Genomic DNA, 113522 nt, shown 5'->3' with positions numbered 1-113522 from the left:
CAATAAATAACATGAGCAAAAAGACAGGTGCCACATGTGAAGCCGGATCTGCTTACCCTTTAGAGCACCTGAGATCACCCCTAGTTGTTGGTGGTGTTCATATTGCTTAGTCTTTGTCCTTTTAATTTTTAGCCATGGCATTGTTGGTTTATTTTGAAATATGAATTTGACGTTTCCTCTGATATCTTATGCCCCTCTTTTATGTATCTTTCATACATATATAATTATGTATATAATTTATAACACTGACATGACCTGAGAAATTTATTCACATTGATGAAGACAATATGTGGAGCTTAGAATTTCATTTTGTTTTTTTGTTGGGTTAACACTGCCATCTCAAACAATATATATGTTCCAATTTTCCTCATCGATCTGTTTGATGTGGTTAATTATTCAATGCCTAAGTAGGTTTAACATGTGAGTGTGCTATATATCATAAAAGAATCATGGGTTCTGGACATATGATCAGCGAAATGGACTACATGATCCTTTTTACTGAATATGATTCATTACTTGTATGTTTTTAGTATGGAATTGAATTCTCTCAAGATTAGTAGTAAATAAACTTCTTCATCATTTAAAAATTCTGCAAATTAGTTCTATCTCTATCCAGGCTATGTTTATAATTCTTACACAGAAACTGAATGGTTCAAGTCAGACAACTATATATATATAGATATATATATAAGTTGTTGAGCCAGTGACAGCTCTACAACAGATTTATCCATCTGATCACCAGCAGTGATGGTGATACATGGCTGTGTACATTATGTATATACAACTCGTCTAAACATCAACCCAACAATGTTAGATCTGTAAATTTGCTTTGGCAAATTTTTTGGTTCTTCCCTCGATGGGATTTAAACCCATGCTACTGAGATATAGTGACACTAAATTGCCCCCACTGTAGCCGTCCTGCTAGACCACACGACCACCTGGGCTTATATATATATATATATATATATACCAGTTAAAACACATTTGATCATCTTTTATTTTGATAAATTATTACAAACAGTGACACAGTACAAATATCAAGACATCAGCATTTTGGCAAGTATTACATTTCTTTTCCCTTGATGTGATGTAGTACTAGTTTTTGGCACTGCAGAGCATAGGTGAGAAATAAAAAAGAAAATCTTTTATCCCTATATAACTAAGAATAAAAACTTTTATAGTATAGTTTGAATGCAAATACTGGAAATTCAGATATCATTGCAATATTTTTATTAATGCAAAAAAATGACATTATCAAATTCACTATATTATAAAAACTCCCATTAATAATTTCAGTTACAATTTGTCCTTTACCGACAGATTGATACCAGTAATAATTTCTGAATAAACAGTACATGTATGTTGGAATGTAAAATATCGGCTTGAAAATGAATTAGAACTACTTCTAATCAAAAAGAGAGATAAATTGATTTAAGGTGGCTTGTGGGTACAAAATTTCAGCAAAAAATTAAAACTTTATTTTTCATTACACTATTAGTTATTACTTTTACTATGGTACAAAAATCAACCCAAAAAAATTGATTTGGTTTGGCCAAAGATGTTTTAATTGAAAAAGCTCCAAATTATCTCCCTTTGGTATTAAATTTGAAATATCTTTTTAAACTCATCGGTGACCTATATTTTTTATTATTGTTTTCAAATAAGCTGTACATAAACTAAATAATTGTAAAATTTAAGCGTTTTCTGTAAAAAGTTATTTTTTTATTTCGATATTACCTCTTTTTCTCCTATTAGTTCAACAACAAAAGAAGGACATTAACAAAAATGTATGCTTTTTCCGAAGGCAGATTGTGAGCTTAAATGAACGGTGATCCCATTTTTTTATTTCAGTTTTCTTTTAAGTATATGATAAAGTTTATAATTATAAAAAAATATAGCGAAATCCTATATAAGAAAAAAAATTGATTTATACCCAGGAGCCCCCTTAACTATAAACCTTAAATTCATAGATCCATAGTTCTATGAGATGGCTTCCTAATGTATTATTCAACATAAATAACATATGGCAGTGAAAATAACATATAAATTTCCTAACGGTCAATAGATTGAAGTAAAATATCATGACGTTGAAGACTTTTGTATACAATATCAACATGAATTTACAAAAATAAGTTACAATATCATTTCTCTCGAGTACATTTATGTTTGCACAATCCCCAATTCCTGGTTATCCCTGTTAGTCAAAAGCACAGTAAACACAAAAGTACATATAAGAAAGTATGCAATATTGAAAGTTGAATTTTAAATACATTTATCAAACTTAAACTATGAACATAGCTCTAATTTGTTTAGATATGTCTGATCAGTTTTTTTTAGTCAGGATATATAAAAGTACTTGTTGGCAGTGTAGGGTAAGGATCATAACTTTCATTTGGTAATTTGAACTTCAAATTTAGAGTTTGCACCATTAGGCGGTCCAATGCCCTAGACTAGTAAAATTATATTGGACTAGTATTAGTTATTGCACTCCCTACTACCTTATATGGAATATAAAGGAACGTTAAACACCACTACTAACCGTGAAAGAGATAAGCCCCATCTCCCTTCTAACCTAATATCAAATATACACGGTCTCCACAAGGGTGCTTTTATTCAATCACATTTCTAGAAATGTATCGGAGGTAAGTTATTGCAAAACATTGTTAAGACACATATTAATAGAAAAAGTCAGAATATCTGTCTTTGAACTAGTAGTCAGATTTTGGTGCAGACGGATTAAACTTTATATTGTAATAAGCAATTAGAAATATATTAAATTGAATCAGTTACCTCTTTTGTCAATAATTGTAATTGACCATAGATGGCTAATGTTGTTTCTAATAAAATGTTTTTAAACATGTATTGTTATGCACATCATTTTATAACTTAAATATCTGAGTATGTATCATTAACAACAATTGTTCACAATCGGACTTGGAATATATCATTAACATTTATTGTTCACAATCGGACATGGAAAGGATCTAAAGAATGTTCAGCTCACTGCACATGCAGCAACGGCAAAGATGAGGTATAAAAAATACAGCTATCAAAGTTTGTGACAATATGATTTTGATTGTATTCATGCAATAGTGTCCCCTCCTCAACACACACAGATTAATAAAAATAAGGATTGCAGAGTTGCAGACATAGTTTATCAATTTTATAGTGCATATTCTCTTTGTTTTGCTATCAAAATTTATTCAAAAGTGTCAAACAAGAAAATTGTTTAAAACTAATGTTTTTATTGTATTGAAAATAAAATAAGATTTCAAATGAATGTCCATGAGGCAGCAGGTCAAACAAAAGAAAGATTGTTTTTTGTGGAAGTCTTGTTTTATAAACAAAAACAAAACATTTTAAATTGAAATGTATAAAAATATTAAATAAACAAAATATTAGATTGTTGATCACAATGCTTTTGTAAATCATAAATAGGATTAAAAATATAAACCGTATCACAATCTCCAACAAGTTATTTACAACTTGTATCATATCACATTGTTCATCATAAATGCTGCAGCTTCCTTAGTTTTGACAACCCTTGGTATTTTATACTGATTGGCTGAGGCCTGTGTAGTCTCTATGGCAAACTTTCTAAGTCCCTGAAACGTTCCCGGTTTGACCATGTACACCTTCATTTTCTGTATACTCCCCTTCTTCCTAAATGATCCATACACATAAGACAGGTCACTTAGAGTCTCGTCAATCTGAAATAAATGTACACTGAATGAATACTTAATTGCAAAAACATATATATGCTATGGCATTATACATTTATAGTAGTACTGAGTGCTTAGTATCAGATTTGCAAAATAAATTGGAGGAACATTTGTGCTAATTTGCAAGTGGATGTGACCTCAACCTTAATGCTTATGATTGAATAACTTGATCTGAACGGAAATAAATGGGCGATTTCACAAATTTGAACAGAAGACAGACTGACTAACACAACATAAATTAAGTGCCTGTTACAGAAATTTGGACATGAAAATGACACACAAACTCTTCAGGAATACACCATACTATTTGCTGTTGGGCAACAATAATTCATATAACAGCACTGTAAATTCAGTATTTATTGCATGCATTTTTTATTGCCATGTTCAAAGAATGGACAGAAATTCGGGATTAAATATAGCAATTTGAGGAAAAAATTCTGATACCCAAAATAATTTCTGAATTTACAATAACCAGTTACCAAAAGTTTCAACTAAATAATAACTTAAATAAATCCAGATTTGCAATACAAATTTTCTGATACTTATTTGATCTAAATGAATCTTTTAAATTCAAAAGAATAACATTTAGAAATTGAGTAAGTCATTTGTATTTAAATCCACCAGAAAAGATAAGTATGCTTGTTTCTGATGTTGCCTTTACCCGATTTTTCTGTTCTTCAGTCAGCATAGCATCTCCATCTGTTGAATCAAATTCCAAAAATACATGATAAAATGGGGCATAGCCCTTCTTCTCTCCTGCAAGTATAATATAAATCTATTGTAACATCTATATATTATGTCAGAGTGATCTATCAATTGCCTAGAGTGACAAAATAATAATAAAAGTTTTGCATTTTTCAGCAAGGTCAAGGAACACTGAGCAGTTATCATTGAATTATTTATGTAGTCACCAAGCTTTGTTAATATGTTTACTTTTATTGTGAGCACATTATTTAGTACAGAGTTGTGTCCCTTGAAAATTGTTTACGGTTGATTGATTGACTTGAGGTCTTTTTAAGTTAGAATGTCCTTGCCTTCTTCACTTATCAATAAACTCTCAGAACAACAATAATCTGTTAACTTCAGTCCTTCCCAGCTAGAGACTGCCTTCATCAATGCATTATAGAATGTCTTCTCTGATGTCTTCTCTCCTCTCACATTCAGGAACTGTCCTTGTCTGGAAAGATAACAATAATATCATTTAGTGTCATCAATGTTGTGAAATACATGAAATAGGATAATGAATGTCAATTTCTATACCTTTAATATGAAATTTAATTGTCTTTTAAAGATTTGTCTTTTTAGAAATTGCTTGTTTCTTTGTTAGATAATTGGAAGTATCTGTTCAATTTATTCACAATTAAGACCTTGTTGTGACTTGGTGCTTAACTATCTTTATCATTTGTTTATCATGTTAATCACCAATATAAAGATGATAAGAACAGATACTACACTTTGATCTTAGCCAAAAGGCTGACAAGCGCTGTTAGAGTTTAATAGCAGTGCATCAAGTATTTGAAGGCTGGCTGATATGTTAATAATGTACTTAAATATGTTGAATTATTATGTAATATCAGGTTGCACTATAAAATAAAACATATGGACCATAATTTGCTATTGGGCTCCGTTTCCTATAACTATAGAAAAGTGATAAAATGTGAATTACTGTAAGAAAAGTTGTAACTACATCTAAAGATGCCATTATTTTTATCAACATACAAGTGTATGCTACTCTTCCCTAGAAAAAAAATTGAAATATACGAATTTCAAAGATTCTACAACCGTATTTTTGTGTCGTTTCTCGCGTTACTTTTTGCTTCAGAAGAGCATAACGCGGCCTGATTTATAGATAATCGTCATCGGCAAATTCGTAACTTTTGCTTTTAAATAACAAAGAACATCGACCAATACATTCTGAAGAAAATGCCGAGAATTAGGAGTTTGATAATACTGTTACATTTAAGATGGATTTTAAGAAAAAGTATACTGTTCAGATTATTTTAAGCAGATTTTGCAATAAAATAAAACTAAAAAAATGCTTTCGGTTTCTTATGGTTTCCTGTCAGGTTTAAAAAAAACTTTAATATAACATTGAAAATAGATTTTAAATATTAACATGAAGCAAGTAACACTAGTAATGGTGTTTATTTATGCCTTTTGAATTATATTGTGCAAAATAAAGAAAATAAAGATTGGTTTCCTGTTTGGTTTCATGTCACGTAAACCGTGAATCAAAATGTATTAATTTTTTCTCGAAAAACTCAATTGTTCCATTCATTCTATTCCAACACCAACACAACCCACAAAATAAAAGTTAAAATTTTAGAACTTATAAAAAAGGATACAAAAAGAAACCAAAGGCCGAATACCAAATTATGGTCCATATATATATATATAAAGATGAATTTTTTTTTAAAGTAAAATTTTCATATACTTCACGTATTTCCCCCTTGCCCTTTTAGCCATCTTTTGTTCAGAGTGAAGTGAATTTATAATGTCTGACTTATCATCTATTGTATATCAATAGAGTAAGACAAGAAAAGAATGCAGATTCAATATCATATATCTGATTAAACAGTTAAAACACTGTGTGGTTTAAAGTACTGTACCTATACATAAATTCTATAATTGGACATTGATGATGAAACCCTGCTATCTTCACAACATCCCCAAACCTATATCTGTACAGACCACCAGCATTGGTTATCACTAACTCATACTCTTTACCAAGCTCAACCTAGAAAATATAATTTATACAGATATAATATATAATATACATAATATGTTTATAATTATGTAAATGTTTACCGGTAAATCCTTTAACTGTTATAATACAAATACAGGTATGGTTTCATTCCAAAAGTTCTGAAAAACTATGTCACTGAAACTATTATGGCCTTTTTTTCAAATTAATTTTAGAACATACACTTTTTTCTAGAATAGCCAATTGTCAAAATCATTTGTCATGTTTGTTATCATGGTTATGGTAAAGTAGTAATTGTGTTTTAGATTTACTTATTTAGAAATTCTAGGGTGCATTAATCATTGTGATTGTTGAGCAATAAGCCTAAAAGTAAGATATTTTATTGCAATTGCAGGAATGAATAATGCTATCGAAATACAGTGAAATGTGTGCTTTATTTTTGCCAAACATATAGACAACTACTCATGAATACATTGTTCCCTGAGTATAAATAAATAATTCATTACAAATTTATAGTTAAGTAGCAAAAGCTAATACTTGTCCATTATCCAAGGTGAGCTGTTATTCGCATGACAAAAAGAACATGTCCTAAATCCAAGATGAAATTATCACTACAAAATATTTATCAAAGTTCTGTGACCTTAATACAATTGTGGTTATATTTTGTTGAGCTGCTAAATCTGAGGTCAACAACACATCTGAAAGTTTATGAAGTAAAATAAGAAAAAAGTGTGGGAGAAAATGTCCCTGTCATTGTAAGGGATAAAGGAGCAGAAATATTATATAATATACCTGATCTAAGAAGAGTGTTTGTGGTTGATCTTCATCACAATGTTGTACTGGTATAAACTCAAAGAACATATAACCAGGAACCAGCATGTATCTACTTGGTTTATCCTCAGGCCAGATATTGACACCTAGTAAGCCTTCTGATGCTGCGTATAATGGAGAATACATAGGGATGCCTTTACAATATGTCTCCATTAGGATACTGGCAGGCAAAGTAAACACACCAGTGTCAGCAGCAAGAATTAAATGACATGTAGGCCAGACACGTTTAACTAGTCCGGCAGCACCTCCTTTGAAAGCATCTCGTAGTTCATTGGCACGGTTTTTATCCGGAGATAAAAGTTTGTTTAGTTCATTTCTGGTCTCATCAGAGATTTTAAGATCTGGATTAATTCTTCCTAATTCAATGTCCTCTATAAGACTTTTATATTGCATTTCTAATGCTTGGAATGCTATGAGTACAATTGAAGCAAAATTAGCTTCTACCATTCCAAGATATTTGTCCTTGAGACCAAACAATAAATGGATGTACAATGCTTCAGGCTCTGTAAGGACTTCAAACCCAGGTTTAGGTGTTGAGTATATACTAAGTAAGGCCTTGGAATTAGTTGGAGAGGAGGAGTTAGGTCCAATAGGGAGGCCTCCAGCTGATTCTCTCCATCGTGGAGTATAAAATAATTTCAAACTTTTCTGAATACATTTGTTCTCTGGTAAAGATTGGAGTAAACTATTGTATACTACAGCGATTCCATGTGTAAAGAATGCTAGTCTTTGCTCACCTGTCATAGGTAATACACTACTCTTACCTGAGGTACCTGACGTCACAGCAAACTGAATTGGCTTTTTATGTGTCAGAATATTTTCACATTCTTTTGTTTCTAACATTTTTTGTATATATGGCTCGTAATGAGAAATTCTTGTCAATGGATGTCTTCTGACATATTCTTCCCTATCTTTTATTTCTCCAAATTGATATTCTTTCCCGTATGATGTCTCCGCATTATCTTTCAGTCTCTGTAATAAGAGTTCATCTTGTGCCTGTTTTACATTTTTTGTTGCTTTTTCTAATTTCCGTCTCATGTACCATCCGACCCATGACAAGGATGAGATAGCGATATAATGATCTATTGACGTTCTTATTGTATGATTTGGTGTCACATTCCTTCTGTAGAAATCATAACAGACATAACTGGTGGCACTAAACACTGGTATTAAAACCCCTGTAAAAAATAGTTAAAATAAACACTGAGATTTTCTTAGACAAAATTTGATGTGTGGTTACAGGCCATTTTTCTAAATAGGAATACCATTTCTCAATAAAAAGGATAGCATTTAAACAAAAAAAAACAAAGATATGTATTATTTGGACTAGATTTCAATAATTCTGATATTAAACAAATAGAAAGTATATACATGTATATATCTACTATCATGCCAAAAAAATATATAATTTATAAAATTATCATCTCTGTTTTCCAAGTAGAAAATTACTTTGATACTAATCACAGTTTTCAGAAGTTACAACAGACCTAGACTAGAGTATTATGTTAATATTGTTAAGAGAAAAGACATTTTATGTATTAACTAAATATATTTTCAAACTACAAATTCTTGCAATCCGACACCAAAATACACAATGAGTTTCAATATACAATACAATTTCTAGCAATCCTACACCAAAATATTGTGCAATTGAGTATCTACCAAGTAAATTAAAATCATTGACTTCACTGCAGGTATCTTATTATGTACTTACTATTTTGAAATTTAAGTATATATTGAACTGTCAGATGCTTCTAACATTATATGGATATATTTTTTACACTAATTGTAAATCCAAGGTAAAAAGTGGACATTTGTAAATGTATTGCCTTCTATTTCCCCTGGATAGATGGTTCATTTTTTTAAACAGGGACCCTTAGCCTGTTCCTGAATTATTGACTTAAAAATAATTCAGTGTTTGTTTTACAACATATATGTTTGTAGATGGTTTTTTTATTCATCTTGAATGTATATATATGAGATTTTAAAAAATACTTTTATAGCGATAACCCTTTTTGAAACTCTGAAATTCTGCTAAGAAATCTTCTCTTCAGAGATTAGTAAATCTTTAAATGATAACATCATGTATACATTTTCAGAAATAAGTTGTGCAATAAGTTAAATTGATACAAAAGTGGTATTTTCTTTTGTCAGTGCATACATGTAAAAATGAGACAATGTCTTGAGGTGACTAAGTGTGTGCTGCAGAAATGATGTGATTATGGAAGGACAGGGTCTGATATGGTCATTTGTTGGCCTTACATTTTATAAATTTCAAACTTTAAATTTCAAATTTCCATTTGCCATGTTTGGTAAAGTTTTATAGTTGAGGTGCTGAAAATTTTAAAGGTTGTTTTCAATCCATGACTTCACAATAAATGCAGTTGTGTTGTCACAAAAAAAAAAAACGTTAGCAAACTCCCATTGACTACAAATCTCCTTAATATTAATTGTTAAAAAAAACGACATGTACAATTTATCTTTTATAACTCACATAATAGTTGAAGTTAAACTTTACAAAACTGTATGAAGAAGAATTAAAGTTTTAGCATTTAACATCATGAGTATAAGACAAACTGGTCAAAGTCTTTCTTTATAATTAACAGTCAGGGGTCTCACTGAAAATAAGTGATTTTTAAATCACTTATTTGAGTAGCAAATTGGAGGTTTTGTCACAAATTTCGGATTATGTAGTTTTTTTCAAAGTTTTAAACACATAGGTTTAAATAACATCTTTTAATTAGTAAAATTAAAGAATATGAACATTTTGCTTCTTTTAAATAGCAAGGTTTATGCCTTTGATGCTTTAATTTACCTGAAAATTGTATTTGAGTGGAAAAAATGCTATAATAATGGCTTTACATAACGAACTGATACTTTCTTAAAAAGATTTTTCACAGCAATGGGAGTATTTTTCCTGTGAAGTTCAAGGTTTCATCTTTCAGATTATGTAATAAAATTCTACTGTTCAGGATAAAAATTCACTGTTCGGGGGTGTTGAAATTAGTGGGGGTTATTAAAAGAATGATACTTAAAGAAGTGATTTTTGGGAAGAAAATTGAGGTCTGATACTTAAGTGATTTTTAAGTCATTATCCTAGATTAGGTACAAGGTCATCAGTCACCTGCAATGACCTGGTCATCCTAGACAACGCAGATGTTGGTTCTGATAAGTTTAGAAACATAATTAGTCCCTGGATCATTAGTATTCTATATTTAAAGCTACACTAATTTTAAATCACTTCTTCTAGTGATTAATTTGAAATACTTCAATAGGTGATTTTTAAAGAAAGACAACTCTAACTTCCAACCTTTATGGAAATAATGTTACTTGAATAAGTGATTTAGATAATCACATGTTTGAGTAAGTCCCCTGACTGATTAAGGAAATAAACTCATACCAGCAGTCTTTGAAATTAAACTACAACCATTTTTTTATTAACAAAAATAATTGCAATCTGAGTGAGATATGATGCCAGGCATGACCACAGCACTTCTTTTACCCTCCCTCTTTTTATCTAAGGATTCAAAAAGTAACAATTCAAATCACAAAAAATACACAAGATAAACATTATTCCTTCTTCTTAAACATAAAAGTGCTATCTAGCTTACATGACCATAAATGTTCTAGAAGTCCATCTAGGCCATTACGAACGGTTAGTAGGTAGTGAGAATAGTGAAGGAGATACACCACAAAAGTAAAGGATAACACAGATATCACCAAACTCCACGCCATTCTGTTTGTCTCCCGTTACATACCTACAATGTAATATAAGGAATGGTTACTGAAGGATTCACTACAAAAGTAAAGGATAACACAGATATCACCAAACTCCAAGCCATTCTGTTGGTCTCCCGTTACATACCTACAATGTAATATAAGGAATGGTTACTGAAGGATTCACCACAAAAGTAAAGGATAACACAGATATCACCAAACTCCAAGCCATTCTGTTGGTCTCCCGTTACATACCTACAATGTAATATAAGGAATGGTTACTGAAGGATTCACCACAAAAGTAAAGGATAACACAGATATCACCAAACTCCAAGCCATTCTGCTGGTCTCCAATTACATACCTACAATATAAAATAAGGAATGGTTACTGAAGGATTCACCACAAAAGTAAAGGATAACGAAGATATCACCAAAAACCAGGTCATTCTGTTGGTCTCCAGTTATATACCTACAATGTAAAATATGGAATGGTTACTGAAGGATTCAACACAAAAGTAAAGGATAACACAGATATCACCAAACTCCAAGCCATTCTGCTGGTCTCCAATTACATACCTACAATGTAAAGTTAGGAATGGTTACTGAAGGATTCACCACAAAAGTAAAGGATAACACAGATATCAACAAACTCCAAGCCATTCTGTTGGTCTCCCGTTACATAACTACAATGTAATATAAGGAATGGTTACTGAAGGATTCACCACAAAAGTAAAGGATAACACAGAAATCACCAAACTCCAAGCCATTCTGTTGGTCTCCAGTTACATACCTACAATGTAAAATAAGGAATGGTAACTAATGGATCACCACAAAAGTAAAGGATAACACAGATATCACCAAACTCCAAGCCATTCTGTTTATCTCCAGTTACATACCTACAATGTAAAGTTAGGAATGGTTACTGAAGGATTCACCACAAAAGTAAAGGATAACACAGATATCACCAAACTCCAAGACATTCTGTTGGTCTCTAGTTATATACCTACAATGTAAAATAAGGAATGGTTACTGAAGGATTCACCACAAAAGTAAAGGATAACGAAGATATCACCAAACTCAACACCATTTTGTTTATTCTGTATCTTCCTTCTTTAGTAAGTGCACCACCATGGGTTATTGTGTAAAAAGGAAGACATTCAACAAACTGTATCAGTACAGATTTAATGTGAGCATTTGCCTATCCAGTTGCTCAGCCAGGCTGTGACATAACTACAATGTAAAATAAGGAATGGTCATTAAAGAATTCACCAAAAAATAAAGGATAACAAAGATATATCACCAAACTCCACACCATTTTGTCTGTCTCCAGTTACACACATTGTACCTACAATGAAATTCATCATTTTAAAGAAATATATGTGATATTGAATAGATATTAAACATACTTCTTCATAAAAATCCTTGCATGTCTACGCCACATGTTACATACCTATACTCAAATAATTTTAAAAGGTTATCCAAATACATGCATTCTCATGAAAAGATTCATATTCAATAGGAAACAGTATATAGCAACAAAACTATAAATAAAAGTCATAAATGATGTGAAAATACTTAAAATTAACCTACTATTATATACACCATTCAACTGATATACGTTGAAAAATTATCCTATTTCCCATTGATCATAAAAACATGAAATCATCACATTATTAATGTTTATACTTCCTAATTGAACAATTAAGTCCAATGTCCATACTTAACATACTCATCATACTTATAAACTTCATAAATGTTTCAACATAATTATAATAAATTAATTGTACAAACCAGTGTAACAGTATCAGTATCTGGGTCTATTCATATATTACTGAAATGGTTATCATAATTTCATGATAATAATGGAAATTTATTCAACCCAGACCAAATAGAGAATAAAATAGATCTTATTCACCTCTCATCTATACATACATGTATACAAACATTACATAAAGTTACAATATGTATATAATGTATAAAGTTCAGAATGGAAATGGGGAATGTGTCAAAGAGACAACAACTCCATCAAAGAGCAGAAAACATATTTCATGTTTCATGAAATTACAGCCGCATTTTTTAAAATGAAAAGGTGTTCTTTTCTGATTTCTTTTATTTTCATGATTTTATATCTCTTTGATCATGGTTATCAAAGTTATGTAATACCTGTGCTGAATAAGATGATCGAATGTACAATAGGAGCCACACGAGTAAATGGAAGAGTCTCAACTGCAAACTCTTGAAGAGGTAGTGAGTTTAGGAGACCCTAGTTACTCCTGGGGTTTAAACCAAGGGTCCTGAAACAGTCATATACATATATGCAAGACATGACCAAATATGTCCTAAATAACAGATGAGAATTTGGGACGATATTTTTGTAGAAATCATGTGTCATTTTGTTGCAATTGGGTTTCTTAATGTCCTTTTTTTCACTTGTTTTTGTTTTGTTATCACTGTGATTCTCATTTTAAAAATAAATACCAGGTATATTTAATCTAATTAACATAGAAAAAAATATTTTTTCAAGAGTTACCACACTTGCTTTAATTACAATGTATATATGCATGCTTGGAATTCTTTTCAGCAGTTAAGACACTTTAAGGCTTAATCAAAAAATGCAAAATGATTTTATAATGCTAAATAAAAAACAAGTGCTACTATTTTCTGTAATATTAAAAACACATTCCAAAAAAAAACCTTTGTGAGGTCTGAGAAATTCACCATTTTGAATCATTAAAATTGTTTCCGTTTTAAACTGATGCCTTCCTCTTTGTTAAGGGGAGACAATAGTTATAATATTCACCACCAAGAAAACAGCTGAGAAACAAGGTTGATGAGTTGTCAATTGCGAGTGAATATTTGGACCTCATTGAATATGTATTCATGTGACCTTCAGTTCAACCCCTAGCTGGAGATGGGTAATTGATGTATCAAGCTAATTGTAAGGGTTTTGCAGAACAAATAGGCTTCTTTTGCTGTTAATCGAAGGCTCAACAAAAATGAGGAAAAAATATTAAAATATTCCTCTTGATTCTATCTTTTGACTAGTACTGTAAGAAGCTTCAGTCAAAATTTGGCAAAAATCCAGAATGGTTTATAAATCCTAAAGTTTTAAAAACTTTAACTGCAGAGTGTATGTAATGTTAACAGGGAAAAAAACTAGGCCATTAATAAGTAATATACGAGAAAAAGGATTCTTTTTACAAACATACTTTTGGATATTATCTTATGATCATAAACATTTAGCTTCTGTCCAAGTTTGGTAGGATATTTGGAGAAAGTTATTTTAAAGTTTTAAACCACAGTGCATGATGGAGATTTTAGTTTAACAAAATTATGGAAATCAATTTTGGATAGATATCATTGTCTTGCATGCATATATTTACGGAGTTTCAAGACCTATAAAACAACCATTTTCCACTTTCAATTCACAAACACTAAAGAGTATGCACTTTTGATGTGCCTTATATTCCTACATCCAGGGCCGAAAGTACCTATTTCTACACCAACTTTTTTTTTTTGAAGTAATAAAATGAAATATTGACAATATGTACACAAAGAACTTGCATTCATATAATAAACAACACAAGTATACAGTTTTCACAGTGGTAACATGATACATAATATATCTGTCATTTTCCAGATTTTTTTACCAAAAGTGAATCGTTTCAGTATATTTTTTTTGGTGTGGATGTCTGTCTGTTATTCAGTATTCGTACGAGAACAAATTTGCTTTTGAAAATTTTGACTAAAACATAACTATATACATTTTTTTAGGGGCTCCATTAATCAGAGGAAGTTCCCTTTGTATTGTGAATCTTTTAAGATATTGGAAATTCTTTACCAGCTGAATCAGATGTTGTGTTATTTACAAACGTTTTTTTCTAAACTAAGTATAACAGCTAGCTAGCCCCTACAGAAAAAAAAGTTGAGGGCCAGTTGATGGCCATGTGGCGGACAGTTGAGGGCTAGCTGTTTTAAGCAAAATAGTTGAGGGCTAGGTGTTGAGCATCTTAGCTCGACTCAAACCTGGCCAAGCACTGTATGTTGGATAGATGTCGCTCAACTGGCCCTCAACTGAAGCTGGCCATTAAGTTGAGGAAAAGTTGAGCAATTGATCTTTGGTTTTCATATAGTTGAGCAAAAGTTGAGCTTTCAGACTTTGAAATTATTGTAGTTGAGCAAAAGTTGAGCATTCAGACTTTGAAATTTTTGTAGTTGAGAAAAAGTTGAGCGTTCAGACTTTGATTTTTTTTTTATAGTTGAGCAAAAGTTGAGCAATTAGAAATATGACCTGGTGATATAAATGTTATGTGCCATCTGTTTTATATGTCTTTAGTGCAAATGGACAGGAAGTATAATTATAAATGTACACAAAGTTTGAGGCAAAATTAAGGGAAGCACATGTTTTCAATTTTATACATTTTTCTGTATTTTAACTTAACTAAATCTTTGACATAAAGATAAAAAACAAACAGTATTTCTTTTATTATAAAAAATATAAAATATTCAAGATTTAGGTAATTAACAGTTATTATTAGGGGCAAATCTCAAAGTGATCACACTGTCACAATATTATACCCAAAAGAACCTCAAACATTTAAAATTTGAACTGGGTTTGAGCATGATCATGGCAAGCAAAGATGTCTTCTAGCTATCATGAATAAAATATAACTTACAATGAATGTAAATAAAAAAAGTTACAAATTACTGTATTGACATTGAAAAGTGCAGTGTATTCTTCTGATGACATGACTCTTGGATTTAGGAAGATTGATGTTTTAACACATATTCTGGAAACATCTGTTGGTAAGTTCATTGGATTAAATTTGATTTCCACCATTTTGAAAAAGTGTACAATTATGCTCTTTTAGGTCAAAATAGTGATATTTAAAGTGTTTTCTTTATAAACTTAAAAGAGTGAAGAAAAAAATGAAACAATATATTTATGCATTAATTTATATATTGTCAAAATGTGTAAGACAGGAGACATTGTTTTATTATTAAGAAAATTTGTTTTAGAAAGTATTACTAATAAAATAAGAATATTCTAATATAATGAATTTGGTATAAAACTAGAGATCTATTCTTGTTTGCTAGATAACTTCTAAAAAGCAAGGATAAAGCATTCTTGTAGTCTAGCTGTTGTGAGTTAAGATCTTTCAGCAGTATTTTGGCTATACAAATACACAATTTAAATAATTTGTTCTACAATGTGTATTCGTCAGTTTGCAATTACCACATAATGCTCAACTTTTTAAGACCTAGCCCTCAACTTTTAATGACCTGGCCCTCATCTGTTGGCCACCTAGCCCTCAACTTTTAATGACCTGGTCCTCAAGTGTTGGCCAAGTAGCCCTCAACTCTAATTGCTCAACTGTTGGACACCTAGCCCTCAACTATGATATTTTCTCAACGTTGCTCAACTCATTTGCATAAAGTTGAGCATTGACAGTTGAGGGCTACCTAATTTGCATGGCAAAAATCCAGCTAGCCCTCAACTGGCCCTCAACTATTTGCTCAACTGATGGCCAACTAGCCCTCAACTGTCCCTCAACTGTTAGCTCAACTGGCGGCCAGTTGAGCAATGCAGTTGGCCTAGTGATATTTTTTTCTGTATGGGAGACTATTATTTGAACTTGGAATTATTTTTAATTATAGAATTTGCATAATTTCTTGTGCTTAAAATTTTTAATAAATTTCATGTTTATTTGGTATTATAATGTTTTGGGCAGTTCATAACACTTTCCATAAAATGTATTTTGTATAGACAGTGTTGTGCACGGCACAGTACACTCTATTGAAAATGTGCTATTTTCTTTGTAATATAGGTCAGAGCATGTAGAGTAGGGAAACTAAAATTTTCCAATTTTTCCATTTATAAATGGCATAACTCTCGTGACTCTAGAACAGTTTAAGTTATGTGAAATTCAAACTTGATTTGTGTTTTGTGGTAATAAGCATTATGTATATGTTTCATAATATTTGGTTGAGGTGCATACTTAAGTGGTTGTCGTTTATGTGTTACACATTTGTTTTTCATTCATTTTTAAAAATATTTAAGGTTGTTAGTTTTCTCGTTTAAATTTGTTTTACATTATCATTTCAAGGCCTTTTATAGCTGACTATGTGGTATAGGCTTTGCTCATTGTTGAAGGGGGTACGGTGACCTTACAGTTGTTAATTTCTGTCATTTTGGTCTCTTGAGGAGAGTTGTCTCATTAGCAATCATACCACATCTTCTTTTTTATATTAAAAGTTTGCGATTTTTCTGTATGACAATTAACAACTGGTCAGTGGTTGATCCCGAATTTTTCTTAAGCAGCGATTGGCTCGCTCAAGTCATGCTTCATTAATTACCTATCATGTTCTACCAACAAAAAAAGGGCCCCAGGCAAGGTAAAATAAGGCTATTAAGAGAGCATTTGACGTCACAATTTCCATTGAAAATTTGAAATAGAATGCATAGTTCAAATTCATATGTTGTACAAAAACATATATATGATAGAACTACAAATGTCTTTTTTATGTTATACATGTTATGCATATATATATTTATATTAAAAAAAAAATATTAAAGCAAAAAATAAAATACTAAAATAGCCCTTCAAGATGTCATACATGTAATTAGACCAAGGATTTGTACAGTAAGATCAAGTTCAAATAATTACAATGTCTAGCAAAGCATTTTTTTCAGTGACGCCTTTGTGGCTACTTCTGAAGGAGGAAGTCGTCACAGAAAAAAATATCAAATAGCTGTGCAAGACGTCATAATTATTTGGACTAAGACCCTCACTGAGTGTTCACACAGGTATTATCTTTTAATCGGGTCTAATTTGAATTAGACTAGATCTTACAAAACAAATCCTTGAATAGACATTTAAGAGGGGCATAAAGGGGGGATATCTGCACGGAAAAACATGAAATAAAATTGCCATTTAACGATGAATGAACAATTGACTAGGTAGCAAGGCATTTCAAGAAACACAGTGAATAAAGAACCTTTTTCACAGTTGCACTTGAAAAAAAAATGGCAAAATAGTTGCACGAAAATAACCATTTTACCACCCTCATTTCAACATTAGGACTATAGTGTGACGGGATTGCTTCCCTTAGAAAAACTTAGTAGATACTTAGTCAGCCGTAAGCCGTTGAGCTACGGAAGTACTTCTTTAGCTCAGTTGGTTAGCGCGCTGCCTTGTAACACAGAGGTCCTTGGTTCAAGTCTCGGTGGAGACAAGCAATTTTGCAATGAAATTCATGCTCTCTGGTTACATTGGCGCCCAACAATAATAACCCACGGTTAGAAGAATTACCTATATAGCCAGGTTAAAATATAAATATAAAAAAGATGAAAAATATCATCATTATAGAGTATAATGACTCTTGAGGTATAGGAAGTGTGATGGGATTGCTTCCCTTAGAAAACTAAGTAGATACTTAGTCAGCCGTAAGTGACTGAGCTAAGGAAGTACTTCTTTAGCTCAGTCGGTTAGGGCGCTGCCTTGTAACACAGAGGTCTGGGTTCGAGTCCCAGTGGAGAGAAGCAATTTTGTAATGAAATTCGTGCTCTCCGCTTACAATACACCTTATCGCTATTAGCCTACTCGGGGGGAGCAAACCCGGCCGCTTAACCTTTTGACGCACACAACAATTACTTTTCCATTGTGGCGTCAGATGTTTTGTTTTATGACGTTAAAATTTTACTGGAACCTGTGTGATATTCAGTAATGGCGGACAAATAGCGATAAGGTGTATAGCATCATGATCATGAGCAAATTTTAAGTAACATATATTGTAGCTGTAGTACGTGTGTTCCTCTTTGACTATTGTTTATGGTTGCCTTTGTATCTTCAATCCATGCCATGCAGTAATAAAGACCCCATTCCTCTTTCTTTCCAGAGAGAAAGCAACCTTTATCATGGATCCCCCTTTTTTTCTAACATGTCTAATGACGAATATATATATAAATTATTTAGATACTTCTTAAATTAAAAGCTATGATATATTAATCCACAATTTTGTTTTTAAACAAAAATTCAAATACACTTTGGTGTAAATGTTGTACTTTTCACCCATTTTCTACCTTTGAATACTATTTTCATTCTCATTTTTTTTAGTCTACAAATCCACAATAATGATGGGTTATTGCCCCTGAATTTCTAGACACAAAAGTAATGCAACACGTGAACCATTGAAATCTGCTAGTCTTCATGGTATATTCCTGATAAATTCACTCAAAATTTACCCAAAATTGTATCATTCTTGTAAATTGTACTAGAAAATTGCAAAATTTCTGAATTAAGCACTGTAATCAGATGATAATGGCAGAGCTAAATCTGTCTAAAGATTTATAAGAGATCATAAGATAATAGGCTTTTCTAAGCTTTTCATAGTATATCGTCTTCTTCCGAATACGGGAGTAGACTCCTAGGTAGGAGTGTAAAACTTCCCGGAACTTGTGTGCTATGTACATATGGACTTAATTTAAAAATAATATGACATAGAAAAATCGTTATCAATAACATATATACATTATGTACAGTGGCTTTGTAGTTTAATAAGTTGCTGTGGATCCTTCAAATGTTAGAGTGGATATGCCACTTTTGAAGGATTCCAGGGTGTCAGACATACCTATTGCTTCAGGTAGTGAGTTCCAGTCAGCAATAGTGCGAGGCCATATATGATAAAATGAAAATTTATAGAAATCTTTATTTGTTGATATTTGCCTAAATTTATGTTTACCCCTAGTACGTCTGTCAGATATTGTTAAATTGTCCTTAAGAAATTCAACTAACCCCCAATTTATTTTATACACTGGCATAGTTAACCTAGCCTTTTTCCTTCTTATTTCTAAATTTTCCCATTCCAATGATTTAATTAAATTTGAAACTGCTCCAGGTGGTCTGTCTTTATCATGATGATCATTGAAGACAAACCTGGCTGCCTTACGCTGTACCTGCTCAACCTGAGCAATGTGTTGTTTTTTGTACGGATCCCAGACAGGGGAAGAGTATTCGACGACTGGACAAGGGATGTGTACGTAAGGTTTTCAACCTTAAGTGTGCAGTTTTTCAAGTTCCTACGAAGAAAACCTAAGGTTTTGTTTGCCTTACAAGTAATATTGTTTATATGTGTTCCCCAAATCAAGATCATGGCTTATAGTTACGCCTAAATATTTACTGTCTTTTACTGCTTCTAAAACATGATGGTGCAATATATAATCAAAAGTGGAAGGTTTACTTTTTTAGAAATATGAATTACATAACATTTCTCAGGATTAAAATTCATTTGCCAATCCTCTTCCCATTTTACTAAACTAGATAAATCTTTTTGAAGTAATTGTGCATCAAAACTATTATTTACATAAAATGTAATTGTTAAGCTACTTATTGGAAAGGAGAATGCTTCTGTTACATCAATATGAGCTGTTTATGCCAATACAATGCATATATATCGGGTAATAGTATCATTAAGTCATGCTAAATTACTGAAATCTTCTTAATTTTAGCATTTTAGTTAAATTTCAGACGGTTTTTGTCTTAAATGAAAGTATCCGCATTCGTGTTCATTCATTATATTGAAATGCAAGTTGTATTTGCTGATAGTTCATAGTATATATAAATATTGAGGATGAACACGGATGCGGCCACTTTCATTTTTGACAAAAAAAACATCTGAAAAGTGACGACTTTTTGGCATATTTGATAGATTTTTCATATTTAAGTTTCACAGTAGCAACATGCAATATGGGAGGGGTCAAATCAACAGTAAATACCTTACATACTAGTTTGTAAAAATTTTGATATCATATGCCTCCAGAAACATGGGGCAAACATTTGAAAATGTGGTCCATAGGACAAAGAATTGTATACAGACATGGCTCAGACATGTCCTCAAAAATAAAATGAGAAGGTGAAATAAGTAAGAAATTTCCAAGACAACAAAGAGTTCGCCTGACAAGGTGGATTCCTATCCTCTAACCTATATAAGAATGCAATTAACGTATTGAATGAACTAACGAAAAATCGTGTAGGAATGAAAATTGGCAATATTTACACTGAACACATTAAACATGTGCAGACGATATAGCACTCCTGTCTAATGATGTCGAAGAATTACAAATTATGCCAAACACGGTTCTACAAAAGGCCAAACAGAACAGGGTCGCAATTCATCAAACAAAAACAAATGCTGTGATTCTCAATTATAAAGGCGAAACTGTAAGAAAAAACATAATCTCGGCACCACTTGTATAACACCAACAAACCAAACTAAACATTTATAGGTATAATGAGAGCTAATACTAAAGCAAATAACGTAAATGTAGAGTATAGATAATAGACTGTCCCTATATAGCTAGCTAATTTCAAGTTTGATTTTTTAAACATTGTCTTTTTTTTTAAAACATATTTTTCCTTTAAAAAGTAAAATCACAAAAATACTGAACTCAGAGGAAAGTCAATTAGGAAAGTCCATAATTAAATTTCGTTAATATTCAATATTTGTGTTTCAACCTTCGACAATCAATTTTAAACTCAATTTTCAAAATTGTTTTAATACATTTTTTTCAACATAAATTCTATCGTTCCAATTTCAGCATTCGAATTATTACATTCAACATTCAAGTTTCAGCATTCAATTTCAACATTCCATTTCAAAAGAGAGGCGAAAGATACAAGAGGGGCATTCAAACTGATAAGTTATAAATAAACCGACAACGCCATAGCTAAAAAAAGTTCCAAAGACAAACACAGGTAAACAAAACTGAAGTTTATATAATTTATATATGGATCTTAAACGCATGTCTTTAATGGGTTTTAAGCTGTTAACTATTTAAAGGACAATAGATTATTATTGTAATGATCTGACGATTTCTTTACCGCATTGTGTTTGTAAAATATGGGATAAAATTATTGCATGAAATGTACAGCAGTTGACATTTATTGGTTAAGGGATTGTAATTCGAAATGGTTGGCATTGTGTTTTAACAAGATTTGTGTAGTTGTGGTTAGAATTGTTGTGAGAGGTGATATCAAAAGATGACAATAATTATGTGTTTTTAAAGAGGATTATAATTGAATCTTGGTTTGAGTTATTTCCATTGGAACTGAAGTATCAATATGGAGGAAATCATTTTTTATATTACCTCCAAGATGATACATAAGATTAAATAAATCAAGGACATGTACATAATCTCATACTAAATATCGAAAGTTGTTATCATGACAGACTTCTATACAAATATTCCTGTGTATAGGATTTATTTTTGATTTTATTAGTGTATAGACAAAATGTTCTGGTTGTGACACCAACCAATAGGTTATGGCTTATCAACAGAATTTGTAAGTGTCATTTTAAATGCTACGTTGTCAAAAAAAAACAAGGTGTGGTGACATGTAATTATATGATTATCCTATTGAGCAAAATGAAAATAGAAATCGAAGTTAAGCGTGGGCATTTTTTTGAACTATCGAATAACACAAAACACAGGAAAAATGATAGTTTAAGGTATAAAACTTTCATACTACTAAAAATATTGGAATAAGCAGGGAAATTTTCGAGGAGTCAAATTTTTGTTTTTTTAAGCTGCCGCGAACATATTTTTTTTTAATCAATAACGTGTTGTGTTTTGTTTTACAGAACTATTATTCCACGAGTATATCCCCAGCTTAGTAGTCTTTATATAGTCAGTTCTAATAAACCCTAGGCGTTCATTGTAAATATAAGTCTCAAAACCTTAAGACCCATTAAATTTATAACGTGTTGTGTTCATCTTTGATAGCACTGTACAATCATCTGCTTGTGGACTAAAGTCTCCGTGGGTATCATCAGCTCAGTAGTCAGTACTTCGGTATTGACATGATTTAACGAATGTAGGAAAAAAAGTCACAGGAAAAAAAGTCATGGAAAAAAAGTCACGGAAAAAAAGTCACAGGAAAAAAGGTCACAGGAAAAAAAGTCACAGGAAAAAAAGTCACAATATAAATTGTTTGTATGAAATAGTCATATGGTCTGCACATACATGTATTAATAGGAGAAACATTCCTAATAGATATTTTGTTAGGAAATTGACATTTTTTAATTCATTTTATAAATACGACTAACTTTGGAAATTTAGACATAAATCGCAAATCATTTAAATGAAACGTGTACATGCTGGTGGATTTGTTGTAATTATTTTTGTTTTATATCTCTTGTGAAAGAGATGTGCGTTCAACAGCAACAATTTCCTTCAATTTGAATTCAAGTTAGAAGTTATTTTGATTTTTGAAGATAAGTATCCTTCAATTTAGTGCTAAACAAACAACTTATTGACATTAATAATAGCTTCAGTATTTAATTTGGGACTGTTGATATTGATGTGTGGCTTCTTGTGGCACATTCCCCCTTTTGTAGACCTTTCACTTCCTGTCTTCATAGGAAGCCTTGACAATGCAATACAAGGTATGCTCAATATTATATAAAAGGAAACAATCAGCTTTCCCTGTTTGTTAAAAAGTTAATTTTGAAGAAAAAAACATACGCTTTTATTAGTTTATATATATTTCCTTTATGATTTTTAAAGATTAAAAATTTATCATTAAGATAAGTTGTCTGGTACAAGCATATTATGACTTTTTCTATGCATTAAAAAACACAATGCAGTTTAATTATTTATTGCATACAATGTAACATGTACATAGTGACTTCTGATAATTAATTTTACTTAAACATTTTGTGACTTTTTTTCCTGTGACTTCTTTTCCTAGGGATTTTGTGACTTTTTTTCCCGTGACCTTTTTTCCTGTGACTTTTTTTCCGTTAACCGATTTAACAAACTTTACTAAAATTGCCCGTTTATGAATTTGGAAACTAAAAAGAAACTGAGGTTTCAACTCCCTCAGGCAAGTTGTACCTTAATGGATTTTGCTATTTTAATGTACTATTGGTCATAAAGCTCTTCAAATATTTCTGTTCTTTTACACCCTTGGCTTTCAAATATTCGTCTTTTGGGGATCCCGATGATAGTTAATATAGAAAGCATGTCAGACGCATTAAATATTGATTGTGTTGTTTTTCTTTTGTGTAGAACTGTTTCGATGCCTTTGCTGATGTACATTTCTCAAATTGTCCGTTTATACATTTGGAATTATAAAGAAACTGAAGTGTCTAATCCCTCAGGAAAAGATTACCTTAGATAAATTTGGATATTCCTTGGGTACTTTTTGTCCTAGTCTATAGTCTTTTTAGGTCACATAGCTCTCCAAATATTTGGTTCTTATATATATATCCTTTGCTTTCAAATATTCAGCTTTGAGCGACCCCAGTGAAAGGTAAATGCAGATAAGCGATTCAGATGCGTAAAACTCTTTTGTTTTTTTAGAAGATTTTGTTAGTAGGAAGATAATAGAGCAAAATCCATCTGCGCATTCTATCCATCATGCAATGCTTGTTGTATCTTAAAGATATCTTTTATATTCTTAAGGAAATGCCTATACCAAGTCAGGAATATGACATTTGTTGTCGATTCGTTTGATGTGTTTGATCTTTTGATTTTGATATTTGTTTGTGCTTAACAACGCCAATAGAATAATGCTAGTTATGAGAACTATTTGCCATCTATTGTGCTTGCTTCCAACGACATAAAAACTATAGGAGCAATATTTTATACAATAGAATTTGACTTTGCTCTGAAAAAGTTGTTGCGTATTACTTGTGACGACTATCAAACGTGTCATATCAGGGTTACATTTTATTTCAGTTGAACCTACCAACGGATATTTGTGAACCAGTTGAAAAAGACATTACAAACTCACTTTTTCTATTGAGCAAGGTGTGCTGTGAAAAGAGTTAACCATTGCATAATGGACATGAGACCTTCAAATAACTTTGCATGGTAAGTCAGTCCAAGCTGTACCTTTACAATACCTGGTTTTGGTGGGGTTCGTGTTCTTTATTCTTTAGTTTTTTTATGTTGTGTCATGTATTTGTTTTTTTTGGTCTTTTTTCATTTTTAGCCATGGCGTTGTCAGTTTGTTCTAGATTTATGAGTTTGACTGTCCCTTTGGTATCTTTCGTCCCACTTTTACAAAAAAATGTATGGCTGTTAATCAGAAGATTGATTTCTTGTTGTTTGTTTTAAGTCATGTGTTCGTGTATATTCCAGACAAAAAAAACCACTAAAACCAAAAAAGAAAAAAGATAAGTAGCTTTTGCTACACTGAAACCTTAAGACGTTCCGTCAACATTTTATATCTTTATAATAAATTAACTGATCAAACTTAAAAAAACCCAAAGATGATTGATTTTTGCAAATATTTCTGTGAGTTATGTGTATAGAATCAAAGGAGTAGGTTCAACAATGCACTTATATGAACCCTATTCTAGTAAATAAATCTAAATTGAAATTCATTTGTCAATATCACACAAAATTACATACTTCATTCCTATAAAAATAGGTAAAATTAGATACCCTAAAATGATTAAGGCTAAATTTGGTTTCACATTGGCCCCTTAATTCAATTAAAGCCAGAAGACTTTTGTAAAGTTAACGGAAATAACAAAATAATTCATTAAAATGGGAAAAAATGACTGTACAAAAACACTCACCCAAACAAGATGTCAAATGACAATTTTGAGTATCTCCCTTGAATATTCAGTTTGCGAACACATACACTTTGTGTGTCCAATGCTTTCATTTGGATAAAAATCAAGACGTTTTAGGTCAAATTTCTCAAATATCTCAATATCTGACATATTTGTAATGTAAGAAATACGCTTGAAAATAGAACAATGACATATAAATCTATTCAACTTTCCCATGTGTCCTTTTATTACCTTTAAAAAAATTTCATCTTGAAACATAAGACTTTTAATTGAATTTTAACAAATAGATGGGAGAAATTATAGGACAGAGAAACAAACGATAAGAAGCCAACAAAATGTACTTTGTCAAAAATTTAATACGCCGGATATGCGTCACATCCACACAAGACCAACCAGCGACGCCCAGATGAAAAACGTTTGTAAGCCAAAGTCAAAAAGCACCAAGGACCAAAAGCTCAAAACTTCTCGACCAACACGGCCAGGGTTATCCACTTTGGAAAATAAATTCCTTTAATATTATTCAGAATTTAGATTGAAACATACCTTTGAAAACAGTAAATTTTATAAAATGACTACAATAGATATTCATAATAGAACTAAAGTGGTGACGACTAGCTACAAAACAAAAACAGTTAAAATACAAAAAAAATCACTGTCTTGTTTGCCATAACCAGTGTTACGCTGAAAGTGACGCCACATTTATATAAATAAACGAAAATTTAGATGAAGTGTAAGATTAGATTTGTGATAACAGTGAAAATAAGAATACTAATCAATAACAAATTATTGTAGTATCAATTAAACAACAAATTTTATTATCTAGCTATGTTGTTGTCTGTAAACCAAGTATATAGTGTAAATTTGACTGAAGTACCTCAATTTCTGACGTGTTAACTTATAATGTCTGTTTGTTTAGCTCACATATTACTGTTAAAATATACTGCGATTATATGCTGCTGTCATACAAGTGAGAGACTTAGCTACCTAAAAATCTGGTTGAATCCAACATTGTTTACATAAGGTCATCTATACCAAGTGAGGAATATGACAGTTGTTTTCCATTCGTTTGAGTTCAGTGTTTCTGGTACTAAAATAATTTTTATTGACTACACAATTTTAGGCATTAAGCGATTCATTCTTGCTGTAAAAGGTAACACATTATTGACATCCGTTTACAGAAATGAACACAAGTAAATCTGAAATTACTCAACTATACTTATTTTTAAGTAAGACAATTAATTGATGTTTTGTGGCTTCCTTACCTCTTTAAAATTCAAAATCATTGCAAGCATGAGTGCAGTTTAAGCACAGATTAAGTTACCTATTTTTTTTTACAACCTATATTATAGAAATGTATACTTGTATAATCTAAAATTAAATAAGGTAAAAATGAACGACCACAAAAGAATAAACTCACACAAAAAAGAAGATCAATACTCTTCTCAATACTCAGACTGAAGGATTAGTGTGACAGTTATAGGAATCAATAATTGAAGTCATCTTCTATATCATTGTAGGATTGAATTGTCACTCTAAAAGAGGGACGAAAGATACCAAAGGGGCAGTCAAACTCGTAAATCTAAAACAAACTGACAACGCCATGGCTAAAAATGAAAAAGACTAAATGATTTTTCAAGTGGTAATCATGGTTAATAGTAATTGGTATTAGGTACCAAGCTTATAATTTGATAAGCCAGATACGCATTTCTTCTACGTTAAACTTACCAGTGACGCTTTGATAAAACAAGAGGCTCTTAAGAGCCTGTGTAGCCCACCTTGGTTTATGTGCATATTAAACAAAAGACACAGATGGATTACCGACAAATTTGTGCTTTTGTGATGGTCATGTGTTTGTAGATCTTATTTTACTGTACATTCTAGCTACATACAAATATTTCTATAATGACCTTTGAACTTATTTGTTGATCTTATTTGGATGAACATTTTCGCTGTTCACAGTTTATCTGTATCTATAATGATATTGTGATAAGTGTGAAGATAATAACCAAAATGAAATACGAAGTTGAAGAGTATTGAGAACCAAAATTCGTAAAAGTTTTGCCAAATACAGCTTCAGATAATCTGTGACTGAGGTAGAAAAGCCTTAGTATATCAAAAATTCTAAATGTTGTAAACAGTTTATTTATAAAAATAACCATATCAATGATAATTCTAAGGTATCTATGCCTGTGATAAAAAAAATCCTTAGTATTTCGAATAATTTATATTTTCTCAAACAACAAATTTACAAAATGACCATATATTAACTGATATTCTTGTCAAATCGAAGCGCTGAATACTTGGCTGGGGATACCCTTGGGAACAAAATGCCACCGACAGTGATATTGACCTGGTATGTTTTTTGGTGTTATCAAAGGTACCAGGTCTATAATTTGATACGCCATACGCATGTTTCATCTACATAAGACTCACCAGTGACTCTCAGATCAAAATAGTTAGAAAGCCAAAACAAGTATAAAATTGAAGAGCATTGCGGACATACAATTCAAAATATGTTGTGCCAAATAAGGTTAGGTAATCTATGGCTTGGAACAGCTAATTATAAGAATGACCATATGAATGATATTCATGTCAACACCAAGTAAAGTTATAGGTATAATATTTGAAAACTTGACCTTTTGTTAAAACAAACCATCTTTTTCATGATATATTTGTAGAAGGATATTTTCACATTGGCTTCAGAAGCTGTCTATCAATCCTGAAGCAACTTATTTAAAATCATTCTTAAATTTTCATGAAGGCTTGACAAACTTATAAATATATAATAAACATCTATGCCAGACTGAATTCAAATATTTAACGCAAAACGCTGCAGTATACTTTTTCCTTGAATTATGAAAAAAATATAAAACATTATCAATCTTACCTTTGAGACATCTCTTGATAATGACGAATCTTAAGTTTAAGGAAAAAATATTTAGATAATTGATGTTACAAAACAAACGTTACTTCCAAAAAAAAATTTGTAAGGGTTCCGCGGAACCCAGTGTCTCGCCTACTTTTGCTGTAAATTGCAGGCTCAACAAAAATGAGGAAAAAAATCAATAAAAATATTCCTTTTGATACAATCTTTTGATTGTAAGAAGCTTCTGTCCAAGTTTGGTAAAATCCAGCATAGTTTATTATTCTAATAAATGCTTTATAAACTTTAACTGCAGACTTTACAGGTATGTAATGTTAACTGGAAGAAAATCTAAGTCCATTTAAGCATAAAATACCAAAAAAGTGGATTTTTTTTTACAAAATTTACCTCTGGATACTATCTTATGATCATAAATAAGCTTCTGTCCAATTTTGGTACAAACCCAGGATAGTTTAAGAAAGTTATTAAAATTTTTAAAACTTTAACCACAGAGTGAATGTAATGTTTCCCCGCAGAAAAACTAAGTCCATTTAAAAGTAAAATATGGGATAAATGGATTTATTATTTTACAAAATTTACTTCTGGATACTATCTTATGATCATAAATAAGCTTCTGTCCAATTTTGGTACAAACCCAGGATAGTTTAAGAAAGTTATTAAAATTTTAAAAAACTTTATTCACAGAGTGAATGTAATGTTTCCCGGCAGAAAAACTAAGTCCATTTACAAGTAAAATATGGAAAAAATGGAATTTTATTTTTACAAAATTTACTTCTGGATACTATCTTATGATCATAAACAAGCTTCTGTCCAAGTTTGGTAGAAATCCAGTTTAGTTTAAGAAAGTTATTAAAATTTTAAAAACTTTAACCACAGAGTGAATGTAATGTTTCCCGGCAGAAAAAACTAAGTCCATGTACAAGTAAAATATGGAAAAAGTGGAATTTTATTTTTACAAAATTTACTTCTGGATACTATCTTATGATCATAAACAAGCTTCTGTCCAAGTTTGGTAGAAATCCAGTTTAGTTTAAGAAAGTTATTAAAATTTTAAAAACTTTAACCACAGAGTGAATGTAATGTTTCCCGGCAGAAAAACTAAGTCCATTTACAAGTAAAATATGGAAAAAATGGAATTTTATTTTTACAAAATTTACTTCTGGATACTATCTTATGATCATAAACAAGCTTCTGTCCAAGTTTGGTAGAAATCCAGTTTAGTTTAAGAAAGTTATTAAAATTTTTAAAACTTTAACCACAGAGTGAATGTAATGTTTCCCAGCAGAAAAACTAAGTCCATTTACAAGTAAAATATGGAAAAAGTGGAATTTTATTTTTACGAAATTTACTTCTGGATACTATCTTATGATCATAAACCAGCTTCTGTCCAAGTTTGGTAGAAATCCAGTTTAGTTTAAGAAAGTTATTAAAATTTTTAAAACTTTAACCACGGAGTGAATGTAATGTTTCCCGGCAGAAAAACTAAGTCCATTTACAAGTAAAATATGGAAAAAATGGAATTTTATTTTTACAAAATGTACTTCTGGATACTATCTTATGATCATAAACAAGCTTCTGTCCAAGTTTGGTAGAAATCCAGTTTAGTTTAAGAAAGTTATTAAAATTTTAAAAACTTTAACCACAGAGTGAATGTAATGTTTCCCGGCAGAAAAACTAAGTCCATTTACAAGTAAAATATGGAAAAAATGGAATTTTATTTTTACAAAATTTACTTCTGGATACTATCTTATGATCATAAACAAGCTTCTGTCCAAGTTTGGTAGAAATCCAGTTTAGTTTAAGAAAGTTATTAAAATTTTTAAAACTTTAACCACAGAGTGAATGTAATGTTTCCCAGCAGAAAAACTAAGTCCATTTACAAGTAAAATATGGAAAAAGTGGAATTTTATTTTTACAAAATTTACTTCTGGATACTATCTTATGATCATAAACCAGCTTCTGTCCAAGTTTGGTAGAAATCCAGTTTAGTTTAAGAAAGTTATTAAAATTTTTAAAACTTTAACCACAGAGTGAATGTAATGTTTCCCCGCAGAAAAACTAAGTCCATTTACAAGTAAAATATGGAAAAAGTGGAATTTTATTTTTACAAAATTTACTTCTGGATACTATCTTATGATCATAAACAAGCTTCTGTCCAAGTTTGGTAGAAATCCAGTTTAGTTTAAGAAAGTTATTAAAATTTTAAAAAAACTTTAACCACAGAGTGAATGTAATGTTTCCCGGCAGAAAAACTAAGTCCATTTACAAGTAAAATATGGAAAAAGTGGAATTTTATTTTTACAAAATTTACTTCTGGATACTATCTTATGATCATAAATAAGCTTCTGTCCAATTTTGGTACAAACCCAGGATAGTTTAAGAAAGTTATTAAAATTTTAAAAAACTTTAACCACAGAGTGAATGTAATGTTTCCCGGCAGAAAAACTAAGTCCATTTACAAGTAAAATATGGAAAAAATGGAATTTTATTTTTACAAAATTTACTTCTGGATACTATCTTATGATCATAAACAAGCTTCTGTCCAAGTTTGGTAGAAATCCAGTTTAGTTCAAGAAAGTTATTAAAATTTCAAAAACTTTAACCACAGAGTGAATATTTGTGGACGCCGCCGCCGACGACGACGACGGAATGTAGGATCGCTTAGTCTCGCTTTTTCGACTAAAGTCGAAGGCTCGACAAAAATCCAGTAACTACTTGGCTGAAATTCGTCTGCTAATTTGACTGGAAAGACTTATAGTTTAAACAATATCTTATTCAAATAAATTGAATTGGATTTGGCAACAGACATAGCCTATGCAAGCCCTCTCCATTGTGGAAAGATTTCAGCCTTAAGGTAAGAAATGTAAATAAATTTGAAAGTGAGTGAAGCTGCTCACACTGTTATGCTCCATCTTTATTATTTGATTTGAAACTGTTCGAGTTAGACGTATACATTTTCAAATCAAAACCTTGAATTTTCTAAATAACAAGACTTTTCTATCTCAAGAATAGATTACCTTAGCTGTATTAAGCAAAACTTTTAGGACTTTTGGTCCTCAATGCTCTTCAACTTCGTACTTCATTTTGCCTTTTAAACTTTTTTAATTTGACATAACTTATGTCTGAGGTAAATATAAAATTTTAATCCTGGTATATATAATGAGTTTATTGGCACAACCACTGTGTTTAGGGCGCAAGTTCCATAGCAGGAAAGTCGCCTCCCAAAACATCAATATAATAATAACAACCACTGTGTCAGTGACACTGCTGGTGGAGATTTATTACCCTGAGCCAGCCCAGTATTCAGCACTTCTGTGTTGACCTGTGTAATCATTGATATGTTCATTATTATAAACCAACCATTACCAAACTTTGAATTTTTGAAATACTAAAGCTTTTCTACCTCAGGAATAGATTACCTAAGCTGTATTTGTCTTCAATGCTCTTAAATCTCGAACTTTGTTTGGCCTTTTAAACTTTTTTGATATAAGCGTCACTGATGAGTCTTTTGTAAACGAAATGCGCATCTGGAGTAAATATAAAATTTTAATTCTGGTATCTATGATATTCAATATTTATATATCTAAGTTTATTTCGTGACTCTAGGCGTAGCAGAGACATTAAGGGTCATTGTTGTGTTAAATACAACAATTAACTATCAAGAACCACCAACTTTCAACCAAATTCAAAAGATAAAATGTGAAGGATTTCGATAGAAGTTGGGCAATTGTAATACTAAATAATACCGGTACACAGAGCCCACTTTTTCACATCATTTAATTTAGATTTGTTAAATATTGTGACAGATACACAGACAATTTGTAAAGTACTTGTTGTAACTTCCATGGATGTTATGATTTCAAATGTCGATAAAAGTATTATCATACAATATAAATTATCTAATACTTATACTATTCCAAGCGCTCGAAAGTTTCAAATGTCTTAGACAGTTTTCAACACTTACTAACAACTATTCATATTCTTGTTAAACTACATTCAGAATAAGTTATAAAAGGTCACTGTAATACACGTACCATAAAGATAACATTACTAACAGTTTCAAGTAAATTGATAAAAAGCTCAACTCCATTTTTTTTTATGGAAGTCTGTTCTCCATAGTTTCAAATAATATTTAAGGCCTTAAACAGACTTATACAGTAAAGTACATGTTGAATCTGGGTTTTTTTTTATGTTCACCGATCTTTATCTTCTTTTAGGTGACCTGCATGTCAATTATTTGTTTTATAGATATGTCTAGTAGTTGCTGTAGTGCTTCACCCTACAATAAAAGATAGATTCTGTATAAGAAATGCAGCTTCAACAAAATGATGGCAACGGTATCAAAATCAAAACTTTACTTAATTCAGAATCAAGTATAATTACTTGTAGCAAAGAAACGCACATAGTATATAAATAACTTGAAAGTCGCTCTCAAGTAATCAATTAACTTTTTAACCCTTGCACCAGAAACTTCTTGTAGACACTGACAGGTAGAGGAATTAATATCTCCGCTGATATCAACAATAAAGCAATATACTCTTGCACCAGAAACTTCATGTAAACACTGAGACATTACTAGATACCTTCAAAAACTTTAATTTATGGGTTCTAATAACTCCAACAAAGGTGACCATTTATACAGATTGAATACACATTTATAGGTACATATATTATGTATTTGAACAAAAGTTTCATGAAGTAATTTGATTTTGATTCAGATTAAAACAAAGTTACTCTTGGACAAGTGAAGCTTCTAAGTAAGTATTTGATTGGTTCAATCGTTTTCCAATTAAGAGATAACTGTATTGTATTTGAAGCTTGGTCTATGTAAAATGTGGGTTTCACTGTTGCAAATTGATTTAATCTAGCGACACATGGAATAAAATTAGATTGAAGATGAATCTTTTCTCTATTTACAGGCTTGTTTTTTAAAAGTGTTTCTTTCAAAATTAGAAATTAATTAAAAGCTCAAAAATAAATTCACTGCTCTAAATTTTCTTATGAAAATATAGTAGGAATCCTCATTACAATTTAAAAACTGCACTTTTATCATAATTTAAGGGCTAGCTTATTTAAAGATGTAATTTGAGTATCCAATGAAATAAAATTTCATTTAACACAAATACCAAACTGACAGAAATATTTCTCTGAATTCATACCCATTAACGTTTAATCTATGAAATCACTTAGTTGTTAACTGATCTTTGAACTATAAGAACTGTACCTGTAAAGTAGGGCTAAACCCTTGTTTGTTCCAACTGTAAAATAACCACTATTTCTGGAGAAGTCCATACACAAAGGGATACGTAATTTAGCATCTAGTCTATCAGGAAAGTTAGAGAACACTGTCTGTGAAGGCACATGTACCTGTAATATAGTTTATAATTTGTGTATACAACCATTTATTGGTGTTGATGTCAATGTGATATTTCAGGAAAAAAGCACTGCCGTTTTATACATTTATTATATCTGAAATAAAGTTTATAATTGATGTGTACAGCCACTTATTTGTGTTTGTGTCAACATATAGCCTCACTGTGGACATCATATTTTAACGGTACCATCAAATCAATTCCAATGATATAAAATAAAACATTATGACGATATGATGATATTCTATCTTATTTTGAAAAGAATATCAAGATGACAAATGTCCCTACTATAATAGAAAAGCCAGGTTTCATATTGACTGCTGGCTTATGGATAATAAATTGGTGGATTTAAATTACTCTTGAGCTATTTATCATAATTTTTAAACTTGACAAATAAGGAAAATATTTTATTCGCAAAATACATTTTTATTCACCGTTAAAGCACTTTTATAAGGCGTATATATACTGGATCAATGAAATCTTGGTAAGATAAAATTTATTTTAAACTAATGCCAAATTATGTATGCACTGTACCATGTTTTGATTTATATTATTTCTGTTTAGATATAAATAAAGCAATCAGAATGTTAAATTCTATCTATACTCCATGCATTATACTTACTAATTTTACTGCTCTTTCTGCAGAATCTGAACACATAGCTAATATTTCTGATGTTGAATTAAATACTAAGTTCGTACAAGGTGTTGTTAAATTTAATAATGCTTTCAATGGTTTTGGTGACCTAGATTTAAGACACACTGATGGTTCGTAAATGTTCACAACACCACTATATGATCCACAAGCTAAGAAATTATGATCATGAGAAACAGCAATAGACATTCCTTTTGTACATCCATCGTCTATAAATCTGTGTATACAGTCACGTGTCTTCATATCCCATATATATACATCACCATCATCTGAAATAGAACCATTAAATATATTCATATCCCATATATATATACATCACCATCACCTGAAATAGAACCATTAAATATATTCATATCCCATATATATACACCACCATCATCTGAAATAGAACCATTAAATTTATTCATGTCCCATATATATACATCGCCATCATCTGAAATAGAACAATTAAATATATTCATATCCCATATATATACATCACCATCATCTGAAATAGAACCATTAAATTTATTCATATCCCATATATATACATCACCATCATCTGAAATAGAACAATTAAATATATTCATATCCCATATATATACATCACCATCATCTGAAATAGAACCATTAAATATATTCATATCCCATATATAATTATATATACATCACCATCATCTGAAATAGAACAATTAAATATATTCATATCCCATATATATACATCACCATCATCTGAAATAGAACCATTAAATATATTCATATCCCATATATAATTATATATACATCACCATCATCTGAAATAGAACAATTAAATATATTCATATCCCATATATATACATCACCATCATCTGAAATAGAACCATTAAATATATTCCAGAAATGTTACATATCATGTACCATCTTTTCCCATATGCAAGTTGTTATCAATTCACATGTAATTCTTCATTCACATTTTCTTTAATTCATTATTATAATATTGAACACTAAGACTATTTAGTCACTGATTTGAAATCACTTAAATTCTCAATTCTTAAATTTGCATAATCCTGATATCATAGCAGATACCGGTTTTTATTTTCAAATTTTCAAACAGATAGTCAACATTAGGAGGAAAAGCAATAAAGCCTCCAAGCTTATAGCTTGGTATGTCAGATATGCCTATTATCTACTTAAGACTTATCAGTGGCACTGTAATTAAAACAGTCCACAAACAATATAAAGTTCAAGAGCATAAAAGGATATACATGTGAGTAAATAGTTCTTTTTTCTCAGCAAATATAATATAAAATGTGTTAAAACAGAGAACTAAATCTGGAAGAGTATTCATTTAAAAGACACATTTATAATTAAGAGTGAGATGTGTGGAGGAAAAGAAAATACATCTTTATGAGCAGACACAAGTTTTAATCCTATTATTTAGTCTTCAAGCATAGACTTCCTGATTACTATGGTAAAGGTATGGTCTGTGCATCAACTTGAAACATAAAGTTTGTAAAAAGAGAATATGACAATAAATTACCTCCATATGAATACATTGTACTTCCATCTTGTGAAAAGCAAACCCCACCTACACTACCATTCATCTTCTGTGTATAGATCCATTCTTTTGACTGTAAATAGAAAAACAGAACGTGTATCTCTTTTTTTTATGGTTTAGCTTTGTCTATTTTAAAACAATTATATACAAAAGTTCTCTTTAATCATCTGGTCTTTGATTGAGAGTTAACAATTTACTATATCTTTTTATTCCATATGAAAATGTTATCAAAAACTGTATTTTGACTTTAAACTTTTTAGATTTACTGGTGGTCTGTCTTCTTTGTTATGATATGCAAAGCTTGTCTTTGTTTATGTTTTGATGTTACACTATTGTTTTAGATATTGGAGAAGGTTTGGTTCCATTAAAACATTTCTGTAGTTGTCTTTTGCTGATCTTGTACATTACTTTTTTCTCGTTCATAGTTTTTTTTATATAGATTAGACCTTCAGCTTTCCCATTTGAATGCTTTTAGACTATTAATTTTTTTTGCCTTTTATAGCTTGCTGTTTTGTGTGAGCCAAGGCTCTGTGTTGCAGAATGTACCTTGACCTATAATAGTGTACTTTCATAAATTGTGACTTGAATTGAGAGTTGTCTCACTGGCACTCATACCACATCTTCCTATATCTATTTGGTCTATAAAACATTTCTTTATGTATAAGATGATACTCATTACAAGTATATCAGGTACACAGAAATTTAATATCTAGGTGTTTATCAACTAAAAAAAACCTTGGCTGATAATAAGTGTATATTTCCATATAATCCTAGGAAAGCTATAAATCTTCCATCAGGTGACACAACAAATCTCTTCATATTTACTTCTCCTAAACCTAAATGAAAAACAAATTGTACAGATGTTAATCATTTTGTATCATCTGTTAATATGGTTAATAGAATTTCACATATGAAGTACTTATCAAATGTAATATATATAATATAAAACTATGAAATGAGAGTATCATTTTATCATTTTTGTTTGTTCAAGTACTTTTCTGGATTTATCTTCATCAGGAATGCTCAAACCAAAAAACAGTTTGTTACTATACATTTCTTTCTTTTAACAATCTGAATGTGTCTAGTACACGGATGGCCCATCCCCACTATCATTTTCTACGTTCAGTGGACCGTGAAATTTGGGTAAAAATGCTAAATTGGCATTAAATTAGAAAGACAATATCAAAGGGAACATGTGTACTACGTTTCAAGTTGACTTCAAATTCATCAAAAACTTCCTCAACCAAAAACTTTTACCTGAAGCGGGACAGACGAACGAACAAATAAACTTACTGATGGACGGATGTACATAAATGGAGCATTATAAATTGGGCATAACAATAGATTCTGGCGAATTTAAAACTTGTGATAACTTTCGACTGATTACTTACCTTTAACAGGAGGTACACTGATCATCTTCCAAACCATCATGTCATAATAATGAAAACCTTTATGTTTTGACCCCATGATGACCTCCTCTCCATTGGCACTAAAATGAGCTGAGTATATTGGATAATTCTCTAAGAATATACTCTGTATCTTTGGGTTATTTTTGCCATCAACCTGTAAAATTATAAGGAGTTACTAACATAAACATTTCAGTGATATTCCTGTTTGAACTATTTTCCCATATACTAAAAACATGAGTGATTAGTTTGGACATTTATTATATAATAAAACAAGAGGCTCTCAAGAGCCTGAATCACTCACCTGAATTTTTTTGGTTTAATCTCTCATCAATGAATATTTTGGCTTTTCAATTTATTTAAATGTTCTTTAAATCGTCCTATTCTCTTCAAAAGCCAAAAAAAAAATCTTTTTCTCCTTTTTAGACTCCTATGTTCTATTCTAACCATAGCCATACAAGGAAATGAAATATAAAATTTATACTAGATACTCTGAAACTCTGAAACTCATTTAGCCTAAGTTTGGCTGAAATTGATACAGCAGTTTCAAAGGAGAAGATTTTTTGAAGTAAGTCAACATGATGAACAAATTGTGAAAAAAGTCTTTAAAGGGCAATAACTCCTTAAGAGGTCAATTGACAATTTTGGTCAAATTGACTTATTTGTAGATCTTACTTTGCTGATCATTTTTGCTGTTTACAGTTTATCTTTATCTATATAATAATATTCAAGATAATGACCAAAAACTGCAAAATTTCCTTTAAATTACCAATTAAGTGGCAGCAACCCAACAATGGTTTGTCTGATTCATCTGAAAATTTCAGGGCTGATAGATTTTGACCTAATGAACATTTTTACCCGTGTCGTATTTGCTCCAAATGCTTTCGTTTTTGAGATATAAGCCAAAAACTGCATTTGACCCCTATGTTCTATTTTAAGTAACGGCGGCCATGTTTTTTGACGGATCAAAAATCTAAGCACACACTTTGTGCAGGATAATCTAAGGAACAATCATGCTAAGTTTCATCCAAATCCATTCAGTAGTTTCAGAGGAGAAGATTTTTTAAAGTTAGCAAATATGATGAACAAATTGTGAAAAATTGCCATTAAAGGACAATAACCCCTTAAGGGGTCAATTGACAATTTTGGTCATATTAACTTATTTGTAGATCTTACTTTGCTGATCATTTTTGCTGTTTACAGTTTATCTTTATCTATATAATAATATTCAAGATAATGACCAAAAACTGCAAAATTTCCTTTAAATTACCAATTAAGTGGCAGCAACCCAACAATGGTTTGTCTGATTCATCTGAAAATTTCAGGGCTGATTTTGACCTAATGAACATTTTTACCCGTGTCGTATTTGCTCTAAATGCTTTTGTTTTTGAGATATAAGCCAAAAACTGCATTTGACCCCTATGTTCTATTTTAAGTTACGGCGGCCATGTTTTTTGACGGATCAAAAATCGAAGCGCACACTTTGTACAGGATACTCTAAGGAACAATCATGCTAAGTTTCATTCAAATCCATTCAGTACTTTCAGAGGAGAAGATGTTTGTAAAATTGTTCTTACCATGCATAAACTGATTTTTCATAATATTTTTAATTGCATTCACCAGTTGACTATTTTGCTACAGTAGATGGTTACAAGAATGTGTCCAAAGTACACTGATGCCCCACTCGCACTATCATTTTCCATGTTCAATAGACTGTGAAATGGGGTAAAAAACTTATTTAGTACTAAAATTAGAAATATCATACCAAAGGGACCATGTGTACTAAGTTTCAAGTTGATTGGACTTTAACTTCATCAAAAACTACCTCGAACAAAAACTTTAATTTAAAGCGGGACAGACGACACATGGACAGAGGAATGAACGTACGCATAGCCGCCACCAGATCACTATCCCTATGTCAAGCTTTATGCAACAAAAGTTGCAGGCTCTACAAAAAATGTTTGGTATAACAATATAAGTGCACTCTATCATTTCATTCATAGTGTGATGAGGCTATTTAAAGCATATATCTATTAATAAATTATCTCCTCTAGTTGACAAATTAATCAACTTTAGTTTTGTAAAAAATGTGTATTTTATATGCCCTTTGTATGTTTCCAATTTTACTGTATCTTTTATTTCCTCAATATAATCATTGTGAACAGATTGACCTTCAGAGGACCCCATTTGACAAAACTCTTTTGTAAGTAGATCAATATACTTTATCATGTGATTTATGTCTAAAAATAGCAAAGGGTATTTCCACAATTGAATGGTTTTCCTGTGAGAGCACAATTGGTTTTGTTTCTTATGTCTACAAAATATTTAGAAATAGAAAATGAAATAGAATAAAGGTTTGTAGTATTACCACTTTTCTTATTTTCTTACAAAATGAAAGTTTATAAAATGTCAAATGATTGCATTTTATTTAAATTGAAAGTAGAAATTATCAATCTTATACAAAATGGAAGTACAAAATGTACAACCATATTACCTAACGAAATTAATCAGTTTATACATATAAAATAATCTGTTCCTACTTTTGAACATTAACTTATGTATTTGGAAACAAGAATGTGTTCACAATACACAGATGCCCCACTCACACAACCATTTTCTATGTTCAGTGGACCTTGAAAATGGGATAAAAACTCTAATTTTGGCATTAAGAGATCAAAACATAGGGAACATGTGTACTAAGTTTCAAGTTGGTCAGAGTTCAACTTCATTTAAAACTACCTTGACCAAAAACTTTAACCTAAATTGGGACAGACAGAAGGACGAACAACCAGACCAAAGAACGAACAGACAAAAGGACACACAGACCAGAAAACATAATGCCCCTCGCAGGTGGGGCCTAAAATATAAGAATATGTCCAGAGTATACAGATCATATACTTGCACTATCAATTTCTTTGTTTAATGGATCATGAAAGTGGAATCAAAGTTTAATTTGGAATCAAAATTAGAAAGAGTGTATCATTAGGAACATGTGTTCTAAATTTCAAAATAAACAAACCAACCAACTGACCAACCAACCAACTAGCCCTCATTGAAATCTATTCTCCTCCCAGAGTATGAAATTCAGTCAAAGTTTTAACCATTTTAAAGGGAAGAAATGATAAAAAAATGTTGTAGACAGCGTTCACAAATAGAAGACATTTAATTTGCATTTCATCCCTAGGAATAATATTGAAACAGTTGTACATACATTAGTTTTGAGTGCAGGAATAAGAATATATGGAGGTTAATGTGGTTCATAAGTGTTTCTCATTTCTGTTTTTTTTTTATATATATAGTAGACCTTTGTTTAAATGTTTAAACATGTTAAATTGTTTAACACAAGTCATTTTGGGGGCCCTTTAAAGCTTGTTGTTCTGTGTATGCATGGCTCTGTGTTGAAGGCCTCACTTTTACAAATTAGAACTTGGATGGAAAGCTGTCACATTGGCACCCATTCAACATCTTCTTATATCTGTCTATGATAAAGGATCCAGAAAAATCAGGTAGAAGTTGAACAAGTGAGATGGCCAACAGTGCAATTTTTCATATAATAATGTTTCCAAGCTTTTAAGGTGCATAACCCTTAAAACAATAATTGATTGCTACTGATTTTCCAACTTGTCCAAAACAATGAATAAATCTATATAAACCTTAAATACAAGTTTTATAAAAAGCTGACAAGATTGTTCACTTGACAGCCTTGACATGACTGGACGGGATGACAGGAAAACACCTGGTATATGTATGTCCTACGCAAAGTGTTGCGCAGGAGACAATTAGAGAACAGAAACAATTTTGGAGTCAAACAAGTTAAATATTAAGTTAATGTGGTAATATTTAGTATCTGAATAGTTTAAACATTCTTATACATTATTCTTTAATTTTGTTTCCAGAATGGATAGAGAGGACAAGAGAAGGTACCTAATTGTTGGCGCTGTGATACTAGAAATTGTTTCTCCTCTTCTAAGAAAGAAGCTTGAAGACTACTACACTAGTAAAGGATTGGGCTGTTTGCAAGATTTTATAAACAGTCTTCCTGTTAAACACATCCTATTTCATTTACGTCACAAAAATAGCAAATGTTGTGTAGACACTGCTAATTGTGTAAACCAACAATCCCTTCCACTTAATTACAGCCAGTGGAATCGTATGTACACTGCAGGATCAACAAACCATAACTGCCATTGCAAATATACAGCAAAGCCTATTTCCTTGAATGACCTTGACCTCACTCTATTAAGTTTGATTTTACTGAACTGCAGCAGCCTGTCATCAAATGAAGGAACGTTGATTTCTGACCTTCGAGAATTCAAGAACAACTATCTCAGCCATAACACAGACGGTGCCATAACTGAGACAGAATACAACACCCTCTGGACAGACTTGACATCACATGTTATAAAACTGGACCCAAGTAAACAGCATGACCTTGTTATAATACAAAACAGACCATTGGATGAGTCCCTTTGTCAATACTATGTAACATGTCTTCTAGATGTACATGTTATACTTGAAAAGGTATGTACTTAAAGTCTGTATAGTTACTAGTACTGTAAACCAACTCATTTTGGAAGCAATTTACTCTCATGACAGAAATTAAATCCCTGTGAAGTTAAAATAAGGAATCAGATAATATAATTTGATTTACAGAATACTAATTCATAATGCATGATTGAAATCAAATAAATTTACATACATATACTAGTAGTTTGTAATTCAGTTAAATAAAAGCATTGATGCATCATAACATGAAAAATATGGGTTTGTTAAATTTAAAACTTTCCACGGGCAATACATATTGAAAAAGTAGCATGATGAATATTTGGTTGAGTGGTTCTCAAGAAGAAATTAGAAATGTAAAAAGTTACATATAATAGTAAAGATTCATGATTCATTCATGATACACAATCAGTATGTGAGCGCAGTCAGCAACCAAACAAAAAAAAAGCAAAGGAACATTGATTGTATTGCTGTTCTTCATCGCAAGGTTCCAGAGAGGCCTTCAACAGGGAGACAACAAACTGTGTGGATGGGTGACAAAAGTTATAAGTATTGACACAAGATCACATTGTGATATGGCCCCCAAAAAAAATCAATTGAAGACAGAGGATGTTATGTTTGAAATGACGATAACATCTGCAATGTTTTCTTATTTAAGATTGACACAAAAATAGATGCAACATCTGCAGAAATACAGACAACTATTGGTAATGGCAATACTGAGGTAATGGAAACTGTTGGCACAAAAACTGCTGAACTCCTGGGTATCAACAATGTTGTGCTAATGGCTGAAATAGAGGTAGGATTATGTTTTGTTAAGGCTCCTCTGTGACTTAAGTGGTGCAAAAAGTCTGTCATCTCGCAGTGGCAGTGTGTATTATATTCCATTTTCAGCTTCACAATTGTAAACTTTCCATTTCTACTTAGCAATATTCTACAGAGTACATGTCTCACAAATGATACGATATTTCCTAGCTTATATTTCCTATAATGATTTCCTTGATAGAGGATTGTCGTTACTGCTCACGAGGAGACTATTAAAAAAAAAAGATTTTCAAAAGATGAAATTGAACTCATCCCTTCGTAAATTTTACTGAAGCCATCACGATTTGGTGACTGTTATGCTATAAGCATTTCAATAATAATAATACATGTGTTCCTTATGACATAACTACAACACCCTTTCCTATTCATGAGTGTGACCTACCGAGTTAGACTATTTCCAGATTTGTAATAACATAAGCAACACAACGTGTGCCACATGTGAAGCAGGATCTGCTTACCCTTATGGAGCACCTTAGATCACCCCCAGTTTTTGGTTGGGTTCGTGTTGCTTAGTCCTAAGTTTTCGATGTTGTATCTTTTGTACTTCTTTGACAATTTATCCAATATATTATTTTTCTTGCCTAATGCTGTGGTTCTTTGTTGGATTATTTCTTAAATTTTTTTTGTTATCAAAATCTAAGTTGATTTGAAAAAGTATAGAAATTTCTTTGACTTTTTATTTTAAGCCATGGCGTAGTCAGTTTATTTTCATGAATTTCTATGAGTCTGCCTATTCCTCTGGTATCTTTGATTTCTCTTTTTCAATTGATCAGATTGATTATTATTCTTGTCAAATGTTGTTGTTCTTTGTGGGATTGTTTCTTTGTTATCAAAATACAAGTTGATTTGAAAAAGTATAAAAATTTCAACAGAATGTTGTCCAAACTGAAAATTCTAACTTTTTATCCCTAGATTAATTAATGAAATCCTGAAATTTGTCTGCAGTATATCAAACAACCAAATATCTAGTATTTTGCAAGATCACTAAATAAAAGAGATAGCTGTAGCTAGAGCTTTATATCGAAATTTAAGTTGATTTGAAAAAGTTATAGAAATTTCTAAAAGTGACTACAGTACTTAGTATCTGAATGGAGTCTGAACTGAAAATCCTAAAATTTTACAGAAATAAACTAAACAACCATATTACCTTTGGTTAGACTTCTATTTATTTGAGATAGCTGTAGAGTTAAGTTGACTATCTGAATTAATTCCAAACTGAACATTCTTGCCTATTTTACCTGAAAATACTGTTAAAAATGGTCAAGCATTGCTCACGACCATATTCAGACTTTAAATAGATTGTCAGACGTGTGTAGTAAAGTTGAGACCAAATTCAAGTACATTTAAGTACTGTCAGGTTTATGTTGAGTTTTGTCAAGTAAAATATCTGTTTTCGACATTACGTTCGGTATCACATGAGAGATGTGTGACAGATGTATTTGTTGTATAAATAGATCAACAGACAGACAGACACATGAGACAGACAGACACACTGTTAGTAAGCAGTTTCTGTGCGGACATGAAATGTCATTGATATGATTATATTTATAAATTTATTGTTTACAAAATATAGAAATGTTGGTCCATAATGCTCTTCAACTTCGTACTTTATTTGGCCTTTTTTAAAACTTTTTTGGATTCGAGCGTCACTGATGAGTCATTTCTAGCCGAAACGCGCGTCTGATGTATATGCAAAATTTAGTCCTGGTATCTTTGATGATTTTATTGGACAAGTCCGTCATTGCAATATTGAATCAAAGAGTTGGGGTATAATAAATAAAGTAAAGCACTTTCTGTTTTCAGGAGGTGTTACAAAATGTTATCTGTCAGAGATGTAAAAGAAACATTAACGAACAAGGTAAGAGAGACAATAATTCCACTCTTAAGTATCATACATTTGTACATATATAGACCTTTTAATGTTGAGCACTGAAGAGAACAAAAATATCATTATATTAATATGTATAGTTTTAAGATGGTTCTATAATTTCTTTGAAAGATTGATTGTTGCTTGCTTAAGGGCATACGATACAGTTACAGGGGAGGTAAGGATGTTGCTAACGTAACATGGTATTTTAAGTTGAAACATCAAACTGTGACATTTTAAAAAAAAAACTGATTTAACTGGAAAACAAGTTCATGAAACCATATTGTTTTTTTTAAAATAGCATTTGGTTTTATTACATATGAAGGTTATTTGTACCAATTTTCACGAAAATGTCAATAATGCCATTTTTAAAAAATTAATAAATATACAGCAAAAAAATACGTTTCTTCGAATTCTTACTTTATAGCCATTTGTTAAATGCCTTATTTCTAAACAAAATATGCATATATCTATAGAATACTTATATGAAACCAAACGTATGTAACAAAACACAGTTTGTATTGATCTTTGAAAACAAACAATTATGCACTTTTGTTGAAAGGAACAATATGTCCACTATTCCGAATTTTAGGCAAATATCTGCGATTTCGACCTCATTTTACTCATAAAGTAGCACATGAAGATATATTTTGAATTACATATTTGATTAAATCAGGTAAAAAAACGCCTATACATGCAAATGTTCATCAACATTTCATTATGGGACCAATAATGTATCGTATTGCCTTAACGTCCACTAGACATTGCAATTTAGAAACTCAGTTAGCTGATATATCAAAGTCAAAATGAACAAGCCCCAAACAAATTAAATGTAAAATAAATAAAACATAACATGTCCCTTGGATACAGGTTAACCCATCTTTATATTGTAAATACAAGTACAGGTATCTGTTATTAAAGTTTAGACTTAAGTCTATTATGTTACGACAACAACCTCTATATATAGCTTAAGCTTTGAGCGGTTTATGCGGCAAATATTTTATAAAGGCTCTAATCTCTTTTAAGTACTTTTTTAGCATTATAAAGGGATATTTCTATACTTTTAACATTATGAAATGTCAAAGATTATTAATCCTGAAAAGTAAATAAAACAAGAGGCTTTTAAGAGCCTCTGTCGCTCACCTTGGTCTATGTGCATATTGAACAAAGGACACATATGGAATATGGATTCATTACAAAATTGTGTTTTGGTGATGGTGATGTGTTTGTAGATCTTACTTTACTGACCAATCTTGCTATTTACAATTTGCTTTATCTATAATAAACTTGACCCATTATTTACAGAGGAAAATATATTGTAAAAATTTACAAAAAATAACCAAATAAATGAACATTGTTAAGAATTGACTATTAAGGGCAATAACTCCTTAAGAGGTCAACTGACCATTCCGGTCATTTACTTTTTTTGTAGATCTTACTTTGCTGAGCATTATTGTTGTTTACAGTTTATCTCTATCTATAATATTATTAGAGTTATAACAAGAAACGGCAAAATGTCTTTAAAAATTATCAATAAGGGGCAGCAACCCAACAACAAGTTGTCCCATTAATCTAAAAAAGTTCACGACAGATAGAAATTGATTTGAAAAACAAATGAACCCGTTGACAGATTAGCTCTAAATGCTTTGGTTTAAGAGTTTTAAGCCAAGATCTACATTTTCTCCGTATGTTCTATTTCTAGCCATGGCGACCATCTTGGTTGGTTGGCTTGGACACCTCGCACATTTTTTTAACTAGATACCACAATAATGATTATGGCCAAGTTTGGTGAAATTTGGCCCAGTAGTTTCAAAGGAGAATATTTTTGTAAGATTACATAAATTTACGAAAAATTGGGAAATTACTATAAAAGGCAATAACTCCTTAAGAGGTCAACTGACAATTTGGTCAGGTTGACAAACATTTAGATCTTACTTTGCTGAAAATTATTGCTGTTACAGTTTATCTCTATCTTTTTGAATATTCAAGATAATAACTAAAAACGACAAAATTTCCTTAAAATTACCAATTCAGGGGCAGCAACCCAACAACCAGTTGTCTGATTCATCTGAATATTTTATTGCAGATAGATCTTGACTTGATAAACAATTTTATCTGGTCAGATTTGCTCTATATGCTTTGGTTTTAGAGTTATAAGCCAAAATCTACATTTTACCCCTATGTTCAATATTTGGCATTGTTGCCATCCTGGTCCGATTACACAGTTATTGTCCTTTGATTTTCGCTGTCCATGAATAAAGTCCATAGTGATAGTGTGTGACTTGCCAATTTTTTGTATACCCCTTCCAAATTTATTCCTACATGTTTTATGCCTCATATAGTAAGTGTGTGGGGGGGGGGATGAAATGACACTGAAAAAAATTGGGTCATAAATTTTAATGTAAAGTAAAGATTAGGTCCAGCTGAAAAAGGTAAATAATTAGCAGTTCGGAAGCCGGCAAAAGATTTCAAGACCCCTTAACATAACATTGTCCATATTTTGAGTTAATAGAGCTGATAAAGTTTTCTATAATTTTGATAAATTTGTCCCAAAAGTATTACATCACACTGTAAAAATATTAATTGTCTAAAAGAAATCCACTATGAAATAACTGTGAACTCGGACCTCCTGGTTGGTTGGCCGGCTAAAGAATCAATAATATCAAAATTTGTTTATTTAATTAATATATACTCAGTGGTGTAAGTTTTCAAAAGGCTAAAAGCACACGGTAAACACAAACAGAAAATATATTTTTTATTTCAAATGTAGTATTAGTGTTTGTATAGAATATGACAAATTTCAAGATTATTGAAAAGTGTAGGATATCATTGCCCTACACCTTTTTGAAATATTTATATGTTATACAAAACAAACATTTAAACTTAATTGAGACTAAGTTTCTATATCATGTCATTTATCATAGTTTAAGATTCCTTATCTCTTTTAGAAACATTCATTAAAATATCTCTATTGAGTACTATCTTTTGTATTCACTGCCACTGTTATAGAATAAAAGAAGCATTAATAATTTATACTAATACAGTAATTAATTCAATGAGATGTATATAGTGATTTGTAAAATAATCAATTTATTTTTCAGACATACACGGGAGAGCTTTACAACCATACAAACTAGGACATTCTATTTTCAAATTGCATCATGAGATTGACTTAACATCAGCAGTTGTTGATAACTGGAAAGGAGTATCAGATATAGTGATAATGAATGATGGTAGACTGGTGATGTGTTTACCTAGGCAGAAGAGACTACTGATCTGTAATACAGATGGATCACAGGTAGACAGTATACAAGTACAGGATGCACCATTCTGTGTTATAGCAGTCAACAACTCGACAGTAGCTGTAATACTGAAGAGAAGTAAGTGTATAGAGATGTATGGCATAAACAATAAACTCAAACTTAAATCAATATCAGTACCTGGATTGGGGTTGGGGCATAGCATTACAACTATAAGCAATAAGTTAGTTGTAGGTGGTTACAACACACTACTGATCATAGATCATCAGGCAAGAGAGGTGGTACAGACAATACAGACTGACTGTCATCCTGGCAGTTTACATGGTTCTGGTGACAGAATATACTACTGTGATAAAAGCTACAAGCTGTACTGGTACAGTTACACTGATGACAGACATCACACTCTTGCATTACCATCAACACCCTTGAAGATAACTACACTACAAGATGGCAGTCTATATGTGATGTGTAAAGATGGATTAATATTACATGTGTCATCAGATGGTAAAAAGTACAAAACTGTTACAACAAAGGAACTGACAGAACTGAATCATAATTGGATATCTTATATTTTAAACCAGAGAAACTTTGTCACACTAGGTGACCAAATGACAATCAAAGTCTTCCATGAATATTAATACTGTGAAACAGTCTGCTTTCAACATGTATATGTTATAATATTTAACTTCAGGACAACAGACCATTTTACTACGGTAAATCAATTTATTTGTACTCAGGTTTCACATCAAACATGCTGCTGAGATTCTTTGAATTAAATTCTTTGTAATTTTGTTATACAAGTCTTCATTTGGAATTTAAATTATTTAAAATCTGATGAGCCAGTGTCTCTTTATGTGATACATGTTTAAACTAAGAAATTAGTTTTTTAAATCCTACTGAAAGGATATGTCTGACCCAGGGCAGTTTATACCTATTATTTATTTAAGTAAGTTCAGGTTTCCAAATTGTCCAAATTATTTTTAAAGTAAATGGAAAAATATTTATGCTGATATCTTAATACCACTTAAGACAGTAATACTCTTGAATTATCAGTAAACAATGTGATGATATCAGTCTAAATAGTAAACTTTGAGTGTGTATTTTCATCAAATAACATCTTGGCCTATATTGTTGTTTAGTGCTTGTAACATTTTCAAGACTAGGGATGACATTTTTATGTGTTATGCTTTTAATTAACTGTAATAAAAATGTAAATTAACTTTATAATTCATGTATGTAACATGTGTAATACAGGTAAATTATAAAGCCTGTGATCTAGTTCCAAAAACATTTAGTAGTACCAGTCTTATACTTTTACTAAATTCATCAAGATTTAGTAAGGAGCTTTTGCTATACCTGTCAATCATTTATCAAAAACAGTACATCACATCTTAAATTTCACAGTAATGCTGTTAATAATTAAAATTTCATTGTGTAAACTTGATTATTCTTAAAGTTATCAATTAAACACCAGATTGTAAAATTTTTATATATTGTTTTATGGGTACTAACCTTGAATATGTTTTTGGATGAATCAAAACATTATCAGATATATATTGTAAATACACTATTTCTATGTTCAGTTCTAAGTAGTCTAGATCATTCATCTGATCAATATAGCTAACTGATATTTTGACAATGCACAAGGTGACGAGTTTCTCAATTTAATTTTTAATATTCACTAATTATTCAGTATATAATAACAAGATTTATTTACTAGGTATAATTTTGCTCATCTATCAGTTACTATGGTACTCATACATTGGTACATTGTGGCTTGTTTTTTATGTTGGTTGATTTGTTTTGTGCATCTAACAACCGGTCATCTAACAGATCTATCAGGATTAACCTTTTGCAAATGATTGTCTTTATCGTGTCTCATGTTAGGGGAGGGTTATCTGTTCATAATGTTTAACCCTATCACATTATGTATGTTCTTGCTAATGAGCTTCTTTCGAGTGGCTGTTTGTCTATGTTTGACATACTAGTATATATTTGATTTTTGTATTGTATAACATGTATAAATTATGCCGTCAGTTTTAATGTTGGAATTATTTTCATATTTTTCATTTCAATGCCTTTAATTGCTGATTATAACATGTATATGATAAGGGTTTTTCTCTTTTTTGAAGGTCGTACATAGACTTATAATAATAATGATAAGATTGCTATTATCTTTGTTCAAACTATAGTGGATAGTTGTCTTATTAATAACCATACCACAGTTACGTGTGTATATATTGAAAAATAAACAAATTTCACAAAAGATCTTAAATTTTTTTGTTTTCTATTTAAATTTAAAACAAATTTAACACCCGCCAAATTCTGTATTTGCCTGCCCTAAGTCAGGAGATGGTAATTAAGAGGTTGTCTTTTGCTGCTGTATATCTCATAATCTTGATTTGTTAACTTTTTTCTATATAAAGCAGGTCATTAGTTTAATCGTTTTAATAGTTTTATTTATGTCATCTCAAGGCCTTTTATAGCTGTGACTGTGTTGTGTTCATAATTAAAGGTTGTACTGTGGCCTATAGTTGTTAATTTCTGTGTCATTGTTGGTCTCTTCTATTGAGGTGTCTCATTGCATGACGATCATATATTCTTTTTTTTTATAAATAAACATGTCTTTTTGCGATAGGGGCCTGGAATATAATGATTGATTGACTCTTGAAAATTAGTTACAGTAGTTCGTCTAAATTTGCAGTTTTGTTTATTTAATTTGATTTGCAAAAGGGCAACAATATTTGAAGCATGTAAGGGTTTTAATGTGTATACATCTGTCTGGTATGGTTTGTCTGACATTGGCTTCATTTTCATCACTCATTGATCAATTCTAAATTTTCTTATCAAGTTTGTTTCTAATAACATTAACGGTACCAATTTTTCTGCACCAGACGCGCATTTCGACAATACATGTCTCGTCAGTGATGCTGGTGAGCAAAATATTTGAAATCCAAAGCTTATATTAAAGATGAAGAGCTATAATCCAAAAGGTTAAAAAAGTATAGCCAAATCCGTGAAAGGAATCAGAGATTTGCATGAGATGTGCAATAGGCTTATCTGTTAAGTGTATTGAATGATTGTAAGGTATATATATGTATTTCCAGTCTGTTTATCTCTGCCCTTGACCTCGGTTTTTTTTTGGATCATACTAAGTTTATTTCTTAATTATTATTTATAACTGTTGATCTAAATGTCCTTTGGTTTTGTGAGTCTTTGTTTACTCATTAGTTTTGATTGTTATTGTCTCTTTATGTGATAGTAAAAGTAACTTTTAATTTGGAACTATGAACTATCAATAAATAATCAATGGTAAGTAAAGACGGCGAAATATTTCAGCATGTGTATTCTTGTTTAAAAACTAGATATGCCAAAGCGACACGGATGGCCCCTTCCCAAAAAGCTGAAAAATCTGCAATTTCAATAACACATACGGACACAAACATTATGGTAGTCTCAAACATCAAAATTCAGCAAAAAATCTGCAGGCATATAGAAAAGAATGCGTATAACTGTGGTTTTTAACAATTTCTCAAAGGCCAATGCCCGTAATTTTGGCCAAAAATTAGCAAGGCGGAACGAAACTGAAAATGATCTGTAACTCAACACATACTGAAAATCAGCCCAGTATCTGAAGGCGTTTAGAAAAAAGTCCGTATAATAGTTTGTTGTGGAATTACGGAACTACGGAATTGCGGAATTGCGGAAAAAGGTCAAATTATATGGCACCGACAACTTGCGGGGGCCATAAAAAAGGGAAAAGTTGTTGGTAGTGGGAATATAGATTAGATGCTATTTAAACAGTCCAGTTTGTAATGAATCCGATCTATCATACAAAGATTGTTATAGCTTTTATTAAACAACGCAAAAAACTTAATATACAATTCAATGTAACTATGTGTCATCTAAGATGCCTTGTTCTCAAGACTTATATACTAGATGAAAATTGTTCGTCGAAGATGTACACTGTTGAATTTTACTTCATTGCCTTCAAAGATGGGTGAATACTTCTAGACATGTCCTGTTAGAGTTTTCTTTAAATCTAACAACAAGTTTTGTAATGGAGTTGAAAACGTCATTACACATCTTACTTATCTCGTTAAGAAAGGTGTGCTAATAAAAACGTTAACCATTACATAAGGGACATGCGACCTACATATATCCTGCATTGTCTGTCAGTCCAAGCTGTATCTTTTCAAAAATTTGTCTTGCTGTTTATCAGAAGATAAATTAATTGTTGTTTGCTTGCTTGAAGTTTTTTTATGTAAATTCTTGACATGAACACACTAACAACCAAAAAGAAAAGTAGCCTTTTCCTAACGGAAAACTGATTGCCAACCCGTTCTCATTAATTCTAGTTTTAGGCGTATATTTCCATCCATTTCTAGAATGATATTTAGATGTGAAGCAGACCATCTAGTTTTAGTATAGTCCTAAATGTTGACTAAACTGGAATATACGATATATGCTAACATAACATACATTATTATATTGTTCTCCTGATGAATAGAAAACTACGTCAGAAAACAGGGAGTATGATAAGTGTCAATTCGAAAACATACTGTATAAATACAAATACAATATATTTGTGATTGAGCAATCCTAATGGTATCATAATAGATTAACAACAACTTTAATAACTTAATAATCAAGTAAAAAGTAAAATCACAAAAACAATGAACTTAGAGGAAAATCTAATCGGAAAGTCAAGTATCACATGGCAAAATCAAATAACAAAAAACATAAAAAAAATGACTTGGTACAGGCATTTTCAAATGTAGAAAATGGTGTATTAAACATGGTTTCAGTTTGGTACTGAATTCGTTTTAACTGATACAAGTTAACAAACAACAAAGATGATTGATTTTGTTATTTATGTATCAATGGCATGTGATACAAGATATCAATTAGTTTAAGGATAATAGCAGACATGTAAAAATTATACGAAGACGAAAAGGAAAAAATGTGGTAAATGAAATTATATACTGTAGATGTAATCAGGGTTTAAGCTAAGAATTTGAGGGCTGTAGTAACTTTTGCACGCTATGAAAATCAACCTTTTTTTTGTGTAACAGCAAAAGACCAAGGATGTATGTGACTATCTCCATCTTTGACTTTGTCAGTTTTTGAATGACTTAGGTATGATGACAGTCAGTATTGTATGATTTGACTGTATTGGCACATATTATGAAAGATTCTGACATGGCATGTGGAACTTAGTTCACAATTTATCTTCAGTTTGTTCCATCATGTAAGCAATTATCTATTAAACGATAACGTAACCTTTTTTCCCTATTAATATACTTAGTAGGTAGGCAAACTAAGATTTTCTGATATAAAATACAATCACCATCGATCATTTTTATGTTTAGAGTGCATTTCTTTAAAGGAATAAAATCATCAAATCTACTGTTGTCATACCCCTGGGAATATCTCTGTGAATTATGTGTATGGTATTAATGAAGAAGCTTCAACAATGAAATAATATGAACCCTTTATGTATTCTCCCGAAAATTCCCAATTAAAAATGCATTGACCTATGTCACAAACATTAACATACTTGATTTCTATTCATGACACCCAAAAAAAAGGATCTCAAAAAACTGTGTCACTCACTTGATTCTCCTTTGGTTTGTGAAATCTGGAAATTAGATTCAAATCATAACAGATACCCTAATATTGATTGATGTAAAATCTGGTTTCACATTGGCCTTTCAATTCAATCAAATGTTCACAAACATTACCAATATTACGTTATCAGGGCATTATCTCGCACAGGTGTCAATTTACAATTTGGCCTATCTACCATGAATATTTAGTTTGCCAACACATGTACTTTGTTTTTCCGATGCCATTGTTTGGATAAAATCCAGACATTGTAAAATTTCTCAAATATCTCTATATCAGACACAAGAATCAACATGGAAATACAACTAGGACATGCAAAACTATTCAACTTTCCACTGTATAAGTATTTTACAATGTTGGCAGCTGTACTCCAGTTTTTGTGTGACTGTCAAACAAGTGAGAGGGGTAGCTAGCTGTAAAACCAGGTTTAATCCACATTGTTTTAATCAAGGTCATCTTCATGATTAGACCGATTAAATATGAAATGACTTAAGTACTAAAACATTTTTAAAGTAACAACTATTTGGCCAAATATACATGTTTATTCACGATCACCCCCATGCACATAAGGCAGTGCACGGGAGACCTAATTTTCCTTTAACAACGACCGCGGCATCCTTTCTTTCATCCACAATGTACAAGTTTCTGACAAAATGATGAGGCCTCAGAGTTTTTTTAATGGATCCTTTTTTGTACCCTTGTCATCTGTTAGCGCCTCGACTTGGTACCAATAAGGGCCAGTTCCAGGCTCGTCCCCCTAAACACCTGCCTTAGTAGTTGCAGGTTTTACATGCTGGAATGAATAGACCATGTTGAGGGAATAGCCACAATAAGCCTTCAGTTTTGCCCTTTTACAAGCGCAGAGAGAATCGTATCACAACCGGTAAAGGCATGGATCACAAGTGTGTTTGATCACTCATTGCCTAGTGTATTTGAAATGCCATTGATAGATATGAATCCAAAGTGTTTTGCCCTCCCAATCATAATCCATAGTTCGTCTACCCCTATGTCAAGAAAAAGCGAAAAATTATGGCTGTATCGTCAGTAACGACTGTTTGCATCATGACTCGTTTGAATTCGTGTTTCACTGCATCAGACACATGCACCATGATTCTAGTGTCTACCTCTTAATGTTAACTTAGTGCTTAACTTGAAATACATCACGTGGTGGATGAGATAGAATATCATGAGCATTTGTTGTTTCAACTACCATAGGCATACAAGACTTCACCCACTTCTGTTACAGTTTCAAGGTATTTTATTAAGGTAAGGACACAATACCCAACCAGCATACTTGGTAGGCCGCAAATTCATGTTTATTCATAATCGAAGAGCTGATTTTCCACATTTAAAAAGGCTGTGATATCATTTATTACATCCATAATGTACAAGCTCCTGATAAGATGCAGAGGCCTCACAAAGAGTTGTCCAAAAGAGTTACATGTACCATGGTTCATATTTTTTTCTTTCGCCATTCATGAGTGTCTTGACTAGACCGAGTCATGGGAATAGCCTCAGTTAGTCTTTTCTCTTAAAAAAACACATGTTTTCCTGCTTTGTTAACCCAATCTGATCAGTTTTTTCGATCTTACAACAAAACCACGTACCGTTTTATCAATATCATTATCAAATCCATAGCGGATTTTGTTGGCTGATCAAGCATCATCCTAAATGCTAGTCACATCTCCTAACGCCACCCATGCGACCAACGCAGTTCCTTTTTCGGCAAACATGTAATCTCTCAATGCCTAGTGCATATGAAAGGTCATGGATAGATATATATCTAAAGCTTTTGCCACTTGCAAATACAAACTAAAGTTCGTCCTCCCCTATGTCACAGTAAATTGGTTTCAGAGATATAAGCCAACATCTACATTTTACCAATTTGTTCGTTTTTTTTAGCCATGGCGGCCTGCTAGGTTGGCTGGCCGGGTCAAATGACACATTTTTTTTAAACTAGATACTCCAATAATGACTGTCGCCATGTTTGGTTAAATTTGGCCAAGTAGTTTCAAAGAAGATTTTTATAAAGATAACAAAAATTTACGAAACATTGGTAAAAAATTACTATAAAGGGCAATAACTCCTTAAGGGATCAATGGAGCATTTTGATCATGTTGACTTATTTTTTATCTTACTTTGCCGAACATTATTGCTGTTAACAGTCTACCTTTATCTATAATATATTCAAGCTTAAGATAATAACCCGAAACTGCAAAATTTCCTTAAAATTACAAATTCAAGTGCAGCAACCCAACAACCAGTAGTCAGATTCATCTGAAAATGTCAGGGCAAGTAAAGTTTTACCTGATAAACAATTTTACCCCATGTCAGATTTGCACTGGGCTTTAGATTTAGTGATATAAGCCAAAATCTACATTTTACCCCTATGTTCTCTTTTTAGCCATGACGGCTATCTTGGTTGGTTGGATTGGCCATCAGACACATTTTTTAAACTAGATACCTGAATGATAATTTGGTCCAAGTTAGGTTAAATTTGGCCCAGTAGTTTCAGAGGAGAAGAGTTGTAAAAGTTTACAGACGACGTACGCCAGACACAAAGTGATAAGAAAAGCTCACTTTGCCCTTTGAGCCAGGTGAGTTAAAAAAGGGATCTCAAGAAATTGTGCCACTCACTTTATTCTCCTTTGGTTTGTGAAATCATGTAAAATTAGATTCATATCATGACAGATACCCTTATAGTGATTGATGTTAAATTTGGTTTCACATTGGACCTTTTATTCAATCAAAAGCAGAAGACTTTTTTAAAGTTCACAAACATTACCAATATTATCAGGGCATTATCTCGCACAGGTTTCAGTTAACAATTAAATTTTGCGTGCCGTAAGGGAGGGAAATTCATTCTCAAGACAGGTATTTTTCGCAAATATCCCTCAAGAACATGATATATCTGTTTAATTACACCGAAAGTTAATGTTCAAAAAGGCATTGATGATCGTGATGATACAAGAGTCCAGTCGGATAGAGTAATTTTTGGCAAATACCATGGCAGAGAGGGTAAACCGGAGGCTCACCTTGGTCTATGTGAATATTAAACAAAGGACGCAAATGGATTCATGACAAAATTGTGTTTTGGTGATTGTGATGTGTTTGTGCATCTTACTTTACTGAACATTCTTGCTGCTTACAATTATCTCTATCTATAATGAACTTGGCCCAGCAGTTTCAGTGGAAAATGTTTGTTAGTAAAAATTTACAAATTTTATGAAAATTGTTAAAAATTAACTATAAAGGACAATAACTCCTTAGGGGTCAATTGACCAATTTGGTTATGTTGACTCATTTTAAGGTCTTACTTGGGTGTACATTATAGCTGTTTACAGTTCATCTCTATCTATAATAATAATCAAAATAATAACAAAAAGCGGCAAAATTTCCTTAAAATTACCAATTCAGGGGCAGCATTCTAACAACGAGTTGTCCGATCAATCTAAAAATTTCAGGGCAGATATATTTTGACATGATAAACAATTTTACGACAGTCAAATTTGCTCAAAATGCTTTGTTTTTTGAGAGTTATAAGACAAAAAACTGCATTTTACCCTTATGTTCTAATTTTAGCTGTGGCGGCCATCTTGGTTGAATGGCCAGGTCATCGGACACATTTTTCAAACTAGATACCTCAAAGATGATTATGGCTAAGTTTGGATTAATTTGTCCCAGCAGTTTCAGAGGAAAAGATTTTTGTAAAAGATTACAATGATTTAAGAAAAATGGTTAAAATTGACTATAAAGTGAAATAACTCCTAAAGGGGTCAATTGACCATTTCGGTCATTTAATTGACTTATTTGTAAATCTGACTTTGCTGAACATTATTGCTGTTTACAGTTTATCTTAATCTATAATAATATTCAAGATAAAAACCAAAATCAGCAAAATTTCCTTAAAATTTCCAATTCAGGGGCAGCAACCCAACAACGGGTTGTCAGATTCATCTGAAATTTCAGGGCAGATAGATCTTGACCTGATAAACAATTTTATCCCGTTAGATTTGCTCTCAATGCTTCGGTTTTTGAGTTATAAGCCAAAAACTATGTTATATTTTTAGCCGTGGTGGCCATCTTGGTTGTTTGGCCAGGTCACCGGACACATTTTTTAAACAAGATTCCCAAATGATGATTGTGGCCAAGTTTGGTTTAATTTGGCACAGTAGTTTCAGAGTAGAAGATATTTGTAAAGGTTAACGACTCCAGAAGACGGATGCAATGTGATGCAAAAAGCTCACTAGCCCTTCGGGCCAGGTGAGCTAAAAACGCATATCCTTTTGATACCCCAGTGTCGTTAAAAAATGAACGACATTCATTTGATAACAGTAAATTGGTGAAAAATAGGCTGGCTATCAACCAATCAAAATGCAGGATTCTTACATCAGGTGTAATTAACATACTAATCTTGTCATACTAAGCCATAGTTTCAATGATAAAATAAAGTATCAAAATATTCACAAGATACAATGTGTTGAAATTATTTATTTGGATGCAAGTAATTCTTATTGTTTTTAAAATACCACATCATAATATTTTTACATCATTTAATTTAGATTTGTAAAATATTTGTGACAGATACACAGACAACTTGTACTTGTTACAACTTCAATTGATATCAAAATTTTAAATGTCAATGAAAGTATAATCATACAACATTAATTATTCAATACTTATACTATTTAGTGTTCCAAGTTTTCGAAAATATCAAATGTCTAAAACCATTTGCATCACTAACTTACAAATATTCATATTCTTGTAACACTACATGATTAACAAATTATAAAAGTCACTGATAATACCTGTACCATAAGATTAACATTGCTATAAGTTTCATGATCATTGTTAAAATGTTAATCAATGTTTATAAATTAACATTATTTCCAAAGTTCACTTCTTAATGGTAATAAAACGGGATATCTGTTCTCCATTGTATGTGATAACATTAAAAACCTTAATCAGGTTTATACAGTATAGTATCTGTTTAACCAGGTTTTTATTTGATGTTCACCGATCTTTGTCTCCTTTTAGATGACATGTATGTCAATTGTTTTATAGATATGACTAGTAATTGCTGTAGTGCTTCACCCTACAATAAAATATAGATTCTGTATAAGAAGTGCAGCTTCAACAAAATGATGGCAAAGGTATCAAAATAAAAACTTTACCGATTCAGAATTAAATTTCTAAATATCCTAGCTGATATTTATACTAAACGATAAACATGACCCTTGAACCAGAAACTTCTTGAAGACACTGACAGGTATAGGAATTAATATCCCAGCTGATATCAATAATAAAGTAATAAACCCTTGCACCAGACACTTCATGTTAACACTGAGCCTTTACTAGATACCTTCGAAAACTTTCATTATGGGGTTCTAATAAATCCAACAAAGGTGACCATTTATACTGATTGAATACACATTTATAGGTACATATTTTATGTATTTGAACAAAAAAGGTTTCATAAAATAAATTGATTTTGATTCAGATTAAACCAAAGTTACTCTTGGACAAGTGTAGCTTCTAAGTAAGTATTTGATTGGTTCAATCATTCTCCAATTACGAGATAACTGTATTGTATTTGACGCTTTGCCTATGAAAAATGTGGGTTTCACTGTTGCAAATTGATTTTACCTAGCGACACAGGGTATATAATTAGATTGAACGAGAATCTTTTCTCTATTTACAGGCTTGCTTTTTTAAAAGTGCTTCTTTCAAAATTAGAAAATAATTAAAAGCTCAAAAATGAATTCACTGCTCTTAATTTTCTTATGAAAATATAATAGGAATCCTCATTACAATTTAAAAACTGCATTAATATCATAAATAAAGGGCTGGCTTAATTTAAGATGTAATTTGAGTATCCAATGAAATAAAAGTTAATTTAACATGAGAACAAAACTAACAGAAATATTTCACTGAATTAATACCAATAAACGTTTAATCTATGAAACCACTACATTTTTACAGTTAAATATAAACTGATCTTTGAGCTATAAAAACTGTACCTGTAAAGTAGGGCTAAACCCTTGTTGGTTCCCACTGTAAAATAACCACTACTTCTGGAGAAGTCCATACACAAAGGGATACGTAATTTAGCATCTAGTCTGTCAGGAAAGTTAGAGAACACTGTCTGTGATGGCACATGTACCTGAAATATAGTTTATAATTTGTATATACAACCATTTATTGGTGTTGATGTCAATATCAAATTTCAGAGAAAATCACTGCCGTTTTAAACAACAATAATTTATAATTGATGTGTACAGCCACTTATTTGTGTTTGTGTCAACATTAGCCTCACTGTGGACATCATATTTTGAACAGCACCATCAAATCAATTCCAATGATATAAAAGAAAACTTATGACGTTATGATGATATTCTATCTTATTCTGAAAAGAATATCAAGATGACAAATGTCCTGACTATAATGAAACTAGAGGCTCTCAAGAGCCTGTATCGCACACCTGATTCTACCTGGGTTTTTGAAATCATATAAAAAAAAGATAAAATTTGGCTACAAAGTAACAACACTTGGCCAGCACCTCATTAAAAAAGGAACATTTATGCTATGTTTGGTTTTATTCAATTCAGTGGTTCTCTAAAAGAAGACATTTGTATGTATTTCCCATTGAGTCCTATGTTAAACTAAGTCCCCCGCTGGAGGCCATCTTGAATGATGGATTGGCTACAAAGTAACAACACTTGGTCAGCACCTCATAAGGAACATTCATGTCATGTTTGGTTTCATTTCATTTAGTGGTTCTCTTAACAAAGTCATTTGTATGCATTTCCCATAAGGTCCTATGTTAAACTAAGTCCCCTCGCTGGCGGCCATCTTGTATGATGGATTGGCTACAAAGTAACAACACTTGGTCAGCACCTCATAAGACACATTCATGCCATGTTTGGTTTCATTCCATTTGGTGGTTCTCTAAATGAGGTCATTTATCTACAATGCACTCATTATACTTACTAACTTTACTGCTCTTTCTGCAGAATCTGAACACATTGCTAATATTTCTGATGTTGAATTAAATACTAAGTTCGTACAAGGTGTTGTTAAATTTAATAATGCTTTCAATGGTTTGGGTGACCTAGATTTAAGACACACTGATGGTTCGTAAATGTTCACAACACCACTATATGATCCACAAGCTAAGAAATTATGATCATGAGAAACAGCAATAGACATTCCCTTTGTACATCCATCGTCTATAAATCTGTGTATACAATCACGTGTCTTCATATCCCATATATATACATCACCATCATCTGAAAAGAACCATTAAATTTATTCATGTCCCATATATATACATCACCATCATCTGAAATAGAACAATTAAATATATTCATGTCCCATATATATACATCACCATCATCTGAAATAGAACAATTAAATTTATTCATGTCCCATATATATACATCACCATCATCTGAAATAGAACAATTAAATTTATTCATGTCCCATATATATACATCACCATCATCTGAAATAGAACCATTAAATATATTCATGTCCCATATATATACATCACCATCATCTGAAATAGAACCATTAAATATATTCATATCCCATATATATATACATCACCATCACCTGAAATAGAACCATTAAATATATTCATATCCCATATATATACACCACCATCATCTGAAATAGAACCATTAAATTTATTCATGTCCCATATATATACATCGCCATCATCTGAAATAGAACAATTAAATATATTCATATCCCATATATATACATCACCATCATCTGAAATAGAACCATTAAATTTATTCATATCCCATATATATACATCACCATCATCTGAAATAGAACAATTAAATATATTCATATCCCATATATATACATCACCATCATCTGAAATAGAACCATTAAATATATTCATATCCCATATATAATTATATATACATCACCATCATCTGAAATAGAACAATTAAATTTATTCATATCCCATATATATACATCGCCATCATCTGAAATAGAACAATTAAATATATTCATATCCCATATATATACATCGCCATCATCTGAAATAGAACAATTAAATATATTCATATCCCATATATATACATCACCATCATCTGAAATAGAACAATTAAATATATTCATATCCCATATATATACATCACCATCATCTGAAATAGAACCATTAAATATATTCCAGAAATGTTACATATCATGTACCATCTTTTCCCATATGCAAGTTGTTATCAATTCACATGTAATTCTTCATTCACATTTTCTTTAATTCATTATTATAATATTGAACACTAAGACTATTTAGTCACTGATTTGAAATCACTTAAATTCTCAATTCTTAAATTTGCATAATCCTGATATCATAGCAGATACCAGTTTTTATTTTCAAATTTTCAAACAGATAGTCAACATTAGGAGGAAAAGCAATAAAGCATCCAAGCTTATAGCTTGGTATGTCAGATATGCCTATTATCTACTTAAGACTTATCAGTGGCACTGTAGTTAAAACAGTCCACAAACAATATAAAGTTCAAGAGCATAAAAGGATATACATGTGAGTAAATAGTTCTTTTTTCTCAGCAAATATAATATAAAATGTGTTAAAACAGAGAACTAAATCTGGAAGAGTATTCATTTAAAAGACACATTTATAATTAAGAGTGAGATGTGTGGAGGAAAAGAAAATACATCTTTATGAGCAGACACAAGTTTTAATCCTATTATTTAGTCTTCAAGCATAGACTTCCTGATTACTATGGTAAAGGTATGGTCTGTGCATCAACTTGAAACATAAAGTTTGTAAAAAGAGAATATGACAATAAATTACCTCCATATGAATACATTGTACTTCCATCTTGTGAAAAGCAAACCCCACCTACACTACCATTCATCTTCTGTGTATAGATCCATTCTTTTGACTGTAAATAGAAAAACAGAACGTGTATCTCTTTTTTTTATGGTTTAGCTTTGTCTATTTTAAAACAATTATATACAAAAGTTCTCTTTAATCATCTGGTCTTTGATTGAGAGTTAACAATTTACTATATCTTTTTATTCCATATGAAAATGTTATCAAAAACTATTTTGACTTTAAACTTTTTAGATTTACTGGTGGTCTGTCTTGTTTGTTATGATATGCAAAGCTTGTCTTTGTTTATGTTTTGATGTTACACTATTGTTTCAGATATTGGAGAAGGTTTGGTACCATTAAAACATTTCTGTAGTTGTCTTTTGCTGATGTTGTACATTAGTTTTTTCTCGTTTATAGTTTTTTTTTATATAGATTAGACCTTCAGCTTTCCCATTTGAATGCTTTTAGACTATTAATTTTTTTTTGCCTTTTATAGCTTGCTGTTTTGTGTGAGCCAAGGCTCTGTGTTGCAGAATGTACCTTGACCTATAATAGTTTACTTTCATAAATTGTGACTTGAATGGAGAGTTGTCTCATTGGCACTCATACCACAGCTTCCTATATCTATTTGATCTATAAAACATTTCTTTATGTATAAGATGATACTCATTGCAAGTACATCAGGTACTCAGAAATTTAATATCTAGGTGTATATCAACTAAAAAAAATCAAAAAGAGTATACCTTGGCTGATAATAAGTGTATATTTCCATATAATCCTAGGAAAGCTATAAATCTTCCATCAGGTGACACAACAAATCTCTTCATATTTACTTCTCCTAAACCTAAATGAAAAACAAATTGTACAGATGTTAATCATTTTGTATCATCTGTTAATATGGTTAATAGAATGTCACATATGAAGTACTTATCAAATGTAATATATATAATATAAAACTATGAAATGAGAGTATCATTTTATCATTTTTGTTTGTTCAAGTACTTTTCTGGATTTATCTTCATCAGGAATGCTCAAACCAAAAAAACAGTTTGTTACTATACATTTCTTTCTTATAACAATCTGAATGTGTCTAGTACACGGATGGCCCATCCCCACTATCATTTTCTATGTTCAGTGGACCGTGAAATTTGGGTAAAAATGCTAAATTGGCATTAAATTAGAAAGACAATATCAAAGGGAACATGTGTACTACGTTTCAAGTTGACTTCAAATTCATCAAAAACTTCCTCAACCAAAAACTTTTACCTGAAGCGGGACAGACGAACGAACAAACAAACTTACTGATGGATGGATGTACATAAATGGAGCATTATAAATTGGGCATAACAATAGATTCTGGCGAATTTAAAACTTGTGATAACTTTCGACTGATTACTTACCTTTAACAGGAGGTACACTGATCATCTTCCCAACCATCATGTCATAATAATGAAAACCTTTATGTTTTGACCCCATGATAACCTCCTCTCCATTGGCACTAAAATGAGCTGAGTATATTGGATAATTCTCTAAGAATATACTCTGTATCTTTGGGTTATTTTTGCCATCAACCTGTAAAATTATAAGGAGTTACTAACATAAACATTTCAGTGATATTCCTGTTTGAACTATTTTCCCATATACTAAAAACATGAGTGATTAGTTTGGACATTTATTATATAATAAAACAAGAGGCTCTCAAGAGCCTGAATCGCTCACCTGAATTTTTTTGGTTTAATCTCTCATCAATGATTATTTTGGCTTTTCAATTTATTTAAATGTTCTTTAAATCAAAAGCCAAAAAAAAAAATCTTTTTCTCCTATGTTCTATTCTAACCATAGGAGCTATGTTTCTTGACATACAAGGAAATGAAATATAAAATTTATACTAGATACTCTGAAACTCTGAAACTCATTTAGCCTAAGTTTGGCTGAAATTGATACAGCAGTTTCAAAGGAGAAGAATTTTTAAAGTAAGTCAACATGATGAACAAATTGTGAAAAAAGTCTTTAAAGGGCAATAACTCCTTAAGAGGTCAATTGACAATTTTGGTCAAATTGACTTATTTGTAGATCTTACTTTGCTGATCATTTTTGCTGTTTACAGTTTATCTTTATCTATATAATAATATTCAAGATAATGACCAAAAACTGCAAAATTTCCTTAAAATTACCAATTAAGTGGCAGCAACCTAACAATGGTTTGTCTGATTCATCTGAAAATTTCAGGGCTGATAGATTTTGACCTAATGAACATATTAACCCCCAGTGTCGTATTTGCTCCAAATGCTTTCGTTTTTGAGATATAAGCCAAAAACTGCATTTGACCCCTATGTTCTATTTTAAGTAACGGCGGCCATGTTTTTTGACGGATCAAAAGTCTAAGCACACACTTTGTGCAGGATAATCTAAGGAACAATCATGCTAAGTTTCATCAAAATCCATTCAGTAGTTTCAGAGAAGAAGATTTTTTAAAGTTAGCAAATATGATGAACAAATTGTGAAAAATTGCCATTAAAGGACAATAACCCCTTAAGGGGTCAATTGACAATTTTGGTCATAATAACTTATTTGTAGATCTTACTTTGCTGATCATTTTTGCTGTTTACAGTTTATCTTTATCTATATAATAATATTCAAGATAATGACCAAAAACTGCAAAATTTCCTTAAAATTACCAATTAAGTGGCAGCAACCCAACAATGGTTTGTCTGATTCATCTGAAAATTTCAGGGCTGATAGATTTTGACCTAATGAACATATCAACCCCCGTGTCGTATTTGCTCCAAATGCTTTCGTTTTTGAGATATAAGCCAAAAACTGCATTTGACCCCTATGTTCTATTTTAAGTAACGGCAGCCATGTTTTTTGACGGATCAAAAATCTAAGCACACACTTTGTGCAGGATAATCTAAGGAACAATCATGCTAAGTTTCATCCAAATCCATTCAGTAGTTTCAGAGGAGAAGATTTTTTAAAGTTAGCAAATATGATGAACAAATTGTGAAAAATTGCCATTAAAGGACAATAACCCCTTAAGGGGTCAATTGACAATTTTGGTCATAATAACTTATTTGTAGATCTTACTTTGCTGATCATTTTTGCTGTTTACAGTTTATCTTTATCTATAATAATATTCAAGATAATGACCAAAAACTGCAAAATTTCTTTAAAATTACCAATTAAGTGGCAGCAACCCAACAATGGTTTGTTTGATTCATCTGAAAATTTCAGGGCTGATAGATCTTGACCTAATGAACATTTTAACCCCTGTCAGATTTGCTCTAAATGCTTTCGTTTTTGAGATATAAGCCAAAAACTGCATTTGACCCCTATGTTCTATTTTAAGTTACGGCGGCCATGTTTTTTGACGGATCAAAAATCGAAGCGCACACTTTGTGCAGGATACTCTAAGGAACAATCATGCTAAGTTTCATCCAAATCCATTCAGTAGTTTCAGAGGAGAAGATTTTTTAAAGTTAGCAAATATGATGAACAAATTGTGAAAAATTGCCATTAAAGGACAATAACCCCTTAAGGAGTCAATTGACAATTTTGGTCATTTAACTTATTTGTAGATCTTACTTTGCTGATCATTTTTGCTGTTTACAGTTTATCTTTATCTATAATAATATTCAAGATAATGACCAAAAACTGCAAAATTTCTTTAAAATTACCAATTAAGTGGCAGCAACCCAACAATGGTTTGTTTGATTCATCTGAAAATTTCAGGGCTGGTAGATCTTGACCTAATGAACATTTTAACCCCCATGTCAGATTTGCTCTAAATGCTTTCGTTTTTGAGATATAAGCCAAAAACTGCATTTGACCCCTATGTTCTATTTTAAGTAACGGCGGCCATGTTTTTTGACGGATCAAAAATCGAAGCGCACACTTTGTGCAGGATACTCTAAGGAACAATCATGCTAAGTTTCATTCAAATCCATTCAGTACTTTCAGAGGAGAAGATGTTTGTAAAATTGTTAACGACGTCAGACAACGACGACGGACGCCAAGTGATAAGAAAAGCTCACATGGCCTTTTAGGCCAGGTGAGCTAAAAATTACTACATTATCATCACCTTATTCATGTATTCATTTTATTTCAGTAAAATTGTTCTTACCATGCATAAACTGATTTTTCATAATATTTTTAATTGCATTCACCACTTGACTATTTTGCTACAGTAGATGGTTACAAGAATGTGTCCAAAGTACACGGATGCCCCACTCGCACTATCATTTTCCATGTTCAATAGACTGTGAAATGGGGTAAAAAACTTATTTAGTACTAAAATTAGAAATATCATACCATAGGGACCATGTGTACTAAGTTTCAAGTTGATTGGACTTTAACTTCATCAAAAACTACCTCGAACAAAAACTTTAATTTAAAGCGGGACAGACAACATGGACAGAGGAATGAACGTACGCATAGCCGCCACCAGATCACTATCCCTATGTCAAGCTTTATGCAACAAAAGTTGCAGGCTCGACAAAAAATGTTTGGTATAACAATATAAGTGCACTCTATCATTTCATTCATAGTGTGATGAGGCTATTTAAAGCATATATCTATTAATAAATTATCTCCTCTAGTTCACAAATTAATCAACTTTAGTTTTTTAAAAAATGTGTATTTTATATGCCCTTTGTATGTTTCCAATTTTACTGTATCTTTTATTTCCTCAATATAATCATTGTGAACAGATTGACCTTCAGAGGACCCCATTTGACAAAACTCTTTTGTAAGTAGATCAATATACTTTATCATGTGATTTATGTCTAAAAATAGCAAAGGGTATTTCCTTAATTGAATGGTTTTCCTGTGAGAGCACAATTGGTTTTGTTTCTTATGTCTACAAAATATTTAGAAATAGAAAATGAAATAGAATAAAGGTTTGTAGTATTACCACTTTTCTTATTTTCTTACAAAATGAAAGTTTATAAAATGTCAAATGATTGCATTTTATTTAAATTGAAAGTAGAAATTATCAATCTTATACAAAATGGAAGTACAAAATGTACAACCATATTACCTAACGAAATTAATCAGTCTTTACATATAAAATAATCTGTTCCTACTTTTGAACATTAACTTATGTATTTGGAAACAAGAATGTGTTCACAATACACAGATGCCCCACTCACACAACCATTTTCTATGTTCAGTGGACCTTGAAAATGGGATAAAAACTCTAATTTTGGCATTAAGAGATCAAAACATAGGGAACATGTGTACTAAGTTTCAAGTTGGTCAGAGTTCAACTTCATTTAAAACTACCTTGACCAAAAACTTTAACCTGAATTGGGACAGACAGACAGACAAACAACCTGACCAAAGAACGAACAGACAAAAGGACACACAGACCAGAAAACATAATGCCCCTCGCAGGTGGGGCCTAAAATATAAGAATATGTCCAGAGTATACAGATCATATACTTGCACTATCAATTTCTTTGTTTAATGGATCATGAAAGTGAAATCAAAGTTTAATTTGGAATCAAAATTAGAAAGAGTGTATCATTAGGAACATGTGTTCTAAATTTCAAAATAAACAAACCAACCAACTGACCAACCAACCAACTAGCCCTCATTGAAATCTATGCTCCTCCCAGTGTATGAAATTCAGTCAAAGTTTTAACCATTTTAAAGGGAAGAAATGATAAAAAAATGTTGTAGACAGCGTTCACAAATAGAAGACATTTAATTTGCATTTCATCCCTAGGAATAATATTGAAACAGTTGTACATGTACATACATTAGTTTTGAGTGCAGGAATAAGAATATATGGAGGTTAATGTGGTTCATAAGTGTTTCTCATTTCTGTTTTTTTTTTTATATATAGTAGACCTTTGTTTAAATGTTTAAACCTGTTAAATTGTTTAACACAAGTCATTTTGGGGGCCCTTTAAAGCTTGTTGTTCTGTGTATGCATGGCTCTGTGTTGAAGGCCTCACTTTTACAAATTAGAACTTGGATGGAAAGCTGTCACATTGGCACCCATTCAACATCTTCTTATATCTGTCTATGATAAAGGATCCAGAAAAATCAGGTAGAAGTTGAACAAGTGAGATGGCCAACAGTGCAATTTTCCATATAATAATGTTTCCAAGCTTTTAAGGTGCATAACCCTTAAAACAATAATTGATTGCTACTGATTTTCCAACTTGTCCAAAACAATGAATAAATCTATATAAACCTTAAATACAAGTTTTATAAAAAGCTGACAAGATTGTTCACTTGACAGCCTTGACATGACTGGACGGGATGACAGGAAAACACCTGGTATATGTATGTCCTACGCAAAGTGTTGCGCAGGAGACAATTAGAGAACAGAAACAATTTTGGACATATATTTCTGAGTCAAACAAATTAAATATAAAGTTAATGTGGTAGTATTTAGTATCTGAATAGCTTAAACATTCTAATACATTATTCTTTAATTTTGTTTCCAGAATGGATAGAGAGGACAAGAGAAGGTACCTAATTGTTGGCTCTGTGATACTAGAAATTGTTTCTCCTCTACTGAGAAAGAAGCTAGAAGACTGCTACACTAGTAAAGGATTGGGCTGTTTGCAAGATTTTATTAACAGTCTTCCTGTCAAACATATCCTATTTCATTTACGTCACAAAAATAGCAAATGTTGTGTGGACACTGCTAATTGTGTAAACCAGCAATCCCTTCCACTTAACTATAGCCAGTGGAATCGTATGTACACTGCAGGATCAACAAAACATAACTGTCATTGTAAATATACAGCAAATCCTATTTCCTTGAATGATCTTGACCTCACTTTGTTAAGTTTAATTTTACTGAACTGCTGTAGCCTATCATCAGATGAAGAAACTTTGATTTGTGACCTCCGAGAATTCAAGAACAACTATCTCAGCCACAACACAGATGGCGCCATTTCTGAGACAGAATACAACACACTCTGGACAGACTTGACAAAATATGTTATAAAACTGGACCCAAGTAAACAAAATGACCTTGTCATAATACAAAACAGACCATTGGATGAATCCCTTTGTCAATACTATGTAACATGTCTTCTAGATGTGCATGTAATACTTGAAAAGGTATGTACTTAAAGTCTGTATAGTTACTAGTACTGTAAACCAACTCATTTTTGCAAGCAATTTTTTTTCATGACTTATCTATAATGCATGATTGAAATCAATAAAATTTGCATACATATACTAGTAGCTTGTAATTCAGTTAAATAAATGCATGTATGCATCATAACATGAAAAATTTGTTACAAAGACAGTAAGTTTAAAACTATTCAAGAGCCATACAGTTTTTACAGATTGAATTACGTAGCATGAGGAATATTTGGAAAAGAGGTTCTCAAGAAGAAAATAGAAATGTAAAACGTTCCATATAATAGTAAAGATTTATGATTCATTCATGATGCAAAATCAGTATACATGGTATATGAGCGCACAGTAACAAAATGAAAAATGCAAAGGAACATAGATTGTATTGTTGTTCTTATTGCTAGGTCTCAGAGAGGCCTTCAACATGGAGACAACAAACTCTGTGGATGGGTGACAAAAGTTATAAGTATTGACACAAGATAACATTGTGATTTGACCCTAAAAATAAAAAGCAATTGAAGAAAGAGGATGCTGTGTTTGAAATGACGATTAAAAGCTATTTTTTTTTATTCAAGATTGACACAAAAATAGATGCAACATCTGCAGAAATAAGAACAACTATTGACAATGGTAATACTGAAGTAATGGGAACTATTGGCACAAAAACTGCTGAACTACTTTCTACAATGGGTATCAACAATGTTGTGCTTTTGGCTAAAATAGAGGTATGTTTCTGTTTTTATAAGTCTCCTCTGTAACTAAGGGTCTCAATAGTACATCTACAGCGATCTGTCAACTCTCAGGGCAAAGTGTGTTTGACTCCACACTTAATAGATGAGATGGATAGATTTCTTGCTTAAGGTGGTATGGGTGTCTTTTGCCATCTTGGATTGTAAAAAAACAGAGAACCTAAGGTCCAGATTTTCAATCAAGTTAACAAAATTTGATGCAGGAATGCAAATAACTAAATGTGAATTTGCATTTAAAGAACAAATTTATAAGATTCTAACTTATAAATATTAATTGATGCTATGGGACGTACGCGCAAGCGCAGACGGCATATGACAGATTTTAAATACATGTTTTAACGTTGTTTTTGTCAGTTTCATTTGAATGGAGATAACAATATTATATTTTAAGCTCAGACGGCATCAATTTGGGATTTGATGGTTGCAAATATCCATTTCCTGGGGTCGCGGCGCCAGTAAAATTCATCAAACCCGTAATTGATGCCGTCAGAGCTTAAGATCCAATACAGTATCTTCTAATTTCGACTCCCATACCACCTTAATGTAACGTTTTTTTGTGGTATTCATTATAAACAATATCAAAGATTATGTGTTGCTGGAGCTTTATCAAATTCCAAGTTGATTAGAAAAGCTATAGAAATTTTCATAGGTGAATAGCTATCTGAATGAAGTTTGAACGTAAAATTCAAGCCTTTATACCTATTAATCAAATCCTTAAATTGAAATTTGACAGAAATAAACCCAATCTACCAAATAACCTGGCATTTTGTAAGTCTAAGACCAACATATATAATTGAGATTGCTGAAGAGTTTTATCAAAACCCAAGATAATTTGAAAAAAGGTATAGAAATCTTTGAAGGTGAGAAACTTAATTATGTCCAAACAAATTTCCTAACCTATTTTACCTAAAAATAACTGGTCAAGACCAATTTGAGACGTTACAAAGGTTATCAAGTACTCCATCCAACCTATTTAGCAAAGTCGAGATCAAATGTAAGTCCATTAAAGTACTGTCTAGGTTATGTTAAGTCTTGTCAAGTAAGTGACATTGTGTTCAGCATCATATGAGAGATGTGTACCAGATGTTTCTGTTGGATAAATAGATCAACAGACAAACTGACAGAATATCAGACAGATAAACTGTTGGACAAAGTAAATGCAATATGGCTGCACGAGTTTTGGGAATAATAAACAGAATTATTTTCTTTTTTCAGGAGGTGTTACAGAATATGATCTGTCAGAGATGTCGAAGAAGCATTGACAAACAAGGTAAGGGAGACAATAATAGATACACCTTAAAACGTTCAGCACTGAGGGTAACAACAATGTTATAAATATAATATATTTAAAGTTTTTAGATGGTACTATATTTTTATTGCCTTACTAACTTTTGCATTGTATTGCTTACTAATTGTACACTGGTCATTGAAATTTTGAATTTCAATCATCTGATATATTAAAGACATTATGAGCAAATAAACCTAAATACATAAAACATAATGTGTCCCCTTTAAATACAGATTCACCTATCTTTATATTATAAATACAAATACAGGTTTATGTCAGACTTAAGTCTTTCATGTTAAGACAACAACCTCTATTATAGCTTAGTTTTGAACGTTTTTTGCGGCAAACAAGTTATAAAGGCTCTTTTCTCTTATAAGTAGATTTTTTTCACATTGTCAAGGGTATTTAAGTACTTTTGAGATTAGAAGGGGTCAAAGGTCATAAATCCTGTGTGTAAATAAATATAGAACACCAACACAATACTCAACTTATCAATTCTTGTCAGGTCATAGTACAATGTACAACATTGTTCTCTTATTTTCATCAAATAATTTTCTTAAGAATATGTCTGTGATTTATAATCATCTAGCCTGTGTGTATGTGTTTTCTTTATGGTTTCAAAATGTATTTGTTTTGACTAAATAATCAATTATGTTTAAAAAATAAATCAAAATTTGTTTATTAAATTAATAATTATATCAATATATACTTAGTGCTGTAAAGGAGAAGGTCCAGTAAGACCTCTTTTTGGCCCCAAAATAGCAGTTTTACAAAGTTCTTAAAATGTAAACTTTTAGTTATTCATATAATTATTGGACAGTAGAATGCCTCTGCTACATAAATATGGACAGTTTTTGACATAAAAACGCACATTTATCAGGTTCTAGCACCATAAAGTCATGCTAAATTACTGAAATCTTCACAATTCTAGCATTTTAGTTAGATTTTAGACAGTTTTCATGTAAAATGAAAGTGGCCACATTGGTGTTCATCCTTAATTTTGAAATGTAAGTTGTATTTTATGATAATACATAACATATATAAAGGTTGACGATGAACACGGATCTAGCCACTATCATATTTGACAAAAACCATCTGTAAGTGACGTTTTTCGGCATATTTGGTAGATTTTTCATATTTGAGCTTGAATCGGATCGTTTTTAAGGACTAAAATCAGTTAAAATCTCTCACATAAACTAACTGATCCAAATGAAACAGACACTTAAGAATTTAGAAAGTGGTCAAAATCTTTCGTCAGATGAACCTGAAATTTGAGGCCAAAATTGGTCCTTACCGGACCTATTCCTTTTAAAAAAGCAAAAAAGCAAATGATAAACCGAAAATGTATGTTTTATTTCAAATTTAATATGTGGTGTTTCTATAGAATATTACAAGGTTCAAGATTATTGGAAAGTTTAGGATTTCATTGCCCTACCCCTTTTTGATATGTTTATATGTTATACAAAACAAACATTTAAACTTCATGGATACTAATTTCTATATCCTGTAGTTTATCATTTTAAGATTCTTTATCTCCTTTAGAAACAATTTAATTCAATTAAATATCTGTATTCAGTACTTATTTTGGTATTTATTGCCTCTGTAATACAATGAATGAGTCAGTCATTATATAAATAACACATAGCTGAGAGGGTGATAGAGCAGATTGGTACCCCGAGAAAACATTGTCAACCGCGGCGAAGCCAAGGTTGACAATGCCTTTTCGAGGGGTTCCAATCTGCTCTATCACCCTCTCAGCTATGTGCTATTTAATTTATTATACTGAATGTCCTATCATTATTGGCTTTTACAGATTACGTTTATTTTAGAATTATTTTCTATGACGTCACGTTCATAACAACGTTACGGGCATTAGAAAAAAAAAACAAGTTACGCAAGATGTTTTATTTTATTTATTTTAACAGTTGATAATAAAATCTGAGTCAAAACGTAGAACTTGGGCATTTTATTTAATTCCTTGATGTAAATTCAATTCATTGATGTAAATCCAATTCATTGTTCTTTGAATTATCGATTTCTTATTGGTCTAGACGAGAGGGTAACATTCAAAAAAATTGTCACCCGCTCAGCCATGTGATAGAGTAAATTGACACCCTCATCTTAGCCAATCAAAATATGGCATTTTAACGTGAAGTATAATAAAGTATATTGATATCTTCAATGTAATGTATACAATGATTTGTATAGAATTGTCAATTTATTTTTCAGACAAAAAGGGAAGAGCTTTACAGCCATACAATTTAGGACAGCCTATCTTCACACTGAATCATCAGATAGACCTGACATCAGTAGTTGGTGACAGGAGAGGATGTGTAAAAGATGTAGTGATGATGGATGATGGTAGACTGGTGATGTGTTTACCTTTACAGAGGAGACTACTGATCTGTAATACAGATGGATCACAGGTAGACAGTATACATGTACAGGGTGAACCATGGTGTGTTACAGCAGTCAACAACTCTACAGTAGCTGTTATACTGGAATACAGTGACTGTATAGGGATGTATGACATAAACAATAAACTTAAACTTAAATCAATACCAGTACCTGGAATGAGGGTTATGAGTGGCATTACAACTATAAACAACAAGTTAGTTGTAAGTGGTCACAACAGACTACTGATCATAGATCATCAGGCAGGAGAGGTGGTACAGACAATACAGACCGACTGTAATTACAGTTTACATGGTTCTGGTGACAGATTATTCTACTGTGATTACAAGAACCCCAACCTGTACTGGTACAGTTATACTGATGACAGACATCACACCCTAACATTATCATCACAGCCCAGGAATATGACTACACTACAAGATGGTAGTATGTATGTGGTGTGTAAGGATGGATCATTACAACATGTGTCATTTGATGGTAAACAGTATAAAACTGTGAAGACAGAAGGACTGAAAGAACTGAAGTATTGGTTGATGTCATATAATTCAAACCAGAGAAAACTTGTCACACTAGGTGACCAAAAGACAACAATCAAAGTCTATCATGAAATAATAAAACAGTGAAATAATCTTCTTTATATGCATATGTATATGTTTAATGATACTGGTAATATAATACTTCAGAAGAAAAAAAAACCAGAATATTTATATTCAATTCATTATTCTGTTATAACATTTAATTAACTGCTGAGATCCTTTTAATCAATATCTAATTTCTGTATAATTTTATTGTCATGGTTTGCAATTGAAATGAACCAAAATCAATTTTTATTATACATGATTTACATAATAAAGTTTCTTGAAATAAGTTCAGTTTAAAGGGCATATCTAATCCAAGATTTGGTATGATTACCAATGAGACAATTCATTAACAGCTACCTTGACCAAACACTTTAATCTGAAGTGGGACAGACAGATGAACAAACAGATGAACAGACCAATGCATATCACAGACTTAAAAACATGACTCTAGATGGTACATGAAAATGAGAAAAACAAACATGTAACACAGCAACAAGTGACAACCACTAAATTGCAGGCTCCTGACTTAGGACAGGCACAGATACAGAATGTAGTTAGTTTATTAAATATTTAAAGTAGCATTTAAGATCATAATTACTACTATAAACATGCTATAAATAAAATTGTAACTAGATGGGCTGCAGGTCGCAGCTTTATACGACTGCAGAGGTTGAACCCTGAACGGTTGGGGCAAGTATGGACACAACATTCAAGCTGGATTCAGCTTTAAATTTGAATTGTGATTAAATAGTTGACACAGTAAAGTTTCTGACATAGAATGAATGTGGTCTAATGAACTTAAATTTTTGTTTTGCCTTTGAGCAATTCACTATGCTGTTTAATATAAACAAAAATATCTCAAAAAAATGTTTTAAGAAACTTTCTTTTTATTCATGAAATCTGAAATGAGAAAAATTGAACCCCCAAAAAAACATTTTTTTTACATCCCTGTTTCCCTTTTTCCAAAACATATTTCAATTCAAATTTCTAATGGAGTTTGCAACAATAACTACTCATTTAAATACATCATAAAATATTAAAATGTAAATAAAAGTGCTTGTTATCACTGAATGGTAAAGATTGTTTTAATTTATCAGTTGGTAGTAAAAGTGAATATACATTGTATATTGTATAAAACAATGATTTAAGTTGATTCAACTACTATTCTGGACAAAGAAAGATAACTCCAATTGAAAATTTCTTACTATTGCGCAATATTGTGCAATTAGATATTTCTTGCTATTGCGCAGTATTGTGCAATTAGATATTTCTTGCTATTGCACAATACTGTGCAATTGAAAATATTTGCTATTGCACAATACTGTGCAATTGAAGATTTTTTGCTATTGCACAATACTGTGCAATTGAGAATTTATTGCTATTGCCCAAAACTGTGCAATTGAAGATTTCTTGCTATTGCTGAATACTGTGCAATTGAAAATTTCTTGCTATTGCACAATACTTAATATAATAATTTTGGATCCTGATTTGGACCAACTTGACAACTGGGCCCATAATCAAAAATCTAAGTACATGTTTAGATTCAGTATATCAAAGAAGCCCAAGCATTCAATTTTTGTTAAAATCAGACTTAGTTTAATTTTGGACCCTTTGCACTTTAATGTAGACCAATTTAAAGATGGGACCAAAAATTAAGAATCTACATACACAGGTAGATTTGGCATATCAAAGAACCCCAATTATTCAATTTTTGATGAAATCAAACAAAGTTTAATTTGGACCTTGATTTGGACCAACTTGAAAACTGGGCCAATAATCAACAAGAGTGCACACACTGAAATGTCTCGCCTTCTTTACTAATAATCGATAATATGTTAATAGTCCTAAATATAAAGCTTTATTACAACTGTCACATAAACTTCACATTAACCAAGAACGCTAAACATTGACCAATGAACCATGAAATTAAGGTCAAGGTCAGATGAACCATTTCAGAAAGACATGTACAGCTACCAATTCTTTCATACAACAAATATAGTTGACCTACTGCTTATAGTTTAAGAAAAACAGACCAAAACATTAAAACTTAACACTGAGCGATGAACCATGAAAATGAGGTCAAGGTTAAATAAAACCTGCGCGACTAATATATAGATCATAAAATATTTCCATACACCAAATATAGATAACATATTGCAAATAGTATAAGAAAAAAAGACCAAAACTAAAAAATTTAACTTTGACAACTGAACCATAATGATATAAATGAGGTCAAGGTCAGACGACACCTGCCAGCTAGACATGTACACCTTACAATTCTACTATACACCAAATATAGAAGACCTATTGCATATAGTATAAAAAACACAGACCAAAACACAAAAACTGAACTATAAATAATTTACCATGAAAATGAGGTCAAGGTAAGATGACACCTGCCGGTTGGACATGTACACCTTACAATCCTTCCATAAACCAAATATGTAAGACCTATAACTTATAATTTCTGAGATATGGAATTGACCACCAAAACTTAACCTTGTTCACTGATCCATTAAATCAGGTCGAGGTCAAATGAAAACTGTTTGACAGGCATGAAGACCTTGCAAGGTACACACATACCAAATATATTTATCCTATTACTTATAATAAGAGAGAATTTAACCTTACAAAAAATCTTTTAATTTTTTTTCAAAGTAGTCACTGAACCATAAAAACGAGGTCAAGGACATTGGACATGTGACTGACAGAAACTTCGTAACATGACGCATCTATATACAAGGTATGAAGCATCCAGGACTTCCACCTTCTAAAATATAAAGGTTTTAAGAAGTTAGCTAATGCAGCAGCCGCCTGTTCACTATCCCTATCACAAAAGTTGCAGGCTCAACAAAAATCTAAGTATAGTTTTAGATTCAGCATATCAAAGAACCCAAAGGATTCAAATTTTGATAAATCAACCTATGTTTAATTTTTGAGCCTTTGGACCCTAATGTAGACCAATTTGAAAACAGGACCAAAAATTAAGAATCAACATTCACAGTCATTTCGGCATATGAAAGAACCCCAATTATTCAATTTTTGATGAAATCAAACAAAGTTTCATTTTGGACCCTTTGGGCCCCTTATTTATTATTATTCCTTAACTGTTCGGACCTCAACTCCCAAAATCCATCCAAGCCTTCCTTTTATGGTCATAAACCTTGTGTTTAAATTTCATAGATTTCTTTTTACTTCTACTATAGAAAGAGTTCGAAAACTAAAAGTATTCGGACAAGGACGACGACAATGACGACAACAACGTTACTATGCAGACAACGATGCCAAAGTTATACCAATATACGACCAAAAACATTTCAATTTTTACGGTTGTATAAAAAGTAGAATCTATTGTTTAAGATGAAACAATTTCTTATCTTTAGTCACAGCTAAACAGAACCTATGCTATAAAATGCTTACATGGCTTATATTAAGATATTTCCAAAACCTGGTAAAAGTATTTTGGATTTTGTTCCGATGATTTGCTTTTCTTCCTGTCTGAGATGGGCTGTTTATTTCTCACAACATATGGATAAGACTTTGTACACATGACAATCTACAGTGATAACGTTTAACCATTGACATAATACTTATCCCTATAGGGATTATTTCTCCTTTATAGCAGGTTTTTTTATATTTACTTTTTCTCAGGAGCTGTATTTAAAAGTATTTAGGCCTTTTTATAGCTGACTATGCGGTATGGGCTTTGCTCATTGTTGAAGGCCGTGCAGTGACCTATAGTTGTTAATGTCTGTGTCATTTTGGTCTCTTGTGAACAGTTGTCTCATTGGCAATCATACCACATCTTACACTCATATCATTTGTTAGATGGTTGTCTCATTTGGCAAATAAACAACATGCTCTTATCATGTAATACAACTGTCTTAGAATAGACATTGTACTGTAGTCTATAAATTCATTTGCATGTTCTTCAATACTTTGTTAGACAACTCAAAATTGCTTTGACCAATTGTTATGAAATTTTAAGACAACATAATATAAAAAAGAAGATGTGGTATGATTGCCAATGAGACAACTGTAGATCAATCTACCGCCTTCAACAACTCTAACTTGTTTCATATGTCCTTATTCATGTAAATACACCTACCTGAAACAGATTTAGAGTCTGATTCATACCAGCTACCAGCATCACTTGTGAGGTTGGATGAAACTCGGCAGAATTTAGTTTACACTGAAAAATAAAATTCATTTTATAAGAATTTCCAAAGCTTTACATTTTCTGACCGTCATTACTAATATAAAGGTTTACCATGATCTTCAATGATCCATTTCAATCAAATTCAAAAAGGGAAAAGTATGGCTCTCTTATGTGATAGGATTTATCATGTGATGGCGAGTTTTGCATTACATGATGTGGGTTTGTTATTATATATTGTGGGTTTGTCATTTTATGCTGTGGTTCTGTCATTATGTGCTGTGGGTTTGTTATTATATGCTGCGGTTTTATTATTATATGGTGTGGGTTTGTCATTATATGCTGTGGGTACGTCATTATGTGCTGCGGGTTTGTTATTATATGCTGCTGGTTTGTTATTATGTGCTGTGGGTACGTCATTATGTGCTGTGGGTACGTCATTATGTGCTGTGGGTTATTTATTACATGATGTGGGTTTGTTATTATATACTGTGGGTTTGTTATTATATACTGTGGGTTTGTCATTTTATGCTGTGGTTCCGTCATTATGTGGTGTGGGTTTGTTATTATATGCTGCGGTTTTGTTATTATATGCCCTGGGTTTGTCATTATATGCTGTGGGTACGTCATTATGTGGTGTGGTTTTTTTTATTCTATGCTGCGGGTTTGTTATTATATGGTGTAGGTTTGTCATTATATGATGTGGGTTTGTTATTATATGCTGTGGGTACGTCACAAACCCACATCATGTAATGCAAAAGCTACCATCACATAATAAATACTATCACACAAGACAGCTATGGCGTTCAATAGAAAAGTATGATTTGAATATTGAAATTTGAACATCATTTAGAATCTAACAACTTCTCCCTGTTATGATCAGTTTCAGAAGAAGTCCACTTCATAAAATTCACTGAAAATTTGACAAGTTATTGATGTCTATAAAACTTCAAACCCAGAATGTATATTGTCTAAAAGCAGATAGGTAAGAAATATCAAGACATCAACTTAATCAAAGAGCTGAATAGCTCTGAGGGGAAAGACGGACCTTGTTTCTATTTAATTATGTTTTTGGAAAGGGGGGGGGGGGGGGTATCTTTTGATAGTTTTCATATGAAGAATGAAAGGTTGACAATATTGAAATCAATTGTTGTTTATGTCATTTCATTTCCTTAGTTTATGATTCAATTTGGACCAATGGAAGAGATCTGCATCTTCTAAATCTAAACATTTGATTAAAGTTGATAGCTAATTATCTAAAACTCAACTGAATTCTGTCATTTCACAACAACTACAATATTTTTTGAAATCTTGATAGTGTACCACTGAACTGCAGGCTAGGGCCATTTTCCATTTTTTGTGACAGTACTCTAAGTCTCTTGGATTTTTAAGTTTTTTCTTTAGAAAGTGTGGACTGAAAAATCTATTCAGTTTTAAATTTCCATTGTTAAAGTTCTAAGTTACAACTCTCATCACAGGGAAACAGGTACTAATAAAAAAACAATATGAGTGATGTAAACTGTGTGAAGCTGGTTTCCAAATCTTAATTTTAAAATATTTGTAAATAATAAATATGTTTAAACTACAAAATGCAAATTTTTGTTTTTTTTTTTTTACCATTACAATGATTATGTAGGTACACAAAAATTTAGTTTTAATAGAAGACTACTAATCCAATGAAATGTCACATTTGAAGTGTTTAAATACATTAACATTTATTTTAGTGGATAATTACTCATCAATTGAGGTGCTCCTGAATTGGAGGAAGATTCTCAGAATTTTTACAGAAAAAAGTGGTCTCACTAATAAGCGACAAGAAGAATTTTAGCGACAAGAAGCAACAAGAAGAATATTTTTTTCTTGTCGCTCAATAGTCTTCTTGGCGCTTCCTGTCGCTTTTTGACGCTTCTTGTCTCTAATTAGTGAGACCCGAAAACAGTAATAAAATCGTTTCTTTCCCCTGTCTCATGTAACCCCACGATCTTTGTTTATTTTGAAAGTTGTTGAACTACAAATTTAAGTATTGCATGTTGATGTTTAAATCATCTACAGTAAACAATTTTATGTTTAGATTTAACAAATACAAATTTGTAATAAGTGCACGATCTCTAAGAATGATTTAAATAACCAGTGAACTGGTGAAGGATATCCCTGCTTCTTCCAAGAATGACGTCACTATAAAATACAATGTAGGTTGGATATATTTAGAATATCTCGTCATACTAATTTTTCCGGATTGTAAAATAAACGTAAATAGTGTAAAGGAGGGTCCAAGATACGATAATTTCGTGAAAAACAGAAGGGAAATGTGTAAAAAAGTGTTTAAAGTCAAACTATTCATTTCTGGGTCTCCTTCTCTTCAATCTGAGTAAGATTTGTTGGGGGGTTTTCCACACTATAACATGTATATAAACAAAATGAATGATGTGAGGGAGTGTCACTCTGGTCAACCCCATAGGGGATTGACGGCTTGAAGCCGTCTTTCCCCAAAAACGAGTTTAACTGCAAACAGGAGATCATTCATGATACACCAAATACATTTTGCAATGCCATATGTAAGCATTCAGTCAACAAGAAGTTAATATTTACTGAAACTAAAAATGCCCCACTCAGTATAACATGCTTCCATTAAGGTTGATACTAGACTTGCTACAATTCCCTTTCTAATAATTCTCTCTTACTAATTTATATGGTTACTGATAAGTGCCAGCCTACTGATTGCCCTTCCTCCTGCAGATGTCAGTATAATTGTAATCTCCTAGTTATAGCAGTAAAATTATTAAAGGGGCAAAATTGAAAAAATAATAATAATTAGGAAGGGACATGTAGCAAGTCTAGGTTGATACGAGGAAGCCCTAATTGTAGTTCCTGAGAGAACTGTGTTAGGACAGAAGATATTAACCTGGAAATCATCTGTCATCAAAACAAGATTCTTAAATGGATGTCTACGAGAAAACCATGCAAAATCCAAAAAAAATTATGAAAGGGGTTGTGGAGTTTTCAGCTGATTTTGGGTTCCTAGTAAAGTATTAAGTAAATAGTTCTATGTTTAAAAATTGACAATTTATCTCAAAATATGTGAATACAGGGCAATTCTATTAAAGTACCAAATTTGCTGAAAAATGTTGTTGAAAATGGACATTTAAAAAAAAATAATTATTGAATAGTTCAGTATTATATGACAAAAAAAATGAAAAAAATATATGTAGACACAATGACATAATTGACTTTTAGAACATATAAAGTGTGTTCAGTTTAATATTGATAAGTAGATTAATAAAATGATTTAAAAAATAAGTTCAATAAAATGATCTGCAGAGAATAGCTTGGTACTACTGCAGAAGTAGATCCCTGAAAAGTTGAGCCAGGTATGGATACTTCATTCAACCTTGTTACAGCTCTGAATTTGAATTGGGATTAAGTGATTGACACAGCATAGGTTTCTGACACAAAATGCATTTGGTCAAAGCACATAAAGTTTTAAAGTGCACTTCTACCTATCATTGTCCAGAACTGTTAATTCAGAAATTATTGCATGCAATTTTTATTGCAATTTTGTCATTTAAGACTTAAATGCGATTTAGTTTATGATTTTGAGAGAAAAACCTGTTAAAAATGTATAAGGAAATCATTCGTAAATATAGCTCAACATGAAGACTTCTTATACGTTCAAGTATTTCACATCCAATTTTTTATGGAAATATTCTTTATAAAGCACAAAGGTGTCAGTATTCACCTTATAAACTAACTAAACTAATTTTGCCGTTAATATTGATTCACTTATAGAGTCTTTGCATCGGAACTAAACACATATATTCAAAAACCAATTGTTGGCATGATACAGGTTATGTTCTTCTCATATATGTTATGATGGTATGATACTAAACTCCTAACGGGAAGGATTGTGCCTGATGTTCATATGATGAAATCATAATCTTTCAATCAGTTTAATTGAAGTCTGGAGCTGACATGTCAGTTAACTGCTAGTAGTCTGTTGTTATTTATGTATTATTGTCATTTTGTTTATTTTCTTTGGTTACATCTTCTGACATCAGACTCAGACTTCTCTTGAACTGAATTTTAATGTGCGTATTGTGACGTTTACTTTTCTACATTGGTTAGAGGTATAGGGGGAGAGCTGGGATCTCACAAACATGTTTAACCCCGCCGCATTTTTGCGCCTGTCCCAAGTCAGGAGCCTCTGGCCTTTGTTAGTCTTGTTTTATTTTAATTTTAGTTTCTTGTGTACAATTTGGAAATTAGTATGGCGTTCATTATCACTGAACTAGTATATATTTGTTTAGGGGCCACCTGAAGGACGCTTCCGGGTGTGGGAATTTCTCGCTACATTGAAGACCTGTTGGTGACCTTCTGCTGTTGTTTTTTTATTTGGTCGGGTTGTTGTCTCTTTGACACATTCCCCATTTCCATTCTCAATTTTATACAAACAAGATTTGGGACTTGGTCATCATTGCTTCATGCAACTGATTGAGGTACCATGCAAACTGAAGCATAACTGATTAACAAAACATATATTAGGAAAGTGATATAAATGTAGTAAGGCCCTTTACTTGTCCTTCCTTTAATGGCAACACCTTCAGACCTTAGAACAGACTTTACCTGTACAGGATTATCCCCGTTTCCGTCAATACACTGTTTAATCTGTATGATACCTTTAGATAATGACTTAGAGGACGTGATATAATCTCCAGTGGACAGTATACATTGTAACACCTGAGAACAGACTTTACCTGTACAGGATTATCTCTGTTTCCATCAGTACACTGTTTGATCTGTATGATACCTTTAGATAATGACTTAGAGGACGTGATATAATCTCTGGTGGACTGTATACATTGTAACACCTTAGAACAGACTTTACCTGTACAGGATTATCTCTGTTTCCATCAGTACACTGTTTAATCTGTATGATACCTTTAGATAATGACTTAGAGGACGTGATATAATCTCCAGTGGACAGTATACATTGTAACACCTGAGAACAGACTTTACCTGTACAGGATTATCTCTGTTTCCATCAGTACACTGTTTGATCTGTATGATACCTTTAGATAATGACTTAGAAGACGTGATATAATCTCCAGTGGACAGTATACATTGTAACACCTGAGAACAGACTTTACCTGTACAGGATTATCTCTGTTTCCATCAGTACACTGTTTGATCTGTATGATACCTTTAGATAATGACTTAGAGGATGTCATATAATCTCCAGTGGACTGTATACATTGTAACACCTGAGAACAGACTTTACCTGTACAGGATTATCCCTGTTTCCGTCAGTACACTGTTTAATCTGTATGATACCTTTAGATAATGACTTAGAGGACGTGATATAATCTCCAGTGGACTGTATACATTGTAACACCTGAGAACAGACTTTACCTGTACAGGATTATCTCTGTTTCCATCAGTACACTGTTTAATCTGTATGATACCTTTAGATAATGACTTAGAGGACGTGATATAATCTCCAGTGGACAGTATACATTGTAACACCTGAGAACAGACTTTACCTGTACAGGATTATCTCTGTTTCCATCAGTACACTGTTTGATCTGTATGATACCTTTAGATAATGACTTAGAAGACGTGATATAATCTCCAGTGGACAGTATACATTGTAACACCTGAGAACAGACTTTACCTGTACAGGATTATCTCTGTTTCCATCAGTACACTGTTTGATCTGTATGATACCTTTAGATAATGACTTAGAAGACGTGATATAATCTCCAGTGGACAGTATACATTGTAACACCTGAGAACAGACTTTACCTGTACAGGATTATCTCTGTTTCCATCAGTACACTGTTTGATCTGTATGATACCTTTAGATAATGACTTAGAAGACGTGATATAATCTCCAGTGGACAGTATACATTGTAACACCTGAGAACAGACTTTACCTGTACAGGATTATCTCTGTTTCCATCAGTACACTGTTTGATCTGTATGATACCTTTAGATAATGACTTAGAGGACGTGATATAATCTCTGGTGGACTGTATACATTGTAACACCTTAGAACAGACTTTACCTGTACAGGATTATCTCTGTTTCCATCAGTACACTGTTTAATCTGTATGATACCTTTAGATAATGACTTAGAGGACGTGATATAATCTCCAGTGGACAGTATACATTGTAACACCTGAGAACAGACTTTACCTGTACAGGATTATCTCTGTTTCCATCAGTACACTGTTTGATCTGTATGATACCTTTAGATAATGACTTAGAAGACGTGATATAATCTCCAGTGGACAGTATACATTGTAACACCTGAGAACAGACTTTACCTGTACAGGATTATCTCTGTTTCCATCAGTACACTGTTTGATCTGTATGATACCTTTAGATAATGACTTAGAGGATGTCATATAATCTCCAGTGGACTGTATACATTGTAACACCTGAGAACAGACTTTACCTGTACAGGATTATCCCTGTTTCCGTCAGTACACTGTTTAATCTGTATGATACCTTTAGATAATGACTTAGAGGACGTGATATAATCTCCAGTGGACTGTATACATTGTAACACCTGAGAACAGACTTTACCTGTACAGGATTATCTCTGTTTCCATCAGTACACTGTTTAATCTGTATGATACCTTTAGATAATGACTTAGAGGACGTGATATAATCTCCAGTGGACAGTATACATTGTAACACCTGAGAACAGACTTTACCTGTACAGGATTATCTCTGTTTCCATCAGTACACTGTTTGATCTGTATGATACCTTTAGATAATGACTTAGAAGACGTGATATAATCTCCAGTGGACAGTATACATTGTAACACCTGAGAACAGACTTTACCTGTACAGGATTATCTCTGTTTCCATCAGTACACTGTTTGATCTGTATGATACCTTTAGATAATGACTTAGAAGACGTGATATAATCTCCAGTGGACAGTATACATTGTAACACCTGAGAACAGACTTTACCTGTACAGGATTATCTCTGTTTCCATCAGTACACTGTTTGATCTGTATGATACCTTTAGATAATGACTTAGAAGACGTGATATAATCTCCAGTGGACAGTATACATTGTAACACCTGAGAACAGACTTTACCTGTACAGGATTATCCCTGTTTCCGTCAGTACACTGTTTAATCTGTATGATACCTTTAGATAATGACTTAGAGGACGTGATATAATCTCCGGTGGACTGTATACATTGTAACACCTGAGAACAGACTTTACCTGTACAGGATTATCTCTGTTTCCATCAGTACACTGTTTAATCTGTATGATACCTTTAGATAATGACTTAGAGGACGTGATATAATCTCCAGTGGACAGTATACATTGTAACACCTGAGAACAGACTTTACCTGTACAGGATTATCTCTGTTTCCATCAGTACACTGTTTGATCTGTATGATACCTTTAGATAATGACTTAGAGGATGTCATATAATCTCCAGTGGACTGTATACATTGTAACACCTGAGAACAGACTTTACCTGTACAGGATTATCTCTGTTTCCATCAGTACACTGTTTGATCTGTATGATACCTTTAGATAATGACTTAGAAGACGTGATATAATCTCCAGTGGACTGTATACATTGTAACACCTGAGAACAGACTTTACCTGTACAGGATTATCTCTGTTTCCATCAGTACACTGTTTGATCTGTATGATACCTTTAGATAATGACTTAGAAGACGTGATATAATCTCCAGTGGACTGTATACATTGTAACACCTGAGAACAGACTTTACCTGTACAGGATTATCTCTGTTTCCATCAGTACACTGTTTGATCTGTATGATACCTTTAGATAATGACTTAGAAGACGTGATATAATCTCCAGTGGACTGTATACATTGTAACACCTGAGAACAGACTTTACCTGTACAGGATTATCTCTGTTTCCATCAGTACACTGTTTGATCTGTATGATACCTTTAGATAATGACTTAGAAGACGTGATATAATCTCCAGTGGACTGTAACAAATCTTGAACATCAGGATCCTCTGTAAATATTAAACAAAATAGTGTGAACTTCAACAAATCAAACTTCAAAGAAGTGTGAATCAAGAATGTGTCTACAGTACACAGATGCCCCACTCTCACTATCATTTTTTATGTTCAATGGAACGAGGAATTGGTGTCAAAACTTTAATTTGACATTAAAATCAGAAGGATCATACCATAGGGAACATGTATACTAAGTTTCAAGTTGATTGGACTTCAACTTCATCAAAAACTACCTTGTCGAAAAACTTTAACCTGAAGCGGAATGGACAGATGAACAGAAGGACAAACAGAGGAACAAACTGACGCACAGTCTGAAAAACATAATGCCCCTGGTTGGGGCATAAAAATTAGGAGGACATTAAATTCTCTATCTTTCATGATATAAGTTTGGCTAAAGTTCCGGTGTTATAACATATCCTTATTCTTGATCGATAATTATAGGAAGTTGCTGAAGAATTTCAAATAGTTTTTCATTATTTTAACTTTTTATACCCCCAATTACACATCTTCAATGTTCCATACTTACCATCTGAGTGATCTGTATGTTCTGTTGGTAACCGTGCCCAGTTTGGTATAGAATGTACTTTGTGGTGTCTACAAAATAGTGTGCTATGGTTGTAAATTTGTTTTTTTAGAAAATCAAATAAGTTAATAAATGTTACATATTTTTATCAGCAGGACTGTTATTGACCTTACAAATTAAAGATATAGACTTGTACGAGGAAAAGTTGAAAATAAAATATTTCTAAATAAGAACTAAAAGATCTAAAATACATAACTGTTGGAAGATCAAATCATTAACATGATTAATGAAGTTTAAGAGTTTACTTCCACATGTTCCAAGTATCTCGACATTTTTAAAATTTCCTTTTCAAATTTTTCAATCTATTATTCACAGAGATAACTTCCTCAAATATGCACCAGTTGTTTATTATTTCACATTTGAAGCTGGTTCCAATCTGTTTTTTTGTCAAACTTGTACATTTTGATAGCACTGAATATTTTAGAGAAAACCAACCTACATCTGGTACACTTTTATACTTGAATGGTAATTAGTATATGGACCATAATTTGGTATTCGGCCTTTGGTTTCTTTTTGTATCCTTTTTTATAAGTTCTTAAATTTTAACTTTTATTTTGTGGGTTGTGTTGGTGTTAGAATAGTATGAATGGAACAATTGAGTTTTTCGAGAAAAAATTAATACATTTTGATTCACCGTTTACGTGACATGAAACCAAACAGGAAACCAATCTTTATTTTCTTTATTTTGCACAATATAATTCAAAAGGCATAACTAAACACCATTACTAGTGTTACTTGCTTCATGTTAATATTTAAAATCTATTTTCAATGTTATATTTAAGTTTTTTTTAAACCTGACAGGAAACCATAAGAAACCGAAAGCATTTTTTTAGTTTATTTACTTGCAAAATCTGCTTAAAATTATCTGAACAGTATACTTTTTCTTAAAATCCATCTTAAATGTAACAGTATTATAAAACTCCTAAATATGTGCTTGTTTTGAAAACAATTAGTACAACTTATTCAGAATTTTCCATATTTTCTCCATTGATACAGGATTCCATAATCGTTGTATCTTGATGTGTAAGCCAAACAAATGTATCTATATTTGGTTTTGATATTCCAGTTATATACAATTTATTCCAAATCATTGGCAATGTAACATTCTTTAAATCCAGTAAAGAAAAAAACTTTTAACTTGGAATTAAAATCTTTAAAATAGGCACAATGTGATACTTGTGACCTGTACACCATCTACATGGTTTCCACATTCTAACCTACTTTAGTGGGCTAAAATCAATAAAGTACTTCCTTTCAAGTCATGCATGGTAAAAGTTTACTTCTTCTTTGACAAGTTTATTGCGTTTCTGATAAGTGTTTGCAGAACATAAATAAAAAATATTAATTAAAAACTGTGACAGGATTCCAACTTTGTACATTCTAAGTGTAACGGTATATTAACATGTATTTGTTATTAAATTATATTTATTCACCTAAAATATCCAGTAATATTTACTGCTGAAGTTAAATCAATCCAACGAGCATTGGTACAATGATAAGAGACGTAATTTCGATTGATTTTTCCAAGGACTCTTCACGTCATTATCGGGAAACGAAGTGTGTTCTAACGTCTGTCAAATATGAAATCGATTTTGTCAAGTCATTGGGCATTTATTTTCACACAGGATCGTATGTAACATTATGCACATAGGAAAAATAACAGACCACCGGCGCAATCTCTTTGACAATTGTATTTTCCTCTTTTAAACAAGACGAAACAAGTCTACAGATTATGTTTGCTAACATCCCGTTGGAAACAAAAACAATGTTTAGACCTAGTATTTCGTACATCCGGCCGTAATGGCGTTATCACATGTTAGTCACGTGTTTCACGTATGACCGGAAATGGTTAGAACTTAAGGACAAAAACAATTTTAATAAATAACTGGACTTCTGTTTCGTGTGAAATGTAACGCATAACGACAACATAATTTTCTGACTTAAATATTACGAAGATCAAAACAAGAATGTAAATCATCTCTGATTTACCTGTTTGAACATCTAGCGAGAGTTCATTTTTGCATATTGTTTTTAAGAATTCTATTACAACAAAGCAGATTACATCATCTAAAAATTGCGTTACGAAATCGGACACAAAAATCACGCCACTGTTCTTACATCTGCTACATAAATACTTATAGTTCTCGGCATTTTCTTCTCACTATTCTTATTGGTCGATGTTCTTTGTTATTTGAAAGCAAAAGTTACGAATTTGCCGGTGACGATTATCTATAAATCAGTCAGCCTTATGCTCTTTGGAAGCAATAAGTAACGCGAGAAACGACACAAAAATACGGTTGTAGAATCTTTGAAATTCGTATATTTTAAAAAAAATTCTAGGGACGAGTAGCATACACTTGTATGTTGATAAAAATAATGGCATCTTTAGATGTAGTTGCAACTTTTCTTACAGTAATTCACATTTTATCACTTTTCTATAGTTATAGGAAACGGAGCCCAATAGCAAATTATGGTCCATATAAGTATAAAATGAAGAGATGTGGTGATTTTATATACATGTATATGCCACTGAGAAAACTATCCACCAGAGTTAAAATAAAGCAGTAGTAAGGATTAAAAGCCATTGTGTGGACTTTAACAATGTAAAAGCCCTCAACAAAAAAATGTGAAACATTTAATACAAAAAGATATTTCATAACAAGTCAACATACAAATGTAAGTCAACAGCTGCACATAAAGGTTACTACATAATCATATATTATCAAAGAACCTTAGTGTGTATGCTCACATACCCCACGCCCCCACATTGTCACTGACAAATAAAATAGCTCTAAGGAATATCAAACCATAATTTTTGCAATATGCATGCTCATCTACATAGTATGTCCTTATTATCTTCAAAGTTTCATGAAATTCTGTTGTGTGGTTTCAGAGGAGTTGTGATGAAAAGAACGGGACTGACAGACATATGAACAGACAGACAGACTGAAGGACAGGTCAAAAACTTTCTTGTGTGGGGTATAATAAATACATACTGAGATTGTAGATGTATGGTATACTGCTCTGTAGGAACGTCTCCTTCTTTTTCTGCTTCTTTATTTCTTGAATTTTTCATTCTTTTTACACTGATGCTGAATATAGTAAAAACAGAATATGTTATCAAATATTTACATGATTATCTCACTGACTGCCTGGTTCTAATGATATACAAACATAAAGAAAGACAAAAGACAAAACAAAAACTTTGAACTGTATTATACTTCAAAGCCATTTACTTTTAAAACACATGTAAAACTTTTGCATTTAACTTCCAGGTAAATGAATTAAATTTAAAATTTGTTTTGTTCTGGCTGACAGACCAGAACCAGATTGTTTAACAAAACTAAATATAAACATATCAGAACTTTTCATGTCTCGTGATAAATAAACCTATGTTCCTAAATTATATCTTAACATTTTGTACTGATTATAAACAATAGTCTTTCATCTAGAAAATCTTTGCAAAACTTCATACTTGAATATCAAGATGCTTCAACAAAACATTGTGTGTGCTATACATGACCCTTTTAGCAAACTTACATGTACCAAAAAATATTCCCTTTTATGTCAAAATTTATAAAAAGATACTCTACAATCGACTTCAGGGCCCAGTTGTTCAAAAGTGTCGTTGAGCTAACGCAGTCGTTAAAGTGTTCTTAGATTGTCGTTAAATTTAACAAATTTGTTAACGGTTGTTCAAAGAATTTAACGACAAAAATAATTATTACTTCTGGGAGGTCGATTAAATATTTAAATTATTGTTGAATATGGCTGCCTTTAGACAAGTACCTGTTCCACCTCACAGAAAAGAAAGGCATTTTCGCCTGAAAGATGACCTTTCTTTGAATTTGTCAAATGAAGAGTTATGAGAACGGTATAAATTTGGTAGAGAGGAAATTAATTTCATTTCTAATCTAGTCAGTGATGATATTACAAGAAAAACAAAGAGAAACCATGCTCTCACTGTACCACAGATGGTCATGGTGACCCTGAGATTTCATAGATTATCACCTGAACGCACCTGAACGCACAAGATATTTGGAACAACTCTAAGCAACTCTAGGGTAAGACCCTGACCAAGCATAAAAAAATAAAATATTCTAATTGGTTTGACGTCATTCAAGAGTTTCTCGAGTTTAACCCTGGATTGGTGAGGGTTGGAACCAGGGTACTAGGGGTTAACTCGAGTGGTTCAAGTAAAATCGTTTTGTTGAAACCCGAGTCAGCAAAGTTAACTTGAGAGTTTTAAGTGAACTTGGCCATAGTAAATACCTTCCTATCTTATCATCTTCATCTTCCCAAACTGGTTTTCTGTTGTCTGATGTATCTTTCTTCCTCTTTGTTTCCTAAAAGATATAACACAATTAGTTCAAACACACAGGTACAAGATGACTGTAGATCCTGAGTGGAGCATAACCTGAGTACCCACTGCTATTTTTGTGATTCTTTAATTTTAGTTTTCTCTTTAGTTATTTATAGTCTTGCTGCTGTCAGTGTCAAAGTGTAATGTTGTCTGGCTTAAACTAAGTTTGGTCCTACAGAATTTAAAAAAAATATATAAATTTTATAATCAAATTTTATCTTCAAATGCTTGATAATCATGGTTCTGTTTCATAATAAAATCAACGGTACCAATTTTGTTGCACCAGATGCGCATTTCGACAATACATGTCTCTTCAGTTATGCTCGTGGCCAAAATATTTGAAATCCAAAGCTTATATAAAAGATGAAGAGCTATAATCCAAAAGGTCCGAAAAGTATAGCCAAATTCGTGAAAGGAATCAGAGCTTTGCATGAGGGAGATACATTCCTTAATTTATAATAATTTATAATATTTTGTAACAGCAAATTTTAATAACACAAAAAAAAAAAAAAAAATCCGTATTTTCATGCCAGTACCGAAGTACTGGCTACTGGGCTGGTGATACCCTCGGGGACTAATAGTCCACCAGCAGAGGCATCATAACATTCCATGCAAGTTTTGACAAACTTATTAGATTTTAAAATTTAACATGTTTGACTTGGTTGCTAAAATTGGTGATGTCAATAAAACCTTTACCTGAATTTAAATTTAAACTGGAAAAAAATAAGTTCATCTGTCAAAAAATATAGAAAAGAGAAAATCATATGTTCAAAATTTTGCTTCTTCCAATTTTCATATAATTTCAATAACATGAATAAGGTAAGCCAAAGTTATAATGGTTATAATCTCTAAATATATACAAAAATATGTCCTCTCAACAATCTAAGTCTTGCATTAAAAATTCATCAATTTCATCAATGTTCATTTAATAAAGTGGTCAATACAAACAATATACATGATATATATATAAACCCTATTTATATAATTGAAGGAGACCGACATTAATAATCTTTGATTATGTTACAATAAAAAGATAAATTCGGCAAACAAGTTAAAATTCTATCAAAATTTATAGAAAAAGTCATTTAATTACATGTGAGCATGGTGAGTGAAGTGGTTCTGGATACAGTCATGACAGTGAACACGTACATGTATGGTGTATGGACTATTTTCAATGACAGTTCTGGAACATGTTGTACATGTATGTTAAAAATAAAACCAGTCTCATTTTCATGCATGTTTCTCATTTTCTATGTCTATTTATTTAAATAAATAATTATTATTTACATATCTGTTAACAGAAATTTTATTCTCTGGCATTTTTGTCTGGTTGACAGATTAGTTTTATTATCATGATTATCGCTTCTTGACACTGTTTGTCAATTCTTAAAATTGAGAATGGAAATGGGGAATGTGTCAAAGCGACAACAACCTGACAGACCGATAGTTGCTGTCAAGTAAAATTGGCAAAATCTTTCTTGTTTGTTTTTTTATATATCAGAACTAAAACAAAAACAACAACAATTTTTATTTGTCAATCAAGACGACCCAAGGAGCAGTACAATTTCCGCAAATTAAATTCTTATAATTGACAATCAACACTGCTGTTATTAGGGTATTGTGATTAGGTACTTACAAAACAAACATTATTTCTAGTTGATCACAATAACGATCACTAAGATGCTTGATGAATGTAAATAGTGCAGGGATACATTCTCTATCTGGTAAATGAGTGTTGTTGTTAGGGTTTTTTTTTTAGGGGGGGGAATGGTTGGTATTCTTTTTTAATAATGATATTCTGGTCAAGCAGATTTTTTGTGTTATTCTGAATGCAAATTCCCCAATACCTTACAGTGTTAAATATTGAAAAAAAAGTTTATCGATCACATTGAAAAAACTAAATAGATTAGTAAGTAATAAAACACAGCCTCCAGCCCTTCTAATAGACCACTTTCGAGTTCACCCATCATAAAACTTGTCAATTATGCGACCCTTTATGACGTCCCTGGTAATGAAATGGTTATTCTCTTAAACAACTACAGAATTATATCAATAGGACACAAGGACTAATAAATTCATTATATATATCATCATCTCTCTATTACTTTGTCCCTAGACTGTAATTCTTTCAAGTTTTGAAGCAGATTTTCTTCACCACCAAATACAGCATTTTCGATGAGTTTGTCCGCTGTATCTTGATACTTTATACTGCTACCTAAAGGTTTAATTGATTCCTTGTTAAATTTTCCAGTAGTGACATTATCTCTTTCAACTTCAACTGAGTTGGAAAGAACTTTAGGTGGCCTTCTCAACATTGTTCAGGTAGGTGAAAAATCAGAAAACGTGCTGAAAAGAAACCGGAAACACAATATGAATGTCTAATAAAAGAGTCCAAGACGGAATCATAAATTCCGAAATATGCTACTTTATGCTTTTACATGTATTTTCCTCTTTTATATATACCGGAGCACTCCCACTTGGGATATATAGGTGTTATGCTTAATCAAATATTTACACAGTGAGGTTGGGTGCTTAAGTTAAAAATATATATATATACAGGTAGGACAGTAAATTTTAAAAACAAGTGACTATTTACATCATTCATAGTTTATCTCTAGGTTAAAATTTATGATTTTAAAAAATGGAAGTGTGTAGGATCAGATTGTCACGGAATAGAAGTTCCTTCATAATATAAGTTCCAAATGGAAAAAAATAATCTGGAATATAATTTCCACCGGGAATACATATTACAGTAGATGTTCCTAACGGAATAAATAGTATAGAATATGTGTTAAGCCATAGGTACAGGTATTATGACATTGTTTATAATAAAGTTTCCACTGGAACTTCTGTTAGGTGGAACAAATATACGTTGACAAGATCACTATGAAGTTGCACACGTAATGAAATGTTCGTTGTTTGAAATCTTTAAAGTGTATAACGAATTAATATTCACAATTAAGCAGATGCGATACTGCTTACCATAGACAAAAGATAAAGGAGTAAAATAAAGACTGAGGCAACTTGACAAACGAGGGATTTACTTGATGTAAGGTTGATTTGAAAGAGAGTAAAAAATGCTGAACAATATTAATTTCTATCTTAGACTTGCATTACTGATGATACTTTTTATAACCTTCGAAAACCAATTTTAAGAGCCATGACAATAATACACAAATAACAATAGACTGCTAGCAGTTACTTACTGACATGATAGCTCCAGACCTTAATTATAAACTGATTGAACAAAGTATGTCTTTATCATATGAATATCAGGCACAATCCCTCCTGTTAGGGGTTTAGTATTATACCATCATGAAATATATGAGAAGAAAATAACCCGTGTCATGCCAACAACTGGTTTTAGAATAAAAGTGTTGAATTCCGATGCCAAGACCCTACAAGTGAGTCGATATTACATGCAAAATATGCTATCTTTAATGACCTGACAACAGTATCGTAACTAAATCCCTTCTTAATAAGTCTGTTTTAAGGTTTTGTTAGCTTTTGAGGTGAATACTGACTGTTTTGTGCTTTGTAAAGAATATTACCATAAAAGATCGGATGTGAAATACCTGAACGTATAAGATGTCTGCACGTTGAGTTATATTTACGAATGATTTCCTTCTAGACCTTATACCGATGATAAAATTTAGTAAATGTTTAGACTACTTTGTGATATCGAGGACCGTGGTGTAATATTTTTTTGAGTAATACATAATGAAGTTCTCACGCTAAAATCTAATACGTTGTTACATACACGATCGAATCGTACAACTTGAAATATATATATATATGTTCCGGACCATATGAGTATTTGGACCATACGCGTATGGTCATGACCATATGCGTATACTCATATGGTCCGACCATATGAGTATAATACTCGTTTGGTTATTAACGGGCCGGACCATATGAGAATTTGGACCATATAGGTATATATATTTTTTCAAATTACATTATAAACGTTTCAATAATACAAAAACTTTATCTAAAAAAACAGTGATGGTTTAAAACATGACATTTTTTTAAATTTTATAATCCAAAAAACTACGTAAATATTTTAATATTGATGCCATAGTTAGTTTTCATCGCTAGTTACATTCGTGCATTTAGGTTTGGATGACATTCACTTCTACACGGTATCATAGCTTTTTTGCATTTGCAAGAAATTTGTGCACGATCTTTCATTTGCACATTTTGTTTGCGAGTGAAAAACAGGCCCTTTTTACAGCTGCGTTCAGTGATACCGAGGTCTTTGGCAATTCTGATGTCTGCAGTGTTTTTAAGAAGCTCTTTATATATAGATCTCAAATATCGTAAAATGACTGCAATACACCATCTTCACAACACAACTTAAATAAACTAATAGTATGCTGCTTTCCAGTGACTTCTTATGTAACAGTTAATAAAGAAATTTTTGGAATTTAATTTTTTATTCGACATATTGCCATTTACTCGTAATAACAAATCGGTAATGACCATCGGTATAAAATGTGTTTACTTTAAATTTGACAATTAAGTAAAATTAAGTAACTATGTGAAACTTCTCATTTTTTTATACATGTACACCATGAGATAGTGACAAGGGAACGTCACCATCTAAAAATAGATAATTAACAATAGGAATATAGATACCAAGATCGAGGAAAGGGCAGTGGTCATTGTTAGTATTAGCTTTATTTTTATGCCCCAACTACGATAGTAGAGGGGCATTATGTTTTCTGGTCTTTGCGTCCGTTCGTCCGTTCGTCTGTCCCGCTTCAGTTTAAAGTTTTTGGTCAAGGTATAGTTTTTGATGAAGCTGAAATCCAATCAACTTGAAACTTAGTACACATGTTCCTTTTGATATGATCTTTCTAATTTTAAAGCCAAATTAGACTTTTGACCCCAATTTCACTGTCCACTGAACATAGAAAATGAAAGTGTGAGTTTCAGGTTAAAGATTTTGGTCAAGGTAGTTTTTGATGATGTTGAAGTCCAATCAACTTGAAACTTAGTACACATGTTCCTTAGGGTATGATCTTTCTTATTTTAATGCCACATTAGATTTTTTGCCCAATTTCATGGTCCATTTAACATGGAAAATTATAGTGCGAGTAGGGCATCTGTGTACTTTGGACACATTATTGTTAAACAGTAAGTTCAACAGGATAATTTTTTTAATATACTGTAACATACTGAAGTCTTCATTATTGAGAGCCAATATTATCATCCATATATAAATTTAAAAGTATTGTTAAATTTTGGTATCAAATGTTGTTTCGATGGGCCTTTGCTGATTTTAGTCATAAAAAGTAACTTATAATAATACAAAAACATGTCCGCAATAAGTTGTTGTTGCTACTAAAAACCGACGGAAAAGAGTTTAAACACATGCATTCGCATTCTGACTTTTTAAATGCCCCCTTAAAATTAGAGGTGTTAATATGTTTTTCTTAATAAGAATAAGAGGGAAAGTGGTAAAAAGGGTAGAAAAATCAAAGCTTTGAACAGATTCAAAATCCCAAATATCATTTCTTTGAAAATTTGGTCTGCTGTGTAGAGTTGTCTACGGCGAATTTGGAATCATATCACATTTTCTTTTTTATTAAGACAGACAACAACGACGGACGCTAAGTGATTAGAAAAGCTCACTTGACACAGTTTGGGCCAGGTGAGCCTTTAAGTATGTGTATCATATATGAATTGATAGCGCTTCTACCAAAAGGCTGTCCAATAACTTAAGCAATGCAATAAAAAGTAAACTATACACATTTCTAAAATCAGGTTAAGACGTGTAAGTTACCTCACTAAGGTTAGAATTAACAGTTAAAAATTCAGAAAACAGAAAACATTATGATTTATTTTTAGTTCTTAGCCATTTCATATATTTATCCATGGCAAGATTTATCTTTTCCCTTACAAGATCTAGTTCGTCCCGCATCATGATAATACACGTTTCTCTTGTCACATTAAACGATCCATGCCACGTACTAGCAACAACTGTCAAAATCTTCCCCATTCTCGAAATCCCTCGGCAGAAATCAGCAAGTTTAGTTTGTATTACCTGAAAATGTCTGACTTCTGATTTAAAATCATAATTCAAATCGTTTATTTGAGCCAAAAGCCGCTGTTTGAAAAAAGTGTAAAGCATGAAATCAGCTTTGTTATACTTTTCTAAATTTTCAATGCTGGATTTAGTTAATTCTTCAGTGTTAAATTGTTGTGATATCGGTGAAAATCGCACATTCGTTGGTAGATATAAAATGTCCTGAATCTCCCAACATAACAATCTTTTCAGTAAAACCAATGATTCGTCCAGATATTCTAGTATGATTATCAGAGTAAAATCTTTATCAAGGTCTGAGATGAATTGTGTAATGGCGATGTCTTTGTCAAAACCACCTCTATCTAATCCAAAATCAAACGACATTTTGTTGTGGACGTAATACGTTATTCCTGATGAATTATATTTTCGTGGATTTTCAAGGAAAGTTCTCATTAAATCAAATTCTGAAAGACTTTTTCCAGGTACTTTCGACTGCATAAACCTCCCGCCACCATAATATGAGAAAGCAGACATAAAGTTTGCTACTGGGTCTCGTAGTATCCCAATATACAGAGTCTCTTTAGGCATCACAGCCCGGAGCGCCAATTTGTCATATACAACATGGTTGCACAAAATATTGTATTTTTCTCCGGCAGGTATTGGCACCAGTTGCAATGAATTTAATGTTGTGCCATATCCTAGATAGTTAAAGTTTCCACCAGTGGAATTAGGAAGAACCAGATTCAGGTTTAATCTTTCTGCAAATCTATAAAGCATATTCATTATTGTAGAACTCCCGGTTTTATGGACCTTCAGAAACGCTATGTATATGTTAGGTTTGCATTTAGCGTTCTCTAATGATTGGGAAAGGTTTATTTCTGCCGTTGAGAGTTTAAAACCAGCGACTGAATGTTGGATAGTATTTCCTCGGTTAGTCAAAGGTTTCACATGTACGATGTCCTCTGACGTCAAATTTCTGTTTTTGCTGATGAGGGTAACAATTTCTGGGTCTAATTTGGTTATCATTTGTTTAATTAACAAAATTGTTACAATCGTTACTGCAACCAGGAACAGTATCCAACTGAAAAAATAATAAATGCAATCTGATTAGAAAAAAAAACTCGGATGTCTTTTGCCTATTATATGAGAGCACGCGAGTTATAATGTGTAAATACATTTCTATGTTAGTCAGATTGAAATTAACAGTGAACAGAAATGACAGACAACATGCAAAAAAGATAACACATTAAAAAGAAACTACACTGTCACGGAATAGAAGTGCCTTCATAATATAAGTTTCAAATGGAAACAATATTCTGGAATATTATTTCCACTAGAATAAATATTTCAGTAAATGTTCCTAACGGAATAAATGGGATGGAATATTTGCTCCAACAGGAACATATATTATGACATTTTTTATAACAAAGTTTCCAGTGAAACTTCTGTTATGTGGAACAATATACATTGCAAGTATACACAAGTATGAATGCATTGAAATGTCGATAACACACTGAATTTCATTTAATTCTATCAATGTGAAAAGAAGAACGAAAAAAATCAGTTGTGATTCAAATATAAATATTGTTTAAAGGTGTCCGTGGGGAAGCTCCAAAGGCGGAATACATGTATTTTGTTATGGCCGAAATTTGTGTAGAATCGTTTTCGAAAGTTTCAGATAATACTGAATGACATGAGCACTAACACTTAAACAGATAGAATTTATTTTTGTAAATTAAAATATGAATATAAAATTATTTTTTTGTGAAAGTAACTTGAAGTGATATTTATATACCGTGAAATATTGGATTACTTCTCTCGTTATAATTGGTATTCAATCAGTTAAAAAAAAAAAGATGAACAATAAAGAGAACATCAAAACTACATGTTTAACTCAAAGACGATTTATTGAAATTGAAAAATTTAGCAGCAGCAGCAAATAAGTCTTGACGTTATTACGTGTATGAGATTAAAATACAAGTAAGGAGTAATTCGATTTGTCTCTTCGTAAATTGTTTTGTTATAACTTAGGCCGTTAGTTTTATCAATTGAATTGTTTCATATTTTTTTCATGTCTCGGTGCCTTTTCCATCCGACTATACGGAATGGGGTTCCCCCATGTTTGAAGGCCACAGTACGGTTGCCTATAATTGCTCACATGCATCCACTTTATTTAAGTTTTGCTGGATAGTTGTCTTATTGGCAATCATATCACATCTCCTTGTTTATATATTATTTCACAATGAAATTCGAGTCAAGCAAGATAAAAGAGAGATTTTTTTTTATCTGTGATTGGAGCCTACCGAATTACTGTGGATTCATTATTTTTCGTTGGATACAAATTTTTCGCGGGTTTCGTGGATACAGGTGAACCCCGAATTCAAATATTCAACGAATAACATATTTTCAATAACATTGTATACTGAGACTGGCAAAACCATGAAATCGAGAATTTACGAATATGCAAGTTTTCAATAATACACGAAATGTGTTACCAACGGAAATAAATGAATCCACAGTATGATACATTAAAGCTTAATAAATAATACCGAGACAGCCATTTGTTCATATCCTTCCAGTGCATGTATACTCCCCAAAAAATCCCTCTGAAAAGATAAAGTTTAAACATTTTAAAAGGCTGGAATGCTGGACAAATATTTCATACTCCATCAAAATTATAGATTTTGACAGTATTTTATAAATAGAAAATTGTTGATATTATGGCATAATTAGAATAACTGAATGGATTCAGGGAAAGAAATTATATAAATGGTAAAAAAATAAAATATTTCCAATAGAAAAAAATAACGAAAAAGGTTATAAATTGATGTTGAATTGTACGAACTACAGCAATTAAGTATCGCGAACCTCGTTTATCGTGGCTGCATTGCATAAAGTGTTCCCGCTACACTTAATGTTATTTTCGTAATGCCGATATCCGAATGCAGTAAACAGGTTCGCGTTCAATATATATAGTAGCGGCTACGTAGGGCTACGTATATTTATAACTATTTAACGAGTAGCTAACCTAGCTGCTATCAATATCTATGTAGCAGCTAGGCTAGCTACACGTTCAATAGCCATAAATCTACTTAGTACTACGTAGCATTATTTAGCTGCTACGATGTTGAACGCAACCCTGGTGAAAAACACAATTTAAGTATAATGATAATGCTACCATGGTAAATTATTGTACTTCAAATTTAAGAGACTGTTGACCTTAATGACCAACGTTCATTTAAAAACAAATTCAATATACATTAACCAAATTTGTCAGATAAATATTTTTTAAATGACATTGTGTTTTCTGTTTATATCCTTTCATTTCTGTCGTTGAAAAGCAATAAGTTAAAATAGAATTCAAAGTATCATATTCAATAGATATTGATATATTTCGGAAATATATTATCTTACAATTTGTAAATCTAATACACATGCACTTGTCTCGGAAAAAAATTACCTTTATACCTTAATAAAATATTATGCTATATTAAGGTGTTTGGGTATTTTTTTCTGAGACAAGTGCCTGTGATTTAATACTTCAAATATTTCAAACCTCTGCTTGTAAAGCCACGGTATATCCAGTAGCCAATATCTCAGTCAGCGGTGGCTCTAATTACTTATAGACGTTGCGCACGATATTGGTGCCACTTTGGAAATATGGGTTACAATATGGGTTATTCAAATTCAAGCTCTTACCCTATACAATTAATATCCATGTTATGCATATCATTCGAAAGGAAATTAACCGTAGAAATCAATAAAATAGATGATTTTGTGCTTCGACTATTTTTTAATGAAAAACTTTGCTCATTTCGATGCCTATAACGTCATTTTAAGGGTGTCCCGCTGTTACAATTTTGTTTTATGGGCGTCTTTAAAATCCAAATGCGGATTCATAAGTAAGTAGAATGGTTTAAAATTTTACAACTGTATTGTATGCATTTAACGTTAAATGAATTAGTAGACGTTTTTAACTGTAATATAAGAAAGGCCGTGAGAAGAGTTTAAATAAAAAAGAGAAAAAATGTCCCAATTAGCTGCTCAACCCGTTAAAAAAAAATCTGTCTTCACTTTCATTAGATATAACGAACGAAAATGGATTTTAATGATATCAGAAAATTTATACATGTTCCGAACAAGCTATTTGAAGTCATCATTATGTAACTGCGGTCTTATTTTAAAAACATCGTCATTTTTCCCGTGTCCAATACAATGTCCCGAAGGAGAAAATAAAACAAACAATAGTTCAGAGGCGTTTTATCAAACGAAATTCTACTATTTCTCAATTTTTTAACACCTATCAACTGATATGAATGGAAAATACATTTAATTTCCTTTAAAATGATGTGATATGTACATTTGCATGAGTTGCAGGTAGAAAATCCGAAATTATATTAGATGTCCAATGACATGTCCCCGTTACCGTAATTTGACGTTCGCGTTATAATAACGTTAAACTCTATACGACTTTTCTTGCATATTTGGCGTAGCATAATTTCATGAAATGGTCTGATCTATATAAAATAAACTTCCCGTTTAATATGCATTAAAATAAAGATTGCCTTGTTTCAAGGATATAAGATGACGAAATATTAAACTCGGATACTTCATAAAGACAAGGCACAAGAGCTATAATAAAGAGATAACTTACTCCTAACCACGCTTCTACTTTATAAATAAACAGCAAGAAACATTGAAAAGGAAAATGCGATCAAAAGTGAGATCTTAGTTATCCTTCTCAGCCAGATAGTATCCATAATTTCTAGCATTGCTCTTAAAAGATTCGAAGCTATACACATGGATGAAAATTCTCACAAAATTCATGAGATGAAGTACTCCTTATTCGAAAACATTTCAGTAAAATATGGAATTATTTTTTTGTGTCGCATAGACTCATTTAACAAAATGTTTTATCAGAGAAATACTCGTAAGTTATAAACATTTCAGTATAGTTTACGATCATTTTTTTATATCTACTTTGAGTAGAACGATCCCTAGTAATCTAGCAATAAGTGTATGAAAAATAAGGTTATTACGTTTAGAAGTAGTATGGCAGAATGCAGTTTATTTAGAGAAAAGATGTTAGCCTTAGATTCGTCCTGCATTTCTTTCAGTCATAGTATCAAACTCAGTTTTAAAGTTTTAAAACATTTTGAAGATAAAAAAAACGCAAAAAAATATACAAATTATACTTTTTCGTTCATTTTATAACAGAAATTAGGCAGTTAGTTTTCTCGTCTGAAGTGTTTGACATCGTCATTTCGGGCCCTTTTATAGCAGACTATGCGGTATTGGCTTTGCTCATTGTTGAAGGCCGTACCGTGACCTTTAGTTGTTAATTTATGTGTCAGTTTGGTCTCTTGTGGAGAGTTGTCTCGTTGGCAATCATACCGGTACACATCTTCTTTTTTTTATATATTTAAAATCTTTTTACAAGACATTAAATTGTTATTATGTGTTGTTGTTGTAGACTATTCTATGTAATAATTAGAAATTGTTCATTTATTCAAAATTTTGCTTTAATTCAATAGAAATTTGCATTTGAACCGACTTGAAAAAATAAAACCATATAAAGAACCAACTTCGAAAATCTCTGTACTTTAAGCGACATTTTCACATGGGTAGTATATAAGGTCTACATTTCAAACTTTCCGTGGAACAACGTCAAAATTGTTTTATTAGGAACGTCGTGTAACGCTAAGTGGCACCAATATCGTGCGTAACGTCTTATCAATTTTACGTTTACTTATATCCAATGATACTGAATAAAACGGATTGTTCAAAATGTGAGAAAGTCAGTTTTTCTTTCTAAAAAATGTTAACTTTGGCAATGCACATTTAAATATCAACACTGCATGACTAATGTTTTAACTGGACGAAAAACAATTAACCAGATTTGACCAATGCACAGTACATGTATAAGTTTTAACTTTATACCTGTAAATCTAATTAGGAGCAAATATAAAATCGGCGGAAATGAAAAAATGAAATCGGCGCAAATGAAAGAATGAAAATTTTCAAAATCGGCGCAAATGTCATACCCCCCCCCCCCCCTCCCCCAAAAAAAATAAAATTACTAGTGTAAAAATTACTACCTGAAATTGATTACTTTCTTACTCATTGTGTTGTGACTTAGATGGACAGTTGTCTCATGTGCATTCATAACACATCTTTTTCTACATAATTTCAAATAAGTGATTAATTTTATGTTTAATTATCGTCTTCCAAGAACAATTATATATATATACATATACTAGTATACAAAAGTACCGTTTTACAGTAGCTTTAAACATAAAGTACATTGTGTTTTTCATAATCAAAGCAAACTACTTTACCTGGTTATTGGAGATGTTAAAACATCCTACTGATAGTTGTTTCTATCATGCGCAGTGATGCGAGACGCCATGCCTGCCATTAAACAATTCCTGTATAGTTCCTGTAACTAAACAATGTAAACTATAAACGTCACTCTACAACAACTTCAATAGACAATAGATCATCAGAAACTATTCTTCCCCACTAGCTTATTCTCCATTACTGGCATATCTTAATGTTTGCCTATACTTCATAAATCATTACAGGTTATATTGTTAGCTCTTTCAGATGATGGGTACTGAATCGATGGTCAAATCATGCATTCAATATTGAATAATTTACTTCTAAACCAATAAATACGCCTGCAGATAATATGGATTACCTTTAGCATGTTTAGAAGCTATGCATACCTTGTAAAACTGCCGATAGTATGTCTAAAGTACGATCTGTTTTAATGTCATGCAACTTTTACTTTTTACTTAAAGCAGTTTAATACAGATTGACATCTATTAAATGAATTGTTTATCGTCGTTTTTAATCATTTTCTTATTACGTACGCGTGTATAAAATATCATTGCATTGTTGTTGTATCCCCACTGGTATGTTTTACATGACTTTTCACCGGCATGATCAGGTAAACTTATTACCTTTAAATGGAAATTATAATTTATTATTTCTGACAGGGTTGCTATACAAAATGTTAATTATGCAATTAGAAATAAAGAAATTAAAATGGTGTTATTCCCTCATTTTCTTTGTACGTTCTGCTCATGTAACGAAACCAGTTGATGACAAGATACTATTATCAAATCTTTATGGAACATGTATATTGCAGCTTGTATGTATTCTGATGGTCACCACACATAATTTATCAATTTCTAAAACCAATGACTTGTATAAATTAATCGTGGCTTTATTTGATTTCATAGAATGCGTACACGACTTGGTGAAACGGAATGGTCAAATTTTACCTAGGCAGACATAAGGACATATATGAAAACAGCTGTAGCTTTGCCACTATACAGAGACCTCGATAGACCATACTGCATGCTCCGTAAGCTAAACTGTGAAACCTCACTATACAGAGACCTCGATAGACCATACTGCATGCTCCGTAAGCTAAACTTTGAAACCTCGCTATACAGAGACCTCGATAGACCATACTGCATGCTCCGTAAGCTATACTGTGAAACCTCGCTATACAGAGACCTCGATAGACCATACTGCATGCTCCGTAAGCTATACTGTGAAACCTCACTATACAGAGACCTCGATAGACCATACTGCATGCTCCGTAAGCTAAACTGTGAAACCACACTATACAGATATCTCGATAGACCATACTGCATGCTCCGTAAGCTATACTGTGAAACCTCACTATACAGAGACCTCGATAGACCATACTGCATGCTCCGTAAGCTAAACTGTGAAACCTCACTATACAGAGACCTCGATAGACCATACTGCATGCTCCGTAAGCTAAACTGTGAAACCTCACTATACAGAGACCTCGATAGACCATACTGCATGCTCCGTAAGCTAAACTGTGAAACCACACTATACAGATACCTCGATAGACCATACTGCCATCTCCGTAAGCTATACTGTGAAACCTCACTATACAGATACCTCGATAGACCATACTGCATGCTCCGTAAGCTATACCGTGAAACCTCACTATACAGATACCTCGATAGACCATATTGCATGCTCCGTAAGCTATACTGTGAAACCTCACTATACAGAAACCTCGATAGACCATACTGCATGCTCCGTAAGCTATACCGTGAAACCTCACTATACAGAGACCTCGATAGACCATACTGCATGCTCCGTAAGCTATATTGTGAAACCTCACTATACAGACACCTCGATAGACCATACTGCATGCTCCGTAAGCTTTACTGTGAAACCTCACTATACAGAGACCTCGATAGACCATACTGCATGCTCCGTAAGCTATACTGTGAAACCTCACTATACAGAAACCTCGATAGACCATACTGCATGCTCCGTAAGCTATACTGTGAAACCTCACTATACAGAGACCTCGATAGACCATACTGCATGCTCCGTAAGCTTTACTGTGAAACCTCACTATACAGAGACCTCGATAGACCATACTGCATGCTCCGTAAGCTATACTGTGAAACCTCACTATACAGAGATCTCGATAGACCATACTGCATGCTCCGTAAGCTATTCCGTGAAACCTCACTATACAGAGACCTCGAGAGACCATACTGCATGCTCTGTAAGCTTTACTGTGAAACCTCACTATACAGAGACCTCGATAGACCATACTGTATGTTCCGTAAGCTATACTGTGAAACCTTACTATACAGAGACCTCGATAGACCATACTGCATGCTCCGTAAGCTATACCGTGCAACCTCACTATACAGAGACCTCGATAGACCATACTGTATGCTCCGTAAGCTATGATGTGAAACCTCACTAAACAGATACCTCGATAGACCATACTGCATGCTCCGTAAGCTATACTGTGAAACCTCACTATACAGATACCTCGATAGATCATACTGCATGCTCCGTAAGCTTTACTGTGAAACTTCACTATACAGATACCTTGATAGACCATACTGCATGCTCCGTAAGCTTTACTGTGAAACCTCAGCACGACAAAATATAAAACGTAAAATCAATCCACAAAGAGAAAAACAACTGTCTGATTTACATGATTTATGCTATAGTAAAATAAAGTACAAAACCTATAAATGAGATTTAACTAGGCGATTGAGAAAACATTCACACGAGATACGACCTGAATACGAGATAGTTATGGAGGTTGTTAAAAGCTTACATTGTTTAACTTGGTTAATGATAGCATCGCAAGTTATCTCAATGATTCAGCAGTAATAATATTATGCATGCACACATGACATCTTTAGGTGTTAAATGTTAAAACAATTAGAATGCAGTCAAGTGTCCTTACCAAATATATGTTTCCAGAAATATGATGAACCGTTCCTGTACTGTCTCATAATGCCTGGTATAATTGAAGTTGGAATTTCCCATATTGACGGGCGAAGAAAACATTACATAATCGTTAAACTTAAAATTAACATGCCAAATGGACGCGTCGGTTCAATATTGGTGCAACTTAAACAACATTGTGCATTCCTATTGATTTTAATGCGTAATGCAGATTTCAATGCACTTTAGCCGCGTGTATCCACAGTTCCCATTAAACAAGTTTTAGTTTGCGTAGAGAGACATTTATTGAATGTATTCTATAAATTATGCAAGTACAGAAACATCAGCTGCTGAAGAAAAGCTCTGTGTGTGCCAAGCCACCAGAACAGTATAGTTTAGACTGGCAACGCAGTTGCAAAATTCAATTCCGTTTGTCAAATTACGATATTTCACGGGTGTCATTCGGTTTATCGAGAGAAATGATCGTGAAAGAATATCCAACGGCGGTCAAGTATTGAGAGACGATCGTGAAAGTTCTGGTAACGGATTGTGAAAGACATTTAATGTACATTCTAGTTCAGAATCTTTGAAAAAAAATCGCTTTATTTTCTAAACGTGGATCAAATCCGAACAAAAAATATGTCTGTCAAAATGGTTTAACTTCCTCAACATAACTGTGAAAGAAGATAAAGAAAATATGAAGTACTTTTTGAAAAAACACAAAAGGCGCAATGCGTGTCTATGAAATTAATTACAAATAACACGCTTTTTGTACCTATAATGGTCATATTTCAGAATATCATGATATATTTGAAATTTAATCTTTGGTGTTTCTGATATTACAGTAAAATTAAAGTATGTTCTTCCATTAAAAGCGTTAACTTGTTTAAGAAAACCATGAATTTGTTGAATTTCCCTCAAACTTGATCGTGAAAGATCAGGCAACGTATTATTTCGATCGTGAAAAAAAAAATGCGTGACCAGACTTAATCTAGTAATCAGAAATCAGTATTTCTTTTACCATTTGATAAATCTGCAAGTGGTTGAAGCCTGTAATTATTTTGACAAGGATGAACATTAAAGCTGTTATCTTTTTTCCTATTCAACTCTTTATCTCGAAAGTTAAACTAGAGGCTCTAAAGAGCACGAGTCGCTCACCTCGGTCTATGTGAATATCAATCAAAGGACGCAGATGGATTCATGACAAAATTGAGTTTTGGTGATGGTGATGTGTTTGTGCATCTTACTTTACTGAACATTCTTGTTGCTTACAATTATTTCTATTCATAATGAACTTGGCCCAGTAGTTTCAGTGTAAAATGTTAGTAAAAATTTACAAATTTTATGAAAATTGTTAGATTGTTAGAACTCAGAACAATAACTCCTTAGGGGGTCAATTGACCATTTTGGTCATGTTGACTTATTTTTAGGTCTTACTTTGCTGTACATTATTGCTGTTTACAGTTTATCTTGATCTATAATAATATTCAAGATAATAACAAACAAAAAAACGGCCAAATTTCCTTAACATAACCAATTCAGGGTCACCAATCTAACAACAGATTGCCCGATCCATCTGAAAATTTCAAGGCAGATAGATCTTCACCTGATAAAAAATTTAAAAGCTTCGGATTTGCTCTATATGCTTTCGTTTTTGAGTTATAAGCCAAAACCCACATTTGTAACCATATGTTCCATCTTAGCCGTGGCTGCCATCTTGGTAGGTTGGCCGTATCCCGCCACACATTTTTGAAAACTAGATACCCCAATGATGATCTCGGTTGGTTGGCCGGGTCACGCCACACATTTTTTAAACTAGTTACCCCAATGATGATCTTGGTTGGTTGGCCAGGTCACGCCACAATTTTCATACTAGTTACCCCAATGATGATTGTGGCCAAGTTTGGTTTAATTTGGCCCAGTAGTTTCAGAGAAAATTTTTGTAAAATTTAACGACGACGGACGACGACGACGGACGACGGACGCCAAGTGATGAGAAAAGCTCACTTGGCCCTCTGGACCAGGTGAGCTAAAAACAAACTAATAAAATACATGCTTTCAATGGTCCTTACAATTCTGTTGACAGTTATGATTTTTCTACTCTGTACACTACACTTCCACAAAATCTTATAAAGAAAAGGTTTTTGTATTTGATATAATGGTCTTTCGAAAAATCTCATTGTAATTTTATTTCCTGTAATTCTTGTAAAGCCTTTTTCTGTAACGAAAAAGGAAAGTATGCTAGATACACTTACTGGAAATGTGAGGATATGATTGAAGCTTTAAACTTTCTGCTAGATAACATTTATGTACGTTTCGGCGATAAAGTGTATCGTCAGGTAGTAGATATTCCTAAGGGCACCAACTGTGTCCCTTTAATAGCAGATTTATTTCTATATTGCTATGAATCTCAGTTTATGACCAAACTCAGTAAAGACCCATCATTGTTATATTTGGTTGATACATTTAAAAATACCTACGGTTATCTGGATGATTTTTTTTCGTTGAATAATCCAGAGTTCTCTAAATAGACTTCAGAAATTTACCCAAAAGAACTTTCTTTAACTAAATCTAACATAAACAGCAGCAGTTGTTCTTTTCTAGATTTAGACATTTCAATTTCAAACGGGAAACTTCAAACTAAAATTTACGACAAAAGAGATGATTTTTCATTTCCTTTTGTTAATTTTCCTTATTTAGACGGCGATGTGCCTTTGGCTCCATCATACGGTGTTTATATATCGCAACTCGTTCGGTTTGCCCGTGTGTGTTCTGATGTCATAGATTTTATCGAACGTAATCAATGCATCACTGGGAAAGTGTTGTGTCAGGGATTTCGATACCGTAAATTACTTAAAACTTTCACTAAATTCTTTCATAGTTACAAATATTTGATTAATTAATTTGGCTACACATGTAGAAAGCTTGTTAAAGATGGTATTTCACATCCTAAATTTTATGGTAATATTGTACTTAAAGCGAGGAAATCACTATGTGATCCTCGTAAACTCATCGAACCTTTAAACAAACTTATAAGTAAGGCTTATCGTACCAATATTTTAATAAGATCTCCTAATATAGTTCACATTGGCACTAATATTGATTTTGTTATTAGCAAATTAAAACATAACTAAATTTCATTATCTTTTGAGGTGAGATGTATAGAGACACAGACACGTTTAGTTTTATTTCTATAGAAGTCGCTCCTCAATATCCCTTTACCTGTCGATACTTTTATTTTTGGCATTGCACAAGTCATGTCTTCTTTGACTGTTAATGACGTTAAAATACTAAATCCCTGGGATGTGTTTTAGTTGATTATAGTCTCTGATGCCTGTTTTTTTTATTTATTATTAATTGGTTTTGGCTTTTAACTAGCTGTCAGTAACTGCGAGTACTCTCAAATCGCATTTTCTTGTTAATTCGACCTGTTGATACTGTTTTTAATGCTTTTTTGTTATTTTATATTTACATGGATCTTGTCTGTATACCAGCTTTGATTATTTGTAATATCTTCAATTTTTCACTTATTTTTACTCCATTTGTATAAACTTCAAGATTTAAATTATTTTTTTTTAAACCGCTTTTTCTCTAAAGTGAATATTGATCAATATTTTCAAAGAGTTAAATATTTCTCAGCAGTGTCTTGCCATGGCTTTGTTTGAACTTGTTTGTTTGCTTTTTGATCTTGAATGTTTGTCTCTAATATTTTATTAACTGTGCATTTGCAATCAGATATCGCAGATCAAATTTATTCGTTCATTGTGTATTAATATACGTTTTTTGATTGAGTTAAGTCTGCCAATTGATATTTTATCGTGTGTTTTTCTATGTTGTGATGTTATGCTACTGTTTTAGAAAAAGGAAGAAGGTTTTGATCCATTAAAACGCTTAATCCCGCTGCAAATGTTTGCACCTGTCCTAAGTTAGGAATCTGATGTACAGTAGTTGTCGTTTGTTTATGTAATACAATGCATATACGTGTTTTTCGTTTCTCGTTTTTTTATATAGATTAGACCGTTGATTTTTCCGTTTGAATGGTTTTACACTAGTAATTTTGGGGCCTTTTATAGCTTGTTGTTCTGTGTGAGCAAGGCTCCATGTTGAAGGCCGTACATTGACCTATAATGGTTTACTTATTTTCAAATTGTTATTTGGATGGAGAGTTGTCTCATTGGCACTCACACCACATCTTCCTATATATAATAACGTGTCTAAATAAGTGTGAAAGATTCAGCTCTGTGAACCGGTCTAGTGCACTTCAGGCAGACCGACACTAGTTAGCCAATAATATGGATATGCAACGTTTAAACCAATGTTTTGTTATCCATCAAACAAAAAATCATAGCAAAAAAAGCACATTTCAAGAGTAATTTTGATCGAACGAAAACCAACATTTTGTGCAACCGCACTTTTTAAGTTATTTATAAACAACGCAGATTAGGATTGATTTAACTATATAGGACATACTATAGAATACCAAAGCGCAAATGATGTAATGTCTTGTTTGCTTTACTTGTGATAGTACATGTATATTTGTTGAACGTCTATAATATCAAGGGTTTTACTAGAAGTTTCAAATGTTTTAAAGGGAAATCACACTATTTAAACTACAACTAATATACCGTACACCAAATAAATGTGTTCCGATCCTTACAGTGCCTTAGACACTGAGAAATGTAAAAGTTATACTTGGCCAATTAATTCGGAACATAAGGTCAAAAGTATATGAACCCTGACCTGGCCAGGCATAGACATATTACTATCATTTAATAAATCAAACACAATTGAAGTCATCATTGTCATATAAGAAACATGCATACAGACATGAGAGAGCCGTTGTGTTGTGGTTAGTGCATCGGACTACTAACACAAAGGTTCCTTGTTCGATTCCCGTTTGGGATGAAATTTCAGGAACTCAATTTTCGGCTCTCCCTTGACAAAATTTGCGAGTATGGTCTTAAGGAAACGATGATAGTCCGTCGGAAGGGGACGATAAATGGCTGACCCGTGTTAAGAGAGAGCCATATCTCTTGCACGTCAAAGACACCCTTGTAGATTTCGAAAAGGAGTAGGCCAGTGCCGCTACAAGGCAGCACTCGCACCCGCAAAGTAGAAAGTGATTAATATAAGTTGTAAAACTTGTTTCCCAATCCACTCTTCATAAATATGTTTAAACTAATGAGTTCAATGTTAGTCGAAACCTTGCACAAGTCGAAAATATACACCTTACAATCATACAGACAACAAAAAGTTATCCTAAAGCTTAACGAGTCCTCGATACGGACTTGACCACTAAAATGAATCTTAATCCATGACATGAGGCAAATTCAGGGTCAGGCGAATCCTGTCCGACAGAAATTTAGTATAGGATCCATACTTCGTATGAAAATAAAATACGTCATCCTACAACCATCCAACTATTATACAAACAACATGTTCACAAATGCCCAAATAACCATTTTAATGTATTTGTGCGTCTGGCGTACTAAATTATAATCCTAGTACCTTTGATAACTATTTATACCACTGGGTCGATGCCATTGCTGGTGGACGTTTCGTCTCCGAGGGTATCGTCAGCCCAGTATTCAACACTTCGATCGATGTTAACATGAATATCAATTATGTGGTCATTTGATACACATTTCTTGTTTACAAAACTTTGAAATTTTTGAAAACCTATGGATTACCATAGTCATATTTGGTACAACTTTTTGGAATTTTGAATCCTTCATGCTCTTCAACATTTTACTTGTTTGGCTTAAAGCTATTGAGGATGTTGACCTATCTAGCCTTTTTTTAATATCAATAACAATTACCATATAATGGAAGAATAATGTGAACGTCTTCGTAGCATAAGATCTTTCACGATCCTTTTCACGATCTTCAAAAATGCGGTACATGATCTTTCACGATCCCAAAAAAATAATTTTGTGTAAATAGTTCTTTATTTACCAAGTTTCAGATTATATTTATACAAAATAACTATAAAAACCGTTTAATTAATTCAAATACAATGCCCTTATTCTGATAAACGTAGTTTATCTAGTCGAATTTGTGAAAAAAAATCGTGTTTGTTTACATTTTTTATGTCATTGAAATGTCGAGAAGCAATCTGCCTTTTGTCGTTTTGTAATAACTATGTACTTTTGAAACTGGATATTCTGACATACTGATCATAAGGTTGAACCATTTTGACAGACAGATTTATTTTGTCGTAAATATGTCTGTGAAATTAATTAAATTAGAATATTAACTGAACTTTCATATGTCTTCTCGATTAAATGTTTTTTCACGATCCGTTACCAGAACTTTCACGATCGTCTCTCAATACTTGACCGCCGTTAGATATTCATTCACGATCATTTCTCTCGATAAACCGAATGACACCCGTGTATTTAGTTATTTGACAAACATATATAGATTTAAAAAATTCTATCGGCATGATGTTCATCAATAAACACATCGTACTCAAACCTATCGAGACAGGTGTTGTTTAGCTGCGGAACCGTAGCTCATAGGTCCCGTTATGTTATTTTTTGACTATTTTGAAACGCTTTGTTTTATATGTGTTTTCTGTCTATAACATCGAAATTATAGTGCTGCTTATAAATATCATTGACAATTAAGCTGGTACAATTGA

At 32.1% G+C, this 113522-nt stretch overlaps 6 protein-coding genes and 1 pseudogene across 7 annotated transcripts; 2 read left to right on the top strand and 5 right to left on the bottom strand.

Moving 5' to 3' along the window:
• Positions 1-979: 979 nt before the first annotated feature.
• LOC134697420 (GH3 domain-containing protein-like) lies at positions 980-19129 on the bottom strand. Of its 2 annotated transcripts, XM_063559686.1 has the most exons (7): positions 19058-19120; positions 10869-11015; positions 7219-8435; positions 6332-6459; positions 4757-4899; positions 4384-4478; positions 980-3710 (listed from the first exon to the last, which is right to left on the bottom strand). In XM_063559686.1, the coding sequence occupies exons 2-7, from the start codon at positions 10990-10992 to the stop codon at positions 3492-3494; spliced, it is 1926 nt and encodes a 641-aa protein (XP_063415756.1). In that variant the 5' UTR covers positions 10993-11015; positions 19058-19120; the 3' UTR covers positions 980-3491. The 2 variants fall into 2 exon arrangements, with proteins under 2 accessions (XP_063415756.1, XP_063415757.1); XM_063559687.1 differs by lacking the exon at positions 10869-11015 and having other exon boundaries at positions 19058-19129.
• LOC134698479 (U2 spliceosomal RNA) lies at positions 5099-5207 on the bottom strand (annotated as a pseudogene).
• Positions 19130-32205: 13076 nt separating the features above from the next.
• LOC134696914 (U3 small nucleolar RNA-associated protein 18 homolog) lies at positions 32206-86075 on the bottom strand. Its single transcript, XM_063558881.1, has 14 exons — positions 85995-86075; positions 85471-85584; positions 84947-85060; positions 84554-84649; positions 84161-84274; positions 83768-83881; positions 83375-83470; positions 78576-78659; positions 63731-63902; positions 63074-63174; positions 62307-62397; positions 60464-60762; positions 33669-33811; positions 32206-32723 (listed from the first exon to the last, which is right to left on the bottom strand). Exons 1-14 carry the CDS (start codon positions 86073-86075, stop codon positions 32699-32701), a joined length of 1644 nt encoding a protein of 547 aa, XP_063414951.1. The 3' UTR covers positions 32206-32698.
• LOC134697293 (uncharacterized) lies at positions 39618-50103 on the top strand. The gene is made up of 5 exons (XM_063559469.1): positions 39618-39744; positions 41287-41911; positions 42552-42692; positions 44522-44576; positions 47687-50103. Exons 2-5 carry the CDS (start codon positions 41288-41290, stop codon positions 48481-48483), a joined length of 1617 nt encoding a protein of 538 aa, XP_063415539.1. The 5' UTR covers positions 39618-39744; position 41287; the 3' UTR covers positions 48484-50103.
• LOC134697292 (uncharacterized) lies at positions 67115-74823 on the top strand. The gene is made up of 5 exons (XM_063559468.1): positions 67115-67228; positions 68789-69413; positions 70010-70159; positions 71399-71453; positions 73701-74823. Exons 2-5 carry the CDS (start codon positions 68790-68792, stop codon positions 74507-74509), a joined length of 1638 nt encoding a protein of 545 aa, XP_063415538.1. The 5' UTR covers positions 67115-67228; position 68789; the 3' UTR covers positions 74510-74823.
• On the bottom strand, positions 86072-93975 carry LOC134696912 (U3 small nucleolar RNA-associated protein 18 homolog). The gene is made up of 6 exons (XM_063558879.1): positions 93699-93975; positions 91503-91576; positions 90227-90322; positions 87174-87241; positions 86519-86643; positions 86072-86221 (listed from the first exon to the last, which is right to left on the bottom strand). The coding sequence occupies exons 1-6, from the start codon at positions 93906-93908 to the stop codon at positions 86072-86074; spliced, it is 723 nt and encodes a 240-aa protein (XP_063414949.1). The 5' UTR covers positions 93909-93975.
• A 3405-nt stretch (positions 93976-97380) lies between these two features.
• On the bottom strand, positions 97381-98650 carry LOC134696911 (galactose-3-O-sulfotransferase 2-like). The gene has a single exon (XM_063558878.1). The coding sequence runs from the start codon at positions 98648-98650 to the stop codon at positions 97430-97432; it is 1221 nt and encodes a 406-aa protein (XP_063414948.1). The 3' UTR covers positions 97381-97429.
• Positions 98651-113522: the final 14872 nt, after the last annotated feature.

This window comes from Mytilus trossulus, chromosome 14, assembly GCF_036588685.1.
Source record: "Mytilus trossulus isolate FHL-02 chromosome 14, PNRI_Mtr1.1.1.hap1, whole genome shotgun sequence".
Lineage (NCBI taxonomy): Eukaryota > Metazoa > Mollusca > Bivalvia > Mytilida > Mytilidae > Mytilus > Mytilus trossulus.
This window is presented reverse-complemented; position numbering and strand designations above follow the sequence as displayed.

What these genes read in the sequence shown, in the direction of transcription:
- LOC134697420 (XM_063559686.1), bottom strand. Translation starts at nt 10,992, where the DNA reads ATGGCGTGGAGTTTGGTGATATCTGTGTTATCCTTTACTTTTGTGGTG. An exon ending in ATTATAGAATTTATGTATAG is followed by an intron (nt 4,900 to 6,331) that starts GTACAGTACTTT and finishes TTATCTTTCCAG; the next exon opens with ACAAGGACAGTTCCTGAATG. An exon ending in TTTATTGATAAGTGAAGAAG is followed by an intron (nt 4,479 to 4,756) that starts GCAAGGACATTC and finishes TTATACTTGCAG; the next exon opens with GAGAGAAGAAGGGCTATGCC.
- LOC134697293 (XM_063559469.1), top strand. Translation starts at nt 41,288, where the DNA reads ATGGATAGAGAGGACAAGAGAAGGTACCTAATTGTTGGCGCTGTGATA. An exon ending in TGCTAATGGCTGAAATAGAG is followed by an intron (nt 42,693 to 44,521) that starts GTAGGATTATGT and finishes TTCTGTTTTCAG; the next exon opens with GAGGTGTTACAAAATGTTAT. An exon ending in AAGAAACATTAACGAACAAG is followed by an intron (nt 44,577 to 47,686) that starts GTAAGAGAGACA and finishes TTTATTTTTCAG; the next exon opens with ACATACACGGGAGAGCTTTA.
- LOC134697292 (XM_063559468.1), top strand. Translation starts at nt 68,790, where the DNA reads ATGGATAGAGAGGACAAGAGAAGGTACCTAATTGTTGGCTCTGTGATA. An exon ending in TGCTTTTGGCTAAAATAGAG is followed by an intron (nt 70,160 to 71,398) that starts GTATGTTTCTGT and finishes TTCTTTTTTCAG; the next exon opens with GAGGTGTTACAGAATATGAT. An exon ending in AAGAAGCATTGACAAACAAG is followed by an intron (nt 71,454 to 73,700) that starts GTAAGGGAGACA and finishes TTTATTTTTCAG; the next exon opens with ACAAAAAGGGAAGAGCTTTA.
- LOC134696914 (XM_063558881.1), bottom strand. Translation starts at nt 86,075, where the DNA reads ATGACATCCTCTAAGTCATTATCTAAAGGTATCATACAGATCAAACAG. An exon ending in ACAGAGATAATCCTGTACAG is followed by an intron (nt 83,471 to 83,767) that starts GTAAAGTCTGTT and finishes CAATGTATACAG; the next exon opens with TCCACCAGAGATTATATCAC. An exon ending in TACAATGTATTCATATGGAG is followed by an intron (nt 60,763 to 62,306) that starts GTAATTTATTGT and finishes GGTTCTTTTCAG; the next exon opens with ATGATGGTGATGTATATATA.
- LOC134696912 (XM_063558879.1), bottom strand. Translation starts at nt 93,908, where the DNA reads ATGTTGAGAAGGCCACCTAAAGTTCTTTCCAACTCAGTTGAAGTTGAA. An exon ending in AATTACAGTCTAGGGACAAA is followed by an intron (nt 91,577 to 93,698) that starts GTAATAGAGAGA and finishes TATATCTTTTAG; the next exon opens with GAAACAAAGAGGAAGAAAGA. An exon ending in ACCATACATCTACAATCTCA is followed by an intron (nt 87,242 to 90,226) that starts GTATGTATTTAT and finishes ACTATTTTGTAG; the next exon opens with ACACCACAAAGTACATTCTA.
- LOC134696911 (XM_063558878.1), bottom strand. Translation starts at nt 98,650, where the DNA reads ATGATAACCAAATTAGACCCAGAAATTGTTACCCTCATCAGCAAAAAC.